The sequence below is a fragment of the Musa acuminata genome, chromosome BXJ3-11 (assembly GCF_036884655.1).
Source record: "Musa acuminata AAA Group cultivar baxijiao chromosome BXJ3-11, Cavendish_Baxijiao_AAA, whole genome shotgun sequence".
Lineage (NCBI taxonomy): Eukaryota > Viridiplantae > Streptophyta > Magnoliopsida > Zingiberales > Musaceae > Musa > Musa acuminata.
This window is the reverse complement of record NC_088359.1, coordinates 17,137,129-17,281,307: the sequence shown is the minus strand read 5'-3', so window position 1 is coordinate 17,281,307 and position 144,179 is coordinate 17,137,129.

Genomic DNA, 144,179 nt, shown 5'->3' with positions numbered 1-144,179 from the left:
ACTACCAGATTTCAGTCGACCCTTCATTATTGAGACTGATGCATCTAGAGTCGGAATTGGAGCTATTCTCATGCAAGATGGTCAACCACTCACATACACTATCAAGGCATTGTCTCCCTCCCATCAAAATATATCAACATATGATAAGGAGATGCTCGCCATTGTGCACGCAGCAACGAGGTGGAGACCCTACTTGATTGGTCGACAATTTCAAATTAAAATTGACCATAAAAGTCTCAAGTACTTTTTGGAGCGAAAGATATCATCCCCTGAGCAGCAAAAATGGGTAACAAAACTTCTTAGATTTGATTATAAAATAACTTACAAAAAGGGGAAAGAGAATGTTCTTGCAGATGCGCTTTCGCAACTACCCGAGCAAGCTGAAGTTTTGGCCATTTCACTTCCGACTAGCGACTTCCCTGAGGATATTAAGATGGAATGGTAGGAAGATTCAGAGACTAGTAAGATTATAAAAAAATTGGAGGAAGCACCAAGCTCCGTAGCTCATTACAATTGGGACTCAAAAGAATTACACTATAAGAGTACTAAATTGAAAAGGAGTATGGCATATCACTCACAATCCGACGGCCAGACAGAAGTTGTAAATAAGTGCTTGGAGATAGCCCAAAGCCACCCACCAAATATGACTACCCAAGGAGGACTTCAGACTCCTCCAAGTGCCATTATTGATCGACGGATTATGACTCGACGACGACGATCCACTACTGAATTGCTAATACAGTGGACAAACCTACTAACAGAAGATGCCACTTTGGAGAACTATGATGACTTGAATATCAAATTCCCAAAATTCATGAATCGTCAGCCTCGAGGACAAGGCTGATTTGAAGAGGGCGGGTTTGTTAGGACTCTAGTTAGGAGAGTCCTAATTGAGAGGGACATTCATGTAAAACTGTTAGGACTTTAGCTAGGAGAGTCATAATTGAGAGGGACATTCTGTTAGGACTCTAGCTAGGAGAGTCCTAATTGAGAGGGACATTCTGTTGGGACTCTAGCTAGTAGAGTCCTAATTGAGAGGGACATTCTGTTAGGACTCTAGTTAGGAGAGTCCTAATTGAGAGGGACATTCATGTAGGAGGTTTTTTCTTAGAGAAGAATTAGGAGTTGTAAGAGAATTATTCGCGGCCATCCAATGATTCTACGACGCTGGTCTCCAGATGTCCGTTTGGAGTTAGATAGCCTACAGTCTATTCCATTATGGGTATCCTTTCAAGGTCTTCCTCTACATCTTTGGAGTCGACGTTTTATTGCAATGTTATGCAGCACTCTGGGACAACCACTCTACATCGACAAAGCAACAGCTGCTCAGACGAGATTAGCATTTGCACGAGCATGTGTACTGGTTTCTTCTGACGAAGATCTTCCAAATGAGGTTTTCTATCGTGATCTTGACGGGAACACTCGGAAGGTACATGTCTCATATTCTTGGAAGCCACAACGATGTCAGCATTGCTTATCTTTTGGTCATGCAAATGGAGCTTGTCAGCAAACTCCAAAACAAATCACAAAGGTCTATCAACCACGTCAAGCGCCTCCGCAACAAAGCGAGTCTTCTCTAATGGCAGTAGCACCGATGGTGGCGAAGACTATTGAGCATTCCGACTCCCAAGGACAGCACCGCGGACAGAAGGACAAATCCAAAATTATATCTCTTCCTATAATGTCGGAGCCTTCCACGACAGAGGTTTCCCTTGGTACTAGTGGACAGGAGAAACATAAGTCAGGAACTTCATCTCTTCCAATATCATTGGATCCGTCCACAATAACTCAACAAACTCAGGCCCAAACAAATCTCACCAGCAAGGATATTCTTGTTGAATCTCGGATTTTGATGATGAAGTCAATTGTCATTTGTTTTCTAATCTATGTGTTGAGATATGTGTGCAGGATTAACTACGATGAAAGATAGACAAGCAGCAGGAGTTACGTCGGAGTCAAGTTCATGATCACGTTGGGAGTTCGAGAGTTCGACGGAAGTTCGGACGGTCGTCGGAGGTTCTACGAGAACAGATCCGAGAAGTCCAGAAGCTTGCCAAGCGAAGCTCATCGGAACTTGCCAAGTGGATCGTCACAAAGTCCAGGAGTTTGCCGGAAGTCCATAGGAGCATCACCGAGGGTTCATCGGATGATCGACGGAAGTTCGCTGGAAACTCGCCGGAAGGAGCGATTGACGCACCGAAGCAAAGCTGCAGAAGTTGTCTTAGATTTAATCGTAGTTAGCACGTTGATTAAGTTGGAAAATGGGAGGTGATCCCATTGGCTTAATCTTGGGGCAATTGGGCCCCTGAAAGACTGAAATTGGGCCGAATGGAATGAACCATTCGGACCCTGATTGCACCAGGAGGTGCAACCGCCCAGGCCAGGAGGTGGCACCGCCTGGGCTAGGCCTCCCAGCGAGACTGGGCGGTGCAACCTCCCCAGCAGAGAGGTGGCACCGCCTGAGCTCAGTCTTCGAGCTAGACTGGGCGGTGCAACCTCCCTGACAGAGAGGTAGCACCGCCTGAGCTCAGTCTTCGAGCAAGACTGGGCAGTGCAACCTCTCTGGCAGAGAGGTGGCACCGCCTGAGCTCGGTCTTCGAGCTCTGCCAGGCGGTGCAACCTCTCCAGTCAAGAGGTGCAACCGCCTGATCCCAGAATTCCGGGATTTGATTGTTTTGAGCTCCAAATTTGAATTGGGTTGGGGCCTATAAATTCCCCACCCATTCAGCACTGAAAAGATACAGACCTACACCGAAATCTTGATCTTTTCTGTGATTCTAAGAGCTCAAAAGTGTTGTAAAGCCTTTAAGTCTCCTCCTTCTGTTCTTCAAGTTTTCAGTTGTAAAGTGAGGAGAGAAAGGTCTGTAAAGGTTGTCTCCTGAGCTTGTCAAAAGGAGAGAAACTGTAAAAGGGCAGTTTGGCCTTCGCCTATTGAAGGAAGGCCCCTAGTTGACGTTGGCGACCTCGTCGGTAGAGGAAGCCAAAAGTGGAGTAGGTCAAGGCTGACCGAACAACTCTAAATCTCTGGTTTGCGTTTATTTTTTAGCACGTTATCATTACTGCAAAACTCCTTCATTACTACTGCTCTCTGCGCTTTCACGAACAAGTTCCAAGTGCTGTTCTTCCGAATCTGCATTCAGACGTAAATTCGTATTTTCGTACATTACAGTTTATGTTTACGTTTGATTCTGCAGAACTGTCTTCCGTGCTTTTACGAACGAGTTTCTTTGCAGTTTACACTTACATTTTGATCCTATTGATAACTGCAAACTGTCCTCTACAATTTTACGAACGAGTTTCAACATTTAGACGTAAAACTGCATTTAGACGTAAATCGGCTTTCCTCGCACAATCATCAGATCTCAGTTCACGTTTACGTCTTGATTTCAACTGCATACTACCTTCTGCGAGTATACAAACGAGTTTCAAATTTCAGACGTAAATCTGCGTTTAAGACGTAAATCTGCGTTTAGACGTAAATCTGTTTTTTGCAGATTACTTTTTGAGCTGTACAACAGCAGCACATTGTCTTTATACTTCTGCTTAAACTGCTCCTAGACGCAAACTGTATTTAGACGCAATCTGCGCTTAGACGCAATCTGCGTTTAGACGCAATCTGCGTTTAGACGCAATCTGCGCTAAGACGCAAACTGCGCTTAGACGCAATCTGAGTTTAGACGCAATCTGCATTTAGACGCAAACTGCGTTTAGACGCTAACTGTGTTTAAACGTAAACTGCACTTAATCATAAGTAATCTTAGAATCGGCTTTTGCATCAAAATAGTCTTTATCGAACGAACGCAGCTTTCGTTTTTTTAATCGCTGAAAAATATCCGCTGCACTAATTCACCCCCCCCTCTTAGTGCTCTCGATCCTAACAATTGGTATCAGAGCCCTGTTAACTCTCAAAAGGATTAAAACCCAAGAGAGATGGCTTACGCCGGAAACCAAGAGGGCCATTCCATTACACGTCCACCCATGTTTAATGGGACGGACTACACCTATTGGAAGACCCGAATGAGAATCTTTCTTATTTCTATGGACATTGATCTTTGGAATCTTGTCGAGAATGGTTTTTCAAAGTCTTCTCTTCCAATGATCGATTGGAATGATTTGGAGAAGAAGGCTTTCGCTCTTAATGCAAAGGCTATGAATGCCTTATTTTGTGCACTTGATAAAAACGAGTTTAACCGTGTTTCAACTTGTGAAACTGCGTTTGATATTTGGCACACGCTCGAAGTGACCCATGAGGGCACAAGTAGAGTAAAAGAGTCAAAAATCAATTTGCTGTTACATTCTTTCGAACTTTTTCGGATGAAACCGAGTGAAACCATTGGCGACATGTTTACCCGTTTCACGGATGTCGTCAACGGTCTAAAAGGACTCGGAAAGAGCTTTTCGGATTTTGAGCTTGTTAATAAGATACTAAGATCCCTTCCTAAGAGTTGGGATCCTAAAGTCACCGCTATTCAAGAGGCAAAAGATCTGCGAAATATCCCTCTTGAAGAACTAATCGGGTCATTAATGACCTACGAAATGACTTGTAAAGCTCATGAAGAGCAAGAAGACATCCTTCCAAAGAACAGGAAGGATATGGCACTCAAAACTTCAGAATGCCACTTGAGAGAAAACTCAAGTGATGAGGACTGTGATGATGACTTGGCACTTCTAACAAGAAAGTTTAAAAAGTTCTTTAAAAGAAACAAGTTTAAGAATAATGCAAAAAATAAACTTGAACCCAAAAAGGACCAAGTAATCTGCTATGAATGCAAAAAGCCGGGACACTACAAGAGTGATTGTCCCCAAGTCAAGAAAAGAACAACAAAGAAGAAGGCGCTCCAAGCAACATGGGATGATTCGAGCGCATCTGAGGAAGAGGAGTCCAACACCGAGCAAGTTGCTCATTACGCCTTAATGGCCATCGAAGATGAGGTAACAAATTCAATAGATGCTGATTTATCTTTCGATGAATTATTAAATACTTTCAATGACTTATTTGACGAATGCAAGAGTATAAGTAGAAAATATAAATTGCTGAAAAAGATGCATGATAGTCTTACTTGTGAGTTTGATAAGTTAAAAGTCGAACATCATGATAGTTTAAATTCATGTATCAAATGTCATGATTTAGAAACTTTGCAAAAAGAAAACCTGCTACTCAAGGACACCTTGAAGAAATTCGAGGTTGGTAGCAAGTCATTAAACATGATCCTTGCAAACAAGGGTCACATTCCAAAAAGGAGCGGAATTGGATTTGTGAGAAGTCCTCACCAAAATCCAACCACGTTCATAAAAGGCTCCATCTTACATGTTCAACACCAAACCAAGTGCAACTTTTGTTGCAAATCTGGACACAAGACACATTGTTGTCCATTCAAGAAAATAAGTCCAAACAAACTAATTTGGGTCCCTAAAGGAACCATGATAAACTCTATGCAACATGATAGAAAATGCAGATCTATTTATGAGGCACCCAAAAGCAAATGGGTACCTAAACATCATCCTTTCTTGTAGAAAACTAAACCATCGCAAGCTAGGAGCAAGAGATGGTACCTTGATAGTGGATGCTCAAGGCATATGACCGGAGATCCATCTCAATTCTCTAAGCTCACTAGCATAGACGAAGGATATGTCACCTTCGGAGACAACAACAAGGGTAAAATCATTGGCAAAGGAACCATAGGTAACAAATCCAACTTCTCTATTGAAGATGTTTTACTAGTTGATGGTTTAAAATATAACCTCTTGAGCATTAGTCAATTATGTGATAAAGGATATATTATAAGATTTGAATCTAATGCTTGCATCATTGAAAAACCACACAAAAATATATCTATGATTGCATTAAAACAAAATAACGTATACACTATTGACATCAATGACTTATGTGATGAAATGTGTTTTGCCGTTATGAATAAGGATGCTTGACTATGGCATAGAAGATTAGGTCATGCTAGCATGAAACTAATCACTCAAGTATCATCTAGAGAACTTGTAAGAGGAATTCCTCATATCAAGTTCATCAAAGATAATGTATGTGATGCTTGCCAATTAGGTAAGCAAATTAAGGGTAGCTTCAAAGCTAAGAATCAAATAAGCACCTCTAGGCCCTTACAATTGATCCATATGGACTTGTTCGGACCAATCTCTACATCGAGTCTAGGAGGTAGCAAATACGCCTTTGTCATTGTTGATGACTATAGCAGATATACATGGACCTACTTCTTAAAACAGAAAAATGAATGCTTTAGATATTTTACCAAGTTTTGTAAACTTGTTCAAAATGAGAAGGGATCTATGATTTCGTCAATTCGAAGTGATCATGGTGGAGAATTTCAAAACCATGATTTCCAAGAATTCTGTGAACTCAACGGATACAACCATAATTTCTCTACTCCAAGAAATTCTCAACGAAATGGGGTAGTAGAAAGAAAAAATCAAAATTTACAAGAAATGGCAAGAACCATGTTGAATGAACATAGCCTACCCAAATATTTTTGGGCTGAAGCTGTAAACACTGCATGCTATATTTTAAATAGAGTCCTAGTAAGACCCTTACTCACCAAAACTCCTTATGAGTTATGGAATAACAAAAAACCCAATGTCTCATATTTTAAAGTCTTTGGGTGTAAGTGTTTTATCTTGAATGAAAAGGATAACTTAGGAAAATTCGATGCTAAATCTGATGAAGGAATCTTTCTTGGTTATTCTTCAGTTTCTAAAGCTTTTCGCATTTTCAATAAAAGAACCTTAATTATTGAAGAATCCATCCATGTTGTTTTCAATGAGATTTCAGAAATTAAGAAAAATGATCTTGATGATGATGTTAATTTTGATTCCTTGAATTTAAACGAAACCCCGTCTCCAACTAGCAACTTGGATGCATCCACTTCCGAAACATCCTTACCCAAGGATTGGAAGGAGACACATCAAATCCTAGGAGACACATCAAAGGGGGTTCAAACACGATCTTCTTTTAAAAACTTTTGTGCCAACGCCACCTTTCTCTCCCAAATTGAACCCAAATGTGTTGATGAAGCCATGAAAGATGATTCATGGATTATCGCAATGCAAGATGAATTAAATCAATTCGAGAGAAATGAGGTGTGGACGCTTGTTCCTAGGCCAAATGACCATTTAGTTATTGGTACTAAATGGGTCTTTAGAAACAAGCAAGATGAAAATGGTATCATGGTTAGAAACAAGGCTAGATTAGTGGCCAAAGGTTTCAACCAAGAAGAAGGTATCGATTACGAAGAAACCTTCGCACCTGTGGCTCGATTGGAAGCCATAAGGATGCTCCTTGCCTATGCTAGTTGTAATAATTTTAAGTTATTTCAAATGGATGTTAAAAGCGCTTTTCTAAATGGTTTTATTTCCGAAGAAGTTTATGTTGAACAACCTCCTGGATTTGAAAATAATAGTCTCCCTAATCATGTGTTTAGATTAACTAAAGCTCTCTATGGTTTAAAACAAGCCCCAAGGGCTTGGTATGAGAGACTTAGTTCTTTTCTCATTGAAAATAATTTCATAAAAGGCAAGGTTGATACTACATTGTTTATCAAGAATTTTGAAAATAATTTTCTCATTGTTCAGATTTATGTTGATGAAATCATCTTTGGCTCTACAAATGAATCTCTTTGTGAATCTTTTGCTAAAACTATGAGTCTTGAATTCGAAATGAGCTTAATGGGAGAATTAACATTCTTCTTAGGTTTACAAATCAAACAACTAAGCAATGGCATCTTTATTAGTCAAACTAAATATGCCATGAATTTATTAAAAAGGTTTAACATGAATAACTCAAAGGCTAGTAAGACTCCTATGAGCACCTCCACTAAGTTAGAAATTGATGAAAGTGGAGAAAGCTTTGATCAAAAAACTTATAGGGGTATGATAGGAAGTTTACTTTACCTCACTGCAACCAGACCAGACATCATGTTCAGTGTAGGACTTTGTGCTAGATTTCAATCAAACCCTAAGATATCTCATCTCAAAGCAGTTAAAAGAATATTTAGATATCTTAATGGTACCACAAATCTAGGATTATGGTACCCAAAATCAGAGAATTTTGAGTTAATTGCTTATGCTGATGCTGACTTTGCTGGCTGTAGATTAGATAGAAAAAGCACATCAGGATCATGTCAATTTTTAGGACATGCCCTTGTTTCCTGGTCATCAAAGAAACAAAACTCGGTTGCACTATCAACAACCGAAGCTGAATATATTGCAGCAAGTGCATGCTGTGCACAAGTTGTATGGATGAAAAATACCTTAGAAGATTATAAAGTTCATCTCAAAAATATTCCAATTAAATGTGATAACACAAGTGCAATATGCTTCACCAAGAATCCTATACAACACTCAAGAACAAAACATATTGATATTAGACATCACTTTATACGAGATCATGTCACCAATCATGACGTAACCATAGAGTTCATTGATACTAAACATCAACTAGCTGACATTTTTACAAAACCTCTAAGTGAAGAACAATTTGATTTCATTAGAAGAGAACTAGGAATGTTGATGTGTCCGAACAGATAAATTTGTTAAAATCATTTTCTTTCGGACTATATTGTATGATCAAATCACTTGATTTCCATGATTATATGTGAAAATCTGCAACAAAATCTTGTCCGAATGCATCTTATTTATGAAACAGATTTTCTCGTACACCTTCATGAAAATTGAGTTTCTGAAATAGATTTGATGAAGTGATTCATGTGTATGTATTCCATCCTACAAAATCTTTACAATGGATTATAACACAAAGGGGAAGAAGTATTTAAAGCAATCTATGTAAAATTCCTCTATAAGCTTGCTATTATTATTTTCTGGTATCATAGTTACTATGCTTTTTGTTGATGACAAAGGGGGAGATATATATGAATTGATAAACACTGCCATGATTAGAAATACTATGAATGATGCTATAAACACTGCTATGATTATGCCATCCTTGCATCACCAAGAGATATATGAACATGTGCTAAAGTTTGCATTATGCCCTGAGTTGATATCTTATCATGTGAAGAAAATGCAAAACTTGCTAGAATATTTCAAATGTGTGCATCATGTAATAAGTTTCACAGCTTTATATGATAATGTTCAAACTATATGATGAATAGTTACAAACACAATCATACAAACTTATTGATGTATGTCAAACCCTGACATCATCCTTGAAGAGATACATCATGATGAGTATCATGATGGGAGTATTGATAAGTTTAACTGATCTAACTTATCAATACGTCACTTGAATTCTTAGGTCTTGAATTCAAGGTTGACTTATCTCAACTATGGCATATAGACAGGGGGAGTTAAGGATAACTCCATTATCAATTGATTGTCATCATCAAAAAGGGGGAGATTGTTGAATCTCGGATTTTGATGATGAAGTCAATTGTCATTTGTTAACTAATCTATGTGTTGAGATAAGTGTGCAGGATTAACTACGATGAAAGATAGACAAGCAGCAGGAGTTGCGCCGGAGTCAAGTTCATGATCACGTTGGGAGTTCGAGAGTTCGACGGAAGTTCGGACGGTCGTCGGAGGTTCTGCGAGAACAGATCCGAGAAGTCCAGAAGCTTGCCAAGCGAAGCTCGTCGGAACTTGCCAAGTGGATCGTCACAAAGTCCAGGAGTTTGCCGGAAGTCCGCAGGAGCATCACCGAGGGTTCATCGGATGATCGACGGAAGTTCGCCGGAAACTCGCCGGAAGGAGCGATTGACGCACCGAAGCAAAGCTGCAGAAGTTGTCTTAGATTTAATCGTAGTTAGCACGTTGATTAAGTTGGAAAATGGGAGGTGATCCCATTGGCTTAATCTTGGGGCAATTGGGCCCCTGAAAGACTGAAATTGGGCCGAATGGAATGAACCATTCGGACCCTGATTGCACCAGGAGGTGCAACCGCCCAGGCCAGGAGGTGGCACCGCCTGGGCTAGGCCTCCCAGCGAGACTGGGCGGTGCAATCTCCCCAGCAAAGAGGTGGCACCGCCTGAGCTCAGTCTTCGAGCTAGATTGGGCGGTGCAACCTCCCTGACAGAGAGGTAGCACCGCCTGAGCTCAGTCTTCGAGCAAGACTGGGCGGTGCAACCTCCCAGGCAGAGAGGTGGCACCGGCTGAGCTCGGTCTTCGAGCTCTGCCAGGCGGTGCAACCTCTCCAGTCAAGAGGTGCAACCGCCTGATCCCAGAATTCCGGGATTTGATTGTTTTGAGCTCCAAATTTGAATTGGGTTGGGGCCTATAAATTCCCCACCCATTCAGCACTGAAAAGATACAGACCTACACCGAAATCTTGATCTTTTCTGTGATTCTAAGAGCTCAAAAGTGTTGTAAAGCCTTTAAGTCTCCTCCTTCTGTTCTTCAAGTTTTCAGTTGTAAAGTGAGGAGAGAAAGGTCTGTAAAGGTTGTCTCCTGAGCCTGTCAAAAGGAGAGAAACTGTAAAAGGGCAATTTGGCCTTCGCCTATTGAAGGAAGGCCCCTAGTTGACGTCGGCGACCTCGTCGGTAGAGGAAGCCAAAAGTGGAGTAGGTCAAGGCTGACCGAACCACTCTAAATCTCTGGTTTGCGTTTATTTTTGAGCACTTTATCATTACTGCAAACCTCCTTCATTACTACTGCTCTCTGCGCTTTCACGAACAAGTTCCAAGTGCTGTTCTTCCGAATCTGCATTCAGACGTAAATTCGTATTTTCGTACATTACAGTTTACGTTTACGTTTGATTCTGCAGAACTGTCTTCCGTGCTTTTACGAACGAGTTTCTTTGCAGTTTACACTTACATTTTGATCCTATTGATAACTGCAAACTGTCCTCTACAATTTTACGAACGAGTTTCAACATTTAGACGTAAAACTGCATTTAGACGTAAATCGGTTTTCCTCGCACAATCATCAGATCTCAGTTCACGTTTACGTCTTGATTTCAACTGCATACTGCCTTCTGCGAGTATACAATCGAGTTTCAAAGGTCAGACATAAATCTGCGTTTAAGACGTAAATTTGCGTTTAGACGTAAATCTGCGTCTAGACGTAAATCTGCGTTTAGACGTAAATCTGTTTTTTGCAGATTACTTTTTGAGCTGTACAACAGCAGCACATTGTCTTTATACTTCTGCTTAAACTGCTCCTAGACGCAAACTGTGTTTAGACGCAATCTGCGCTTAGACGCAATCTGCGTTTAGACGCAATCTGCGCTTAGACGCAATCTGCGCTAAGACGCAAACTGCGCTTAGACGCAATCTGAGTTTAGACGCAATCTGCATTTAGACGCAAACTGCATTTAGACGCTAACTGTGTTTAAACGTAAACTGCACTTAATCATAAGTAATCTTAGAATCGGCTTTTGCATCAAAATAGTCTTTATCGAACGAACGCAGCTTTCATTTTTTTAATCGCTGAAAAATATCCGCTGCACTAATTCACCCCCCCCCCCCTCTTAGTGCTCTCGATCCTAACAATTCTTCCTCAACAAACTCAAGCCACAACAAACATCGCCAACAAGGATATTCTGTCTCAACAAACTCGCCAAGCTACTCCAACAAGTACTATCCAGGAAATTGTGCTGCAACAATCTTATCGTGCTTCAACAAACCCTACCAATCAAGACCAAATGATTCAAGGTATTTAAAGTTTAAAAATCTGCAAGCTGTAGATGAAGTGGATAAATATAGAAATAAAGTCATAAAAGGTAAGGATATTGTGCGGGAGGAAAATACAAAATCGAAGGATAAGAAAAAGGATGGTACAGTCCATCCAAAGTCGTAGGATGAATACCTTACCACCTTTTCATTTCTTTATTACTGATGAAGATAACATGTTGGAATGTTCGCGGACTTAATAAGCCGGAAAAATGTCGGGAGCTCAATAGAATAATCAAGTCTGCCGCATGTGATATTGTTATTCTAGTAGAAACGAAAATTAAACAATCGCGCGTTCAAGCTCAAAAGAATTTAATATGGCCGGACGCAGAACTGTTTACCAATGACTCAAATGAAACTTTTGGTAGAATATGGGTCTTATGGCATCCTAACTCTATTAATGCTTGATTTATTTCTACTACTGATAAATTCATTCAACTTAAGGTAGAGGACAAAACGAATGGCTGTCAATTCAATTTCATTGGTATATATGCTTCAAATAGTATGCAAGAAAGAAATACTCTTTGGTCTGACCTGACTAATATTGCAAATGGCTGTCTCAATGTACCTTGGATTGTTCTTGGAGACTTTAATATTGTTCGGTACACAAATGAAAAAGAGGGGGGTAGACAACTTTCAGAAAGCCAGCTTCAAAGTTTTAATGATTACATTGACACTGCAGCTTTGTTTGATATGAAATCTGTGGGTAATTGGCTCTCCTGGAGTAATCAAGGTGCTGCTAACAGAAAAATAATGGCTCGACTTGATAGGTGTTTGATTAATCATGAATGTTTAACAGTTTACCCAGATTCACTTCTTGAGTATGGTGCTCCTTTGTTTTCTGACCATTCTTTAATGTATATACACGCAGACAAAGCGACACCAAGAGGCAAGAAACCGTTTAGATTCTTTAACATGTGGAGTACTCATCCTCAATTTCTTGATGTTATCAGATCTGCTTGGAATGTTAATGTGCATGGATCTCCCCCTTACATCTTATGTCAAAAGCTCAAAGCCTGTAAAGCAGCACTAAAGGAGTGGAATACAAATACCTTTGGCAATATTTCCACCACAGTTCAATTTTGCATGAAGGAACTAATGTCATTGCAACATGAGCTGCAACTTCAGCCAAATGATGAGAATATTATCTACAAAGAGACAGAAGCCAGAAATAACTTCATGCAAGCCTTAAAACAGGAGGAAAGTTTTGTAAAGCAGAAGTCTCGACAGCATTGGCTTACACTAGGAGATTCCAATACTAAATTTTTCTATGCTTCAATTGCTACTCGAAGGGCTGTTAACCGTATCAGCAAATACAGAGACAAAGATGATAATCTTATTGAGAATTTAGAAGAGGTTAAAGCACACACAGAGCAATTTTTTTATTCCTTACTCAATCAAGCTGGGAAAACTAATAACATTCATGTGGAGCCGACTAGAAAACTTGATTCGGAAGCTATTTCAATCGTCAATGCCCCAATTACTGACGACGAAATTGTATGTGTTGTCTTTAAGGCACCAAAGCACAAAAGCCAAGGTCCAGATGGATTTCCAGCTGAATTTTACCAAACTGCTTGGTCTATTATTGGAAATGATGTGATCAAGGCTTGCCAACATTTTTTCTCTTCAGGTCATATTCTTAGAGAGATGAATTGCACCTTTATTTCTTTAATTCCGAAGAATGCAGGGGCTGATTCACTAGAGAACTATCGACCCATATCATTATGCAACTTTATTTACAAAATCATCTCCAAAGTATTAGCAAATAGAATGCAAAAGGTAATACACAAGATCATTAGCCCAAATCAAGCTGCTTTCATCAAAGGGAGAAGTATACATCATAACATTTTGCTTGCTAATGACTTGGTCAAAGATTTGCATTTAAAAGCAAGAGGGACAAAAATATGTTTTAAAGCTGATTTACGGAAAGCCTTTGATTCAGTTAATAGGAAATTTATCTATAAGATGCTCCTCGATATGAACTTCCCACAGCAATGGGTTAATTGGATTCAATCTTGCTTGGAAACTCCAAAGTTTTCGATACTCTTTAATGGCTCACCTATTGGTTTTTTTGGGAGCACGAATGGCATCCGACAAGGTGATCCACTCTCTCCGTATCTCTTTACTATTGCGATGGAAGGACTTAGCTGTATGTTGGAACATGCAGTCTTAAATGGCAGCATAAAGGTACCCAATGCTGGCTCTATTCATATATCACATATAACATTTGCAGATGATTTACTTATCTTTCTCCAAAATGATCCAACTTCAGTAAAGAACCTGGCTACTATTATGAATGACTTTGGTATGGTTTCTGGACTTCAGTTAAATCATGCGAAAAGTAAAGTATATATAAGCCCTTACGTTGAGAATAAGGTCTTTATTGCACAAACTTTGGGGGTTAGTGAGGGAAGCCTGCCAGTTCCTTATTTGGGTCTCCCGCTCATATCCACAGGCATTCACAAAACCCACTGTCAGCCTATCCTACAAAAAATAAAGAATAGAATTTCTTCTTGGAAAAATAGGCTTCTATCAAAAGCAGGACGACTCGAACTCATCCGTTCTGTATTGCACTCCTACTCTATATATTGGTGTAATGCATTTCTTCTGCCTGCTGGACTTCTCCAAGATATTGAACGGTTATTAATGACCTTCTTCTGGAATGACACAAATGATAAGGCAATGCATATGGTAAATTGGGATAGCATTTGCAAACCGAAAGATGAAGGGGGGCTAAACTTGAGAAATACTAGAGATTGGAATCAAGCATGCCTGGTACAACAATTGTGGGATCTTTTGCAAAACAAATGTTCCTTATGGTCACAATGGGTTTCTGCTAAGTATCTTTCAAAGGAATCAATCTGGGAAATTTCAACAAGAACATACCACTCTTCAGCTTGGAAAGGAATTTTAAAGGCAAGGAATTGGCTAATCAAACACATTTCTTATGCAATCTCTTCTGGAACTAGTACTAATATGTGGTACGATCCTTGGGTGAATGGGAAGAGTATATTTCAATTATATGGCGATAGAATACGAAAAGATCTTGGGGCTCCCAAAGATTGGAAGGTTTCCGAGTTCATTGCTAACGGTACCTGGTGTCTCCCTAATCCTATTTCTCCCGAAATGTTATCACTTTGGCCGACTATCATAGCTATTCCAATCAGGAACAGCTCTTCAGATATACTTATTTGGCCTCATGACAATGGCAAATTTAGTGCCACATCCGTATGGAATCAAATTAGACAAAGAAATAACAAGTGGGTCCCAAGCAGTTGGACATGGGATTGACCGGGATCACAAAGACACTCCTTATGTACATGGCAGGCCCTTCTCAATAAACTACCTACAATAGACAATATGAAAAGAAGAGGTATCTATCATGTTAACCGATGCTCCCTTTGTTTGCAACAAGAAGAAACTGTTGACCACCTTTATTTTGCTTGTAATTATACAAAATGGATATGGAAGGAGATTCTCCAGCGATTTGAACTCAATAGACTGCCGCAACCAAACTTGCACCAAGAACTAGGTGACCTTATGCAATGTTTCTCAAGAAAAGGGCCACTTACACAACTGGCAAAGGTTACTTTCAGATGCGCTATTTGGTGGATGTGGAAGGAGAGATGTAATAGAATCTTTGAATGTCAACACACAAACAATGCTCAGCTCTTGAAAGAGATTATTAGAGACTCAAGATCCTGTATGGAGCATGATCTGAAAATCGAGCACTTCACCCGAAGAGAAAAAGATATTTTTATCAAATTTAATTTTGCTATTAGCTAAAGATCTTGGGAATGATGTCAAATAATGTACCCACAGGTAGTTATAGTCTACAGCATGTGTAGTCATAACTATCGCATTCGCACTCTATGAGTTAATTGGCTTTGTCTATGACTTGTATAGATAAAGCTATTTGTAGAATCTTTACACATAATCAATTTACTTTTACTTACAAAAAAAAAAAGAATATGAGTCTTGAGTAGGAGTCCTATTAGGAGTTGGTTAGAAGTAAGAGTCTTAAGTAAGAGTCCTATTAGGAGTTAGGGTTTAGAAGCCCTATAAATAGCCATGTATTCCTCCTCTTTTCTCAAGCAATAGATGAAACTTTTCTGCAGCCTTTGAGCAGCACTTGGAGGGAGGAACCCCTATAGAGTTCCAAGGAGGCCGATCCCCTAAAGAGATCAACCCCAAGTTTAGAATCTGCAAGGGTTCTAACAGTGGCTAAGGAACTTCACATCTCTATCACTCACAATTGTCTTTGGAATGCCATGTAATCTTACAATTTCTTTGAAGAATAGCCCCGCAACATGTGTTACATCATATGTTTTGTGGCAAGGAATGAAATGTGCCATCTTGCTAAACCTGTCAACAACAACAAAAATAGAATCTCTCCCTCCTTTTGACCTTGGTAAACCCAAGACAAAGTCCATGGATATATCAACCCAAAGCTCACTAGTTATGGGAAGAGGAGTATACAATTCATGAGGCATTACTTTAGATTTAGCTTGTTTGCAAGTAATGCATTTCTCACATAATCTCTCAACATCTCTTTTCACGTGCGACCAAAAGAAATGATCACTTAACACATCTATAGTTTTTCTAATCAACTTACCAAAAAAAAAATATAGTTTTTCTAATCCTGAAATGCCCCATTAAACCTCCACTATGTGCCTCTCTCACAAGTAATTCTCTCATTAAATATTGAGAAATACACAACTTATTTTATTTGAAAAGAAAATCATCATGCTTGATGAACTTATCAAAAACCCCTTTCTCACATGCCCCATAACATTAGCAAAATCATGATCAGAATTATATAAATTTTTAAGATTTTCAAAACCCAATAATTTTGTATCAAGTTGAGAATTTAGAGCATACCTTCTAGAAAGAGCGTCGGCAACCACATTTTCCTTACCTTGTTTATACTTGATGATGTATGGAAAGGATTCAATAAACTCCACCCATTTTGCATGCCTACAGATTAGTTTTCCTTGTCCTTTGAGATATTTCAAGGACTCATGATCGGTTTGTATAATGAATTCCTTATACCAAAGATAGTGCTGCCATGTTTCTAACACTCTTACCAAAGCGTAAAACTCCTTATCATATGTTGGGTAGTTAAGACTTGTTCCACTTAGCTTCTCACTAAAGAATGCAATGGGTCTGCCTTCTTCCATTAAGACTCCTCCAATTCCTATTCCACTCGCATCACACTCAATCTCAAAAGTTTTAGCAAAGTTCGGTAAAGCAAGCAAAGGTGCTAAACTGAGTTTGTCTTTAAGCAAGTTAAAAGCATCATCTTGTTTTTCACCCATCTAAATCCCATATTCTTTTTTATGCATTCAGTTAATGGTGCAGCAATTGTAGAAAAATCCTTAATGAATCTTCTATAAAAGCTAGCAAGACCATGATAACTTCTAACATCACTAACACTAGTAGGTTTTGGCCACTCCCTAATTACTTTCACTTTTTTTTTATCAACATGTATTCCTTTATCATTAACAACATATCCAAGAAAAGTAATTTTATTAGTGCAAAAAGTTAATTTCTTTATATTAGCATATAACTTTTCTTTTCTAAGCACGTCAAAAATAGCTTTTAAATGTGTTACATGCTCATCTAAACTTTTGCTATACACAAGTATATCATCGGATCCGTCGATAATTGGAACTCCAAAATCCACTCATTGCACCAACCAAGACCTTTTGTCTCAACAAACTCAGGCCCAAACAATCCTCGCCAGCAAAGATATTCTTACTTAACAAACTCAGGCCACAACAAACCTCGCCAACAAGGATATTCTGCCTCAACAAACTCATGCCTCAAATGACCTATATAGCTAGGCTGCCCCAACAAGTACTAACCAGGATATTGTGCCTCAACAATCATATCGTGCTTCAACAAACTCTGCTAACCATGACTACTTGACTCAAGGTATTTTAAAGTTTAAACATCTGCAATCTATGGATGAAGTGGATAAATATAGAAATAAAGTCTTAAAAGGTAAAGATATTATGCGGGAGGAAAATACAAAATCGAAGGATAAGAAAAAGGATGGAACTATCCATCCAAAGTCATAGGATGAATACCCTACTATGTTTTCCATTTGTTATATTTATGATGAAAATAACTTATTGGAATGTTCGTGGACTTAATAAGCCTGAAAAATATCGGGAGCTCAACAAAATAATCAAGTCTGCCGAATGTGATATTGTTATTCTAGTGGAAACAAAAATTAAACAATTGTGCGTTCAAGCTCAAAAGAATCTAATATGGCCGGATGCAGAACTATTTACCAATGATTCTCATGAAACTTTTGGTAGAATATGGGTATTATGGCATCCTAACTCTATTGATGCTTAGTTTATTTCTGCTATTGATCAATTCATCCATCTTAAGGTAGAGGACAAAAAGAATGGCTGTCAATTCAATTTCACTGGTATATATGCTTCAAAAAGTATGCAAGAAAGAAGTACACTATGGACTAATCTAACATTGCAGATGGCTGTCTTAATGTACATTGGATTGTTCTTGGTGACTTTAATACTATTCGGTACACAAATGAAAAAGTGGGGTGTAGACAACTTTCAGAAAGTCAGCTTCAAGGTTTTAATGATTACATAGATACTACTACATTGACTGATATGAAATCTGTGGGTAATTGGCTCTCATGGAGTAATCAAGGTGCTGCTAACAGAAAAATAATGGCTCGGCACGATAGATTTCTGATTAATCAAGAATGGTTAATGGTTTACCCTGATTCACTTCTTTAGTATGATGCTCCATTGTTTTCTGATCATTCTTTAATGTACATACACATAGATAAAGCAACACCAAAAGGCAAGAAACCATTTAGATTCTTTAACATGTGGAGTACTCATCCTCATTTCCTTGATGTTATCAGATCATCTTGGAATGTTAATGTGCATGGATCACCCTCTTACATCTTATGTCAAAAACTCAAAGCCTGCAAAGCAGCACTTAAGGAGTGGAATACAAATACCTTTGGCAATATTACCACCCAAGTTCAATTTTGCATAAAGGAACTATTGGCAATGCAACATAAGCTGCAACTTCAACCCCATGATGAGAATCTTATCGACAAAGAGACCGAAGCTAGAAATAACTTCATGCAAGCCTACAAAGCAGCACTTAAAGCAGGAGGAAAGTTTTGCAAAACAGAAGTCTCGACAACATTGGCTTACTTTAGGGGATTCCAATACTAAGTTTTTTTATGCTTCTATTGCTACTCGTAGAGCCGTCAACCGCATCAGGAAATGCAGAGACAAAGATAACAATATTATTGAGAATTTAGATGAGGTTAAAGCATACACTGAGCAATTTTTTTACTCCTTACTCAACCAAGTGGTGCAACCTAATAATATTCATGTGGAGCTAACTAGAAAGCTTGATTCAGGTGTCATTTCTATCCTCAATGCCCCAATTACAGATGACAAAATAGTAAGAGTTGTCTTTAAGTCACCAAAGCACAAAAGCCTTGGTCCAAACGGATTTCCTATTGAATTTTATCAAATTACATGGTCTATTATTGGTAATGATGTGATTAAAGCTTGCCAACACTTTTTCTCTTCAGGTCATATTCTTAAAGAGATGAATTGCACTTTTATTTCTTCAATTCCCAAGAATGCAGGAGCTGATTCACTAGAAAACTATCGACCCATATCTTTATGTAATATTATTTACAAGATCATCTCCAAAGTGTTAGCAGATAGATTACAAAAGGTAATACACAAGATAATTAGTCCAGATCAGGCTGCTTTCATCAAAGGGAGAAGTATATATCATAATATTCTGCTTGCTAATGACTTTATCAAGGATCTGCACTCAAAAGCAAGAGGGACAAAAATCTATTTTAAAGCAAATCTACGAAAAGCCTTTGGCTCAGTTAATAGGAACTTTATCTATAAGATGCTCCTCGGTATGAACTTCCCTCAGCAATAGGTTAATTGGATTCAATGTTGCTTAGAAACTCAAAAGTTTTCAATACTCTTCAATGGCTCACCTATTGGTTTTTTTGGGAGCAAGAATGGCATCCAACAAGGCGATCCACTCTCTCCATATCTCTTTACTATTGCAATAGAAGGACTCAACTGTATGTTGGAATATGCTGTCTCTAAAGGCAGTATTAAGGTACCCCATGCTGACCCTATTCATATATTACATATAATCTTTGTAGATGATCTTCTTATCTTTCTTTAGAATGATTCAACTTTAGTAAGAAACTTGGCTACTATTCTGAATGATTTTGGTATAGTTTCTGGCCTTCAGTTAAATCATGCGAAAAGTATAGTCTACATGAGCCCTTGCATTGAGGACAAAGACGTTATTGCACATACTCTAGACGTTATTGCACTTTTATTTCTTTAATTCCGAAGAATGCAGGGGCTGATTCACTAGAGAACTATCGACCCATATCATTATGCAACTTTATTTACAAGATCATCTCCAAAGTATTGGCAAATAGAATGCAAAAGGTAATACACAAGATCATTAGTCCAAATCAAGCTGCTTTCATCAAAGGGAGAAGCATACATCATAACATTTTGCTTGCTAATGACTTGGTCAAAGATTTGCATTCAAAAGCAAGAGGGACAAAAATATGTTTTAAAGCTGATTTACGGAAAGCCTTTGATTCAGTTAATAGGAAATTTATCTATAAGATGCTCCTCGATATGAACTTCCCACAGCAATGGGTCAATTGGATTCAATCTTGCCTTGAAACTCCAAAGTTTTCGATACTCTTTAATGGCTCACCTATTGGTTTTTTTGGGAGCACGAATGGCATCCGACAAGGTGATCCACTCTCTCCGTATCTCTTTAATATTGCGATGGAAGGACTTAGATGTATGTTGGAACAAGCAGTCTTAAATGGCAGCATTAAGGTACCCAATGCTGGCTCTATTCATATATCACATATAACATTTGCAGATGATTTACTTATCTTTCTCCAAAATGATCCAACTTCAGTAAAGAACCTGGCTACTATTATGAATGACTTTGGTATGGTTTCTGGACTTCAATTAAATCATGTGAAAAGTAAAGTATATATGAGCCCTTACGTTGAGGATAAGGTCTTTATTGCATAAACTTTGGGGGTTAGTGAAGGAAGCCTGCCAGTTCCTTATTTAGGTCTCCCGCTCATATCCACAGACATTCACAAAACCCACTGTCAGCCTATCCTACAAAAAATAAAGAATAAAATTTCTTCTTGGAAAAATAGGCTTCTATCAAAAGCAGGACGACTCGAACTCATCCGTTCTGTATTGCACTCCTACTCTATATATTGGTGTAATGCATTTCTTCTGCCTGCTGGACTTCTCCAAGATATTGAACGGTTATTAATGAACATCTTCTGGAATGGCACAAATGATAAGGCAATGCATATGGTAAATTGAGATAGCATTTGCAAACCGAAAGATGAAGGGGGGCTAAACTTGAGAAATACTAGAGATTGGAATCAAGCATGCCTGGTACAACAATTGTGGGATCTTTTGCAAAACAAATGTTCCTTATGGTCACAATGGGTTTCTGCTAGGTATCTTTCAAAGGAATCAATCTGGGAAATTTCAACAAGAACATACCACTCTGTAGCTTGGAAAGGAATTTTAAAGGCAAGGAATTGGCTAATCAAACACATCTCTTATGCAATCTCTTCTGGAACTAGTACTAATATGTGGTACGATCCTTGGGTGAGTGGGAAGAGTATATTTCAATTATATGGCGACAGAATACGAAAAGATCTTGGGGCTCCCAAAGATTGGAAGGTTTCCGAGTTCATTGTTAACGGTACCTGGTGTCTCCCTAATCCTATTTCTCCCGAAATGTTATCACTTTGGCCGACTATCATAGCTATTCCAATCAGGAACAACTCTTCAGATATACTTATTTGGCCTCATGACAATGGCAAATTTAGTGCCACATCCGCATGGAATCAAATTAGGCAAAAAAATAACAAGTGGGTCCCAAGCAGTTGGACATGGGATCGACCGGGATCACAAAGACACTCCTTATGTACATGACAGGCCCTTCTCAATAAACTACCTACAATAGACAATATGAAAAGAAGAGGTATCTATCAAGTTAACCGATGCTCCCTTTGTTTGCAATAAGAAGAAACTGTTGACCACCTCTATTTTGCTTGTAATTATACAAAATGGATATGGAAGGAGATTCTCCAACGATTTGAACTCAATAGGCTGCCGCAACCAAACTTGCACCAAGAACTAAGCGACCTTATGCAATGTTTCTCAAGAAAAGGGCCTCTAACACAACTGGCAAAGGTCACTTTCAGATGCGCTATTTGGTGGATGTGGAAGGAGAGATGTAATAGAATCTTTGAATGTCAACACACAAACAATGCTCAGCTCTTGAAAGAGATTATTAGAGACTAAAGATCCTGTTTGGAGCAAGATCTCAAAACCGAGCACATCACCCGAAGAGAAAAAGATATTTTTATCAAATTTAATTTTGCTATTAGCAAAAGATCCTAGGAATGATGCCAAATAATGTACCCACAGGTAGTTATAGTCTACAGCATGTGTAGTCATAACTATCGTATTCGCACTCTATGAGTTACTTGGCTTTGTCTATGACTTGTATAGATAAAGCTATTTGTAGAAACTTTACACATAATCAATTTACTTTTACTTACCAAAAAAAAAAGTTAGTGAGGAAAATCTGCCAGTTACATATCTGGGTCTTCCACTCATATCTACTGGCATTCACAAAACCCACTGTCAGCCTATACTGTAAACAATAAAGAACATAATTTCCTCCTAGAAAAATAGGTTTCTTTCAAAATCAGAATGACTTGAACTCATCCATTCGGTGTTGTATTCTTACTCTATATATTGGTCTAATGCATTTCTTCTGCCTATTGGACTTCTCCAAGATATTGAATGGTTATTAATTAACTTCTTCTGGAATGACACAAATGATAAGACAATGCATATGGTAAATTGTTATAGCATCTGCAAACCGAAATATGAAGGGGGCTTGAACATGAGAAATACTAGAAATTGGAATAAATTATGTTTGGTAAAGCAATTGTGAGACCTTTTGCAAAACTAATGTTCCTTATGGTCATAATGGGTTTCTGCTAGGTATCTTTCAAAAGAATCGATTTGGAAAATTTCATCAAGAACATACCACTCTACAGCTTGGAAAGGAATTTTAAAGGCAAGGAATTGGCTAATCAAACACATTTCTTATGCAATCTCAATAAAAAATAATACTAATATATGGTACGATCCTTGGGTGAACATGAAAAGTATATTTCAATTATATGGTGACAGAATACGAAAAGACCTTGGGGCTCCTAAAGATTGGAAGGTTTCCGAGTTCATTGCTAATGATACCTAGTGTCTCCCTACTCCTATTTCTCCTGAAATGTTATCACTTTGGCCGACTATCACAGCTATTCCAATCAGGAACAACTCTTCAGATATACTTATTTGGCTTTATGACAATGACAAATTTAGTACCACATCCACATGGAATCAAATTAGGCAAAGAAATAACAAGTGGCTCCCAAGTAGTTGGACATGGGATCGACCGGGATCACAGAGACATTCCTTATGTACATGGCAGGCCCTTCAGAATAAACTACCTACAATAGACAATATAAATAGAAGAGGTATCCATCATGTTAACCGATGCTCCCTTTGCATGCAACAAGAAGAAACTGTTGACCATCTCTACTTTGCTTGTGACTATACTAAATGGATATAGAAGGAGATTCTCTTGCGATTTGAGCTCAATAGAATGCCGCAACCAAACTTGCATCAAGAATTAGGTGACCTCATGCAATGTTTTTCAAGAAAATGGTCTCTTACACAATTGGCAAAAGTTATATTCATATGCGTTATTTGGTGGATATGGAAGGAAAGATGTAGCAAAATCTTTTAGTATCAACACACAAATAATGCTCAGCTCTTGACAGAGGTTATTAGAGACTCAAGATCATGTATGGAGAACGATCTCAAAATGGAGCACATTACACGAAGAGAAAAAGATATTTTTATCAAATTCAATTTTGCTATTAGCTGAAGATCTTGGGCATGATGTTAAAAGCTATACCCATAGGAAATCTTGGCATATCTAGACTTTATATTTTATTTGTTGGCCATACTTAAGAGTCATAGTCTACAGTATGTGTAGTCATAACTACCGCATGAGTACTCTACATTTTAATTCTCAAATAGCTTTTGTCTATAACTTGTATAGACAAAGCTATTTGTAGAAACTTTACACAAAATCAATTTACTTTTACTTATAAAAAAAAAGTATATCATCAAAATAAACCACTACAAATTTTCTAATGTAAGCACGTAAAATATGATTCATAAATCTCATGAAAGTACTAGGTGCATTAGTTAGGCCAAAAGGCATAACCAACCATTCATATAAACCATGTTTAGTTTTGAAAGCAGTTTTCCATTCATCACCTTCATGCATTTTTATTTGATGATATCTAGATTTTAAATCAATTTTTGAAAACACACAAGAACCATGCAATTCATCCAACATATCATCTAGCCTAGGAATAGGATGTCTATACTTTACCGTGATTTTGTTGATGGCTCGGCAATCAACACACATTCTCAATGATCCATCCTTTTTAGGCACCAACAGAATAGGAACTGCACATGGACTCATGCTTTCTTGCACATACCCCTTTTTCATAAGCTCACTTACTTGTTTTTGGATTTCCTTGGTCTCTTCGGGGTTGCACCTATATGCTAGCTTATTTGGTATGCTTGCACCTGGAATTAAATGAATTTGATGCTCAATTCCTCTAATTGGTGGCAAACCATTAGGAACTTCTTCGGGAAAGAGATCCTCATTTTCCTGCAAAAGATCAACAATAATACTAGGCAAACTCTTGTCAATTTTGTTAGAAGCAATCAGAACATCCTTGTACATAAGTAAAAGTAAGGGCTGCCTCATGGTTAAGGCTTTCTTCACATCACTCATTTTGGCATAAACACTCATTTTTCTTTCACTCAAACTTTCTTTGTTTTCTCTCCCCTTGTATTTCTCAATACTCTCATTTTTATCACTCAACTCACCATTTTCTTTTTTTCTCTCTTTCTTTTTCCCTCCCCAAAGTTTTGGTTAATGAAGACTCAAGCTTCTCATATTGTTGTTTTATGCACATTTGGTCCTCAAAAATTATCTTTGGAGGCAAAGGTCCAAGCTGATATTTCTGTCCATCTATGATCAAAGAATAACGATTCTTGAATCCATCATGTATTACCCTTCGATCGTATTGTCATTGTCTCCCCAATAACATATGACTAGCACACATAGGCACCACATCACACCAAACTTCATCCTTATATCTACCAATTGAAAAGGAAATTAACACTTGTCGATTTACCTTTACTACACCACTATCATTCAACCATTGTAACTTGTACGGTTTTGAATGCTTGATAGTAGATAATTTCAGTTTCTCCATGAGCAAGGTGCTTGCCACATTTGTGCAACTTCCACTATCAACAATCACATTACACAACTTGTTAGCAATCAAACAATGAGTATGAAACAGATTTTCCCGTTGTTCACCATGTTCATCATTTTCATTTTACAAACTAAGTATGCGTTGAACAACTAGATTTTCACCTTTAGCATACTCTACATCACTAGTATCCTCTAGAATGTCTTCATCAACCTCTTTCTCACTTTTAGATTCTACAATTTCATCCCTCATGATCATAACTCTTTTATTAGGACATTCGCATGCCACATGTCAATGCCCAAGGCACTTAAAACACTTAATACCTCTAGTTTGATTAGGTAGATTCTCACCTTTACCCTTGCTGCCTAATTCATTTCTACCTTTAGTCTCATCAATTTTAGGCTTAACAATGGGTTTATCATCCTTTTTACTCCAATTCGGTTTCCAAGAAGAAGAAGAACCCAAATAAGGTTTTGAATCATACCTTGTGCCTTTTCTTTTGAGTTGCCTCTCAATCTTCATGGCTACATTCACCATATCTTCAATCTCCACATAATGTTGCAATTCTACAAGATCAGCAATGTTCTTGTTTAATCCACTCAGGAATCAAGCCATGGTGGCCTCACGATCTTCATCCACATTAGCCCTTATCATGGTTATCTCCATCTCCTTGTGATACTCATCAACACTCATGGAACCTTGTGTCAAGGTTTGCAGCCGTTGATGCAAATCACTATAGTAATAGCTAGGGACAAATCTCCTCCTCATGATTTGTTTCATCTCCAACCAAGTCTCCATGGGCCTTTCACCATTTCTACGCCTGTCTTTATACAATTGATCCCATCAAACAATAGCATAATCAAAAAATTCAACAGCGGCTAATTTTACCTTTTTCTCTTCAGAGTAGTTGTGACATTCAAATATCATCTCCACTTTTCGTTCCCACTCCAAATAGGCATCTGGATTATTCTTCCCTTGAAAAGAAGGATCATATTCATCATTGACAAAGGTTGGTTGTCTCCCACGTCGTGGTTCACCTTGCAATCTGTAAATGCATCATCATGCCTTTCTAGACGATCTCTTACATCTCCCATCACTTTGAACATACGTTCAAATTGTTGCTGCATTGCTTGAATTAAAAGATCATTGGATGAAGAACTCGCTTCTTTATCTTTAGACATGTATACAACCTGAAAAACAAAGTTAGAACAACCTCACCAACACTCCCTCACGTTTTGTTTTTTTTTTTTTTTCACTCTAGATTTGATTCACTCCACTCGTGTTTCACACAATTTTTTTGGCTTTTCTCTATACTGATCTTACCACTCTTGCCTTTTACCTTCTTGTTTTGTTATTTGAGTTCTTAGATTAACTAAGGTACATAAACAAACAATTCAGATTATGGCAATTCAAAATAAAATAGTGAAATTGGACAACTTTAAAAGCAAACAAAAGATAGGCCAATTTAAAGGTGTGTATAATGCACTTTAATCATATGTAAAGACTAGAATTTTTTTTTTTTTTTTAGGAATGAAGAAAGATTTCCAAATCGAAATAGAAATTCAAATTAACAAAGATCAAATTCTGTAACTTTCAAGTATTCTTTGAATCTGCAATTTTTTTTTTTTCTAATTCTGATCTCTTCTTTTTTTTTTTACCTTTGATTTTCCCTCTTTTTTTTTTAGCCTTTGATTTTCTCTCTCTTTTTTTTTTTGAATTTTTGATCTTTTTTTTATATCATAAAGTGCGGAATTACAGATAAGAATAGTAATAATGCAAGAAGCACAACGAAGATGAAAGAAGAACAATAATTATAGATATTGGCAAAAAAAGAAGAAGAAGAGAAAAGTAAACAAAATCTAAAAGATAGCAAATAAATAGATACGCAAACCTCAAACTTGAGCCGAGCTCTGATACCAAATGATGGAAATCTTCAACTTAGCAACCATATACCCCGATAGCTAAAGAGCTATGATACATATGGAATGCAAATTGACCCCCTCCAACGATTTGAAACAAGATGGATCGTTCAAGATTGAAGTTAGGAAAACTATTCTTTTTTTTTTATATAAGGAAAAGTAAATTGATTTTATGTAAAGTTTCGACAAATAGCTTTGTCTATACAAGTTATAGACGAAGCTAGGTAACTTGTAGAGTACTCATGCTGTAGTTATGACTACACATGCTGTAGACTATAACTCTTAACTATGACCAACAAATAAAATTTAAAGTTCAGATATGCCAAGATTTCTGTGGGTGTAGCTTTTAACATCATGCCCAAGATCTTTTTTTTTTTTTTTTGGTAAGTAAAAGTAAATTGATTATGTGTAAAGTTTCTACAAACTTTACACATAATCAATTTACTTTTACTTACCAAAAAAAAAAAAAAAAAAAGATCTTGGGCATGATAAAAATATCTTTTTCTCTTTAGCTAATAGTAAAATTAAATTTGATAAAAATATCTTTTTCTCTTTGTGTAAGGTGCTCCATTTTGAGATCATTCTCCATACATGATCTTGAGCCTCTAATAATCTCTGTCAAGAGCTGAGCATTGTTTGTGTATTGACACTCAAAGATTCTGCAACATCTTTCCTTCCACATCTACCAAATAGCGTATCTGAATATAACCTTTGTCAATTGTGTAAGAGGCCCTTTTCTTGAAAAACATTGCATGAGGTCACCTAATTCTTGATGCAAGTTTGGTTGCGGCATTCTATTGAGTTCGAATCGCTGGAGAATCTCCTTCCATATCCATTTAGTATAATCATAAGCAAAATAGAGATGGTCAACAATTTCTTCTTGTTGCATGCAAAGGGAGCATCGGTTAACATGATGGATACCTCTTATTTTCATATTGTCTATTGTAGGTAGTTTATTCAGGAGGGCCTGCCATGTACATAAGGAATGTCTCTGTGATCCCGGTCGATCCCATGTCCAACTGCTTGGGAGCCACTTGTTATTTGTTTGCCTAATTTGATTCTATGCGGATGTGGCACTAAATTTGCCATTGTCATGAAACCAAATAAGTACATCTGAAGGGTTGTTCCTGATTGGAATAGCTGTGATAGTCGGTTAAAGTGATAACATTTCAGGAGAAATAGGAGTAGGGAGACACCAGATACCATTAGCAATGAACTTGGAAACCTTCCAATCTTTGGGAGCCCCAAGGAAAACTATTCTAATCACATAATCAATGAAAATTTAATTATACAAAATGGATATGGAAGGAGATTCTCCAGCTATTTGAACTCAATAGACTGCCGCAACCAAACTTGCACCAAGAACTAGGCGACCTTATGCAATGTTTCTCAAGAAAAGGGCCATTTACACAACTGGCAAAGGTTACTTTCAGATGCGCTATTTGGTGGATGTGGAAGGAGAGATGTAATAGAATCTTTGAATATCAACACACAAACAATGCTCAGCTCTTGAAAGAGATTATTAGAGACTCAAGATCCTGTATGGAGCATGATCTCAAAATCGAGCACTTCACCCGAAGAGAAAAAGATATTTTTATCAAATTTAATTTTGCTATTAGCTAAAGATCTTGGGAATGATGTCAAATAATGAACCCACAGGTAGTTATAGTCTACAGCATGTGTAGTCATAACTATCGCATTCACACTCTATGAGTTAATTGGCTTTGTCTATGACTTGTATAGATAAAGCTATTTGTAGAATCTTTACACATAATCAATTTACTTTTACTTACTAAAAAAAAAAAATTTAATGAAGTAATTAGAATAGTACTTTGATTCCCTTAAAACGCCACAAACTAAGAAGCTTGATAAGTTGAAAGGAAAAACAAAGATTTTTCTTGGGTTTTGAATGCCACAAACAGAAATGTTTGATAAATCCAAAGTTCATACAATTACTTAAAAACAAAACACTCACCGGTGTTGCAAGTTGAATATACTTCTTCAATGTCCCCTTACAAAGAGAGTCAGCCTTGTTTATATTGTCACGCCCCCCCGAATTTAATTCTTATTCAGGAGGTGTGAACCTAACTCAAAATTGATAATATTATAATTCAACAAACAATACAGGATCCAATCACACATTTGAGGTCACTAAGAAAAACATTCAAGTCATTCACCTCTACAATCCACAATTCACAAAACCCGTGCAGTTTATAATCATAAATCATGTCACTAGATGATTCTTAAAATCCAAAGGCAACTTAACTAAACCATAACCACATCATAAATCCATAGTTGTGAGAATCTATACAATTACAAAACCAACATGTACCACATGTTTGTATCATTCATTACATAATTTTAACTTAACATTCCCAAAATCATAACATGAGAGGTACTTTTCAAATATCTACATGATACATCAATCTAGATTTGTCATTGATATACACAAAAGGAACCTATACAATATCAACATATTAAGTACGAAAGATTTACTCCAAAATCTTCTAGTCTTCCACTACCTAAACCCAATTTAAACATTTTAGTGAGTGATAAGCTATCCTGAAAAATTTATATAGCAACGGGGTGAGCATATAAAGCTCAGCAAGTGACTAACATATCCATAGCAAAGAGGATAGGTTTCAAACAAATAAGGTATCAAAATACAAAGCAGAGATACAAGATGAAATAGTAGCATGTTTTGTTTGAATGCAGAATTACAATGTCATATCGTTCGAAGCACGTTTTGTTCATATAATCGAGGAAAGGTAATTGGAGAATATCATTGGCATAAGTAGCATATCGATGACATATGATAATTTCAAGGCATAACAAAGACGTAAGGAGCATTTTGGATATCATGAATGCAGAATTATGATGTCATTTCGTTCGAAGCACGTTTTGTTCATACAATCGAGGAAAGGTAATAGGAGCATATCATTGGCATAAGAAGCATATCGATGACATATGGTAATATCAAGGCATAACAAAGACGTAAGGAGCATTTTGGATATCAATGGCATATGAAACAGTTCGGAACATATCAATGGTGAATGAAATGCTTCAGAACGTATCAATGGCATATGAAAATATTTCAGAAGCATAAGAAGCATTTCAGAACATATCAAAGAACAAATACGAAATAGAAGCTCAAACGTTGTACTCTAGCATAGTGCATGTGAGGTTTAACTCAGTGGTGGCTCCACACCGTGATGAGATCTCGACTCCATCCACGGGTAGCCCTTTCCTACTCGAGCCCTCTCACCCTGCCCAAGTGCTAGGTCAGCTCTGAATTTCATATCAAACAGATAGAAGGTGAAGTGAGATTCCAAACATAATATGGTCCATCCATTTCTGAATGACCACCAAACATAATCTAGAGCATCGCGGGCTCTAAGCACATACCCTTTACCATTTTTTGCAAAGGTCCAAATAATCCCACAAACACCAGAGTACAAAAGGGTATTGTGAATAATGAATTGGGACATATCGGAAGCACATGCGGAACAACGAAATATACATATGCCTTTCGAGTCAATACGATACAAACATAATCTTTCATAAATGTATTCAAATTTGAAAGAAAACAAAAGCAAGAGCATACAAGGATTTTAAGAAATCATATATAGCTCAATTGACATAAGAAAGTTAGATAAATTCAATGTCCAAAGAAATGAAACTAGAAGAGGCACATATCGAAAGCAAATGCGGAACAATGGGATGCATGTGCCGAATCATTTTTTTTTTTGGTAAGTAAAAGTAAATTGATTATGCGTAAAGTTTCTACAAATAGCTTTGTCTATACAAGTCATAGACAAAGTCAGGTAACTCATTGAGTACACATGCTATAGACTTTAACTCCTAACTGTAGAGAACATGTTAAGATGTGCCAAAACTACCAGTGGTTACAGCATTTAACATCATTGCCAAGATCTTTAGGTAATAGTAAAATTGAATTTGACAAAAATATCTCTTTCTCTTCGTGTAAAGTGCTCCATTTTGAGATTGTGCTCCATGCATGATCTTGAGTCTCTAATAATCTCTGTCAAGAGTTGAGCATTGTTTGTGTGTTGACACTCAAAGATTCTGCTACATCTCTCCTTCTATATCCACCAAATTGCACATTTGAAAGTAACCTTTGCCAATTGTGTAAGAGGTCCTTTTCTTGAGAAACTTTGTATGAGGTCGCCTAATTTTTGATGCAAGTTTGGTTGTGGAAGCCTATTGAGTTCAAATCGCTGGAGAATCTCCTTCCATATCCATTTAGTATATTCACAAGCAAAATAGAGGTGGTCAATAGTTTCTTCTTATTGCAAACAAAGGGAGCATCGGTTAACATGACAGATACCTCTTCTCTTAATATTATATATTGTAGGTAGTTTATTAAGAAGGGCCTGCCATGTACATAGGGAATGTCTCTGTGATCCCGGTTTATCCCATGTCCAGCTGCTTGGGATCCACTTGTTATTTTTTTGCCTGATTTGATTCCAAACGGATGTGGCACTAAAATTTACCATTGTCATGAGGCCAAATAAGTGTATCTGAAGAGTTGTTCCTGATTGGAATAGCTTTGATAGTCGGCCAAAGTGATATCATTTCAGGAGAAATAGGATTAGGAAGACACCAGGTACCTTTAGCAATGAACTCGGAAACCTTCCAATCTCTGGGAGCCCCAAGGTCTTTTCGTATTCTGTCACCATATAATTGAAATATACTCTTCCCATTTATCCAAGGATCGTACCATATATTAGTACTAGTTCCAGAAGAGATTGCATAAGAAATGTGTTTGATTAGCCAATTCCTTGCCTTTAAAATTCCTTTCCAAGCTGTAGAGTGATATGTTCTTGTTGAAATTTTCCAAATTGATTCCTTTGAAAGATACCTAGCAGAAACCCATTGTGACCATAAGGAACATTTATTTTGCAAAAGATCCCACAATTGTTGTACCAAACATGCTTTATTCCAATCTCTAATATTTCTCAAGTTCAGCCCTCCTTCATCTTTCGGTTTACAGATGTTGTCCCAATTTACCATATGCATTGCCTTATCATTTGTACCATTCTAGAAGAAGTTCATTAATAGTCGTTCAATATCTTGGATAGAATATTGAAAGACTATTAATGAACTTCTTCTAGAATGGTACAAATGATAAGGCAATGCATATGGTAAATTGGGACAACATCTTCAGCTTGGAATGGAATTTTAAAGGCAAGGAATTGGCTAATCAAACACATTTCTTATGCAATCTCTTCTGGAACTAGTACTAATATGTGGTACGATCCTTGGGTGAATGGGAAGAGTATATTTCAATTATATGGCGACAGAATACGAAAAGATCTTGGGGCTCCCAAAGATTGGAAGGTTTCCGAGTTCATTGCTAACGGTACCTGGTGTCTCCCTAATCCTATTTCTCCTGAAATGTTATCACTTTGGCCGATTATCATAGCTATTCCAATTAGGAACAACTCTTCAGATATACTTATTTGGCCTCATGACAATGGCAAATTTAGTGCCACATCCGTATGGAATCAAATTAGACAAAGAAATAACAAGTGGATCCCAAGCAGTTGGACATGGGATCGACCGGGATCACAAAGACACTCCTTATGTACATGGCAGGCCCTTCTCAATAAACTACCTACAATAGACAATATGAAAAGAAGAGGTATCTATCATGTTAACCGATGCTCCCTTTGTTTGCAACAAGAAGAAACTGTTGACCACCTTTATTTTGCTTGTAATTATACAAAATGGATATGGAAGGAGATTCTCCAGCGATTTGAACTCAATAGACTGCCGCAACCAAACTTGCACCAAGAACTAGGCGACCTTATGCAATGTTTCTCAAGAAAAGGGCCACTTACACAACTGGCAAATGTTACTTTCAGATGCGTTATTTGGTGGATGTGGAAGGAGAGATGTAATAGAATATTTGAATGTCAACACACAAACAATGCTCAGCTCTTGAAAGAGATTATTAGAGACTCAAGATCCTGTATGGAGCATGATCTCAAAATCGAGCTCTTCACCCGAAGAGAAAAAGATATTTTTATCAAATTTAATTTTGCTATTAGCTAAAGATCTTGGGAATGATGTCAAATAATGTACCCACAGGTAGTTATTGTCTACAGCATGTGTAGTCATAACTATCGCATTCGCACTCTATGAGTTAATTGGCTTTGTCTATGACTTGTATAGATAAAGCTATTTGTAGAATCTTTACACATAATCAATTTACTTTTACTTACCAAAAAAAAAAATATATATCTTGGATAAGTCCAACAGGCAGAAGAAAAGCATTAGACCAATATATAGAGTAAGAGTACAACACCGAACGGATGAGTTCAAGTCGTCCTGCTTTTGATATAAGCCTATTTTTCCAGGAAGAAATTCTATTCTTTATTTTTTGTAGGATAGGCTGATAGTGGGTTTTATGAATGCTAGTGGATATGAGTGGGAGACCCAGATAAGGAACTGGAAGACTTCCCTCATTAACCCCTAGAGTGTGTGTAATAAAGTCCTTGTCCTCAATGCAAGGACCCATATAGATTTTACTTTTCGTATGATTTAACTGAAGGCCAGAAACCATACCAAATTCATTTAGAATAGTACATAGGTTCCTCACTGAAGTTGGATCATTATGGAGAAATATAAGTAAATCATCTGCAAATGTTATGTGTGATATGTGAATAGAACCAGCATTTGGTACCTTAATACCGCCATTCAAGACTGCTTGTTCCAACATACAGCTAAGTCATTCCATTGTAATAGTAAAGAGATATGGAGAAAGTGGATCACCTTGTCGGATGCCATTCGTGCTCCCAAAAAAACAATAGGTGAGCCATTAAAAAGTATCGAAAACTTTGGAGTTTCCAAGCAACTTTGAATCCAATTTACCCATTTCTGTGGGAAGTTCATATCGATGAGCATCTTATAGATAAAACTCCTATTAACTGAATCAAAGGCTTTCCGTAAATCAGCTTTAAAACATATTTTCGTCCCTCTCGCATTTGAGTGCATGTCCTTTATCAAGTCATTAGCAAACAAAATATTATGATGTATACTTCTCCCTTTGATGAAAGCTGCCTGATTTGGACTAATGATCTTGTGTATTACCTTTTGCATTATATCTGCCAACACTAACTTACCAAAAAAAAAATATCTGCCAACACTTTGGAGATGATCTTGTAAATAAAGTTGCATAATGATATGGGTCGATAGTTTTCTAGTGAATCAGCCCCTGCATTCTTGGGAATTAAAGAAATAAAAGTGCAGTTCATCTCTCTAAGAATACGACCTGAAGAGAAAAAATGTTGGCAAGCCTTAATCACATCATTTCCAATAATAGACCATGTAGTTTGGTAAAATTCAGCTGAAAATCCATTTGGACCAAGGCTTTTATCCATCGGTGACTTAAAGACAACTCTTACAATTTCATCATCTGTAACTGGGGCACTGAGGATTGAAATGTCATCCGAATCAAGCTTTCTAGTTGGCTCCACATGAATGTTATTAGGTTGCAACGCTTGATTGAGTAAGGAATAAAAAAATCGCTCAGTGTATGCTTTAACTTCAGATATACTTATTTTTTTTTTTTTTTGGTAAGTAAAAGTAAATTTATTATGTGTAAAGTTTCTACAAATAGCTTTATCTATACAAGTCATAGACAAAGCCAAGTTACTCATAGAGTGCGAATGCGATAGTTATGACTACACATGCTGTAGACTATAACTACCTGTGGGTACATTATTTGGCATCATTCCCAAGATCTTTTGCTAATAGCAAAATTAAATTTGATAAAAATATCTTTTTCTCTTCGGGTGAAGTGCTCGGTTTTGAGATCTTGCTCCAAACAGGATCTTGAGTCTCTAATAATCTCTTTCAAGAGCTGAGCATTGTTTATATGTTGACATTCAAAGATTCTATTACATCTCTCCTTCCACATCCACCAGATAGCGCATCTGAAAGTAACCTTTGCCAGTTGTGTTAGAGGCCCTTTTCTTGAGAAACATTGCATAAGGTCGCCTAGTTCTTGGTGCAAGTTTGGTTGCGACAGTCTATTGAGTTCAAATCGTTGGAGAATCTCCTTCCATATCCATTTTGTATAATCACAAGCAAAATAGAGGTGGTCAACAGTTTCTTCTTGTTGCAAACAAAGGGAGCATCGGTTAACATGATAGATACCTCTTCTTTTCATATTGTCTATTGTAGGTAGTTTATTGAGAATGGCTTGCCATGTACATAAGCAGTGTCTTTGTGATCCCGGTCGATCCCATGTCATTGCAACATGAGCTGCAACTTCAGCCAAATGATGAGAATATTATCTACAAAGAGACAGAAGCCAGAAATAACTTCATGCAAGCCTTAAAACAGGAGGAAAGTTTTGCAAAGCAGAAGTCTCGACAGCATTGGCTTACACTAGGAGATTCCAATACTAAATTTTTCTATGCTTCAATTGCTACTCGAAGGGCTGTTAACCGTATCAGCAAATGCAGAGACAAAGATGATAATCTTATTGAGAATTTAGATGAGGTTAAAGAACACACGGAGCAATTTTTTTATTCCTTACTTAATCAAGCTGGGAAAACTAATAACATTCATGTGGAGCCGACTAGAAAACTTGATTCGAAAGCTATTTCAATCCTCAATGCCCCAATTACAGACGACGAAATTGTATGTGTTGTCTTTAAGTCACCAAAGCACAAAAGCCCAGGTCCAAATGGATTTCCAGCTGAATTTTATCAAACTGCTTGGTCTATTATTGGAAATGATGTGATCAAGGCTTGCCAACATTTTTTCTCTTCAGGTCATATTCTTAGAGAGATGAATTGCACTTTTATTTCTTTAATTCCGAAGAATGCAGGGGCTGATTCACTAGAGAACTATCGACCCATATCATTATGCAACTTTATTTACAAGATCATCTCCAAAGTATTGGCAAATAGAATGCAAAAGGTAATACACAAGATCATTAGTCCAAATCAAGCTGCTTTCATCAAAGGGAGAAGTATACATCATAACATTTTGCTTGCTAATGACTTGGTCAAAGATTTGCATTCAAAAGCAAGAGGGACAAAAATATGTTTTAAAGCTGATTTACGGAAAGCCTTTGATTCAGTTAATAGGAAATTTATCTATAAGATGCTCCTCGATATGAACTTCCCACAGCAATGGGTTAATTGGATTCAATCTTGCCTGGAAACTCCAAAGTTTTCGATACTCTTTAATGGCTCACCTATTGGTTTTTTTGGGAGCACGAATGGCATCCGATAAGGTGATCCACTCTCTCCGTATCTCTTTACTATTGCGATGGAAGGACTTAGCTGTATGTTGGAACATGCAGTCTTAAATGGTAGCATTAAGGTACCTAATGCTGGCTCTATTCATATATCACATATAACATTTGCAGATGATTTACTTATATTTCTCCAAAATGATCCAACTTCAGTAAAGAACCTGGCTACTATTATGAATGACTTTGGTATGGTTTCTGGACTTCAATTAAATCATGCGAAAAATAAAGTATATATGAGCCCTTACGTTGAGGATAAGGTCCTTATTGCACAAACTTTGGGGGTTAGTGAGGGAAGCCTGCCAGTTCCTTATTTGGATCTCCCGCTCATATCCACAAGCATTCACAAAACCCACTGTCAGCCTATCCTGCAAAAAATAAAAAATATAATTTCTTCTTGGAAAAATAGGCTTCTATCAAAAGCAGGACGACTCGAACTCATCCGTTCTGTATTGCACTCCTACTCTATATATTGGTGTAATGCATTTCTTCTGCCTGCTGGACTTCTCCAAGATATTGAACGGTTATTAATGAACTTCTTCTGGAATGGCACAAATGATAAGGCAATGCATATGGTAAATTGGGATAGCATTTGCAAACCGAAAGATGAAGGGGGGCTAAACTTGAGAAATACGAGAGATTGGAATCAAGCATGCCTGGTACAACAATTGTGGGATCTTTTGCAAAACAAATGTTCCTTATGGTCACAATGGGTTTCTGCTAGGTATCTTTCAAAGGAATCAATCTGGGAAATTTCAACAAGAACATACCACTCTGCAGCTTGGAAGATTACCAAAATGGGTTTACTTACCAAAAAAAATTTTTTTAATAAGATTACCATATTTGTCTTTGCATTTTCTGATGCGATTAACGGCCCTTCGAGTAGCAATGGATGCATAGAAAAACTTAGTATTGGAATCTCCTAGAGTTAGCCAATGCTGTCGAGACTTTTGCTTTGCAAAACTTTCCTCCTGCTTTAAGGCTTGCATAAAGTTACTTCTGGCTTCTGTCTCTTTGTAGATAAGATTCTCATCTTGGGGCTAAAGTTGTAGCTCATATTGTATCGCCATTAGTTCCTTTCTGTAAATTTGAACCCGAGTGGTAATATTTCCAAAGGTGTTTGTATTCCACTCCTTTAGTGCCGCTTTGCAAACTTTGAGCTTTTGGCATAAGATGTAAAGTGGCGAACCATGTATATTAATATTCCAAGCCGATCTGATAATATCAAGGAACTGAGGATGAGTACTCCACATATTAAAGAATCTAAATGGTTTCTTGCCTCTAGGTGTTGCTTTCTCTACGTGTATATACATTAAGGATTGATCAGAAAACAATGGTGCATCATACTCAAGAAGTGAATCAGGGTAAACTGTTAACCATTCTTGGTTAATCAAACATCTGTCTAGTCGAGCAATTATTTTTCTGTTACCATCGCCTTGATTACTCCAGGATAGCCAATTGCCCACAGATTTCATATCAATTAATGCGGCAGTGTCTATATAATCATTAAATCTTTGAAGCTGACTTTCAGAATGCTATCTACCCCCCACTTTTTCATTTGTGTATCAAACAGTATTAAGACAGTTATTTGCAATGTTAGTCAGATCGGTCCAAAGTGTATTTCTTTTTTGCATACTATTTGAAGCATATATACCAATAAAATTGAATTGACAGCCATTCTTTTTGTCCTCCACCTTAAGATGAATGAATTGATCGGTAGCAGAAATAAACCAAGCATTAATGGAGTTAGGATGCCATAAGACCCATATTCTACCAAATGTTTTACTAGAGTCATTGGTAAACAGTTCTGCGTCCGGCCATATTAAATTCTTTTGAGCAAAAACGAGCGATTTTTTAATTTTCGTTTCTACGAGAATAGCAATATCACATGCGGCAGACTTGATTATTCTGTTGAGCTCCCGACATTTTTTAGGCTTATTAAGTCCACGAACATTCCAGCAAATTATCTTCATCAGAAAAAGAAAATAAGGTATTCATTCTACGACTTTGAATGGATAGTACCATCCTTTTTCTTATCCTTAGGTTTTGCATTTTCCTCCCGCACAATATCTTTACCTTTTAAGGCCTTATTTCTATATTTATCCACTTCATCCACAGCTATCAAATTTTTAAACTTTATACCTTGAGTCAAGTAGTCTGATTGTTGAGGCGCAATATCCTGGTTAGTATGATTTATTGATGCATGAGATAGTGGAGGCAGAATATCCTTACTAACAAGGTTTGTTGGGGCCTGTGTTTGTTGTGGCAGAATATCCTTGCTGGCGATGTTTGTTGGTGCTTGAGTTTGTTGAGTCACAATGTCTTGGTTGGCATGTTGAGTGGATATTGGAATTCCTGTTGTGGATGGATCCGGTAATATAGTAAGAGATGAAGTTTCCAACTTCTACTTCTCCTGTCCATGAGTACCATGGGCTGTTGTGGAAAGCTCCGACCTAATAGGGAGAGATAAAGTTCCTGATTTGTCTTGTCTATGGCGCTGTCCCTGCGAGTCGAAATGCTCACACGTCTGCGTCACTATCGGTTCTACTACCATTAGGGGAGGTTCGCCTTGTTGCTGAGGCATCTGACGTGGCCTGTAGATCTTATTAATTGGTTTCCGGGTTTGTTGACAGGCTCCATTTGCATGACCAAATGATAAGCAACTCTTGCATCGTTGTGGCTTCCAAGAATATGAGACATGTACCTTACGAGTGTTCCCTTCAAGATCACGATAAAAAACCTCATTAGGGAGATCTTCGTCAGAGGAAACCAGTACACATGCTCGGGCAAATGTTAATCTCGTCTGCGCAGCTGTTGCTTTATCAATATAGAGTGGTTGTCCCAAAGTACTGCATAACATTGCAATAAAACGTCGACTCCAAAGATGTAGAGGGAGACCTTGAAACGATACCCATAAGGGAATAGACTGTAGACTGTCTAACTCCAAATGGACATCAGGGGACCAGCATCGTAGAATCATTGGATGGCCACGAATAGTCCAGAACCCTTCAAGGACCCGTTGTAAATCTTCTTCAGAGTATAGCTTGCAAACAAAGAAACCGTTCTCCAGCATATGAAGGTCAAATGCCGATGTTCCCCATCTAGTTTTTATAAATGACGATAGTGGGAAATAGGATGTTTTGAGACCTACCACATAGCCAACAATCGCCATAGACCATGTCTCAATTAACTCTGCGGAATCATCTATCTCATACATAGCAATCTTCTTTTCAGCCTGAACTTCTAGAGCAAAGAATTCCAAACTGAGGTCTGGGCTTGAAGAGGCTAGTCCATGGCCGAGGTTCATTGGAAATAAGAGCAAGAGGTCGCGATCTAGAGCGCGACCTACTTTGATGCTGCTTCGTCAAAGGAACATCTCGTCGAAAAGAAGGTATTGGATGAGAAACTTGAGAAGGGAGCCTCGCCGTCGAATCTACCCTCTCACCATCGTCACCAGACCCAGGGACCATCGCTGCCATGTCCCGAACTTTTTTTTTTTTTTTTTTTTTTTTTTTTAAAGAAGGAACTCTCCTTTATGCAACTGCCACCCCCCGTAAGGAACTCTGTTTCACTGAGCAGAGTAGGAGAGAAAGGTTCGATTTCAGCCTTCCTGTTGCTACCAACCGCAGAGAGGAAAGAAGAACAGAAATTTCCCTCTGTTCCGTTCCTTTTTGCGAAGAACATAAATTCTCGCTCTCTATTCCCATTCTTTTTTTCAGTTTCAAGATCCGATCTGCCCCAATATTCTCCCGGGCCCCTTTTCTACGATGAGTAGAGGAAGAAAGTTTTTGATCTTGAAAGAGCAGAGCGTCCCCGATCTCTCTGGTCGCAGCCTCGCCTCCGCTGGAAGGAATCAGCCACCGCGCCCCTTTTCCCCGATGAGAAGCAGGGGAAAGGGGGCGGTGCAGAGACCCTCTCTTCTCCCTTCTCGGATCTCGCTGGAAGAAGGAGAGCAGATCTCCACTGTTCAGGCTCCTTTTTCCCGATTAGAAGAGTAAGAAGGAGACCCCTCCTCTGTTCGTGCAAGAGAAACAGAGCAGATCTCCCACCTTCTTCGATCTCGCTGAAAGAAGGAGAACAGAACAGGTTCTGTTTCCCCCTCTTTCTTCTGTTCCCTTCTGCGAAGAAGAATCAAGGCACCGCTTTCTTTCCTTGACAGCTGGTCAATCGCTCCTTGAGAGCAAAAACCTCAGCCCCTTTCCTCGTCTTCGCCCTCCTCTGTTTCACAATGGAAGAAGAACGCCGGCCGCAGAGAGGATAGGGTTCCGTTCCCTTCTCCTTCTCCGATCTCGCTTCTTCCTTCCCCTCGTAGAAGTTTTCTTGATGTTTCTTCTTTCCTCCCTGTTATGTTCGTTCTGAATGCAGATCTCTTCCCTTCTTGCAGAAGAAGGAAGAGACAACCTCTCTTCTTGTTCGCGTAAGAGGAAGGAGGAGAGCAGAGAGTGCGACCTCCCTCCTGCGGTCGATCTCGCAGGTCTCCAACAGTCGCCCCTTTACACGAAGCTCGCCGCCGCCGTCGTCCAGCGGTGAAGAGCGCCAACTGCGGGAAGAAGCAGCCACCGATCGGCAACAGCTTTCAGATCTGCTGGCCGTGAGCCTTCACCCTCCTCTGTTTCTCGAGAGGACTCCTTTCAAATATTTTGATCTTTCTTTTCAAAAGCTCAAAAGCCGCATGTGCCGAATCATTACGATGCAAACATGATCTTTAGATGATAGCTGCAGATATACAAATAAATAAAGGACAAAAGTATACAAGAATTTAAGGTAATAATGTAAAGCTTAACTGAAGTAAGAGTTATTGCCGAAATCGATTTCCAAAGAGAAGAAACAAGGAAAGCCGAAATCGACCACAGCTCGATTTTGGCAGAATTTGATAGGAACATTGTATGAACTATTTAGATAACCAATTATGCTCCAATTTATACAAAATAGGTGTCATTAGAAAGCTTTGTCAATCTAGTTTTAGGCAAATCAAGTTTAACAAGAATTAAAATTTACAACAGGGAGTTACAGATAATTTCATAGCTAAAGGTCTGAAAATATTAGCTCTGTTTTACTGAATCCATAGGGTCGATTAAAGCAGATGTTTCAGTTAGCATTTATACTCCAAAAATTTCAAATGAGATATATACAGAAAGAATTTTGAGTCTAGCTTCGAATAAATCATACTTTGTAGGAATCTGAGTTCACAGCAGAAAGTTATAAGTAGTTAAGTAACAAGAGGTCAGAAATTTCAGTCCCTGTTTTGTAGAATCTGTAGGGTTAATTTAAATAGAAGCCTTAGTAGGTATTTGAACTCCAAATCATTCGATCTTAGTATCAAAATAAATATTTTTTTGTCTACTTTCAAATGGAATAGGTTTTGTCTAAATCAGAGTTTATTACAAAATGTTATGATCGAAACATTGCATAGAGGTCAGATTACCGAAAAATTACAGATTCTTAGCTTTATATCAAAACGAAAGAAGGTCTGGTTCTCAGTTGAAATCTTTCAAATTTTGGAGAATAAAAATAAAAACAGAGATTAAGGTTACTGTGGGATGGGGTTAGAACACTTGCCTTAAAATTATTTGAATCCCAAATGTGGAAAAATTGATGAAAAACCTCAAGCTCTTCTTCTTCTTCTTCTTCTTCTTCTTTTCTCAAACTCACATTGACTGCAACTCTTCAGGTTTGTTTTCTTTAACCTTTCATCTAATTATTTGGGTTTTGGCTAATACAAAAGTTGCAAGGTGTCATGCATGCATAAAAGGGGCTAGGTGTCATCTTTAGAGCAAAGATAAGTGGCACCAACCTTAGATTAGCTAGTGACACATGTCCACTATATTTTTTTTTTCTTTTTTTCTTTTAACTTAAATCTGAATCTTTCATAAATTATATCAAACTTCTAATATTTATTCTTAGGTCCCTAGCCATAAACTTTTAATATATTATAATTGAATATAAAATAATTATTAAATAATCCTTATTTTTTACAAACAAACCTTTTACTAAATTTTTAAAAATGGGGGATGTTACATAGTACAAAGGCCAAGTACAAAGGGAATGAATATATTAAATGACATTCATATTCCTAATGCATGGATGTAGATTACTCATAAATCTACATTGAATTGTTTTGAATAATTATTCATGAATAAGCCCACAATTCCTAATATGGTCCAATATGGCTGAATGACCTATATTCTTCAAAGATGGCTAAAAATTCATCCTTCTCTCAAGGTTGGACTTTCTCTTCATGATGTTGACTTATTTGAATCAGGTTAATTATTTTAGGCTCTTCTTGTATCCATAGAACCTTGACCAAGTTTTGACTAGCTTGCTCCTTCCAAATGCCTTCTAATAAACAAGTTAAGGCTTCTTTCATTCTTTTAGTTTTTGCTCTTGTCATTGGTCCTCGATGAATAGTTTAAGAGTCTTTGGCAAAATTATAATCAACTTGCTCATTTATATCAAATCATCCAACAATCCATAAGCGGAACAATTAGTGAACTCATTCTTTTTTTTTGGTAAGTAAAAGTAAATTGATTATGTGTAAAGATTCTACAAATAGCTTTATCTATACAAGTCATAGACAAAGCCAATTAACTCATAGAGTGCGAATGCGATAGTTATGACTACACATGCTGTAGACTATAACTACCTGTGGGTACATTATTTGACATCATTCCCAAGATCTTTAGCTAATAGCAAAATTAAATTTGATAAAAATATCTTTTTCTCTTCGGGTGAAGTGCTCGATTTTGAGATCATACTCCATACAGGATCTTGAGTCTCTAATAATCTCTTTCAAGAGCTGAGCACCTATATTGTATCCTTAGTATTACCACATGAGCAGCTATGAGACCAGCTGCATCCATCATATGGATGAATATGCAGTACACCAGTCTATCCAGTTATCTCAATATCCCTCTCGAGTAACCTATGACCAGGATTATTTAGGGTTTATGTTTAAAAATGAATCAGTCTCATTATCGTGATCTCATCACGATCCGATTCTCATTGCATAAATCCAATGACATCACAATATATACGTGTGCATATGCAACAATCAATATAAAGTGATAAAATTTCAAAATATAAAAATAAAAAAGACTTCGTGTCAAGTCACATATGCCATCACTCATGTGATTGGCTTGCATGACACCTATGACTAGCAATCTCACACTTGACCTAAAGCCAATCACCTATGTGTTTGATCCCCATCAAACCCTAGTGACACTCTAAGATAATCTGAGAAAATGACTTTGTTAGTGGATCTGCAATGTTATCTTTGGATGAAACTCTTTCCAATGCTACATCTCCTCGGGTCACGATCTCTCTAATAAGCTAGAACCTCCTCATAACACTTCTGATGTGACATGGGATCCCTTATTTGAGCAATCGCCCTATTGTCGCAATATAAGGGAATCAGCTCCTCGTTGCTAAGTACAACTCCTAGTTCTGTGATGAACTTCTTCATCTAACCTTCCTCCTTTCCTGCGTTTGCTATAGCAATGTACTCTACCTCTATGGTTGAGTCAGTAGTAGTATCTTGCTTGGAACTCTTCCAATATATTGCTCCTCCATTCAAGGTGTACACATGCCCTGAATTTGACTTGCTATCATCGACATCGAATTGGAAACTTGAGTCTGTGTAGGCTTCAACTCTGAGGCTACTACCTCTATATACTAGTAAAAGATCCTTAGTCCTTCTTAAGTACTTAAGGATACAATTTACTACTTTCCAGTGCTCTAAGCCTAGATCTGCTTAATACTTACTCGTGACACTCAAAGCATATGCTATATCAGGCTTGGTACATAGCATTGCATACATGATAGACTCTATCGTTGAGGTATAGGGTATCATATCTATGTTGGCCCTTTCTTCAAGAGTCTTCAGGGTCATACTCCTAGAAAACGATATCCCATGTCTCATCGGTATGAGACCTCTCTTGGAATTTTTCATGCCAAACCTTTTGATAATGGTGTTTTTGTATGTGGAATGGGACAAGCCAAGTATCCTCTAGGATCTATCTCTATAGATTCAAATCCCCAAGATATAAAATGCTTCTCCTATGTCCTGCATGGAGAAGTGTCTAGATAACCAAGTCTTTACTATGAATAACATTCCTACATCATTCCCAATTATCAGAATGTCATCCACATATAACATCAACAAGGTGATACCGCTTCCACTTACCTTGTACACACAAGGCTCATCATTCTTAATGAAGTCATAAGATTTGATTACCTCATTAAATCTTATGTTTCAACTTTGGGAAGCTTGTTTTTGTCCATAAATGGACCTAAGAAACATACACACCTTCTCTAGGCAGTCCTTAGACACAAATCTCTCAAGCTATATCATATAGATCTCCTCCTCAAGGTTGCCATTGAGGAATATGGTTTTCACATCAATCTGCCATATCTTTTTTTTTTGGTAAGTAAAAGTAAATTGATTATGTGTAAAGTTTCTACAAATAGCTTTATCTATACAAGTCATAGACAAAGCCAAGTAACTCATAGAGTGTGAATGCGAAAGTTATGACTACACATGCTGTAGACTATAACTACCTGTGGGTACATTATTTGGTATCATTCCCAAGATCTTTAGCTAATAGCAAAATTAAATTTGATAAAAATATCTTTTTCTCTTCGGGTGAAGTGCTCGGTTTTGAGATCATGCTCCATACAGGATCTTGAGTCTCTAATAATCTCTTTCAAGAGCTGAGCATTGTTTTTGTGTTGACATTCAAAGATTCTATTACATCTCTCCTTCCACATCCACCAAATAGCGCATCTGAAAGTAACCTTTGCCAGTTGTGTAAGAGGCCCTTTTCTTGAGAAACATTGCATAAGGTCGCCTAGTTCTTGGTGCAAGTTTGGCTGCGGCAGTCTATTGAGTTCAAATCGCTGGAGAATCTCCTTCCATATCCATTTTGTATAATCACAAGCAAAATAGAGGTGGTCAACAGTTTCTTCTTGTTGCAAACAAAGGGAGCATCGGTTAACATGATAGATACCTATTCTTTTCATGTTGTCTATTGTAGGTAGTTTATTGAGAAGGGTCTGCCATGTACATAAGAAGTGTCTTTGTGATCCCGATCGATCCCATGTCCAACTGCTTGGGACCCACTTGTTATTTCTTTGCCTAATTTGATTCCATGCGGATGTGGCACTAAATTTGCCATTGTCATGAGGCCAAATAAGTATATCTAAAGAGTTGTTCCTGATTGGAATAGCTATGATAGTCGGCCAAAGTGATAACATTTCGGGAGAAATAGGATTAGGGAGACACCAGGTGCCGTTAGCAATGAACTTGGAAACCTTCCAATCTTTGGGAGCCCCAAGATCTTTTCGTATTCTGTCGCCATATAATTGAAATATACTCTTCCCATTCACCCAAGGATCGTACCACATATTAGTACTAGTTCCAAAAGAGATTGCATAAGAAATATGTTTGATTAGCCATTCCTTGCCTTTAAAATTCCTTTCCAAGCTGCAGAGTGGTATGTTCTTGTTGAAATTTCCCAGATTGATTCCTTTGAAAGATACCTAGCAGAAACCCATTGTGACCATAAGGAACATTTGTTTTGCAAAAGATCCCACAATTGTTGTACCAGGCATGCTTGATTCCAATCTCTAGTATTTCTCAAGTTTAGCCCCCCTTCATCTTTCGGTTTGCAAATGCTATCCCAATTTACCATATGCATTGCCTTATCATTTGTGCTATTCGAGAAGAAGTTCATTAATAACCGTTCAATATCTTGGAGAAGTCCAGCAGGCAGAAGAAATGCATTACACCAATATATAGAGTAGGAGTGCAATACAGAACGGATGAGTTCGAGTCGTCCTGCTTTTGATAGAAGCCTATTTTTCCAAGAAGAAATTCTATTCTTTATTTTTTGCAGGATAGGCTGACAGTGGGTTTTGTGAATGCCTGTGGATATGAGCGGGAGACCCAAATAAGGAACTGGTAGGCTTCCCTCACTAACCCCCAAAGTTTGTGCAATAAAGACCTTATCCTCAACGTAAGGGCTCATATATACTTTACTTTTTGCATGATTTAACTGAAGTCCAGAAACCATACCAAAGTCATTCATAATAGTAGCCAGGTTCTTTACTGAAGTTGGATCATTTTGGAGAAAGATAAGTAAATCATCTGCAAATGTTATATGTGATATATGAATAGAGCCAGCATTGGGTACCTTAATGCTGCCATTTAAGACTGCATGTTCCAACATACAGCTAAGTCCTTCCATTGCAATAGTAAAGAGATACGGAGAGAGTGGATCACCTTGTCGGATGCCATTCGTGCTCCCAAAAAAACCAATAGGTGAGCCATTAAAGAGTATCGAAAACTTTGGAGTTTCCAAGCAAGATTGAATCCAATTAACCCATTGCTGTGGGAAGTTCATATCGAGGAGCATCTTATAGATAAATTTCCTATTAACTGAATCAAAGGCTTTCCGTAAATCAGCTTTAAAACATATTTTTGTCCCTTTTGCTTTTGAATGCAAATCATTGACTAAGTCATTAGCAAGCAAAATGTTATGATGTATACTTCTCCCTTTGATGAAAGCAGCTTGATTTGGGCTAATGATCTTATGTATTACCTTTTGCATTCTATTTGCCAATAATTTGGAGATGATCTTGTAAATAAAGTTGCATAATGATATAGGTCGATAGTTCTCTAGTGAATCAGCCCCTGCATTCTTCGGAATTAAAGAAATAAAAGTGCAATTCATCTCTCTAAGAATATGACCTGAAGAGAAAAAATGTTGGCAAGCCTTGTTCACATCATTTCCAATAATAGACCAAGCAGTTTGGTAAAATTCAGTTGGAAATCCATCTGGACCTGGGCTTTTGTGCTTTGGTGACTTAAAGACAACACATACAATTTCGTCGTCTGTAATTGGGGCATTGAGGGTTGAAATAGCTTCCGAATCAAGTTTTTTAGTCGGCTCTACATGAATGTTATTAGTTTTCCGAGCTTGATTGAGTAAGGAATAAAAAAATTGCTCTGTGTGTGCTTTAACCTCATCTAAATTCTCAATAAGATTATTATCTTTGTCTCTGCATTTGCTGATACGGTTAACAGCCCTTCGAGTAGCAATTGAAGCATAGAAAAATTTAGAATTGGAATCTCCTAGTATAAGCCAATACTGTCGAGACTTCTGCTTTGCAAAACTTTCCTCCTGTTTTAAGGCTTGCATAAAGTTATTTCTGGCTTCTGTCTCTTTGTAGATAATATTCTCATCATTTGGCTGAAGTTGCAGCTCATGTTGCAATGACATTAGTTCCTTCCTGCAAAATTGAACTGTGGTGGTAATATTGCCAAAGGTATTTGTATTCCACTCCTTTAGTGCTGCTTTACAGGCTTTGAGCTTTTGACATAAGATGTAAGGGGGGGATCCATGCACATTAACATTCCAAGCAGATCTGATAACATCAAGAAATTGAGGATGAGTACTCCACATGTTAAAGAATCTAAATGGTTTCTTGCCTCTTGGTGTCGCTTTGTCTGCGTATATATACATTAAAGAATGATCAGAAAACAAAGGAGCACCATACTCAAGAAGTGAATCTGGGTAAACTGTTAACCATTCATGATTAATCAAACACCTATCAAGTCGAGCCATTATTTTTCTGTTAGCAGCACCTTGATTACTCCAGGAGAGCCAATTACCCACAGATTTCATATCAAACAAAGCTGCAGTGTCAATATAATCATTAAAACTTTGAAGCTGGCTTTCTGAAAGTTGTCTACCCCCCTCTTTTTCATTTGTGTACCGAACAGTATTAAAGTCTCCAAGAACAATCCAAGGTACATTGAGACAGCCATTTGCAATATTAGTCAGTTCAGACCAAAGAGTATTTCTTTCTTGCATACTATTTGAAGCATATATACCAGTGAAATTGAATTGACAGCCATTCTTTTTGTCCTCTACCTTAAATTGAATGAATTGATCAGTAGCAGAAATAAACCAAGCATTAATAGAGTTAGGATGCCATAAGACCCATATTCTACCAAAAGTTTCATTTGAGTCATTGGTAAACAGTTCTGCGTCCGGCCATATTAAATTCTTTTGAGTTTGAACGCGCGATTGTTTAATTTTCGTTTCTACTAGAATAACAATATCACATGCGGCAGACTTGATTATTCTGTTGAGCTCTCGACATTTCTCTGGCTTATTAAGTCCGCGAACATTCCAACATGTTATCTTCATCAGTAATAAAGAAATGAAAAGGTGGTAAGGTATTCATCCTACGACTTTGGATGGACTGTACCATCCTTTTTCTTATCCTTCGGTTTTGTATTTTCCTCCTGCACAATACCCTTACCTTTTATGGCTTTATTCCTATATTTATCCACTTCATCTACAGCTTGCAGATTTTTAAACTTTAAAATACCTTGAATCATGTGGTCTTGATTGACAGGGTTTGTTGAAGCACGATAAGATTGTTGCAGCACAATATCCTGGATAGTACTTGTTGGAGTAGCCTGGCTAGAGAGGTTTGTTGGGGCATGAGTTTGTTGAGATAGAATATCCTTGTTGGCGATGTTTGTTGTGGCCTGAGTTTGTTGAGGAAGAATATCCTTGCTGGCGAGATTTGTTTGGGCCTGAGTTTGTTGAGTTATTGTGGACGGATCCAATGATATTGGAAGAGATTAAGTTCCTGACTTATGTTTCTCCTGTCCACTAGTACCAAGGGAAACCTCTATTGTGGAAGGCTCCGACATTATAGGAAGAGATATAGTTTTGGATTTGTCCTTCTGTCCGCGGTGCTGTCCTTGCGAGTCGGAATGCTCAATAGTCTTCGCCACCATCGGTGCTACTGCCATTAGAGAAGACTCACTTTGTTGCTGAGGCACTTGACGTGGTCGATAGACCTTTGTAATTTGTTTTGGAGTTTGCTAACAAGCTCCATTTGCATGACCAAAAGATAAGCAATGTTGACATCATTGTGGCTTCCAGGAATATGAGACATGTACCTTCCAAGTGTTCCCGTCAAGATCACGATAGAAAACCTCATTTGGAAGATCTTCGTCGGAAGAAACCAGTACACATGCTCGTGCAAATGCTAATCTCGTCTGAGCAGTTGTTGCTTTGTCGATGTAGAGTGGCTGTCCCAAAGTGCTGCATAACTTTGCAATAAAACGTCGACTCCAAAGATGTAGAGGAAGACCTTGAAAGGATACCCATAATGGAATAGACTGTAGGCTATCTAACTCCAAACGGACATCAGGAGACCAGCGTCGTAGAATCATTGGATGGCCGCCAATAGTCCAGAATCCTTCGAGGACCCGTTGTAAATCTTCTTCAGAGTATAGCTTGCAAACAAAGAATCCGTTCTCCAGCATATGAAGATCAAATAACGATATTCCCCATCGAGTTTTGATAAATGAGGATAGTGGGAAATAAGATGTTTTGAGACCTACCACATAGCCAACAATTGCCATAGACCATGTCTCAATAAGCTCTGCTGAATCAGCAGTCTCGTATACAGCAATCTTCTTATCAGCCTGAACTTCTGGAGTAAAGAATTCTAAACTTAGATCCGAACTTCCAACCGGAGCCTTGAAGAGGCTAGTCCAAGGCCTAGGGTCACTGGAAATGAGGGCAGGCTACCGCGATTTAGAGCGCGACCTACTTCGATGCTGTTTCGTCGAAGGAGTTTCTCTCTGGAGAGGATATGGAGGAGGAGCCAATTGAGGGTTAACGGTAGGGAGTCTTACCATCGTATCAACCCTCCAGCCACCGTCGCCAGCCCTAGGGGCCGTCGCTGCCATGTTTGATCCCTCTTTTGGTCGCCGCTATAGAATTGTCCCCATTGGGAAAAGCCACCGTCGCGGTATATCAGATCGCTGCTACAGTACCGTCGCCTGTTAGGACTCTAGCTTGGAGAGTCCTAATTGAGAGGGATATTCATGTAAAAATGTTAGGACTCTAGCTAGGAGAGTCCTAATTGAGAGGGACATTCTGTTAAGACTCTAGCTAGGAGAGTCCTAATTGTGAGGGGCATTCATGTAGGAGGTTTTTTCTTAGAGAAGAATTAGGAGTTGTAAGGGAATAGGAGTCTTGAGTAGGAGTCCTATTAGGAGTTGGTTAGAAGTAAGAGTCTTAAGTAGGAGTCCTATTAGGAGTTAGGGTTTAGAAGCCCTATAAATAGCCATGTATTCCTTCTCTTTTGATAAGCAATAGATGAAACTTTTTTACAGCCTTTGAGCAGCACTTGGAGGGAGGAACCCCTATAGAGTTCCAAGGAGGCCGATCCCCTAAAGATATCAACCCCAAGTTTAGAATCTGCAAGGGTTCTAACACCTGGTATCAGAGCAGCGTTCTTGGTGTCTCGCTGCCCTTCCACAGCCATCCATCAACCCTCTACAACCATCCAAAGCAATTCCCACAATTGTTTAAAAGATCGTCACCGAATTCCACCATCATCTCCACCACCGCGGATCATCCTTTGATCTCCCCGTGAATTGCAACAGGTTCTGGTTTCCTACCTTACTGCTGCTGCAATTTAGTTATCCTTATTCGAAAATCCAAAAAAAAAAAAAAAAAAAATCGTTCCTATATTGCTGCATAAACTTTTCGTCACAAAGTTTTCATCTCTACGACGAAAGATACATTGCAGAATTCCAACCGCATAGCACCATCTGTTTGATCTTGCTACTGTGCTTTTTCTATCCAAATTTCTACGAAATTTTTATGACATCTTTGACACTTCCTAACAGTGGACTTCCCTTTGGTTTCATCAAAAAATTCTCAATATAAACTACTAATCTTTTATGTCCAATCTGCTGTACTTGAATTGCAGAATTCAAGCCGCATAGCACCTTCTGTTTGATCTTGCTACTGTGCTTTTTCTATCCAAATTTCTACGAAATTTTTATGACATCTTTGACACTTCCTAACAGTAGATTTCCCTTTGGTTTCATCGAAAAATTCTCAATATAAACTACTGATCTTTTATGTCCAATCTGCTGCACTTGAAAATCTATGCTGCAGAAAATTTCAGCTGCATATCGTTGCCTTAACCCATCTATTTGCAATCATTTTTGAATGAAATTTCTTATACACTTCATAGATCATCTTGGATTCCATCTAAGATTGATCTATTAAGAAATTCATCTCTAAAAACGATTTTATGTTGTTGCAAATTTTCATCGTAACCCGCTGAAATTTTTCGACGACAATTCTGCAATTGCAACTTGCACCAATTTCCTTGCTGTTATACTGCCGAGATTTTCTTGATTAAATTAGATATCCTTACTGTCATATAAACTGTGATTTTGCTATCAATTCCCTCCTCAATTCTCTCAAGTTTTTGGTGGAAATTACGTCGAGAAACCGTTGTTTCTTCGACGACAATTCTACTCTTACAAGACAGCACATACTTGCTGCAACTTCCACGGATTTCTGTCAAACCTTTGCTACCATCTACCACAGATCCAAAACTTTCATCCACAGCCCTAAAACTCTACCAAACCACACCCTCAAACTGCACCCAAAACAAGCCACAAAACAAGCCTAAATCGTAGCCTACATCCACCGATCCACCAACCCTTTCGACCATCACTTCTCTCAACCTATACATGCCTTTAACCTGACAACAAAAGAGAGATCTTAATATCATAGATTTGGAGGTATATACTATGGCATCTAAGGAGGCAATCGATGCTAAATTCGAAGCCTTGGAGGCGCGAATGGAGGATAAGATTCGGACGCTCTTTACCGAACTCAGATTGGGCCGACTACTAAGTCCGAAAAAATCATATCATGGAGAGAGCTTTGCCCAATCGCACCAGGCCCGAAGAGATGAGTTCCACGGGAGGGGAGGCTCTATGATCGATCCCAACTATCCATGCATAAGGGTGGACTTCCCTAGATGGGAAGAAGGAGACCCGATTGGTTGGATCTTGCACGCGGAGCGATATTTTCGGTACCACAAAACCGCGGATGTATCTATGGTGAAAATTGCAGCTATACATCTTGAAGGGGATGCTATTCAGTGGTTTGACTGGTTTGAACATACTTATGGAGTCCTTTCATGGCGACAATTCAAAGAAGAACTGCTGATTCGCTTCAGACCAACCAATTACGAGAATATTGATGAACAACTAGCAAAGATCCGACAAACCTCCACCATTCAGGAGTACCAAACCAGGTTTGAAAGGTTATCTAATCAAAATCATGATTGGTCTCAAAAACAGCTATTTAGGACCTTCATTGAGGGCTTGAAGCCGAAGATCCGAGGAGAAGTTAAAGCGCGACAACCGTACACGCTTATGGCAGCCATCTCTTTCGCATGACATCAAGAGGAGCAATTGAACCATGAAGCTCGGAGGACTAGGGTCGCTCCTCAACTAGTAATATTGAAGCCCTCAGCCCCCCCTACTGTCGACCAAGTCCCTGCACCAAAGAGGTTAACAGGAGAAGAACTTCGGGAGCGATATGCGAAGGGGTTTTGTTGGCATTGTGACGAGCCGTGGAGCCGTGAGCATCACTGTAGTAAAGGAGGACTTCTTATGATTGAATCGATAGAAGAAGAGGTCATTGAACATCCAAAAGAGAGCCTTGAACATGAAGAAGAAGATGCGGAAGAAGAGCCACAACCGACTGACGTTATAGTACACGCACTAGCCAGTTACTCAAACCCGCAAACGATGAAAGTTGGAGGCCTTCTCAAACAACAACCGATCACTGTTCTCATCGACACGGGCAGTACTACTAACTTCCTATATAGTAAGCTTGTTGTTCGGATAGCATTACCTATCGAGAATCGCTGCAGGTTTGATGTTAAGGTCATCAACGGACGGATTTTGAATTGTGATCGTAGGCGCCCGCAGGAGAAACTATTGCTGAAGGACCAAGAGATAATTGCAGATTTCTTCCTTCTCCCTCTTAACAATCATGAGGCCATGCTCAGAATTAAATGGTTGACGACATTAGGTGATATTTTCTGGAATTTTATGAAACTAATTATGAAATTTTACAGTAAGGAGAAACAGGTGACATTGCACGGGAAACGTGGGGGCGACATAACAACGATTTGCACACAACAAATGGAGAATGTTTTGCATAAAGCATGCAGCGGCTTTTTGGTACAACTTGAGCAGCAAACTACGGGAGAGCCAACAGAAATTGAAGATCCAAATCTACTTCCTTTGCTTGCTGAATTTTTAAATATATTTGACGAACCGTGCAACCTACCTCTTACCTGTCGGCATGATCATTGTATAATGATTCTTCCAGGCAAATCTTCAGCAAATGCTCAGCCATATCAGTATCCACATCTCCAGAAGGATGAAATAGAAAGGATTATAAAAGAGATGCTCGAAACAGGAGTTATTCGGCCAAGTTGCAACCTCTACTCTTCGCCAGTGCTACTTGTACGCAAGAAGGACGGAACAAGGCGAATATGTGTTGATTACCGAGCTCTCGATGGCATAATCATCAAGGACAAATACTTTATTCCTATAGTAGATGAATTGCTAGATGAAAGGGAGCACAAATCTTTACAAAGATGGACCTTTGATCCGGGTATCATCAAATACGAGTATGCGAAGAAGACATACCGAAAACCACCTTTTGAACATACAATAACCACTATGAATTTTTGCTTTCTTCAAAAGAAGGTGGAATATCTTGGGCATATCATATCAGAGGAAGGTGTGGCAGTAGACCCCTTCAAAATTGGAGCAATGCAAAACTGGCCGACCTCGAGAAACATAAAATTGCTACATGGCTTTCTGGGTTTAACAGGCTACTACCGCAAGTTCGTGAAAAACTATGGAAAGATCAGTGCACCACTTACTTCCTTACTAGAAAAAGATGTCTTCCAATGGTTGGACAGAGCCTCCGCTGCCTTCGACAAACTTAAGGCAGCCATGACGACGACGCCGGTGCTAACACTACCAGATTTCAACCGACCATTCATTATTGAGGCCGACACATCTGGAGTCAGAATTGGAGCCATTCTCATGCAAGATAGTCGACCACTCGCATACACTAGCAAGGCATTATCTCCCTCCGATCAAAATATGTCAACATATGATAAGGAGATGCTTGCCATTGTGCGCGCAGCAACGAGGTGGAGATTGTACTTGATCAGGCAATACTTTCAAATCAAGACCGACCATAAAAGCCTAAAATATCTCTTAGAGCAGAAGATATCTTCCCCCGAGCAGCAAAAATGGGTAACAAAACTTCTTGGATTTGATTTTGAAATAACTTACAAAAAGGGGAAAGAGAATGTTCTTGCAGATGCGCTTTCGCAGCTACCCGAGCAAGTTGAAGTTTCGACAGTTTCACTTCCGACCAGCGACTTCCTTGAGGATATTAAGATGGAATGGTAGGAAGATTCAGATACTAGTAAGATTATAAAAAAATTGGAGGAAGCACCAAGCCCCATGGCTCATTACAATTGTGACTCAAAAGAATTACACTATAATGGACGCATTGTGCTTGTGACAAATTCTACTTGCATCTTCAATAGCAGATTTTGGACAAAGTTATTTTATATGCAGGGTACTAAATTGAAAAGGAGTACGACATATCACCCACAAACCAACAGCCAATCAAAAGTTTTAAACAGGTGCTTGGAGACAGCCCAAAGCCACCCACCAAATATGACTACCCAAAGAGAACTCCAGACCCAGCCAAGTGCCATTATTGATCGACGGATCGTGACTCGACGACGATGACCCACTAATGAAGTGCTAATACAGTGGGCGAACCTACCAAAAGAATATGCTACTTGGGAGAACTATGACGACTTGAAGATCAAATTCCCAGAATTCATGAATCATCAGCCTCGAGGACAAGGCTGATTTAAAGAGGGCGGGTCTGTTAGGACTCTAGCTTGGAGAGTCCTAATTGAGAGGGACATTCATGTAAAAATGTTAGGACTCTAGCTAGGAGAGTCCTAATTGAGAGGGACATTCTGTTAGGACTCTAGCTAGGAGAGTCTTAATTGTGAGGGGCATTCATGTAGGAGGTTTTTTCTTAGAGAAGAATTAGGAGTTGTAAGGGAATAGGAGTCTTGAGTAGGAGTCCTATTAGGAGTTGGTTAGAAGTAAGAGTCTTAAGTAGGAGTCCTATTAGGAGTTAGGGTTTAGAAGCCCTATAAATAGCCATGTATTCCTTCTCTTTTGATAAGCAATAGATGAAACTTTTTTACAGCCTTTGAGCAGCACTTGGAGGGAGGAACCCCTATAGAGTTCCAAGGAGGCCGATCCCCTAAAGAGATCAACCCCAAGTTTAGAATCTGCAAGGGTTCTAACATCGCCCTAGGGAGATCTGGTCGTTGCTATAGTATTGTCGCCCTTGGGGAGAAGCCGACACTGCAGGAGATCCGATCACCACTACAGAAATGGAGATCAGATCGTTGCTATAGTATCGTCGCCCGTGGGAGAAAGCCAACGCTGCAGGAGTCAGATCGCCCTAGGGAGATCTCGTCGCCGCTACAGTGTTGTCGCCGCTACAGTACGTCGCTGCTATAGTGTCGCCGCCGCCGCTACAGTACCATCGCCCTTGGGAAACAGTCGACGCTGCAGGAAATCAGATCGCCGCTACAGTGTCGTTGCCCATTCCCGTGGGAGAAAGCCGACGCTGCAGGAGTCAGATCGCCCTAGGGAGATCTAGCCGCCGCTATAGTGGTCGCCCTAGATATGGTCACCGCTGCAGTGTCGTCGCCGCTACAGTGGTCGCCCTAGATCTGGTCGCCGCTACAGTATCGTCACCGCTGCAAGACCAATCTGCCATATCTGATAATCATAAGGTAGAGACCTATGAAGCAAGGCTAGTAGCTAAGGGGTGTCATCAAAGGCAAGGTGTTGACTATGACAAAACTTTCTCACCTCTAGCCATACTAAAATCCATCTGAATTCTATTAGCTATTGCAGTACATATCTTATAATCATAATGTACTGCAATAGCTAATAGAATTCGGATGGATTTTAGTATGGCTAGAGGTGAGAAAGTTTTGTCATAGTCAACACCTTGCCTTTGATGACACCCCTTAGCTACTAGCCTTGCTTCATAGGTCTCTACCTTTCCATCTACTCCGATCTTCTTCTTGAAGATTTACTTGCAACCGATGGGTACAATACCCTTGGGTGCATGAACTAGGTTTCAAACCTTGTTGGAGTACTTGAAATCCATCTCAGAATTCATGTCTTCTTGCCACTTCCCAAAGTCTGTACTCATAATAGCCTCCTCATAGGTTTGAGGATCAATATTCTCAACATCCTTTTCTCTAATATATCCCGCATATCTCTCAGGAGGATGGGATACTCTATCGGAACTATATAAGGTTAGAACTTGTGTGTTAGGTACCTGAAAAAACTCGGGCTATGGAGAAGTGCTTGAGCTAGGTTCTCCAACCTGGCTCAACTTTATCATTCTCCCAATATCTCTGCCAAGAATGTATTCCTTCTAACGGAACACCGCTCTCTGGGCTATAAAGATCTTGTGGTCCTTGAGATGATAGAAATAAAAGCCACAAATTTTCTTAGGGTATCTCATGACTTGCACCGCTCCGTCCTCGATTCCAACTTATCGAGGTGGTGTCTTTTAACATAGGTACGACAGCCCTAAGATCAGGCTTCTTCCCTTTCCATACCTTATATGGTGTAGGCACTATCAACTTAGTTGGAACTCTGTTCAGATGGTAAGGTACGGTTTCTAGGGCGTATCCGTAGAATGAGATAGGTAGATCAGCGAAACTCATCATGAACTGCACCATGTCTAACAATGTACAAGTCCTCCTTTCATATACACCATTGAGCTAAGGTGTATAAGGAGGTGTCCATTGGGATAGAATCCTATGCTCCTTGAGGAACTAAGTGAACTTTGTACTCAAGTACTCACCTCCTCGATCTGATCAAAGAGTCTAGATAATCTTTCCAATCTGGTTCTCCACTTCATTCTTGTACTCTCTGAATTTCTCAAAGGCCTCAGACTTGTACTTCATCAAGTACATATGTCAATACCTTAAGAAATCATCAATAAAAGTAATAAAGTAGGAGTAACCGTGTTAGAACCCTTGCAGATTCTAAACTTTGGGTTGATCTCTTTAGGGGATCGGCCTCCTTGGAACTCTATAGGGGTTCCTCCCTCCAAGTTGCTGCTCAAAGGCTGCAGAAAAGATTCATCTATTGCTTAAGAAAAGAGAAGGAATACATAGCTATTTATAGGGCTTCTAAACCCTAACTCCTAATAGGACTCCTACTTAAGACTCTTACTTCTAACCAACTCCTAATAGGACTCCTACTCAAGACTCCTATTCCCTTACAACTCCTAATTCTTCTCTAAGAAAAAACCTCCTACATGAATGCCCCTCACAATTAGGACTCTCCTAGCTAGAGTCCTAACAGAATGTTCCTCTCAATTAGGACTCTCCTAGCTAGAGTCCTAACATTTTTACATGATTGTCCCTCTCAATTAGGACTCTCCAAGCTAGAGTCCTAACAGACCCGCCCTCTTCAAATCAGCCTTGTCCTCGAGGCTGATGATTCATGAATTCTGGGAATTTGATCTTCAAGTCGTCATAGTTCTCCCAAGTGGCATCTTCTTTTGGTAGGTTCGCCCACTGTATTAGCACTTCATTAGTGGGTCGTCGTCGTCGAGTCACGATCCGTCGATCAATAATGGCACTTGGCTGGGTCTGGAGTTCTCTTTGGGTAGTCACATTTGGTGGGTGGCTTTGGGCTGTCTCCAAGCACCTGTTTAAAACTTTCGGTTGGCTGTTGGTTTGTGGGTGATATGTCGTACTCTTTTTCAATTTAGTACCCTTATAGTGTAATTCTTTTGAGTCCCAATTGTAATGAGCCATGGGGCTTGGTGCTTCCTCCAATTTTTTTATAATCTTACTAGTATCTGAATCTTCCTGCCATTCCATCTTAATATCCTCAAGGAAGTCGCTGGTCGGAAGTGAAATGGTCGAAACTTCAACTTTCTCAGGTAGCTGCGAAAGCGCATCTGCAAGAACATTCTCTTTCCCCTTTTTATAAGTTATTTCAAAATCAAATCCAAGAAGTTTTGTTACCCATTTTTGCTGCTCGGGGGAAGATATCTTCTGCTCCAAGAGATATTTTAGGCTTTTATGGTCGGTCTTGATTTGAAAGTATCGCCTGATCAAGTACAATCTCCACCTCGTTGCTGCGCGCACAATGGCGAGCATCTTCTTGTCATATGTTGACATATTTTGATCGGAGGGAGATAATGCCTTGCTAGTGTATGTGAGTGGTCGACCATCTTGCATGAGAATGGCTCCAATTCTGACTCCAGATGTGTCGGCCTCAATAATGAAGGGTCGGTTGAAATCTGGTAGTGTTAGCACCGGCATCGTCGTCATGGCTGCCTTAAGTTTGTCGAAGGCAGCGGAGGCTCTGTCCAACCATTGGAAGACATCTTTTTCTAGTAAGGAAGTAAGTGGTGCACTGATCTTTCCATAGTTTTTCACGAACTTGCGGTAGTAGCCTGTTAAACCCAGAAAGCCATGTAGCAATTTTATGTTTCTCGAGGTCGGCCAGTTTTGCATTGCTCCAATTTTGAAGGGGTCCACTGCCACACCTTCCTCTGATATGATATGCCCAAGATATTCCACCTTTTGTTGAAGAAAGCAAAAATTCGTGGTTGTTGTGTGTTCAAAAGGTGGTTTTCCATATGTCTTCTTCGCATGCTCGTATTTGATGATACCCGGATCAAAGGTCCAGCTTTGTAAAGATTTGTGCTCCCTTTCATCTAGCAATTCATCTACTATTGGAATAAAGTATTTGTCCTTGATGATTATGCCATCGAGAGCTCGGTAATCAACACATATTCGCCTTGTTCCGTCCTTCTTGCGTACAAGTAGCACCGGCGAAGAGTAGAGGTTGCAACTTGGCCGAATAACTCCTGTTTCGAGCATCTCTTTTATAATCCTTTCTATTTCATCCTTCTGGAGATGTGGATACTGATATGGCTGAGCATTTGCTGAAGATTTGTCTGGAAGAATCATTATACAATGATCATGCCGATAGGTAAGAGGTAGGTTGCGCGGTTCGTCAAATATATTTGAAAATTCAGCAAGCAAAGGAAGTAGATTTGGATCTTCAAATTCTGTTGGCTCTCCCTTAGTTTGCTGCTCAAGTTGTACCAAAAAGCCGCTGCATGCTTTATGCAAAACATTCTCCATTTGTTGTGTGCAAATCGTTGTTATGTCGCCCCCACGTTTCCCGTGCAATGTCACCTGTTTCTCCTTACTGTAAAATTTCATAATTAGTTTCATCAAATTCCAAGAAATATCACCTAATGTTGTCAACCATTTAATTCTGAGCATGGCCGCATGATTGTTAAGAGGGAGAAGGAAGAAATCTGCAATTATCTCTTGGTCCTGCAGCAATAGTTTCTCCTGCAAGCGCCTATGATCACAATTCAAAATCCGTCCGTCGGTGACCTTAACATCAAACCTGCAGCGATTCTCGATAGGTAATGATATCCGAACAGCAAGCTTACTATTTAGGAAGTTAGTAGTACTGCCCATGTCGATGAGAACAGTGATTGGTTGTTGTTTGAGAAGGCCTCTAATTTTCATCGTTTGCGGGTTTGAGTAGCTAGCTAGTGTATGTACCGTAACTTCGGTCGGTTGTGGCTCTTCTTCTGCATCTTCTTCTTCATGTTCAAGGCTCTCTTTTGGATGTTCAATGACCTCTTCTTCTATCGGTTCAATCATAAGAAGTCCCCCTTTACTACAGCGATGCTCACGGCTCCACGGCTCGTCACAATGCCAACATAACCCCTTCGCATATCGCTCCCGAAGCTCTTCTCTTGTTAACCTCTTTAGTGTAGGGACTTGGTCGATAGTAGGGGGGGCTAAGGGCTTTGATATTACTGGTTGAGGAGAGACCCTAGTCCTCCGAGGTTCATGGTTCAATTGCTCCTCTTGATGTCGTGCGAAAGAGATGGCTGCCATAAGCGTATACGGTTGTCGCGCTTTAACTTCTCCTCGGATCTCCAGCTTCTGTCACGCCCCTCAAAATATCCATAATTTTTAAAACAATTTCAACACAGACCAATCCATCCAGGATCCAAACTAACGTTTGAGGACACTGAAAAACATTCAATCAAATTCACATCCATAAAACCTGTGCATTTTAAAATTAAATATCACATCACTCGATAATTCACATTTATGGCAACCCAAGCCAACTAGACAAACATGAACAACATTTATAAATCTACAAGCTAAATAAATTATACAATCAGAACTCCAACTATTCACCACAAGTTCATATCGTCATAAATTAGACTTAACATTCCGAAATTCCAAATAAGAGAGATCTTCTAACACTTTTACACAGTATATCCATTTCGATTCATCGACGACATTTCATTACATACAAAACATACTTATACAACAATATCATAATAACCATCCAGACTTGCCCATAATTCTGAATAGCTATCCACTGCCTCAGCCCAAATCAACATCTCGAAGAGTGATAAGCTGACCTGAAAGATTTATATAACAACGGAGTGAGCCAAAAACGGCTCAGCAAGTGACAAAGCATATTCAGAACAAAAGGAACGGTTTCAAATGAGTAAGGTATCATAATGCAAGGCAGAATACAAGAATTCTCAAGGATACCATCTCAATAGATACCAAATCATACGTATCATGTCATTCAAACATATTTGATCCATAACGAATGGAGCATAGATTAATTGGAACATATCAATGGCAGATAGGACATTTCAGAACATATCAGTTCATAGCAAATGGAGCACAGAGTAATGGGAGCATATCAATGGCAGATAGGACATTTCAGAACATATCAGTTCATAGCAAATGGAGCACAGAGTGATTGGAGCATATCAATGGCAGATAGGACATTTCAGAACATATCAGTTCATAGCAAATGGAGCATAGAGAAATTGGAGCATATCAATGGCGTATGAAATGTTCCGGAGCATATCAACGACATATGGAACATTTCGAAACATATCAATAGTGGATGAAACATTTCAGAGCATATCAAAAACAAATATCGTACAGAAGCTCAAACGTCGTCTTTGACGTTGCAAACATATCAATCTTATCCAAAGCATGTACAGAAACACATAACCAAAGCTCTGGATATCATATCAAACATATAGAAGGTGTAGTGGGATCTCAGTCAGAATGTGATTCATCCAGAATATCCCACATAGCGGGACCCCACAAAGCGGGCAAATAAGCGCATACCAGAATATCCCACATAGCGGGACCCCACAAAGCGGGCAAATCAGCGCATACCCTTTACCATTTCTGGCAAAGGTCCAGACAATCCCACACACCAGAGTACAAGAAGGCAGTTTCAACAATAAGTAGCATATAACGGAAGCACACGCGGAACAACCAAACGTACATGTGCCTTTTCAAAAGCAATGTGATGCAAGGAACAAATCTCTCACAAAAGTATTCATTTTAGGAAAGAAAAAGGAAGCAAGAGTGTATAGGGAATCCAATTATAGCTAGCTCAATTCAAATAAGAAGGTTAAACGAATTCAAGTATCAAAGGAATGGAACAGAGTACGCGAAATCGACCAAAGCTCGATTTCTGGCAGAATACAGAAGGCACATTGAACAAATGATTCAAACTATCAATCGTGCTCCAATTTACTCAAAAATAATCATTGTATTATACTTTCAGATAAGATAGGCTTCATATGAATTGAGCTATCCAACAGAGAGAGTTACAAATGATTTGGTAAGCAAGAGTCGTAGAACAAAATCTCTGTTGGCAGAATTCATAATGTCAGATTCAACAGATAACTGGCCAGGTGTTTGGATTCCAAATCTTTCAATCCATATATCAAAGAAAGGTCTACGAGTCTAGTTTCCAATGAAATCAGTTTTGAACAAATCAGAGTTTCCAACAAAGACTTATAGGCAGCTCGGTATCAAAAGGTCAGAATCTCAAAAGTTGCACAGATTCGAATCGTTACGTCTAAACAGGAGATATATAAAATGCAAGGCTAGAACAATTCAAAGTTCATCATATTCAAAGCAAATGTAGAGATAAAAATGACAGTGAGAAAGGATCAGGATACTTGCAATAGGAAAGATTAGAAAGCTTGCAATAGAAAAGGTTAGAACACTTGCAATAAGACATATCAGAGCAATTATAGGAGAAACGAACAGGGAACTTGCAATAGAAAGGATCGAAACAAGCGGGAAACTTGCCTTTCAAAGATTTCGATCCGAAGATCCAAAGAAGGTGCCAGCCCAAATCCTTCTACTTTTCCTCCGTGTCCTCTCTCTGTTTCGTTTTGTGCTCTCATTTTCTTCCTTTCTTCGCAACTACACCACGTGTCGAACATCGAGGCACAGTCACCTGCTCTCTTTTACTCTCATTCATTCTTTTTCTTTCCTAAACGCAGCTACCACAGCCGCCGCCGCTGCCGCTGCCACAATCGCAACCCCTTCCACCGCACTACCTTCCTTCCTCCCTTCTCTCGTAGACATAACTGCTGCATACGCAGTCGCTGCCGCTGCGGCCGCAATCCCGTCCGCAGCCCCTTTTTCCCCACTTTCCTTTCTTTTCTTTCCCAGCTGCAACTGCCGCAGTCACAGTCGCAACCATGGCCGCAGCCACCACAGCCGCAGCCTTTTCTTTCTCCCCTGCTCTATTTCCTCTCCTTCTCTTCCAGCTGCAGCTGCCACTGCCACAGCTGCCTCTCCTTCTACTCTTCCTCTCTTCTTCCCTTTTTACTTTCTCTTCTTCTTCCTTTCCTTCTCTTCTTTCCCAGCTGCACTGCTGCAGTCGCAGCCTCAGCCATGGCCACAGCCTCTTCTTCCTCCCCTGCTCATCTTCCTCTCCTTCTTCTCTTCCAACTGCAGCTGCCATCGCCGCAGCCGCAGCCCCTTCTTTCCCTTCTCTTCTTCCTCTCCTTCCCTTCTCTTCCTTCCTCTTACTCTTTCCCTGCCATAGCTGCAGCTGCCACAGCCGCAGCCGCAGCCGCAGCTACTTCTTTCCCTTCTCCTCTTCCTTCTCCTTCCTTTCTTCTTCTTCTCTTCTTCTCCTTCCTCCCCTTCTTCTTCCCGGCGTCACACCCACCCTCTCCTCTGTTTCCTCTGCAGGGAACAGAGGTATCACAACCTCTTCTCCTGCTTCCCCTTCTCCTTCTCTTCCTCTTCTTCTTCTTCTGCTCTTCTCCTACTCGACACCCCACACGTCTCCTCTGTTTCCACCTGCAGGAAACAGAGGTGCTGCAGCCCTAGCTGCTGCCACCTCTCGCTCCACTCCGTCTTCCCTCTCTTTTCCCTCTTCTTCTCCTTCTCTTCTTCTCCTCTTCCCTTTTCCTCCCCAAGGCCACACACCTCCTCGCTGCAGCCTTGCCGCAGCTATCCTCCTCTCTTCTTCTTCTTCTTCTTCTTCTCTTCCCTTTTCCTCCCCAACGCCACACACCTCCTCGCTGCTGCCTTGCCGCAGCTATCCTCCTCTCTTCTTCTTCTTCTTCTTCTTCTTCTTCTTCTTCTTCCCTTTTTCATCCTCAACGCCCCGCACATCCTCTCCTCTGTTTCCACCTGCGGGAAACAGAGATGCTGCAGCCCTAGCTGCTGCAGCTGCCTCTCTTTCTCCTCTCCATCTTCCCTCTCTTCTACTTCTTCTTTTCTTCTCTTCTCCCTCTTCTTCCTCTCTTCTTTTCCCTCTTCTTCTCTTCTCCCTCTACTTCTCTTCTTCTTCTCCCCACGCCCCACTGCTTTTCTCTGTTTCTCGAAGAAACAGAGAGAGCGTGGGAGGCGGTGGGATAAAACCGAAGTTTTCGGTTTTTTTTTATTTTCTTCTTTTTACAACTTAACAATTTAGTCCTTGAAATTTCCATATTTACATATAGGTCCTCCGATTTATAAATAAATCTTTATTAATAATTTATAAAAGTGAGGGATATTACACTCTCCCCTCCTTAAAAGAAAATTTAGTCCTCTAAATTAATCATAGCTCAATCGATGAAAAGATGAGGATTATGATATCTTTATTTCCTCCTCCTGCTCTTAAATAGTTTCATCAATACAATACAATTACATAGTTATCCACGAGTGACCGAAATATTCCCCTCCTTGATCCTCAATAGACGGTAACCCGACCTTCAATCAATTTCTAAAAATACTTGCGCACCCTACAGTTAATCAAGCAAGTCGTTACTTCAGGAAATACTCATTTTTTATGGTCACCTGATTCAATTGTCTATAATCATTACAAAGCCTCAATGTTCTATACATCTTTTTAACTAACACCGGAGCACCCCATGATGAAATATTAAGCCAAATAAAATCCTAATTTAATAATCCTTGTAGTTGCTTTTCCAATTCCACTTACTCAAATGATATCTTTCTGTAGAGAGGCTTAGATATTGGGATTGTCCCAAGGACCAGATCAAAAGCAAGATCACATTTGGAGATAATCCAAACAAGTCATCCTGGGATACATTAGGCAAGGAGATAAATAATGTCCAATACTCTCAAAATAAAAGATCGACTGATCAAATATGCAAAAAGTGATCATTGGTTATATACCAATCCATATTGGTATGATAAGAAGATAGCCAATCCATACCAAGTATAATATCATAACTCCAAATCTCTAGGAGAACTAAATCAGCAAAAGTTCAAGTTCTCCAACAAAAATCAGACAAGAGAACCAGATTTAAGTTCGTTATCAAAGAATCTCCAATGATTGTACTTACATATAGCACATAATGTAGTGGTCTAGGTTGAATACCCAAGTGATAGGCAAAATATTCCGAATCAAATCATAGATGGGACCCATGGTCAAACAAATATTTGCATTCTTTCATAAACATGCATAATACCTTTGATCACTAATTCATAAGTTTCAGAATCATATTCAGTGATAGCATACACTCTAACATGGGCTGATGATTTATGAGGCAGTGACTCTTTCTTATTGTTCAAAGGGCAGTCTTTTATTTTATGATCCAACTTTCTACAAGCAAAATAGACTCCAATCACCCGAAACACAAATTTATTTCATAATTTAACTTATAATTCACACGTGATTGAGTCTTTTGTGGTGACTTTCTTTTTCAAATCCAAAGGTCTTGACCCTCTTGTTATTACTTTCTAATTCATTTCCAATCATATTTTTATTGCTAAACTTATCCTTATCATTCTTGCCACATATCTCCAAAAATTCTTTTCATTGTTGCCAATAATAATCAGCCTCTACTTCCAATATAAGGTAGCAAAAGAAATCTTTTGATCATTAGAACAATTTTGTATATCAAACATCTTCTCCATTTGCATCATCCATTTTTCTACCACCAATGAAATTAGGTTCATCATGCTTCTGCTACGCCACTCTGATTGAATATCCCCGATCAATCCTTTCATTCCCCTTAATTAATCAGAAACAAATGAAATAGGAGGACCAAATGTCCTCATCATCCTAGATTCCTAAAATGCACCAAAGAAAAATTTCCACCAATCACTAAAGTTCATTAGACCTCAATATATTTTGCATGTCAACATATCAAAAATTTCAGTAATCCTCAAACAATGCTCTGATACCACCTCTGTCACGCCCCTCAAAATATCCATAATTTTTAAAACAATTTCAACACAGACCAATCCATCCAGGATCCAAACTAACGTTTGAGGACACTGAAAAACATTCAATCAAATTCACATCCATAAAACCTGTGCATTTTAAAATCATATATCACATCACTCGATAATTCACATTTATGGCAACCCAAGCCAACTTGACAAACATGAACAACATTTATAAATCCACAAGCTAAATAAATTATACAATCAGAACTCCAACTATTCACCACAAGTTCATATCGTCATAAATTAGACTTAACATTCCGAAATTCCAAATAAGAGAGATCTTCTAACACTTTTACACAGTATATCCATTTCGATTCATCGACGACATTTCATTACATACAAAACATACTTATACAACAATATCATAATAACCATCCAGACTTGCCCATAATTCTGAATAGCTATCCACTGCCTCAGCCCAAATCAACATCTCGAAGAGTGACAAGCTGACCTGAAAGATTTATATAACAACGGAGTGAGCCAAAAACGGCTCAGCAAGTGACAAAGCATATTCAGAACAAAAGGAACGGTTTCAAACGAGTAAGGTATCATAATGCAAGGCAGAATACAAGAATTCTCAAGGATACCATCTCAATAGATACCAAATCATACGTATCATGTCATTCAAACATATTTGATCCATAACGAATGGAGCATAGAGTAATTGGAACATATCAATAGCAGATAGGACATTTCAGAACATATCAGCTCATAGCAAATGGAGCATAGAGTAATGGGAGCATATCAATGGCAGATAGGACATTTCAGAACATATCAGTTCATAGCAAATGGAGCACAAAATGATTGGAGCATATCAATGGCAGATAGGACATTTCAGAACATATCAGTTCATAGCAAATGGAGCATAGAGAAATTGGAGCATATCAATGGCGTATGAAATGTTCCGGAGCATATCAACGACATATGAAACATTTCGAAACATATCAATAGTGGATGAAACATTTCAGAGCATATCAAAAACAAATATCGTACAGAAGCTCAAACGTCGTCTTTGACGTTGCAAACATATCAATCTTATCCAAAGCATGTACAGAAACACATAACCAAAGCTCTGGATATCATATCAAACATATAGAAGGTGTAGTGGGATCTCAGTCAGAATGTGATTCATCCAGAATATCCCACATAGCGGGACCCCACAAAGCGGGCAAATAAGCGCATACCAGAATATCCCACATAGCGGGACCCCACAAAGCGGGCAAATAAGCGCATACCAGAATATCCCACATAGCGCGACCCCACAAAGCGGGCAAATCAGCGCATACCCTTTACCATTTCTGGCAAAGGTCCAGACAATCCCACACACCAGAGTACAAGAAGGCAGTTTCAACAATAAGTAGCATATAACGGAAGCACACGCGGAACAACCAAACGTACATGTGCCTTTTCAAAAGCAATGTGATGCAAGGAACAAATCTATCACAAAAGTATTCATTTTAGGAAAGAAAAAGGAAGCAAGAGTGTACAGGGAATCCAATTATAGCTAGCTCAATTCAAATAAGAAGGTTAAACGAATTCAAGTATCAAAGGAATGGAACAGAGTACACGAAATCGACCAAAGCTCGATTTCTGGCAGAATACAGAAGGCACATTGAACAAATGATTCAAACTATCAATCGTGCTCCAATTTACTCAGAAATAATCATTGGATTATACTTTCAGATAAGACAGGCTTCATATGAATTGAGCTGTCCAACAGAGAGAGTTACAAATGATTTGGTAAGCAAGAGTCGTAGAACAAAATCTCTGTTGGCAGAATTCATAATGTCAGATTCAACAGATAACTGGCCAGGTGTTTGGATTCCAAATCTTTCAATCCATATATCAAAGAAAGGTCTACGAGTCTAGTTTCCAATGAAATCAGTTTTGAACAAATCAGAGTTTCCAACAAAGACTTATAGGCAGCTCGGTATCAAAAGGTCAGAATCTCAGAAGTTGCACAGATTCGAATCGTTACGTCTAAACAGGAGATATATAAAATGCAAGGCTAGAACAATTCAAAGTTCATCATATTCAAAGCAAATGTAGAGATAAAAATGGCAGTGAGGAACGATCAGGATACTTGCAATAGGAAAGATTAGAAAGCTTGCAATAGAAAAGGTTAGAACACTTGCAATAAGACATATCAGAGCAATTATAGGAGAAATGAATAGGGAACTTGCAATAGAAAGGATCGAAACAAGCGGGAAACTTGCCTTTCAAAGATTTCGATCCGAAGATCCATAGAAGGTGCCAGCCCAAATCCTTCTACTTTTCCTCCGTGTCCTCTCTCTGTTTCGTTTTGTGCTCTCGTTTTCTTCCTTTCTTCGCAACTACACCACGTGTCGAACATCGAGGCACAGTCACCTGCTCTCTTTTACTCTCATTCATTCTTTTTCTATCCTAAACGCAGCTGCCACAGCCGCCGCCGCTACCGCTGCCACAATCGCAACCCCTTCCACCGCACTACCTTCCTTCCTCCCTTCTCTCGCAAACATAACTGCTGCATACGCAGTCGCTGCCGCTGTGGCCGCAATCCCGTCCGCAGCCCCTTTTTCCCCACTTTCCTTTCTTTTCTTTCCCAACTGCAACTGCCGCGGTCACAGTCGCAACCATGGCCGCAGCCACCACAGCCGCAGCCTTTTCTTTCTCCCCTGCTCTATTTCCTCTCCTTCTCTTCCAGTTGCAGCTGCCACTGCCACAGCTGCCTCTCCTTCTACTCTTCAATATTCAAAGCAAATGTAGAGATAAAAATGGCAGTGAGGAACGATCAGGATACTTGCAATAGGAAAGATTAGAAAGCTTGCAATAGAAAAGGTTAGAACACTTGCAATAAGACATATCAGAGCAATTATAGGAGAAATGAATAGGGAACTTGCAATAGAAAGGATCGAAACAAGCGGGAAACTTGCCTTTCAAAGATTTCGATCCGAAGATCCATAGAAGGTGCCAGCCCAAATCCTTCTACTTTTCCTCCGTGTCCTCTCTCTGTTTCGTTTTGTGCTCTCGTTTTCTTCCTTTCTTCGCAACTACACCACGTGTCGAACATCGAGGCACAGTCACCTGCTCTCTTTTACTCTCATTCATTCTTTTTCTATCCTAAACGCAGCTGCCACAGCCGCCGCCGCTGCCGCTGCCACAATCGCAACCCCTTCCACCGCACTACCTTCCTTCCTCCCTTCTCTCGCAAACATAACTGCTGCATACGCAGTCGCTGCCGCTGTGGCCGCAATCCCGTCCGCAGCCCCTTTTTCCCCACTTTCCTTTCTTTTCTTTCCCAACTGCAACTGCCGCGGTCACAGTCGCAACCATGGCCGCAGCCACCACAGCCGCAGCCTTTTCTTTCTCCCCTGCTCTATTTCCTCTCCTTCTCTTCCAGTTGCAGCTGCCACTGCCACAGCTGCCTCTCCTTCTACTCTTCCTCTCTTCTTCCCTTTTTACTTTCTCTTCTTCTTCCTTTCCTTCTCTTCTTTCCCAGCTGCACTGCTGCAGTCGCAGCCTCAGCCACGGCCACAGCCTCTTCTTCCTCCCCTGCTCATCTTCCTCTCCTTCTTCTCTTCCAACTACAGCTGCCATCGCCGCAGCCCCTTCTTTCCCTTCTCTTCTTCCTCTCCTTCCCTTCTCTTCCTTCCTCTTACTCTTTCCCTGCCATAGCTGCAGCTGCCACAGCCGCAGCCGCAGCCGCAGCTACTTCTTTCCCTTCTCCTCTTCCTTCTCCTTCCTTTCTTCTTCTTCTCTTCTTCTCCTTCCTCCCCTTCTTCTTCCCGGCGTCACACACACCCTCTCCTCTGTTTCCTCTGCAGGGAACAGAGGTATCACAACCTCTTCTCCTGCTTCCCCTTCTCCTTCTCTTCCTCTTCTTCTTCTTCTGCTCTTCTCCTACTCGACACCCCACACGTCTCCTCTGTTTCCACCTGCAGGAAACAGAGGTGCTGCAGCCCTAGCTGCTGCCACCTCTCACTCCACTCCGTCTTCCCTCTCTTTTCCCTCTTCTTCTCCTTCTCTTCTTCTCCTCTTCCCTTTTCCTCCCCAAGGCCACACACCTCCTCGCTGCAGCCTTGCCGCAGCTATCCTCCTCTCTTCTTCTTCTTCTTCTTCTTCTGTTCCCTTTTCCTCCCCAACGCCACACACCTCCTCGCTGCAGCCTTGCCGCAGCTATCCTCCTCTCTTCTTCTTCTTCTTCTTCTTCTTCTTCTTCTTCTTCCCTTTTTCATCCTCAACGCCCCGCACATCCTCTCCTCTGTTTCCACCTGCGGGAAACAGAGATGCTGCAGCCCTAGCTGCTGCAGCTGCCTCTCTTTCTCCTCTCCATCTTCCCTCTCTTCTACTTCTTCTTTTCTTCTCTTCTCCCTCTTCTTCCTCTCTTCTTTTCCCTCTTCTTCTCTTCTCCCTCTACTTCTCTTCTTCTTCTCCCCACGCCCCACCGCTTTTCTCTGTTTCTCGAAGAAACAGAGAGAGCGTGGGAGGCGGTGGGATAAAACTGAAGTTTTCGGTTTTTTTTTTATTTTTTTCTTTTTACAACTTAACAATTTAGTCCTTGAAATTTCCATATTTACATATAGGTCCTCTGATTTATAAATATATCTTTATTAATAATTTATAAAAGTGAGGGATATTACACTCTCCCCTCCTTAAAAGAAAATTTAGTCCTCTAAATTGATCATAGCTCAATCGATGAAAAGATGAGGATTATGATATCTTTATTTCCTCCTCCTGCTCTTAAATAGTTTCATCAATACAATACAATTACATAGTTATCCACGAGTGACCGAAATATTCCCCTCCGTGATCCTCAATAGACGGTAACCCGACCTTCAATCAATTTCTAAAAATACTTGGAAGTTGCAGCAAGTATGTGCGGTCTTGTAAGAGCAGAATTGTCGTCGAAGAAACAGCGGTTTCTCGATGTAATTTCCACCAAAAACTTGAGAGAATTGAGGAGGGAATTGATAGAAAAATCACAGTTTATATGACAGCAAGGATGACTAATTTAATCAAGAAATTTTCGGTAGTATAACAGCAAGCAAATTGGTGCAAATTGTGATAGTAGAATTCTCGTCAAAAAATTTCAGCAGTTTACGATGAAAATTTATAGCAACACAAAAATCAGTTTTAGAGATGAATTTCTTAATAGATCAATCTTAGATGGAAGCCAAGATGATCTATGAAGTGTATAAGAAATTTCATTCAAAAAAGATTGCAAATAGATTGGTTAAGGCAACGATATGCAGCTGAAATTTTCTGCAGCATAGATTTTCAAGTGCAGCAGATTGGACATAAAAGATCAGTAGTTTATATTGAGAATTTTTCGATGAAACCAAAGGGAAATCTACTATTAGGAAGTGTCAAAGATGTCATAAAAATTTCGTAGAAATTTGGATAGAAAAAGCACAGTAGCAAGATCAAACAAATGGTGCTATGCGGCTTGAATTCTGCAATTCAAGTGCAGCAGATTGGACATAAAAGATCAGTAGTTTATATTGAGAATTTTTTTGATGAAACCAAAGGGAAATCCACTGTTAAGAAGTGTCAAAGATGTCATAAAAATTTCGTAGAAATTTGGATAGAAAAAGCACAGTAGCAAGATCAAACAGATGGTGCTATGCGGCTGGAATTCTGCAATGTATCTTTCGTCGTAGAGATGAAAACTTTGTGACGAAAAGTTTATGCAGCAATATAGGAACGATTTTTTTTTTTTTTTTGGATTTTCAAATAAGGATAACTAAATTGCAGCAGCAGTAAGGTAGGAAACCAGAACCTGTTGCAATTCACGGGGAGATCAAAGGATGATCCGTGGTGGTGGAGATGATGACGGAATTCGGTGACGATCTTTTAAGCAATTGTGGGAATTGCTTTGGATGGTTGTAGAGGGTTGATGGATGGCTGTGGAAGGGCAGCGAGATGCCAAGAACGCTGCTCTGATACCAGGTGTTAGAACCCTTGCAGATTCTAAACTTTGGGTTGATCTCTTTAGGGGATCGGCCTCCTTGTAACTCTATAGGGGTTCCTCCCTCCAAGTTGCTGCTCAAAGGCTGCAGAAAAGATTCATCTATTGCTTAAGAAAAGAGAAGGAATACATGGCTATTTATAGGGCTTCTAAACCCTAACTCCTAATAGGACTCCTACTTAAGACTCTTACTTCTAACCAACTCCTAATAGGACTCCTACTCAAGACTCCTATTCCCTTACAACTCCTAATTCTTCTCTAAGAAAAAACCTCCTACATGAATGCCCCTCACAATTAGGACTCTCCTAGCTAGAGTCCTAACAGAATGTTCCTCTCAATTAGGACTCTCCTAGCTAGAGTCCTAACATTTTTACATGATTGTCCCTCTCAATTAGGACTCTCCAAGCTAGAGTCCTAACAAACTGTCTATGGCATGAGTTGACATGGGTCCACATACATCACTATGTATGAGTTCCAACAACCTAGTGGCTCTCTCTCTAGTTCCACTAAAAGGAAAGTTAGTCAGTTTTCCACGAAGGCAAGGCTCGCAAATTGCATATGACTTATAGTCAAATGGAACTAGATATCCATCCTTTAGCAACTTTTGGATCCTTCCCTCATAGATGTGACATGGCCTATAATGCCACAAGTATGCACTATTCACCTTATCACGTTTCCTCTTGGACCTACTTACATGCAAGATAGCATTTGAAGCTTCTCCAGCTTCTATTTCGCCCTCTTTATAAGATACTTTTTGTAGTTCCTCTTCCATAACACATCTTTGCCGTGGTGGAAGCACTAATCGTTGTCCTTTGTCGGGTCTTTCTTGGCAACCTTTGCTTTACCCAGTCTTCCCTTACCCTTGCCCTTCTTAAGGAATTTTTCTGCTTTCCTTTTCTTTCTAGTCTCACATAGCTTCTCTTTCTTTATAGTGCTCTTTTCCTCCCTCAATATATTGAGGAGCTCATAGAGAGTCACCTTAAGTTTGTTGATATTGAAATTTATTATGAACCGTGAAAAGGAATTTAATATGGATTGAAGTACAAGATCCACACATGGGTTATCTATCCTCTAGAACTATTCCTAGACTTGTGAGTTTCTCTATCCACTCAATCATCTTTAGGACATGATTCTGAACCAGTGTCCTCTTAGTCATCTTAGCGCAGAAAAAACTCTTGGATATCTCAGATCGATAAGTCCTTCCTTGTTCCTCAAACAGTTGACAGATATGTAGGAGAATGGATCTAGCATCCATCTTTTCATGTTGTCTCTGTAACTTAGGACTCATGGAGCCTAAAATATAACATTGAGAAAGAGTGGAGTCATCTATGTACTTCACGTAGTGGGTGATCTCATCCTTGCTTGCCCCTTCCTCGAGCGTAAGCATCACCTGTATCAAGGACATACGTGATTTTCTCCATCGTAAAAATAATTCTCAAGTTGCGGAGCCAAACTGTATAATTCGGACCAGTGAGGCGGTTGACATCAAGTATGCCATGTAAGGGATTTGAATGCGATATTTTCTAAAAATAAAGATGTAGCAGAAATAAATAACATGCAGATTTTATAAAAAAATAAATAATCAAGATATGGACTTTTATATTAATCTGCTACCACTATTTTATGAGCGAGTCACACGATACCCTCAACACTTGAAACGGAAGACTCCAACAGACTTCTAGCGGGAATTGGAATCCAATCAGCATCTTAGTGTAACCTTGAGGGACCTGATCAATCACACTAAGCCTAAAAAATAGACAACTCTTACTGATCACAACTTCTTGTGATTCATGTCCTGTTCGGCCTCCGAACCACCATGGTCTCGAGGGACTCAACCAACCATGATGTCCGGTTAAGTCAACACCATCGTTACAATATGAGTATGATTCGATGATATACCCTTGAGGGACTTGACCAAGCATACCATGTCCTAAAGTCATTGATGATATCTCTATGTCGTAGGCAAGATAGCGAATCGCAATATAGGTGAGCCTCGAGGGACTCGACCAACTCACCCTACATCGAGAATCGATCCCTACCTAAAACGATGGAAGGTCACATGGGTCAATGTAATTGCCTCACTTTTATCGAATTAATATTATCAAGAGAGGGGATTTTGATTTGGTCTCCAAATATGACATGTCACACACATACATATTTAATATATATCGACATTGTATACAAATATATATACATATCTAGTAGGTGTATAAGCAATCACATATCACATGAGCAATCATACCAGATGATCATGGACCACAACCTAATGTGTGTTAGGAACGAGTCGGCACTAAGAGGGGGGGGGGGGGGGGGGGGGTGAATTAGTGCAATGGATAAAAACGTCAGTTTTCTAAAATCTTTTCGTTCGTCAAAAATCGATCTTGGAAAGTGTTTAACTTTAAAGCATTTATAAGAATGTAATGAGCAAATAAAGTAAGTAAATTAGTTTGCAATATGAGAATTAAAAGTAGAACAAGAATACAAACTAATTTATAGTGGTTCGGTCATCGTGACCTACATCCACTAAATCGATTCCTCTTTCATTGAGGCCACCGGCATCCACTAATAATCTTCTTTCAACGGACAAAAATCAACTATCATTTTACACCCCTCTTCTCCTTTCACAGGTTTAGGAGACAACCTTTACAAGTACACACTCCTCCCTAAACAGAATTCTAAACATAGAATGAGAGGAGAGGATTTTTCAAGTGATTACTGGGTGGTACCTTCACTATGTGTTAATGAACCACCGCTTGATAGTCTCTCAGAGACTATGTTTGGGCGGTACCACCACCCAAACTAGCGATACCACTGCCTCACACTGATACTGGATGGTACCACAACCTAGTCTGACAGTACCACCACCTAACACAGTCTTGGAGACTATGCCACGATGGTGCCACTTGTTGGCTCACTATTTAGGCTTTTCACTTGGCCTAACATAGTTCATACATGGGTCCAACTGGCCCCTAATTAGGTTGGCCTAATTCCAATCCCAATTATATGCCAACTATGAAATTTAAGACATTTACTAAGCTAAACAAGTCCATAAGTCTATGTTTCTTCCGACTAGCTTCCGACGATCTTCCGGTGAACTTACGACGATCTCTCGGCAATGTTCCAATGGACTCCTGGCAAGCTCTTGGACTTCACAATGATCTTCTTAGTGAGTTTCGATGAGCTTTTTTGGTAAGCTCCTAGACTGCTCGGTCAATTTCGATAGAACTTTCGATGAACGTTTGGACTTCCGACGAACTCTCGAACTCCCAACGAAATAGCGTCCTTGACTCTGAGACTTTATTTTGCTTTATGCCTTGCTATCGTAGTTAATCCTGCATAGTTAAAACCTACTTCAATCTAGAAAATTATTATTAAGCTAATCAAATGTTTTCCTGGCATGTCATTGGTTCATCGACGCTTCGTTTGATTCTTCGACGCATCATCCTCTCTTGTGGCCTATTTCCCAATTGGCTAGTTGACCACCGCAACTCCGATTTCCTTAGTGCAATATATGCTCTTCTTGGCCCAATGCCCGAACTCATGGCCCGAAGCCTTTTGCCGATACGTTGACCGATATTCCGGCTCGACGTCCAATCTTCTAAAATGTTTTAATCCGGCCCAACATTATTCTTCCTACTTTAATTGTCTCCCCCTGATCAAAGCATCCTACATTACTCAAAACATAGATCAAATCATAAACATTATCAATTGGTTTCATCATCAAAATTTGAGATTTAACAATCTCTCCCTTTTTGATGATGATAACCAATTGATGACGGAGTTAACTTTTAACTCTCCCTATCAATATGCCATATTGATGGAACTCTTGGATTTAAAAATCCAAGCAACATGTCATGATAAAATCATGCATAACATTATACTTCTCCCCCTTTGTCATCAACAAAATGGAGAAGTTCAACTATCAAGTGTTTAGATATAATTTCAAATCATTGCATTATAAATATAATCTAAAGTTTTATCATCCTCTATATATTGGTGTAATGCATTTCTTCTGCCTGCTGGACTTCTCCAAGATATTGAACGGTTATTAATGAACTTCTTCTGGAATGGCACAAATGATAAGGTAATGCATATGGTAAATTGGGATAGCATTTGCAAACCGAAAGATGAAGGGGGGCTAAACTTGAGAAATACTAGAGATTGGAATCAAGCATGCCTGGTACAACAATTGTGGGATCTTTTGCAAAACAAATGTTCCTTTTGGTCACAATGGGTTTCTGCTAGGTATCTTTCAAAGGAATCAATCTGGGAAATTTCAACAAGAACATACCACTCTGCAGCTTGGAAAGGAATTTTAAAGGCAAGGAATTGGCTAATCAAACACATCTCTTATGCAATCTCTTCTGGAACTAGTACTAATATGTGGTACGATCCTTGGGTGAGTGGGAAGAGTATATTTCAATTATATGGCGACAGAATACGAAAAGATCTTGGGGCTCCCAAAGATTGGAAGGTTTCCGAGTTCATTGCTAACGGTACCTAGTGTCTCCCTAATCCTATTTCTCCCGAAATGTTATCACTTTGGCCGACTATCATAGCTATTCCAATCAGGAACAACTCTTCAGATATACTTATTTGGCCTCATGACAATGGCAAATTTAGTGCCATATCCGCATGGAATCAAATTAGGCAAAAAAATAACAAGTGGATCCCAAGCAGTTGGACATGGGATCGACTGGGATCACAAAGACACTCCTTATGTACATGGCAGACCCTTCTCAATAAACTACCTACAATAGACAATATGAAAAGAAGAGGTATCTATCAAGTTAACCGATGCTCCCTTGTTTGCAACAAGAAGAAACTGTTGACCACCTCTATTTTGCTTGTGATTATACAAAATGGATATGGAAGGAGATTCTCCAGCGATTTGAACTCAATAGGCTGCCGCAACCAAACTTGCACCATGAACTAGGCGACCTTATACAATGTTTCTCAAGAAAAGGGCCTCTAACACAACTGGCAAAGGTCACTTTCAGATGCGCTATTTGGTGGATGTGGAAGGAGAGATGTAATAGAATCTTTGAATGTCAACACACAAACAATGCTCAGCTCTTGAAAGAGATTATTAGAGACTCAAGATCCTGTTTGGAGCAAGATCTCAAAACTGAGCACATCACCCGAAGAGAAAAATATATTTTTATCAAATTTAATTTTGCTATTAGCAAAAGATCCGGGGAATGATGCCAAATAATGTACCCACAGGTAGTTATAGTCTACAGCATGTGTAGTCATAACTATCGCATTCGCACTCTATGAGTTACTTGGCTTTGTCTATGACTTGTATAGATAAAGCTATTTGTAGAAACTTTACACATAATCAATTTACTTTTACTTACAAAAAAAAAAAAAGTTTTATCATCATGCAAGCAAGTAATTTTCTTTCTTCTCTTTTAAGAAGTGTAATTTTTGCTTCCTTGGCAAAGTGCAAGCTAGCAAAAATTTTGAGTTTTGCAAGTTTGTAAATTTGCTAGATGTGTAAGTTAGCATGTTTTTGTTGAATCTCGGATTTTGATGATAAAATCAATTGATGGGTTATTTGATCTAATCCATATTATTGAGTTAAGTGTGTAGGATTAACTACGATAACCAGAAAACACAAAGCAAGAATACCGGAGTCAAGATCGATGGATGTTTAAGAGTCCGAAGAATCGTCGGAGATGCTGCCCGAACCAACCGAGAAGAAATCGGGAACCTATCGGAAGTTCGCCGAAGAGATCGTCGGAGGTTCACGGAGATCACCGAGAAGGCTCGGCTACTCGTTAAAGTCATCACAAGATCGGGAGCTTGATGGGAGTCCGTCGGAAGAAGTTCGTCGGAAAGCTCGCCGAAACAAGACTCGACGTTCACGGTTGAAAGCTTGCTTAGGATGTGTTTTTGTTATGTAGTTCACTTGTAATTAGGATTAGGATTAAGAGATAATCCTATATCCTGGTTAGGGGCCAACTGGGCCCAAAGTCAGAGTTGGTTTAGGCTAAAAATTAAGCTAAACCAGCGAACTAGAGAGCCAAGATTGAAGCCCAACTAGTGGCTGAAAACACTGTAGGCGGTGGCACCGCCTAGCTGGGCGGTGGCACCGCCCAGCACCCGAGAGCTGGGCGGTGACACCTCCTTGGCTGGGCGGTTGCACCGTCCAGCACCCGAGCGCTGGGCGGTGGCACCGCCTGGTTGGGCGGTGGCACCTCCAGCACCGGAAACCCTAAGAAAATTCAAATTTTGGAGCCCAAAATTTGAATCCTCTTGAGGCCTATAAATACCCCTCAAATCTCAGCTGAGGTAACAAATTTTGAGAAGCATTTTTGATTGAGAGAAAAGTCTTAGAAAGTCTTAGCAAGTCTTGTTTTCAATTTGCTAGAGAGTTCTCTTCCTCCTTTCTTATTGAAAATTTGTAAGAGGTTGAGCTGCTTGTAAAAGGTTGTAAGAGGGGTGTTTACCCTTCCATTTCAAGAGACTTGCTAGTGGAAGGTGGGAGCCTCATCGAAGAGGGGCCTCGCAAGTGGAGTAGGTAATTTGACCGAACCACTCTAAAAATCGGCGTAATCTCTGGTTTGCTCTTTATTATTGTCATTTACATTACTGCAAATCTTCTTACTGCTTTAGTTCCTCATTACTCTTGCTGCGCAACTTTAAGAATACGCCTTCAAGTTAAATTTCTCAAGTTTCGTTCTTAACGTACGAAAGATCTTGTTAAAATCGAAGTTTTAATCCGCTGCACTAATTCACCCCCCCCCTCTTAGTGCCGCTCCGATCCTAACAAGTGGTATCAGAGCAAGGTTATCTCTCATATTTGGTTTAATACCCAAGAGAGATGGCTTACTCCGGCATGCAAGAGGGTCATTCTATTGCACGATAACCTTTGTTTAATGGGTCGGATTGCACATATTGGAAGACTCGGATGAGAATCTTCCTCATTTCAATGGACTTTGAGCTTTGGTCTATTGTCGAGAATGGATTTCAAAAATCTTCTCTTCCGATGAGCGAATGGGATGAATCAGAGAAGAAGGTTTTTGCTTTAAATGCAAAGGCTATGAATGCCTTGTTTTGTGCACTAGACAAAAACGAATTTAATCGTGTTTCAATGTGTGATTCGGCTCTTGATATTTGGAGAACTCTTGAGGTCACTCATGAAGGCACTAGCCGAGTGAAAGAGTCCAAAATCAACATCCTTATGCATTCTTACGAACTTTTCCGAATGAAACCAAGTGAGTCCATCGGAGACATGTACACCCGGTTTACGGATGTCATCAATGGACTCAAAGCTCTTGGTAAAGATTTTACTAACTTTGAACTAGTAACTAAAATCTTAAGATCCCTCCCTAAAAGTTGGGATCCAAAAGTTACGGCCATTCAAGAGGCCAAAGACCTTAAAGCATTCCCTCTTGAAGAACTCATTGGGTCTCTAATGACCTACGAAATGACATGTCAAGCTCATGACGAGCTCGAGAACCCCCTTCCAAAGAACAGGAAGGATATGGCACTCAAATCACAAGAAGACCACTTGAAAGGAACATCAAGTGATGAGGACAGTGACAATGACATTGCACTTTTGACTCAAAAATTTAAAAAATATTTAAGAAAGAACAGATTTAAAAATAATACAAAAAATAAATTTGAACAAAAGAAGGACCAAGTGATATGCTATGAATGCAAAAAACCGGGACACTATAAGAACGATTGTCCTCAAGCCAAAAAAAGAACATCAAAGAAGAAGGCATTCAAGGCAACGTGGGATGATTCAAGCGCATCCGAAGAAGAGGAGTCCAATACCGAGCAAGTTGCTCATTACGCGCTAATGGCGTTAGGAGAAGAGGTATGTGATTTATTTAATGAAGATTTATCTTTTGAAAAACTATCTATCGCTTTTCATGAATTATTTGATGAATGTAGAACTGTTAGCAAGAAGTTAAGTATCTTAAAGAAAGAGCATGCTTTGCTACAAGATAAGTTTGATAGTCTTCAAACTCCTCCATGCTCTAAGTGTGAGCACTTAGAAGCAATAAAAAATGAAAATTTGCTTCTTAAGGAAACCTTAAACAAGTTTAAGGTTTGTAGCAAAGGATTAGATATGATCCTTGCACACAAGGGTCACATCGCAAATAGAAATGGAATTGGATTTGTAAAAGGATTACATCAAAATCCTACCACTTTCATAAAAGGACCTACATTACATGTTTCCTCTTATATGAAATGCAACTTTTGTTGCAAATCCGGACATATTGCCTACAAATGCCCATTTAGGAAAATTAGTTCACAAAAATTAATATGGGTTCCTAAAGGAACTATAAAGAATTCAATCATAAATAACAAAGTTAGTGGGTCAATTTTTGAGGCACCCAAAATCAAATGGGTACCTAAAAATCATCCTCTTTTGTAGACAAACCCACAAGCTAGGAGCAAGAGATGGTATCTCGATAGTGGATGCTCAAGACATATGACTGGAGATCCATCTCATTTCTCTATGCTCACTAGCAAAGAAGAAGGGTACGTTACCTTCGGAGACAACAACAAGGGCAAAATCATTGGCAAGGGAACTATTTGTAACAAATTTAATTTTTCCATTGATGATGTCTTACTAGTTGATGGATTGAAACATAATCTCTTGAGTATTAATCAACTATGCGATAAAGGTTACATCGTTAGATTTGAATCAAATATGTGCATTATTGAAAAACCAAATCATAACATGACTATGATTGCTTTAAAACAAAATAATGTCTATACCATCAATCTTGATGAACTAAGTAATGAAATGTGCTTCTCCGTCGTAAATGATGATGCTTGGCTTTGGCATAGGAGATTAGGCCATGCAAGCATGAAAACAATATCTAAGATCTCATCTCAAGAATTAGTACGAGGAATTCCAAATATAAAGTTTATTAAGGACAAAGAATGCGATGAATGTCAACTAGGCAAACAAATAAAAACAAGCTTCAAACCAAAAAATCAAATTAGCACTACTAGACCATTACAATTGATCCATTTGGACCTATTTGGACCAATTGATACAACAAGTCTAGGTGGAAGCAAATATGCTTTTGTGATTGTGGATGACTACTCTAGATACACTTGGACCTATTTCTTAGCTCACAAAAGTGATTGCTTCAAGTGTTTCTCTAAATTTTGTAAACTCACTCAAAACGAAAAAGGCTTCATGATTTCATCAATTCGGAGTGATCACGGTGGTGAATTCCAAAACCGTGACTTTCAAAATTTTTGTGAAATTAATGGGTACAATCACAACTTCTCAACTCCAAGAAATCCTCAACAAAATGGAGTAGTTGAAAAGAAAAATAGAAACCTACAAGAAATGGCAAGAACTATGTTGAATGAACATAGTTTACCTAAGTACTTTTGGGCCGAAGCCGTAAATACGGCTTGCTACATCATGAATAGAGTCCTAATAAGACCATCCTTATCCAAAACTCCCTATGAATTATGGAATAACAAAAAACCAAACATCTCCTATTTTAAAGTTTTTGGTTGTAAATGCTTTATTTTAAATGAAAGGGATGCTTTAGGAAAATTTGATGCTAAATCCGATGAAGGCATCTTTCTTGGTTACTCTTCCATTTCTAAAGCTTTTCGGGTTTTTAATAAAAGAACTTTAGTAATTGAAGAGTCTATTCATGTAGTTTTTAATGAAATTTCTGATTTAAAGAAAAATGATTTTGATGATGATCTTGGTTTTGATAATTTGAATTTAAATAAACCCTCTCCTCAAAATAGCCATTTGAATGCATCTTCTTCCGAAATTTCTTTACCAAAAGAATGGAAGTATGTAGATGCTCATCCAAAAGAGCAAATTATAGGAGATACATCAAAAGGGGTTCAAACTCGTTCTTCTTTCAAAAATTTCTGTGCTAACGCCGCTTTCCTTTCTCAAATTGAACCTAAATGCATTGACGAAGCCTTAAAAGATGATTTTTGGATCATTGCAATGCAAGAAGAATTGAACCAATTTGAGAGGAATGAGGTATGGAAGCTTGTTCCTAGACCAAGTGACCACTTAGTCATAGGTACTAAGTGGGTCTTTAGAAACAAGCAAGACGAAAATGGTATCGTGGTTAGAAACAAGGCTAGATTAGTGGCCAAAGGTTTCAACCAAGAAGAAGGTATCGATTACGAAGAAACCTTCGCTCCCGTGGCTCGATTAGAAGCCATAAGGATGCTCCTTGCCTATGCTAGTAGTAATAATTTTAAACTATTTCAAATGGATGTTAAAAGTGCTTTCTTGAATGGTTTTATTTCCGAAGAAGTATTTGTCGAACAACCTCCCGGATTTGAAAATTCTCTTCTTCCTAATCATGTATTCAAATTGACTAAAGCTCTCTATGGCTTAAAACAAGCTCCTAGAGCTTGGTATGAAAGGCTTAGTTCCTTTCTTATTTTAAATAATTTTACCAAAGGCAAGGTTGATACTACATTGTTTATTAAACATTTTGAAAATAATTTTCTTATTGTGCAAATTTATGTTGACGATATTGTGTTTGGCTCTTCGGATGAATCACTATGTGAATCATTTGCCAAATGTATGAGTCTTGAATTTGAAATGAGTTTAATGGGTGAATTAACTTTCTTTTTGGGATTACAAATCAAACAACTTAGTGATGGTATATTTCTTAACCAATCCAAATATACATTAGAATTGTTAAAACGATTTAACATGGATAATTCAAAAGCAATAAACACCCCTATGAGTACTGCGACTAAGTTAGATATGGATGAAAATGGTGAAAGTTTCGATCAAAAAATATATAGGGGAATGATAGGTAGTCTACTATACCTCACTGCGACTAGACCGGATATTATGTTTAGTGTAGGACTTTGCGCTAGGTTTCAATCTAATCCTAAATTATCTCATCTTAAGAGTGTTAAAAGAATATTTAGGTATCTTAAAGGAACTCCAAATTTAGGATTGTGGTATCCAAAATCTGAAAAATTTGATCTAATAGCTTATGCAGATGCCGATTTTGGCGGATGCAGGATAGATAGAAAAAGTACATCCGGAACATGCCAATTTTTAGGACATGCACTTGTTTCTTGGACTTCCAAGAAACAAAATTCAGTTGCACTATCTACGGCGGAAGCCGAATACATTGCTGCAAGTGCATGTTGTGCACAAGTCATTTGGATGAAAAATACATTAGAAGACTATGGAATTCACTTTAAAAACATTCCCATAAAATGTGATAATACTAGTGCCATATGTCTTACTAAAAATCCAATTCAGCACTCTAGAACTAAGCACATCGATGTTAGGCATCATTTCATACGCGATCATGTCCTTAACAATGATGTTGTTCTATAATTCATTGACACAAAGCATCAATTAGCAGATATATTCACAAAAGCCTTGAATGAAGACCAATTTGAATTCATTAGAAGGGAATTAGGTATGTTAAATTGTCCCTAAACAATAAACTTGTTTGATTGGATTTTCCGTAAAGTTTTTCATCTTCTTTCCATCTCTCATTCTCCTTCAAATTCCATATGACATGTTGTGAAATCTCGAAATCGACTTCGATGACTTGATTATGAATTTCAAGTTAGCGATTTGATTTAAATAAGTTTTATCTAAATCATAATCTTGATCTTGCAAAATTGGAATCACAAATAATATCTTTTGGCATTCATGAATTTATACTTACAAATATGAAAGTATTGGCATTCATGACTTGAATTTGATTGAAACATTGTATGCTTAAATTCATCATTCTCCTATGTTTCAAAAATTCTTTAAATACCTTATGTGATGATTAAAAAGTAATGTTGAGATTTTCATGAATTTGACGATTTGAATGAGTTTGTATTCGAATTATGATCTTGACTTCGTGAAATTACTACTTGAATTTTTTTATCCCAATCTCTCTCTTATACATCTACAATTTCTATTATTCATAGAAAGAAGAGATTAGATAATATGAATGCATGCTGAATTTTCCTCTAAAATGAACTCTGCGTAAATATTTTTGCATACTTAATTTTCAATGATAAAATCGTTGTATGACAAAATATGTGCTTCAAGTCTCATTTTCCTTTTTGTTGATGACAAAAGGGGAGAAAAGTGATGACTTATATCATTCTTAATAGCATGACAAAATATGAATTGCAAAATCCTTGAGAAAAGTGATCGATCGATGATTATCTTATATGCCTTGCAAAATCCTTGAAAATATCGTAAGATTGATTGATCATATTGAATGCATGTCTAAAATGTATAATCATGCAATTCAAGTTGAAAATCTTTATCTCTTGTCATAGTAAAATTTGTCTCTTATCTTTCGACTTGAAAAAGATTTTCATCAAAGTTTCGCATTTACATTATGCTTAATGAGAATAACGATAAGTTCTACGGTTAGAGCTTATCGGTTTATACTTGAATTCAATGATGAAATTCAAGTGTTTTATCTTCTCATAATATGGCATATAGATAGGGGGAGTTATGTTTAACTCCGTCATCAATTGATTGTCATCATCAAAAAGGGGGAGATTGTTGAATCTCGGATTTTGATGATAAAATCAATTGATGGGTTATTTGATCTAATCCATATTATTGAGTTAAGTGTGCAGGATTAACTACGATAACCAGAAAACACAAAGCAAGAATACCGGAGTCAAGATCGATGGATGTTTAAGAGTCCGAAGAATCGTCGGAGATGCTGCCCGAACCAACCGAGAAGAAATCGGGAACCTATCGGAAGTTCGCCGAAGAGATCGTCGGAGGTTCACGGAGATCACCGAGAAGGCTCGGCTACTCGTTAAAGTCATCACAAGATCGGGAGCTTGATGGGAGTCCGTCGGAAGAAGTTCGTCGGAAAGCTCGCCGAAACAAGACTCGACGTTCGCGGTTGAAAGCTTGCTTAGGATGTGTTTTTGTTATGTAGTTCACTTGTAATTAGGATTAGGATTAAGAGATAATCCTATATCCTAGTTAGGGGCCAACTGGGCCCAAAGTCAGAGTTGGTTTAGGCTAAAAATTAAGCTAAACCAGCGAACTAGAGAGCCAAGATTGAAGCCCAACTAGTGGCTGAAAACACTGTATTCGGGCTGAAAGCACTGTAGGCGGTGGCACCGCCTAGCTGGGCGGTGGCACCGCCCAGCACCCGAGAGCTGGGCGGTGACACCTCCTTGGCTGGGCGGTTGCACCGTCCAGCACCCGAGCACTGGGCGGTGGCACCGCCTGGTTGGGCGGTGGCACCTCGAGCACCGGAAACCCTAAGAAAATTCAAATTTTGGAGCCCAAAATTTGAATCCTCTTGAGGCCTATAAATACCTCTCAAATCTCAGCTGAGGTAACAACTTTTGAGAAGCATTTTTGATTGAGAGAAAAGTCTTAGAAAGTCTTAGCAAGTCTTGTTTTCAATTTGCTAGAGAGTTCTCTTCCTCCTTTCTTATTGAAAATTTGTAAGAGGTTGAGCTGCTTGTAAAAGGTTGTAAGAGGGGTGTTTACCCTTCCATTTCAAGAGACTTGCTAGTGGAAGGTGGGAGCCTCATCGAAGAGGGGCCTCGCAAGTGGAGTAGGTAATTTGACCGAACCACTCTAAAAATCGGCGTAATCTCTGGTTTGCTCTTTATTATTGTCATTTACATTACTGCAAATTTTCTTACTGCTTTAGTTCCTCATTACTCTTGCTGCGCAACTTTAAGAATACGCCTTCAAGTTAAATTTCTCAAGTTTCGTTCTTAACGTACGAAAGATCTTGTTAAAATCGAAGTTTTAATCCGCTGCACTAATTCACCCCCCCCCTCTTAGTGCCGCTCCGATCCTAACAGTTTTGCTTCTTGAGATAGGCAAGATAGCACTTCTTAGTGATGTTCACGATAGCTAGTGAATTTTACAATATTTTAGAACATGCAAAATAATAAATTTATATCATTTTAGAGTATGCAAGCTAGCACTTTTACACATACGAATGTTAGCAAAATTTTACATCTTTTGAGATGTGCAAGATAGACTATTTTTGTATCTTCTTGAAATGTATAACTTAGCAAATATTGCTTCTCTTGGGAATTGCAAGATATCACTTCTTGCTTCTCTTTAGAGATGAGCAAGCTAGCAAGTTTACCACTTTTCACGATGTGCATGCCAGCAATTCTTTCTCCTCCTTTGTTACTGGCAAAAAGAATGAAGAAGAAGGGAAGTGCACGTTGTGCATAAGTTATATGGATGAAAAACACTTTAGAAGATTATGAAATTTGTTGAATCTTGGATTTTGATGATGAAACCAATTGATAAGTGTTTATGAATTGATCTGCATTTTGAGTGACGCAGGATACTTCGATCAGGATGAGACACTTAAAGCAGGAAGAATCATGTTGGGCTAGAGGAACATATTAGAAGATTGAACGTCTAGCCGGAGGATCAGATGACGTATCGATAAAAGGCTTCAAGCCATGGATTTCGGCATCGGTCTCAGAAGAGCATAAATTGTACCAAGGATATCGGAGTTACAGAGGTCAACTGGCCGATTGGGCAATAGGCCACAAGAGAGGACGATGCATCAAAGAATCGGATGAAGAGTCAATGTACCAATGACATGCCGGACAACATGATGTTGAATCTCCGATTTTGATGATGAAGTCAATTATTATTTGTTATCTAATCCATATGTTGAGATAAGTGTGTAGGATTAACTATGATGGAAGTAAGACAAGCAGTAGGAGTTGCGTCGAAGTTAAGACCATTATCACGTTGGGGGTTCGAGAATTCGACGGAAGTACGGTGTTAGGACTCTAGCTAGGAGAGTCCTAATTGAGAGGGACATTCATGTAAAACCTACCTAAGCCGACCCCTATTAAAGAGGTGAAGTGGCCGGCTAGGGTTAGGAGGTTATTTCTTAGAGAAGAATAAGGAATTGTAAAGGAATATGAGTCTTGAGTAGGAGTCCTATTAGGAGTTGGTTATAAGTAGGAGTCTTGAGTAGGAGTCCTATTAGGAGTTGGTTAGAAGTAGCAGTCTTAAGTAAGAGTCCTATTAGGAGTTAGGGTTTAGAAGCCCTATAAATAGTCATGTATTCCACCTCTTTTCATAAGCAATAGATGAATCTTTTCGGCAACCTTTGAGCAGCAACTTGGAGGGAGGAACCCCTATAGAGTTCCAAGGAGGCCGATCCCCTAAAGAGATCAACCCGAAGTTTAGAATATGCAAGGGTTCTGACACCTGGTATCAGAGCAGCGTTCTTGGCATATCGCTGTCCTTCCACAACCATCTATCAACCCTCCACAACCATCCAAAGCAATTCCCACAATTGCTTAAAAGATCGTCATCAAATTCTGTCATCATCTCCACCACCACGGATCATCCTTTGATCTCCCCGTGAATTGCAACAGGTTCTGGTTTTCTACCTTTCTGCTACTGCAATTTAGTTATCCTTATTTGAAAATCCCAAAAAAACTATTCCTATATTTCCGCATAAACTTTTCATCATAAAGTTTTCATCTCTACGACGAAAGATACATTGCAGAATTCCAACCGTATAGCACCGTCTGTTTAATCTTGCTACTGTGTTTTTTCTATCCAAATCTCTATGAAATTTTTATGATATCTTTGACACTTCCTAACAGCAGATTTTCCTTAGTTTTATCAAAAAATTCTCAAAATAAACCATTGATATTTTACATGCTCTTCTTGAAAATCTGCAGTGTAAAATTTCCGTCGCATAGCACTGTTTTTTTATCTTGATACTACGTTGTTTCTATCAAAATCTCTACGAAATTTTTATAATAGCTTTGACACTTCCTAACAGTGGATTTTCCTTTGGTTTCATAAAAAAATTCTCAATATAAACCACTGATCTTTTACGTCCAATCTGCTATACCTAAAAATCTGGGCTGCAGAAAATTTCTGCCGCATATTGTTGCCTTAACCCATCTATTTGCAATATTTTTTGAATGAAATTTCTTATACACTTTATAGATCATCTTGGCTTCCATCTAAGATTGATCTATTAAGAAATTCATCTCTAAAAACAATTTTATGTTGCTGCAAATTTTCGTCGTAACCGGCTGAAATTTTTCGACGAGAATTCTGCAATCGCAACTTGCACCAATTTCCTTGCTGTTATACTGCCAAAATTTTCTTGATTAAATTAGATATCCTTGCTGTTATATAAACTGTGATTTTGCAATCAATTCTCTCCTCAATTATCTCATGTTTTTGGTGGAAATTACGTCGAGAAATTTTTGTTTCTTCGACGACAATTCTACTCTTACAAGATAGCACATACTTGCTGCAACTTCCACTGATTTCTATCAAACCTTTGCTACCATCTACCATAGATCCAAAATATTCATCTACAGCCCTAAAACTCTACCAAACCACACCCTCAAACTGCACCCAAAATAGCCACAAAACAATCCTAAATCGTAGCCAACATCCACCAATCCACCAAACCTTTCGACCATCACCTCTCTCAACCAATACATGCCTTTAACCCAACAACAAAAGAGAGATCTTAACATCACAGATTTGGTGGCATATACTATGGCATGTGAGGAGATAATCAACACTAAATTTGAAGCCTTCGAGGTGCGAATGGAGGATAAGATTCGAATGCTCTTTACCGAACTCAGATTGGGCCGACCACTAAGCCCGAAGAAATCACATCAAGGAGAGAGTTTTGCCCAATCACACCAAGCCCGAAGATATGACTTCCAAGAGAGGGGAAGCTCTATGACCAACCCCAACTATCCATGCATGAGAGTGGACTTCCCTAGATGGGAAGAAGGAGACCCAATTGGTTGGATCTCGCGCGTGGAGCGATATTTTCGATACCATAAAACCACGAATGCATCTATGGTGAAAATTGCAGCTATACATCTTGAAGGGGATCCTATACAGTGGTTTGACTAGTTTAAACATACTTATGGAGTCCTTTCATGACGACAATTCAAAGGACTGTTGATCCGCTTCAGACCAACCGATTACGAGAATATTGACGGACAACTAGCAAAGATCCGACAAACCTCTACCATTCAAGTGTACCAAACTAGGTTTGAAAGGTTATCTAATCAAACTCATGATTGGTCTCAAAAATAGCTATTGAGGACCTTCATTGAGGGCTTGAAGCCGGAGATCCGAGGAGAAGTTAAAGCGCGATAACCGTATACGCTTATGGCAGCCATCTCTTTCGCACGACATCAAGAGGAGCAATTGAACCATGAAGCTCGGAGGACTAGGGTCGCTCCTCAACTAGTAATATTGAAGCCCTTAGCCCCCCTACTGTCGACCAAGTCCCTACACCAAAGAGGTTAACAAGAGAAGAGCTTCGGGAGCGATATGCGAAGGGTTTATGTTGGCATTGTGATGAGCCGTGGAGCCGTGAGTGTCGCTGTAGTAAAGGGGGACTTCTTATGATTGAACCAATAGAAGAAGAAGTCATTGAACATTCAAAAGAGAGCCTTGAACATGAAGAAGAAGATGCAGAAGAAGAGCCACAACCGATCGAAGTTACGGTATATACACTAGCTGGCTACTCAAACCCGCAAACGATTAAAGTTGGAGGCCTTCTCAAACAACAACCGATCACTGTTCTCACCGACACGGGCAGCACTAATAACTTCCTAAACAGTAAGGTTGCTGTCTATATGAACTTACCTATTGAGAATTACAACAGGTTTGTCGTTAAGGTCGCCAATAGACGGATTTTGAAGTGTGATCATAGGTGCCCGCAGGTGAAACTGTTGCTGCAGGACCAAGAGATAATTGCAGATTTCTTCCTCCTCCCTCTTGATGATCATGAAGCCATACTCAAAATTAAATGTTTGATGACATTAGATGATATTTCTTGGAATTTTATGCAACTAATTATAAAATTTTACAGTAAGGAGAAACAGGTGATACTGCATGGTTAACGTGAGGGCGACGTAATGACGATTTGCACACAACAAATGGAGAAGGTTTTGCATAAAGCATGCAGCGGCTTTTTGGTACAACTTAAGCAGCAAACTAAGGGAGAGCCAACAAAATTTGAAGATCCAAATCTACTTCCTTTGCTTGCTGAATTTTCAGATATATTTGACGAACCGCGCAACCTACCTCTTACCCGTCGGCATGATCATTGTATAACGATTCTTCCAGGCAAATCTCCAGCAAATGCTCAGCCATATCAGTATCCACATCTCCAGAAGGATGAAATAGAAAGGATTGTAAAAGAGATACTCAAAATAGGAGTTATTCGGCCATGTTGCAGCCCCTACTCTTCACCGGTGCTCCCCATACGAAAGAAGGATGGAATATGACGATTATGTGTTGATTACCGAGCTCTCAATGGCATAACCATTAAGGATAAATACCCTATTCCAGTAGTAGATGAATTGCTAAGGGAGCACAAATCTTCACAAAGCTTTACATTCGATCCAGGTATCATCAAATACGAGTATGCGAAGAAGACATACCGAAAACCACCTTTTGAACACACAACAACCACTATAAATTTTTGCTTTCTTCAAAAGAAGGTGGAATATCTTGGGCATATCATATAAGAGGAAGGTGTGGTAGTAGACTCCTTCAAAATTGGAGCAATGCAAAACTGGCTGACTGTTAGGACTCTAGCTTGGAGAGTCCTAATTGAGAAGGACATTCATGTAAAAATGTTAGGACTCTAGCTTGGAGAGTCCTAATTGAGAGGGACATTTTGTTAGGACTCTAGCTAGGAGAGTCCTAATTGTGAGGGGCATTCATGTAGGAGGTTTTTTCTTAGAGAAGAATTAGGAGTTGTAAGGGAATATGAGTCTTGAGTAGGAGTCCTATTAGGAGTTGGTTAGAAGTAAGAGTCTTAAGTAGGAGTCCTATTAGGAGTTAGGGTTTAGAAGCCCTATAAATAGCCATGTATTCCTTCTCTTTTCTTAAGCAATAGATGAATCTTTTCTGCAGCCTTTGAGCAGCAACTTGGAGGGAGGAACCCCTATAGAGTTCCAAGGAGGCCGATCCCCTAAAGAGATCAACCCCAAGTTTAGAATCTGCAAGGGTTCTATCACCTGGTATCAGAGCAGCGTTCTTGGTGTCTCACTGCCCTTCCACAGCCATCCATCAACCCTCTACAACCATCCAAAGCAATTCCCACAATTGCTTAAAAGATCGTCACCGAATTCCGTCATCATCTCCACCACCACGGATCATCCTTTGATCTCCCCGTGAATTGCAACAGGTTCTGGTTTCCTACCTTACTGCTGCTGCAATTTAGTTATCCTTATTCGAAAATCCAAAAAAAAAAAAAAAATCGTTCCTATATTGCTGCATAAACTTATCGTCACAAAGTTTTCATCTCTACGACGAAAGATACATTGCAGAATTCCAGCCGCATAGTACCATCTGTTTGATCTTGCTACTATGCTTTTTCTATCCAAATTTCTACGAAATTTTTATGACATCTTTGACACTTCTTAACAGTGGATTTCCCTTTGGTTTCATCAAAAAATTCTTAATATAAACTACTGATCTTTTATGTCCAATCTGCTGCACTTGAATTGCAGAATTCAAGCCGCATAGCACCATCTGTTTGATCTTGCTACTGTGCTTTTTCTATCCAAATTTCTACGAAATTTTTATGACATCTTTGACACTTCCTAACAGTAGATTTTCCTTTGGTTTCATCGAAAAATTCTCAATATAAACTACTGATCTTTTATGTCCAATCTGCTGCACTTGAAAATCTATGCTGCAGAAAATTTCAGCTGCATATCGTTGCCTTAACCCATCTATTTGCAATCTTTTTTGAATGAAATTTCTTATACACTTCATAGATCATCTTGGCTTCCATCTAAGATTTTTTTTTTTTTTTGGTAAGTAAAAGTAAATTGATTATGTGTAAAGTTTCTACAAATAGCTTTATCTATACAAGTCATAGACAAAGCCAAGTAACTCATAGAGTGCGAATGCGATAGTTATGTCTACACATGCTGTAGACTATAACTACCTGTGGGTATATTATTTGGCATCATTCCCAATATCTTTAGCTAATAGCAAAATTAAATTTGATAAAAATATCTTTTTCTCTTCGGGTGAAGTGCTCGGTTTTGAGATCATGCTCCATACAGGATCTTGAGTCTCTAATAATCTCTTTCAAGAGCTGAACATTGTTTGTGTGTTGACATTCGAAGATTCTATTACATCTCTCCTTCCACATCCACCAAATAGCGCATCTGAAAGTAACCTTTGCCAGTTGTGTAAGTGACCCTTTTCTTGAGAAACATTGCATAAGGTCGCCTAGTTCTTGGTTGAAGTTTGGTTGCAGCGGTCTATTGAGTTCAAATCGCTGGAGAATCTCCTTCCATATCCATTTTGTATAAGCACAAGCAAAATAGAGGTGGTCAACAGTTTCTTCTTATTGCAAACAAAGGGAGCATCGGTTAACATCATAGATACCTCTTCTTTTCATATTGTCTATTGTAGGTAGTTTATTGAGAAGGGCCTGCCATGTACATAAGGAGTGTCTTTGTGATCCCGGTCGATCCCATGTCCAACTGCTTGGGACCCACTTGTTATTTCTTTGCCTAATTTGATTCCATGCGGATGTGGCACTAAATTTGCCATTGTCATGAGGCCAAATAAGTATATCTGAAGAGTTGTTCCTGATTGGAATAGCTATGATAGTCGGCCAATCAACAAACCCTGCCAATCAAGACCACATGATTCAAGGTATTTTAAAGTTTAAAAATCTGCAAGCTGTAGATGAAGTGGATAAATATAGAAATAAAGCCATAAAAGGTAAGGATATTGTGCGGGAGGAAAATACAAAACAGAAGGATAAGAAAAAGGATGGTACAATCCATCCAAAGTCATAGGATGAATACCTTACCACCTTTTCATTTCTTTATTACTGATGAAGATAACATGTTGGAATGTTTGCGGACTTAATAAGCCGGAGAAATGTCGGGAGCTCAATAGAATAATCAAGTCTGCCGCATGTGATATTGTTATTCTAGTAGAAACGAAAATTAAATAATCGCGCGTTCAAGCTCAAAAGAATTTAATATGGCCAGACGCAGAACTGTTTACCAATGACTCAAATGAAACTTTTGGTAGAATATGGGTCTTATGGCATTCTAACTCTATTAATGCTTGGTTTATTTCTGCTACTGATCAATTCATTCAACTTAAGCAATAGATGAATCTTTTCTGCAGCCTTTGAGCAGCAACTTGGAGGGAGGAACCCCTATAGAGTTCCAAGGAGGCCGATCCCCTAAAAAGATCAACCCAAAGTTTAGAATCTGCAAGGGTTCTAACACCTGGTATCAGAGCAGCGTTCTTGGCGTCTCGCTGCCCTTCCACAGCCATCCATCAACCCTCTACAACCATCCAAAGCAATTCCCACAATTGCTTAAAAGATCGTCACTGAATTCCGTCATCATCTCCACCACCACGGATCATCCTTTGATCTCCCCGTGAATTGCAACAGGTTCTGGTTTCCTACCGTACTGCTGCTGCAATTTAGTTATCCTTATTTGAAAATCCAAAAAAAAAAAAAAAAACCGTTCCTATATTGCTGCATAAACTTTTCGTCACAAAGTTTTCATCTCTACGACGAAAGATACATTGCAGAATTCCAACCGCATAGCACCATCTGTTTGATCTTGCTACTGTGCTTTTTCTATCCAAATTTCTACGAAATTTTTATGACATCTTTGACACTTCTTAACAGTGGATTTACCTTTGGTTTCATCAAAAAAATTCTCAATATAAACTACTGATCTTTTATGTCCAATCTGCTGCACTTGAATTGCAGAATTCAAGCCGCATAGCACCATCTGTTTGATCTTGCTATTGTGCTTTTTCTATCCAAATTTCTACGAAATTTTTATGACATCTTTGACACTTCCTAATAGTAGATTTCCCTTTGGTTTCATCGAAAAATTCTCAATATAAACTATTGATCTTTTATGTCCAATCTGCTGCACTTGAAAATCAATGCTGCAGAAAATTTCAGCTGCATATCGTTGCCTTAACCAATCTATTTGCAACCTTTTTTGAATGAAATTTCTTATACACTTCATAGATCATCTTGGCTTCCATCTAAGATTGATCTATTAAGAAATTCATCTCTAAAACTGATTATTGTGTTGCTATAAATTTTCATCGTAAACTGCTGAAATTTTTTGACGAGAATTCTGCTATCACAATTTGCACCAATTTCCTTGCTGTTATACTGCCGAAATTTTCTTGATTAAATTAGTCATCCTTGCTGTCATATAAACTGTGATTTTTCTATCAATTCCCTCCTCAATTCTCTCAAGTTTTTGGTGGAAATTACGTCGAGAAACCGCTGTTTCTTCGACGACAATTCTGCTCTTACAAGACCGCACATACTTGCTGCAACTTCCACTGATTTCTCTCAAACCTTTGCTGCCATCTACCACAGATCCAAAACTTTCATCCACAGCCCTAAAACTCCACCAAACCACACCCTCAAACTGCACCCAAAACAGCCACAAAACAAGCCTAAATCGTAGTCTACATCCATCGATCCACCAACCCTTTCGACCATCACTTCTCTCAACCTATACATGCCTTTAACCTGACAACAAAAGAGAGAACTTAACATCATAGATTTGGAGGCATATACTATGACATCTAAGGAGGCAATCGATGCTAAATTCGAAGCTTTGGAGGCGCAAATGGAGGATAAGATTCGGATGCTCTTTACCGAATTCAGATTTGGCCGACCACTAAGCCCGAAGAAATCACATCAAGGAGAGAGCTTTGCCCAATTACACCAACCCCAAAGATATGACTTCCAAGAAAGGGGAAGCTCTATGACCAACCCCAACTATCCATGCATGAGAGTGGACTTCCCTAGATGGGAAGAAGGAGACCCGATTGGTTGGATCTCGCGCGCGGAGCGATATTTTCGGTACCACAAAATCGCAGATGTATCTATGGAGAAAATTGCAGCTATACATCTTGAAGGGGATGCTATACAGTGGTTTGACTGGTTTGAACATACTTATGGAGTCCTTTCATGGCGACAATTCAAAGAAGGACTGCTGATTCGCTTCAGACCAACCGATTACGAGAATATTGACGAACAACGAGCAAAGATCCAACAAACCTCCACCATTCAGGAGTACCAAACCAAGTTTGAAAGGTTATCTAATCAAACTCATGATTGGTCTCAAAAACAGCTATTGTGGACCTTCATTGAGGGCTTGAAGCCGGAGATCCGAGGAGAAGTTAAAGCGCGACAACCGTACACGCTTATGGCAGCCATCTCTTTCGCACGACATCAAGAGGAGCAATTGAACCATGAAGCTCGGAGGACTAGGGTCTCTCCTCAACCAGTAATATCGAAGCCCTTAGCCCCCCCTACTATCGACCAAGTCCCTACACTAAAGAGGTTAACAAGAGAAGAGCTTCGGGAGCGATATGCGAAGGGGTTATGTTGGCATTGTGACGAGTCGTGGAGCCGTGAGCATCGCTGTAGTAAAGGGGGACTTCTTATGATTGAATCGATAGAAGTAGAGGTCATTGAATATCCAAAAGAGAGCCTTGAACATTAAGAAGAAGATGCAGAAGAAGAGCCACAACCGACCGAAGTTACGGTACATACACTAGCTAGCTACTCAAACCCGCAAACGATGAAAATTGGAGGCCTTCTCAAACAACAACCAATCACTGTTCTCATCGACATGGGCAGTACTACTAACTTCCTAAATAGTAAGCTTGCTGTTTGGATATCATTACCTATCGGGAATCGCTGCAGGTTTGATGTTAAGGTCACCAACGGACGGATTTTGAATTGTGATCATAGGCGCTTGCAGGAGAAACTATTGCTGCAGGACCAAGAGATAATTGCAGATTTCTTCCTTCTCCCTCTTAACAATCATGCGGCCATGCTCAGAATTAAATGGTTGACGACATTAGGTGATATTTCTTGGAATTTTATGAAACTAATTATGAAATTTTACAGTAAGGAGAAACATGTGACATTACACGGGAAACGTGTGGGCGACATAACAACGATTTGCACACAACAAATGGAGAATGTTTTGCATAAAGCATGCAGCGGCTTTTTGGTACAACTTGAGCAGCAAACTAAGGGAGAGCCAACAGAATTTGAAGATCCAAATCTACTTCCTTTGCTTGCTGAATTTTCAAATATATTTGACGAACCGCGCAACCTACCTCTTACCTATCGGCTTGATCATTGTATAATGGTTCTTCCAGGCAAATCTTCAGCAAATGCTCAGCCATATCAGTATCCACATCTCCAGAAGGATGAAATAGAAAGGATTATAAAAGAGATGCTCGAAACAGGAGTTATTCGGCCAAGTTGCAACCTCTACTCTTCGCCGGTGCTACTTGTACGCAAGAAGGACGGAACAAGGCGAATATGTGTTGATTACCGAGCTCTCGATGGCATAATCATCAAGGACAAATACTTTATTCCAATAGTAGATGAATTGCTAGATGAAAGGGAGCACAAATCTTTACAAAGCTGGACCTTTGATCCGGGTATCATCAAATACGAGCATGCGAAGAAGACATATGGAAAACCACCTTTTGAACACACAACAACCACGAATTTTTGCTTTCTTCAACAAAAGGTGGAATATCTTGGGCATATCATATCAGAGGAAGGTGTGGCAGTGGACCCCTTCAAAATTGGAGCAATGCAAAACTGGCCGACCTCGAGAAACATAAAATTGCTACATGGCTTTCTGGGTTTAACAGGCTACTACCGCAAGTTCATGAAAAACTATGGAAAGATCAGTGCACCACTTACTTCCTTACTAGAAAAAGATGTCTTCCAATGGTTGGACAGAGCCTCCGCTGCCTTCGACAAACTTAAGGCAGCCATGACGACGATGCCGGTGCCAACACTACCAGATTTCAACCGACCCTTCATTATTGAGGCCGACACATCTGGAGTCAGAATTGGAGCCATTCTCATGCAAGATGGTCGACCACTCACATACACTAGCAAGGCATTATCTCCCTCCGATCAAAATATGTCAACATATGACAAGAAGATGCTCGCCATTGTGCGCGTAGCAACGAGGTGGAGATTGTACTTGATCAGGCGATACTTTCAAATCAAGACCGACCATAAAAGCCTAAAATATCTCTTGGAGCAGAAGATATCTTCCCCCGAGCAGCAAAAATAGGTAACAAAACTTCTTGGATTTGATTTTGAAATAACTTACAAAAAGGGGAAAGAGAATGTTCTTGCAGATGCGCTTTCGTAGCTACCTGAGAAAGTTGAAGTTTCGACCGTTTCACTTCCGACCAGCGACTTCCTTGAGGATATTAAGATGGAATGGCAGGAAGATTCAGATACTAGTAAGATTATAAAAAAATTGGAGGAAGCACCAAGCCCCATGGCTCATTACAATTGGGACTCAAAAGAATTACACTATAAGGGTACTAAATTGAAAAAGAGTACGACATATCACCCACAAACCAACAGTCAACCGGAAGTTTTAAACAGGTGCTTGGAGACAGCCCAAAGCCACCCACCAAATGTGACTACCCAAAGAGAACTCCAGACCCAGCCAAGTGCCATTATTGATCGACGGATCGTGACTCGACGACGACGACCCACTAATGAAGTGCTAATACAGTGGGCGAACCTACCAAAAGAAGATGCCACTTGGGAGAACTATGACGACTTGAAGATCAAATTCCCAGAATTCATGAATCATCAGCCTCGAGGACAAGGCTGATTTGAAGAGGGCGGGTCTGTTAGGACTCTAGCTTGGAGAGTCCTAATTGAGAGGGACAATCATGTAAAAATATTAGGACTCTAGCTAGGAGAGTCCTAATTGAGAGGAACATTCTGTTAGGACTCTAGCTAGGAGAGTCCTAATTGTGAGGGGCATTCATGTAGGAGGTTTTTTCTTAGAGAAGAATTAGGAGTTGTAAGGGAATAAGAGTCTTGAGTAGGAGTCCTATTAGGAGTTGGTTAGAAGTAAGAGTCTTAAGTAGTAGTCCTATTAGGAGTTAGGGTTTAGAAGCCCTAAAAATGCCATGTATTCCTTCTCTTTTCTTAAGCAATAGATGAATCTTTTCTGCAGCCTTTGAGCAGCAACTTGGAGGGAGGAACCCCTATAGAGTTCTAAGGAGGCCGATCCCCTAAAGAGATCAACCCAAAGTTTAGAATCTGCAAGGGTTCTAACACGGTTACTCCTACTTTATTACTTTTATTGATGATTTCTTAAGGTATTGACATGTGTACTTGATGAAGTACAAGTCTGAGGCCTTTGAGAAATTCAGAGAGTACAAGAATGAAGTGGAGAACCAGATTGGAAAGATTATCTAGACTCTTTGATCAGATCGAGGAGGTGAGTACTTGAGTACAAAGCTCACTTAGTTCCTCAAGGAGCATAGGATTCTATCCCAATGGACACCTCCTTATACACCTTAGCTCAATGGTGTATATGAAAGGAGGACTTGTACATTGTTAGACATGGTGCAGTTCATGATGAGTTTCGCTGATCTACCTATCTCATTCTACGGATACGCCCTAGAAACCGTAGCTTACCATCTGAACAGAGTTCCAACTAAGTTGGTAGTGCCTACACCATATAAGGTATGGAAAGGGAAGAAGCCTGATCTTAGGGCTGTCGTACCTATGTTAAAAGACACCACCTCGATAAGTTGGAATCGAGGACGGAGCGGTGCAAGTCATGAGATACCCTAAGAAAATTTGTGGCTTTTATTTCTATCATCTCAAGGACCACAAGATCTTTATAGCCCAGAGAGCGGTGTTCCGTTAGAAGGAATACATTCTTGGCAGAGATATTGGGAGAATGATAAAGTTGAGCCAGGTTGGAGAACCTAGCTCAAGCACTTCTCCATAGCCCGAGTTTTTTTAGGTACCTAACACACAAGTTCCAACCTTATATAGTTCCGATAGAGTATCCCATCCTCCTGAGAGATATGCGGGATATATTAGAGAAAAGGATGTTGAGAATATTGATCCTCAAACCTATGAGGAGGCTATTATGAGTACGGACTTTGGGAAGTGGCAAGAAGACATGAATTCTGAGATGGATTTCAAGTACTCCAACAAGGTTTGAAACCTAGTTTATGCACCCAAGGGTATTGTACCCATCGGTTGCAAGTAAATCTTCAAGAAGAAGATCGGAGTAGATGGAAAGGTAGAGACCTATGAAGCAAGGCTAGTAGCTAAGGGGTGTCATCAAAGGCAAGGTGTTGACTATGACAAAACTTTCTCACCTCTAGCCATACTAAAATCCATCCGAATTCTATTAGCTATTGCAGTACATTATGATTATAAGATATGTACTGCAATAGCTAATAGAATTCAGATGGATTTTAGTATGGCTAGAGGTGAGAAAGTTTTGTCATAGTCAACACCTTGCCTTTGATGACACCCCTTAGCTACTAGCCTTGCTTCATAGGTCTCTACCTTATGATTATAAGATATGGCAGATTGGTCCTGCAGCGGTGACGACACTGTAGCGGCGACCAGATCTAGGGCGACCACTGTAGCGGTGACGACATTGCAGCGGTGACCAGATCTAGGGCGACCACTGTAGCGGCGACTAGATCTCCCTAGGGCGATCTGACTCCTGCAGCGTCGGCTTTCTCCCACGGGAACGGGCGATGACACTGTAGCGGCGATCTGATTTCCTGCAGCGTCGACTGTTTCCCAAGGGCGATGGTAATGTAGCGGCGGCGGCGACACTATAGCAGCGACGTACTGTAGCGGCGACAACACTGTAGCGGCGACGAGATCTCCCTAGGGCGATCTGACTCCTGCAGCGTTGGCTTTCTCCCACGGGCGACGATACTATAGCAACGATCTGATCTCCATTTCTATAGTGGTGATCGGATCTCCTGCAGTGTCGGCTTCTCCCCAAGGGCGACAATACTATAGCGGCGACCAGATCTCCCTAGGGCGATGTTAGAACCCTTGCAGATTCTAAACTTGGGGTTGATCTCTTTAGGGGATCGGCCTCCTTGGAACTCTATAGGGGTTCCTCCCTCCAAGTGCTGCTCAAAGGCTGTAAAAAAGTTTCATCTATTGCTTATCAAAAGAGAAGGAATACATGGCTATTTATAGGGCTTCTAAACCCTAACTCCTAATAGGACTCCTACTTAAGACTCTTACTTCTAACCAACTCCTAATAGGACTCCTACTCAAGACTCCTATTCCCTTACAACTCCTAATTCTTCTCTAAGAAAAAACCTCCTACATGAATGCCCCTCACAATTAGGACTCTCCTAGCTAGAGTCCTAACAGAATGTCCCTCTCAATTAGGACTCTCCTAGCTAGAGTCCTAACATTTTTACATGAATGTCCCTCTCAATTAGGACTCTCCAAGCTAGAGTCCTAACAGACCCGCCCTCTTCAAATCAGCCTTGTCCTCGAGGCTGATGATTCATGAATTCTGGGAATTTGATCTTCAAGTCGTCATAGTTCTCCCAAGTAGCATATTCTTTTGGTAGGTTCGCCCACTGTATTAGCACTTCATTAGTGGGTCGTCGTCGTCGAGTCACGATCCGTCGATCAATAATGGCACTTGGCTGGGTCTGGAGTTCAATTTGGGTAGTCATATTTGGTGGGTGGCTTTGGGCTGTCTCCAAGCACCTGTTTAAAACTTTTGATTGGCTGTTGGTTTGTGGGTGATATGTCGTACTCCTTTTCAATTTAGTACCCTGCATATAAAATAACTTTGTCCAAAATCTGCTATTGAAGATGCAAGTAGAATTTGTCACAAGCACAATGCGTCCCTTATAGTGTAATTCTTTTGAGTCACAATTGTAATGAGCCATGGGGCTTGGTGCTTCCTCCAATTTTTTTATAATCTTACTAGTATCTGAATCTTCCTACCATTCCATCTTAATATCCTCAAGGAAGTCGCTGGTCGGAAGTGAAACTGTCGAAACTTCAACTTGCTCGGGTAGTTGCGAAAGCGCATCTGCAAGAACATTCTCTTTCCCCTTTTTGTAAGTTATTTCAAAATCAAATCCAAGAAGTTTTGTTACCCATTTTTGCTGCTCGGGGGAAGATATCTTCTGCTCCAAGAGATATTTTAGGCTTTTATGGTCGGTCTTGATTTGAAAGTATTGCCTGATCAAGTACAATCTCCACCTCGTTGCTGCGCGCACAATGGCAAGCATCTCCTTATCATATGTTGACATATTTTGATCGGAGGGAGATAATGCCTTGCTAGTGTATGCGAGTGGTCGACCATCTTGCATGAGAATGGCTCCAATTCTGACTCCAGATGTGTCGGCCTCAATAATGAATGGTCGGTTGAAATCTGGTAGTGTTAGCACCGGCGTCGTCGTCATGGCTGCCTTAAGTTTGTCGAAGGCAGCGGAGGCTCTGTCCAACCATTGGAAGACATCTTTTTCTAGTAAGGAAGTAAGTGGTGCACTGATCTTTCCATAGTTTTTCACGAACTTGCGGTAGTAGCCTATTAAACCCAGAAAGCCATGTAGCAATTTTATGTTTCTCGAGGTCGGCCAGTTTTGCATTGCTCCAATTTTGAAGGGGTCTACTACCACACATTCCTCTGATATGATATGCCCAAGATATTCCACCTTCTTTTGAAGAAAGCAAAAATTCATAGTGGTTATTGTATGTTCAAAAGGTGGTTTTTGGTATGTCTTCTTCGCATACTCGTATTTGATGATATCCGGATCAAAGGTCCATCTTTGTAAAGATTTGTGCTCCCTTTCATCTAGCAATTCATCTACTATTGGAATAAAGTATTTGTCCTTTATGATTATGCCATTGAGAGCTCGGTAATCAACACATATTCGCCTTGTTCCGTCCTTCTTGCGTACAAGTAGCACTGGCGAAGAGTAGAGGTTGCAACTTGGCCGAATAACTCCTATTTCGAGCATCTCTTTTATAATCCTTTCTATTTCATCCTTCTGGAGATGTGGATACTGATATGGCTGAGCATTTACTGAAGATTTGCCTGGAAGAATCATTATACAATGATCATGCCGACAGGTAAGAGGTAGGTTGCGCGGTTCGTCAAATATATTTGAAAATTCAGCAAGCAAAGGAAGTAGATTTGGATCTTCAATTTTTGTTGGCTCTCCCTTAGTTTGCTGCTCAAGTTGTACCAAAAAGCCGCTGCATGCTTTATGCAAAACATTCTCCATTTGTTGTGTGCAAATCGTTGTTATGTCGCCCCCACGTTTCCCGTGCAATGTCACATGTTTCTCCTTACTGTAAAATTTCATAATTAGTTTCATAAAATTTCAGAAAATATCACCTAATGTCGTCAACCATTTAATTCTGAGCATGGCCTCATGATTGTTAAGAGGGAGAAGGAAGAAATCTGCAATTATCTCTTGGTCCTTCAGCAATAGTTTCTCCTGCGGGCGCCTACGATCACAATTCAAAATCCGTCCGTTGATGACCTTAACATCAAACCTACAGCGATTCTCGATAGGTAATGCTATCCGAACAACAAGCTTACTATATAGGAAGTTAGTAGTACTGCCCGTGTCGATGAGAACAGTGATCGGTTGTTGTTTGAGAAGGCCTCCAACTTTCATCGTTTGCAGGTTTGAGTAACTGGCTAGTGCGTGTATTGTAACGTCAGTCGGTTGTGGCTCTTCTTCCGCATCTTCTTCTTCATGTTCAAGGCTCTCTTTTGGATGTTCAATGACCTCTTCTTCTATCGATTCAATCATAAGAAGTCCTCCTTTACTACAGTGATGCTCACGGCTCCACGGCTCGTCACAATGCAAACATAACCCCTTCGCATATCGCTCCCGAAGTTCTTCTCCTGTTAACCTCTTTGGTGCAGGGACTTGGTCGACAGTAGGGGGGGCTGAGGGCTTCAATATTACTGGTTGAGGAGCGACCCTACTCCTCCGAGCTTCATGGTTCAATTGCTCCTCTTGATGTCGTGCGAAAGAGATGGCTGCCATAAGCGTGTACGGTTGTCGCGCTTTAACTTCTCCTCGGATCTCCGGCTTCAAGCCCTCAATGAAGGTCCTCAATAGCTGTTTTTGAGACCAATCATGATTTTGATTAGATAACCTTTCAAACCTGGTTTGGTACTCCTGAATGGTGGAGGTTTGTCGGATCTTTGCTAGTTGTTCATCAATATTCTCGTAATCGGTTGGTCTGAAGCGAATCAGCAATTCTTCTTTGAATTGTCGCCATGAAAGGACTCCATAAGTATGTTCAAACCAGTCAAACCACTGAATAGCATCCCCTTCAAGATGTATAGCTGTAATTTTCACCATAGATACATCCGCGGTTTTGTGGTACCGAAAATATCGCTCCGCGTGCAAGATCCAACCAATCGGGTCTCCTTCTTCCCATCTAGGGAAGTCCACCCTTATGCGTGGATAGTTGGGATCGATCATAGAGCCTCCCCTCCCTTGGAACTCATCTCTTCGGGCCTGGTGCGATTGGGCAAAGCTCTCTCCATGATATGATTTTTTCGGACTTAGTAGTCGGCCCAATCTGAGTTCGGTAAAGAGCGTCCGAATCTTATCCTCCATTCGCGCCTGCAAGGCTTCGAATTTAGCATCGATTGCCTCCTTAGATGCCATAGTATATACCTCCAAATCTATGATATTAAGATCTCTCTTTTGTTGTCAGGTTAAAGGCATGTATAGGTTGAGAGAAGTGATGGTCGAAAGGGTTGGAGGATCGGTGGATGTAGGCTACGATTTAGGCTTGTTTTGGGTGCAGTTTGAGGGTGTGGTTTGGTAGAGTTTTAGGGCTGTGGATGAAAGTTTTGGATCTGTGGTAGATGGTAGCAAAGGTTTGACAGAAATCCGTGGAAGTTGCAGCAAGTATGTGCTGTCTTGTAAGAGTAGAATTGTCGTCGAAGAAACAACGGTTTCTCGACGTAATTTCCACCAAAAACTTGAGAGAATTGAGGAGGGAATTGATAGCAAAAACACAGTTTATATGACAGCATGGATATCTAATTTAATCAAGAAAATCTCGGCAGTATAACAGCAAGGAAATTGGTGCAAGTTGCAATTGCAGAATTGTCGTCGAAAAATTTCAGCGGGTTACGATATGAGCTGCATGGATCCCCCCCTTACATCTTATGTCAAAAGCTCAAAGCCTGTAAAGCAGCACTAAAGGAGTGGAATACAAATACCTTTGGCAATATTACCACCACAGTTCAATTTTGCAGGAAGGAACTAATGTCATTGCAATATGAGCTGCAACTTCAGCCAAATGATGAGAATATTATCTACAAAGAGACAGAAGCCAGAAATAACTTCATGCAAGCCTTAAAACAGGAGGAAAGTTTTGTAAAGCAGAAGTCTCGACAGCATTGGCTTACACTAGGAGATTCCAATACTAAATTTTTCTATGCTTCAATTGCTATTCGAAGGGCTGTTAACCGTATCAGCAAATGCAGAGACAAAGATGATAATCTTATTGAGAATTTAGATGAGGTTAAAGCACACACAGAGCAATTTTTTTATTCCTTACTCAATCAAGCTGGGAAAACTAATAACATTCATGTGGAGCCAACTAGAAAACTTGATTCAGAAGCTATTTCAATCCTCAATGCCCCAATTACTGACGACGAAATTGTATGTGTTGTCTTTAAGTCACCAAAGCACAAAAGCCCAGGTCCAGATGGATTTCCAACTGAATTTTACCAAACTGCTTGGTCTATTATTGGAAATGATGTGATCAAGGCTTGCCAACATTTTTTCTCTTCAGGTCATATTCTTAGAGAGATGAATTGCACCTTTATTTCTTTAATTCCGAAGAATGCAGGGGCTGATTCACTAGAGAACTATCGACCCATATCATTATGCAACTTTATTTACAAGATCATCTCCAAAGTATTAGCAAATAGAATGCAAAAGGTAATACACAAGATCATTAGCCCAAATCAAGCTGCTTTCATCAAAGGGAGAAGTATACATCACAACATTTTACTTGCTAATGACTTGGTCAAAGATTTGCATTCAAAAGCAAGAGGGACAAAAATATGTTTTAAAGCTGATTTACGGAAAGCCTTTGATTCAGTTAATAGGAAATTTATCTATAAGATGCTCCTCAATATGAATTTCCCACAGCAATGGGTTAATTGGATTCAATCTTGCTTGGAAACTCCAAAGTTTTCGATACTCTTTAATGGCTCACCTATTGGTTTTTTTAGGAGCACGAATGGCATCCGACAAGGTGATCCACTCTCTTCGTATCTCTTTACTATTGCGATGGAAGGACTTAGCTGTATGTTGGAACATGCAGTCTTAAATGGCAGCATTAAGGTACCCAATGCTGGCTCTATTCATATATCACATATAACATTTGTAGATGATTTACTTATCTTTCTCCAAAATGATCCAACTTCAGTAAATAACCTGGCTACTATTATGAATGACTTTGGTATGGTTTCTGGACTTCAGTTAAATCATGCGAAAAGTAAAATATATATGAGCCCTTATGTTGAGGATAAGGTCTTTATTGCATAAACTTTGGGGGTTAGTGAGGGAAGCCTGTCAGTTCCTTATTTGGGTCTCCCGCTCATATCCACATGGATTAACAAAACCCACTGTCAGCCTATCCTACAAAAAATAAAGAATAGAATTTCTTCTTGGAAAAATAGGCTTCTATCAAAAGCAGGACGACTCGAACTCATCCGTTCTGTATTGCACTCCTACTCTATATATTGGTGTAATGCATTTCTTCTGCCTGTTGGACTTCTCCAAGATATTGAACGGTTATTAATGAACTTCTTCTGGAATGGCACAAATGATAAGGCAATGCATATGATAAATTGGGATAACATTTGCAAACCGAAAGATGAAGGGGGGCTAAACTTGAGAAATACTAGAGATTGGAATCAAGCATGCCTGGTACAACAATTGTGGGATCTTTTGTAAAACAAATGTTCCTTATGGTCACAATGGGTTTCTGCTAGGTATCTTTCAAAGGAATCAATCTGGGAAATTTCAACAAGAACATACCACTCTACAGCTTGGAAAGGAATTTTAAAGGCAAGGAATTGGCTAATCAAACACATTTCTTATGCAATCTCTTCTGGAACTAGTACTAATATGTGGTACGATCCCTGGGTGAATGGAAAGAGTATATTTCAATTATATGGCGACAGAATACGAAAAGATCTTGGGGCTCCCAAAGATTGGAAGGTTTCCGAGTTCATTGCTAACGGTACCTGGTGTCTCCCTAATCCTATTTCTCCCGAAATGTTATCACTTCCATCTAAGATTGATCTATTAAGAAATTCATCTCTAAAAATGATTTTATGTTGCTGCAAATTTTCATCGTACCCCGCTGAAATTTTTCGACGATAATTCTGCAATTGCAACTTGCACCAATTTCCTTGCTGTTATACTGCCGAAATTTTCTTGATTAAATTAGATATCCTTGCTGTCATATAAACTATGATTTTGCTATCAATTCCCTCCTCAATTCTCTCAAGTTTTTGGTGGAAATTACGTCGAGAAACCGTTGTTTCTTCGACGACAATTCTACTCTTACAAGACAGCACATACTTGCTGCAACTTCCACGGATTTCTGTCAAACCTTTGCTACCATCTACCACAGATCCAAAACTTTCAACCACAGCCCTAAAACTCTACTAAACCACACCCTCAAACTGCACCCAAAACTGCCACAAAACAAGCCTAAATCGTAGCCTACATCCACCAATCCACCAACCCTTTTGACCATCACTTCTCTCAACCTATACATGCCTTTAACCTAACAACAAAAGAGAGATCTTAACATCATAGATTTGGAGGCATATATTATGGCATCTAAGGAGGTAATCAATGCTAAATTTGAAGCCTTGGAGGCGCGAATGGAGGATAAGATTCGGATGCTCTTTACCGAACTCATATTGGGCCGACCACTAAGCCCGAAGAAATCACATCAAGGAGAGAGCTTTGCCCAATCACACCAACCCCAAAGATATGACTTCCAAGAGAGGAGAAGCTCTATGACCAACCCCAACTATCCATGCATGAGAGTGGACTTCCCTAGATGGGAAGAAGGAGACCCGATTGGTTGGATCTCACGCGCATAGCGATATTTTCGGTACCACAAAATCGCGGATGTATCTATGGTGAAAATTGTAGCTATACATCTTGAAGGGGATGCTATACAGTGGTTTGACTAGTTTGAACATACTTATGGAGTCCTTTCATGGCGACAATTCAAAGAAGGACTGCTGATTCGCTTCAAACCAACCGATTACGAGAATATTGATGAACAACTAGCAAAGATCCATCAAATCTCCACCATTCAGGAGTACCAAACCAGGTTTGAAAGATTATCTAATCAAACTCATGATTGGTCTCAAAAACAGCTATTGTGGACCTTCATTGAGGGCTTGAAGCTGGAGATCCGAGGAGAAGTTAAAGCGCGACAACCGTATACGCTTATGGCAGCCATCTCTTTCGCACGACATCAAGAGGAACAATTGAACCATGAAGCTCGGAGGACTAGGGTCTCTCCTCAACTAGTAATATTGAAGCCCTAAGCCCCCCCTACTGTCGACCAAGTCCCTACACTAAAGAGGTTAACAAGAGAAGAGCTTCGGGAGCGATATGCGAAGGGGTTATGTTGGCATTGTGACAAACCGTGGAGCCGTGAGCATCGCTGTAGTAAAGGGGGACTTCTTAAGATTGAACCGATAGAAGAAGAGGTCATTGAACATCCAAAAGAGAGCTTTGAACATGAAGAAGAAGATGCAGAAGAAGAGCCACAACTGACCGAAGTTACGGTACATACACTAGCTAGCTACTCAAACCCGCAAACGATGAAAATTGGAGGCCTTCTTAAACAACAACCAATCACTGTTCTCATCGACACGGGCAGTACTACTAACTTTCTAAATAGTAAGCTTGCTATTCGGATATCATTACCTATCGAGAATCGCTGCAGGTTTGATGTTAAGGTCACCGACGGACGGATTTTGAATTGTGATCATAGGCGCTTGCAGGAGAAACTATTGCTGCAGGACCAAGAGATAATTGCAGATCTCTTCCTTCTCCCTCTTAACAATCATGAGGCCATGCTCAGAATTAAATGGTTGACGACATTAGGTGATATTTTGTGGAATTTTATGAAACTAATTATGAAATTTTACAGTAAGGAGAAACAGGTGACATTGCACGGGAAACGTGGGGGCGACATAACAACGATTTGCACACAACAAATGGAGAATGTTTTGCATAAAGCATGCAACGGCTTTTTGGTACAACTTGAGCAGCAAACTAAGGGAGAGCCAACAGAATTTGAAGATCCAAATCTACTTCCTTTGCTTGCTGAATTTTCAAATATATTTGATGAACCGCACAACCTACCTCTTACCTATCGGCATGATCATTGTATAATGATTCTTCCAGGAAAATCTTCAGCAAATGCTCAGCCATATCAGTATCCATATCTCCAGAAGGATGAAATAGAAAGGATTATAAAAGAAATGCTCGAAACAAGAGTTATTCGGCCAAGTTGCAACCTTTACTCTTCGCCGGTGCTACTTGTACGCAATAAGGACGGAACAAGGCGAATATGTGTTGATTACCGAGCTCTCAATGGCATAATCATCAAGGACAAATACTTTATTCCAATAGTAGATGAATTGCTAGATGAAAGGGAGCAAAAATCTTTACAAAGCTGGACTTTTGATCCGGGTATCATCAAATATGAGCATGCGAAGAAGACATACGGAAAACCACCTTTTGAACACACAACAACCACGAATTTTTGCTTTCTTCAACAAAAGGTGGAATATCTTGGGCATATCATATCAGAGGAAGGTGTGACAGTGGACCCCTTCAAAATTGGAGCAATGCAAAACTGGCCGACCTCTAGAAACATAAAATTGCTACATGGCTTTCTGGGTTTAACAGGCTACTACCGCAAGTTATTGAAAAACTATGGAAAGATCAGTGCACCACTTACTTCCTTACTAGAAAAAGAGGTCTTCCAATGGTTGGACAGAGCCTCCGCTGCCTTCGACAAACTTAAGGCAGCCATGACGACGACGCCGGTGCTAACACTACCAGATTTCAACCGACCCTTCATTATTGAGGCCGACACATCTGGAGTCAGAATTGGAGCCATTCTCGTGCAAGATGGTCAACCACTCGCATACACTAGCAAGGCATTATCTCCCTCCGATCAAAATATGTCAACATATGATAAGGAGATGCTCGCCATTGTGCGCGCAGCAACGAGGTGGAGATTGTACTTGATCAGGCGATACTTTCAAATCAAGACCGACCATAAAAGCCTAAAATATCTCTTGGAGCAGAAGATATCTTCCCCCGAGCAGCAAAAATGGGTAACAAAACTTCTTGGATTTGATTTTGAAATAACTTACAAAAAGGGGAAAGAGAATGTTCTTGCAGATGCGCTTTCGCAGCTACCCGAGCAAATTGAAGTTTCGACCGTTTCACTTCCGACCAGCGACTTCCTTGAGGATATTAAGATGGAATGGCAGGAAGATTCAGATACTAGTAAGATTATAAAAAAATTGGAGGAAGCACCAAGCCCCATGGCTCATTACAATTGGGACTCAAAAGAATTACACTATAAGGGACGCATTGTGCTTGTGACAAATTCTACTTGCATCTTCAATAGCAGATTTTGGACAAAGTTATTCTATATGCAGGGTACTAAATTGAAAAAGAGTACGACATATCACCCACAAACCAATAGCCAACCGGAAGTTTTAAACATGTGCTTGGAGACACCCCAAAGCCACCCACCAAATATGACTACCCAAAGAGAACTCCAGACCCAGCCAAGTGCCATTATTGATCGACGGATCATGACTCGACGACGACGACCCACTAATGAAGTGCTAATACAGTGGGCGAACATACCAAAATAAGATGCCACTTGGGAGAACTATGACGACTTGAAGATCAAATTCCCAGAATTCATGAATCATCAGCCTCGAGGACAAGGCTGATTTGAAGAGGGCGGGTCTGTTAGGACTCTAGCTTGGAGAGTCCTAATTGAGAGGGACATTCATATAAAAATGTTAGGACTCTAGCTAGGAGAGTCCTAATTGAGAGGGACATTTTGTTAGGACTCTAGCTAGGAGAGTCCTAATTGTGAGGGGCATTCATGTAGGAGGTTTTTTCTTAGAGAAGAATTAGGAGTTGTAAGGGAATAGGAGTCTTGAGTAGGAGTCCTATTAGGAGTTGGTTAGAAGTAAGAGTCTTAAGTAGGAGTCCTATTAGGAGTTAGGATTTAGAAGCCCTATAAATAGCCATGTATTCCTTCTCTTTTCTTAAGCAATAGATGAATCTTTTCTGCAGCCTTTGAGCAGCAACTTGGAGGGAGGAACCCCTATAGAGTTCTAAGGAGGCCGATCCCCTAAAGAGATCAACCCCAAGTTTAGAATCTGCAAGGGTTCTATCACTGACCCCGAGGAACATAAATTGCTACATGGTTTTTGGGTTTAACAGGCTACTATTGCAAGTTCGTGAAAAACTATGGAGAGATCAGTGCACCACTTACTTCCTTTCTGAAAAAAGATGTCTTCCAATGGTCGGACAGAGCCTCCGCTACCTTCGACAAACTTAAGGCAGCCATGATGACGACGCTGGTGCTAACACTACCATATTTCAACCGACCCTTCATTATTGAGGCCGACGCATCTGGAGTCAGAATTGGAGCCATTCTCATGCAAGATGGTCGATCACTCACATACACTAGCAAGATATTATCTCCCTCCAATCAAAATAAGTCAACATATGATAAGGAGATGCTCGCCATTGTGTGCGGAGCAACAAGGTGGAGACCCTACTTGATTAGCCGATGATTTCAAATTAAAACCGACCATAAAAGCCTCAAGTACTTTTTTGAGCGAAAAATATCATCCCGTGAGCAGCAAAAAAGGGTAATAAAACTTCTTGGATTTGATTATGAAATAACTTACAAAAAGCGGAAAGAGAATATTCTTGCAGATGCGATTTCGCAGCTACCCGAGCAAGTTGAAGTTTCGGCCATTTCACTTTCGACCAGCGACTTTCTTAAGGATATTAAGATGGAATGACAGGAAGATTCAGAGACTTGTAAGATTATAAAAAAATTGGAGGAAGCACCAAGCCCCATGGCTCATTACAATTGGGACTCAAAAGAATTACACTATAAGGGATGCATTGTGCTTATGATAAATTCTACTTGCATCTTTACGAGCAGATTTTGGACAAAGTTATTCCATGTGCAGGGTACTAAATTGAAAAGGAGTATGGCATATCACCCACAAATCGACAGCCAGACGGAAGTTGTAATTAGGTGCTTGGAGATAGCCCAAAGCCACCCACCAAATATGACTACCCAAAGAGAACTTCAGACTCAGCCAAGTACCATTATTGATCGACGGATCGTGACTCGACGACGATGATCCACTACTGAATTGCTAATACAGTGGGCAAACCAACTAACAGAAGATGCCACTTGGGAGAACTATGATGACTTGAAGATCAAATTCCCAAAATTCATGAATCATCAACCTCGAGGACAAGGCTGATTTGAAGAGGGTGGGTTTGTTAGGACTCTATCTAGGAGAGTCCTAATTGAGAGGGACAATCATGTAAAACCTACCTAAGCCGACCCCTATTAAAGAGGTGAAGTGGCCAGCTAGGGTTAGGAGGTTATTTCTTAGAGAAGAATAAGGAGTTGTAAAGGAATAGGAGTCTTGAGTAGGAGTCATATTAGGAGTTGGTTATAAGTAAGAGTCTTGAGTAGGAGTCCTATTAGGAGTTGGTTAGAAGTAGGAGTCTTAAGTAAGAGTCCTATTAGGAGTTAGGGTTTAGAAGCCCTATAAATAGTCATGTATTCCACCTCTTTTCATAAGCAATAGATGAATCTTTTCTGCAGCCTTTGAGCAGCAACTTGGAGGGAGGAACCCCTATTGAGTTCCAAAGAGGCCGATCCCCTAAATAGATCAACCCCAAGTTTAGAATGTGCAAGGGTTCTAACATATGGACGGTCATCGGAGGTTCAACAAGAACAAATCCGAGAAGTCCAGGAGCTTGCCAAAGAAGCTCATCGGAACTCGCCAATTGGATCGTCGCAAGTCCAGGAGTTTGCCGGAAGTCCGCCGGAGCATCGTTGAGGGCTCATTGGATGTTCGCCAAAAGTTCGTCGGAAGCTCGCTAGAAGAAGCGATTGACGCACCGGAGTAAGTTGTAGTAAATGTCTTAAGAAATATCGTAGTTAGCATGTAGATTAAGTTAGGAATGAGAGGTGATCCCATTAACTTAATCTGGGGGAAATTGGGCCCTTGACAAACCCAAATTGGGCCGAATGGATTAGCCCATTCGGACCTAGAATTCCTGCCAAGCGGTGGAACCGCCAGGGCCGGCGGTGGCACTGCCCAAGAGCTCAGTCTCTGAGCGAGACTAGGCGGTGGTACCGCCCCAGTCAAGCGGTGGCACCGCTAGAGCTCAGTCTCCGACCTCTATCAGGCGATCATACCGCCTAGTATGGCGGTAGTACCGCTAGGACTCCGGAAATTCGGGAGATGATATTTTTGAGCTCCAAATTCAAACCAGTTTGGGGCCTATATATACCCCACCCTTTCCTGCATTAAAGGGCACCGAAAGTGTTATAAAGGCTAGAAGTTTTCCTCCCTCTTTTCTTCCAAGTTTTGATCTTTCAAGAGAGGAGAGAAAATTCTATAAGGGTTGTCTCCTAAGCCCGTCAAAAGGAATGAAACTGTAAAAAGGTGGTTGGCCTTCGCCTATTGAAGGAAGGCCTTTAGTAGACGTCGGTGACCTCATCGGAGGAGGAAGCCAAAAGCGGATGTAGGTCAAGATTGACCGAACCACTCTAAATCTCGGTTTGCATTTACTTTATGTTCTCTATCGTAACTGCAAATTACCTCCATAGCTTTACTTTAACTGCACTTCGCATAATCTAAGTTAAAGCAATTTCCGAATCGGCTTTAATACCAAAATCGCTTTTATCATACGAACGTCGTATTTCGGTTTGCAATTACATTATGTTCTCTATCTTAACTACAAACTACCTCTATATCTTTACTTTAACTACATCTCACATGATCACAAGTTAAAGTGATTTTCGAATCGGCTTTCTTACCGAAATCGTTTTTATCGTACGAACATCGTTTTAAATCGTCGAAAGTTTTCCGCTGCACTAATTCACGCCCCCCCCCCTCTTAGTGCTCTTGATCCTAACAATTGGTATCATAGCGGGGTTAACTCTCAAATAGATTAAAACCCAAGAGAGATGGCATACGCTAGAAACCAAGAACGCCACTCTATTACACGTCCACCCATGTTCAATGGGATGGACTACACCTATTGGAAGACCCGAATGAGGATTTTCCTTATTTCAATGGATTTTGAACTTTGGAATCTTGTCGAAAATGAAATTTCGAAGTCTTCTCTTCCAATGATCGATTGGAATGAATTGGAGAAGAAGACTTTTGCTCTTAATGCAAAGGCTATGAATGCCTTATTTTGTGCGCTTGATAAAAATAAGTTCAATCGTGTTTCAGTTTGTGAAACCGCGTTTGATATTTGGCATACACTCGAAGTGACTCACAAAGGCACAAGTAGAGTTAAAGAGTAAAAAATCAATCTTTTGATACATTCTTTTGAACTTTTCCGAATGAAACCAAGCGAGACTATTGGCGACATGTACACCCATTTCATGGATGTCGTCAATGGTCTAAAAGGACTCGACAAAAGTTTTTCGGATTTTGAGCTCATAAATAAGATTCTAAGATCCCTTTCTAAGAGTCGGGACCCTAAAGTCACTGCTATTCAAGAGGCTAAAGATTTAAACAACTTCCCTTTTGAAGAACTAATCGGGCCATTAATGACCTATGAAATGTCTTGCAAGGCTCATGAAGAGCAAGAAGACATCAATCCAAAGAACAGGAAGGATATGACACTTAGAACTTTAAATGACCACTTGAGAGAAAACTCAAGTGATGAGGACTGTGACGATGACTTGGCAATTCTAACAAGGAAATTCAAAAAATTCATTAAGAGAAACAAGTTTAAAAATGACACAAAAAATAAATTTGAACCCAAAAAGGACCAAGTTATTTGCTACGAGTGCAAAAAGCTGGGACACTACAAAAGTGATTTTCCTTAAGCCAAGAAGAGAACATCAAAAAAGAAGGTGCTCAAAGCAACGTGGGATGACTCACGTGCGTCCGAAGAAGAGGAGTCCAACACCGAGCAAGTTGCTCATTATGCCCTAATGGCCATAGGAGAGGAGGTAACAAATTTAATTGATGTAGATTTATCATTTGATGAATTATTAAATGTCTTCCATGACTTATTTGATAAATGAAAAATAATTAGTAGAAAATATAAATTGTTAAAAAAGGAGCATGATAGTCTTCTAAGTAATTTCGATAAAATAAAAACTGAATATCATGATAGTTTAGCCCCATGTATAAAATGTCATGATATAGAAACTCTCCAAAAAGAGAACTTGCTACTTAAGGACACCTTGAAGAAATTCGAGGTTGGTAGCAAGTCTTTGAACATGATCCTTGCAAATAAGGGTCATGTTCCCAAAAGAAGTGGACTCGGATTTGTGAGAAGTCCTCACCAAAATCCAACCACCATCATAAAAGGCCCTATCTTACATGTTCAGCACCAAAGCAAAGGTAACTTTTGTTGCAAACATGGACATAAAACGTATCATTGTCCATTCAAGAAAATTAGCCCGAACAAACTAATTTGACAAAGAAATAACAAGTGGGTCCCAAGCAGTTGGACATGGGATCGACCGGGATCACAAAGACACTCCTTATGTACATGGCAGGCCCTTCTCAATAAACTACCTACAATAGACAATATGAAAAGAAGAGGTATCTATCATGTTAACCGATGCTCCCTTTGTTTGCAACAAGAAGAAACTGTTGACCACCTTTATTTTGCTTGTAATTATACAAAATGGATATGGAAGGAGATTCTCCAGCGATTTGAACTCAATAGACTGCCACAACCAAACTTGCACCAAGAACTAGGCGACCTTATGCAATGTTTCTCAAGAAAAGGGCCACTTACACAACTGGCAAAGGTTACTTTCAGATGTGCTATTTGGTGGATGTGGAAGGAGAGATGTAATAGAATCTTTGAATGTCAACACACAAACAATGCTCAATTCTTGAAAGAGATTATTAGAGACTCAAGATCCTGTATGGAGCATGATCTCAAAACCGAGCACTTCACCCGAAAAGAAAAAGATATTTTTATCAAATTTAATTTTTCTATTAGCTAAAGATCTTGGGAATGATGTCAAATAATGTACCCACAGGTAGTTATAGTCTACAGCATGTGTAGTCATAACTATCGCATTCGCACTCTATGAGTTAATTGGCTTTGTCTATGACTTGTATAGATAAAGCTATTTGTAGAATCTTTACACATAATCAATTTACTTTTACTTACCAAAAAAAAAAACTAATTTGAGTTCCTAAAAGAACAAAGATAAACTCTATGTAACTTAATAAACAATGTAGACAAGTTTTTGAGGCAACCAAAAGTAAATTGGTACCTATAAATTATCCTTTCTTGTAGAGACATACACCATCAGAAGCTAGGAGCAAGAGAGGGTACCTTGATAGTGAATGCTCAAGGCATATTGACTGGAGATCCATCTCAATTCGAATCTAATGCTTGCATCATTGAAAATCCATACAAAAATACATCTATGATTGTATTAAAACATAATAACATATATACCATTGACATCAATGATCTTTGCAATGAAATGTGTTTCTCGGTTTTGAATGAGGATGTTTGGCTTTGGCATAGGAGATTAGGTCATGCTAGCATGAAATTAATCACTCAAATATCTTTTTTTGGTAAGTAAAAGTAAATTGATTATGTGTAAAGTTTCTACAAATAGCTTTATCTATACAAGTCATAGACAAAGCCAAGTAACTCATAGAGTGCGAATGCGATAGTTATGACTACACATGCTGTAGACTATAACTACCTGTGGGTACATTATTTGGCATCATTCCCAAGATCTTTAGCTAATAGCAAAATTAAATTTGATAAAAATATCTTTTTCTCTTCGGGTGAAGTGCTCTGTTTTGAGATCATGCTCCATACAGGATAATAATCTCTTTCAAGAGCTGAGCATTATTTGTGTGTTGACATTCAAAGATTCTATTACATCTCTCCTTCCACATCCACCAAATAGCGCATCTGAAAGTAACCTTTGCCAGTTGTGTAAGTGGCCCTTTTCTTAAGAAACATTGCATAAGGTCGCCAAGTTCTTGGTGCAAGTTTGGTTGCGGCAGTCTATTGAGTTCAAATCGCTGGAGAATCACTCAAATATCATCCAAAGAACTTGTACGAGGAATTCCTTATTTCATGTTCATCAAAGATAATGTGTGTGATGCTTGTCAATTAGAAAAACAAATTAAGGATAGTTTCAAATCTAATAATCAAATAAGCACCTCTAGGCCCTCACAATTGATCCATATGGACTTGTTCGAACCAATCTCTAATCAAGCTTAGGAGGTAGCAAATACACCTTCGTCATTATAGATGACTCTAATAGATACACATGGACTTATTTCTCAAAACACAAAAATGAATGCTTTAGATATTTCACCAAGTTTTGTAAACTTGTTCAAAATGAAAAGGGTTTTATGAATTCATCAATTCGAAGTGATCACGGTGGTGAATTTCAAAACCGTGATTTCCAAAAATTTTGTGAATATAATGGATATAACCACAACTTCTCTACCCCAAGAAATCCTCAACAAAATGGAGTAGTAGAAAGAAAGAATAGAAATTTACAAGAAATGGCAAGAACCATGTTGAATGAACATAGCCTACCCAAATATTTTTGGGCCGAAGCCGTAAACACTGCATGCTATATTTTGAATAGAGTTCTAGTAAGACCCTTACTCACCAAAACTCCCTATGAGTTGTGGAATAACAAAAAACCCAATGTTTCATATTTTAAAGTTTTTGGATGTAAGTGTTTTATCTTGAATGAAAAAGATGCCTTAGGAAAATTTGATGCTAAATCCGATGAAGAAATTTTTCTTGGTTATTCTTCGGTTTCTAAAGCTTTTCGTATCTTCAATAAAAGAACTTTAATTATAGAAGAATCCATTCATGTTGTTTTCAATGAGATTTCCAAAATCAAGAAAAATGATTTTGATTATGATGTTAATTTTGATTCTTTCAATTTAAATGAAATCCCTTCTCCAACTAGCAACTTGGATGCATCCACTTTCAAAACATCCTTACCCAAGGATTGGAAGTATGTAGATGCTAATTCTAAGGAGCTACTCCTAGGAGACACATCTAAGGGGGTTTAAACACGTTCTTCTCTTAAAAATTATTGTGCCAACGCCGTTTTTCTCTCCCAAATTGAACCTAAATGTATTGACGAAGCCATGAAAGATGATTCATGGATTATCGCAATGCAAGATGAGTTAAATCAATTTGAGAGAAATGAGGTGTGGAAGCTTGTTCCTAGGCTAAATAACCATTTAGTTATTGGTACTAAATGGGTATTTAGAAACAAACAAGATGAATATGGTATCGTGGTTAGAAACAAGGCTAGATTAGTAGCCAAAGGTTTCAACCAAGAAGAAGGTATCGATTACGGAGAAATCTTCGCTCCTGTGGCTAGATTAGAAGCCATAAGGATGCTCCTTGCCTATGCTAGTAATAATAATTTTAAGTTGTTTCAAATGGATGTTAAAAGCACTTTTCTTAATGGCTTTATTTCTGAAGAAGTTTATATTGAACAATCTCCCGGATTTGAAAATAATAGGCTCCCTAATGATGTATTTAAATTAACTAAAGCTCTCTATGGTTTAAAACAAGCCCCAAGGGCTTGGTATGAGAGACTTAGTACTTTTCTTATTGAAAATAATTTCACAAAAGGCAAGGTCAATACTACATTGTTTATTAAGAATTTTAAAAATAATTTTCTCATTGTTCATATTTATGTTGATGATATTATCTTCGATTCTACGAATGAATCTCTTTGTGAATCTTTTGCTAAAACCATGAGTCTCGAATTTGAAATGAGTTTGATGGGAGAATTAACCTTTTTCTTAATCTTACAAATTAAGCAACTAAGTAATGACATCTTTATTGATCAAACTAAATATGCTTTAGATCTGCTAAAAAGATTTAATATGGATAGCTCAAAAGCTATTAACACTCATATTAGCACCTCTACTAAGTTAGAAGTTGAGAAAAGTGGAGAAAACTTCGATCAAAAAACTTATAGGAGTATGATAGGAAGTTTACTTTACCTCACTGCAACTAGACCATATATCATGTTCAGTGTAGGACTTTGTGCTAGGTTTCAATCGAACCCTAAGATATCTAATCTCAAAACAGTTAAAAGAATACTTCGATATCTTAAAGGTACCATAAATCTAGGATTATGGTATCCAAAATCCAAGAATTTTGAGTTAATTGGTTATGCTAATGCGAATTTTGCTGGGTGTAGACTAGATAGAAAAAATACATCTGGAACATGTCAATTTTGGGGACATTCCCTTGTTTCCTGGTCATCTAAGAAACAAAACTTGGTTGCACTATCAACAACCAAAGTTGAGTATATTGCAGCTAGTGCATGCTGTGCACAAGTTGTGTGGATTAAAAACACCTTAGAAGATTATAAAGTCCATCTTAAAAACATTCTCATTAAATGTGATAACACAAGTGCAATATGTTTAACAAAGAATCTCATTCAACACTCAAGAACAAACACATATTGATATTAGACATCACTTTATACGAGATCATGTTACTAATCATGATGTAATCATAGAGTTCATTGATACAAGCATCAACAAGCTGATAGTTTTACAAAACCTCTAAGTGAAGAACAATTTGATTTCATTAGAAGAGAATTAGGAATGCATGAACTTGTTAAGATTATTTTTTAAACTTTTTTGATTTAATGATCAAATCACTTAATTACCGTGATGATTTTACACAATTACATGCCTTAATTACATGTTGGAAATTATGTGTTTTGGATACAAAAATTTCGATGATAATAAGCATGTTTTATCTTCATGTTTGAATTTGAAAATCTATAGCAAAACCTTGTCCGAATGCATGAAAGTATTAAATTTCATTTTCGGATCTTCTTGATCCTAACAATTGGATTTTCTCAATACATTATTCTCTTTCGGACTTAATAAACATATGTCATATCGAGTTTGATTCACATTATTGGTTTTTGACATATGAAATCAACTAGTAAATGCATCTCTCATAGACTTATTATGTGAAAAATATCTTTCGAGAAATGGATTTGATGATTCCTTCTTATATCTTTTAAGAAATAGTTTTACGTGCAAGGATTTGATTCACACACATATCTTGATCTTTGTAAAAATGCAGCGTGCTTTAATATCTTATCAATTTTAACTTCATTCGAGTAAGCGCACAAATGACTTTCCTCTTTCATGCAAAAAGATAATAACAAATAAAGAGGAAGAAGTAATGAAAGTTACTTCCATGTCATGTTTTCCTTGAGATGTTTGTATAATTGGTTTCCTATCACTCATTGTTGAAAAATGACATAAACCTAGTTAAAATTTGCCTATATCATTCTCCTTTTTATTGATGATAAAGGGGGAGAAATATATGAATTGATACTATGAGTGCCATATTTGAATAAGAAATATATGAATTGATGCTATGAGTGCCACATTTGAATTTAATGCTTTATGAATTGATGATATGAGTGCCATACTTAAATTTGAATTATGTTGAGATATCAAAAGCTTGCATCGAAATATATGATAAATTGGTGATAGAAATGCTATTATTGTCATATTTGCACTATGCCATATTTGCACTATGTTAAGATATCTAGAGCTTACATCGCAATTCTACAAATTGATATCTTGTCATGTGATGAAATGCTATGATTGCTAAACACTTGAAATATTTGCATTATGTTAAGATATCAAGAACTTACATTGCAATTTTACATGTTGATATCTTGTCATATGATGAATTGCTATAATTGCTATCTTTCACATTTGAAATGTAAAACCTGAAAATGGATGTCAAGCCTTGACATCATTTTCAGAGAAATACATCATGATAGGAATCATGATGGGAGGGAGTATTGATAAGGTTAAATGATCTTAACTTATCAATATATCTCTTAAATTCAAAGGCTTGAATTCAAGAATGACTTATATCAAGTAGGACATATAGATAGGGGGATTTAAGGTTAACTCCGTTATCAATTTATTGTCATCATCAAAAAGGGGGAGATAGTTGAATCTCGAATTTTGATGATGAAGTCAATTGTAATTTGTTATCTAATCCATATGTTGAGATAAGTGTGTAGGATTAACTACGGTGGAAGTAAGACAAGCAGTAGGAGTTACGTCGGAGTCAAGACCGTGATCACGTTGGGGGTTCGAGAGTTCAACGGAAGTCCGGACGGTCGTCGGAAGTTCTACGGGAACAAATCCGAGAAGTCCAGGAGCTTGCCAAAGAAGCTCGTCGGAACTCACCAAGTGGATCGTCGCAAGTCCAGGAGTTTGCCGGAAGTCCGTCGGAGCATCGTCGAGGGTTCGTTGGATGTTCGTCGGAAGTTCGCCGGAAGCTCGCCGGAAGAAGCGATTGAGGCACCGGAGTAAGTTTTTTTTTTTTTTATAAGTGAGTAAGTTGCAGTAATTATCTTAAGAAATATCGTAGTTAGCATGTAGATTAAGCTAGGAATGGGAGGTGATCCCATTGACTTAATTTGGGGGCAATTGGGCCCTTGATAGACCCAAATTGAGTCGAATGGATCAGCCCATTCGGCCCAGAATTCCTGCCATGCGGTGGCACCGCTAGTGTAACAACCCCCAATTTTAAAAATTTAGTAAAAGGTTTGTTTGTAAAAATAAGGATTATTTAATAATTATTTTATATTCAATGATATTATATTAAAAGTTTATGGCTAGGGACCTAAGAGTAAATATTAGAAGTTTGATATAATTTATGAAAGATTCAGATTTAAGTTAAAAAAAAAAAAATAGAGGACATGTGTCACTAACTAACCTAAGGTTGGTGCCACTTATCTTTGCTCTAAAGATGACACCTAGCCCCTTTCATGCATGCATGACACCTTGCAACTTTTGCATTAGCCAAAACCCAAATAATTAGATGAAAGGTTACAGAAAACAAACCTGAAGAGTTGCAGCCAACGTGAGTTTGAGAAAAGAAGAAGAAGAGCTTGAGGTTTTTCATCAATTTTCCCACATTTGGGATTCAAATAATTTTAAGGCAAGTGTTCTAACCCCATCCCAAAGTAACCTTAATCTTTGTTTCCATTTTTATTCTGCAAAATTTGAAAGATTTCAACTGAGAACCAAACCTTCTTTCGATTTGATATAAAGCTAAGAATCTGTAATTTTTCGATAATCTAACCTCTATGCAATATTTCGGTCATAAAATTTTGTAATAAACTCTGATTTAGACAAGACCTACTAAGACTTCTGTTTAAATTAACCCTACAGATTCTACAAAACAGGGACTGAAATTTCTGACCTCTTGTTTCTTACATACTTATAACTTTCTGCTGTGAACTCAGATTCATAGAAAGTATGATTTATTCGAAGCTAGACTCAAAATGCTTTCTGCGTATTCCTGATTTGAAATTTTTGGAGTACAATTGGTAACTGAAACATCTGCTTTCATCGACCTTATGGATTCAGTAAAATAGAGCTAATATTTTCAGACCTTTCACTATGAATATATCTGTAACTCTCTGTAGTAAATTCCAATTATTGTAAAACTTGATTTGACTAAAACTAGATTGACAAAGCTTTCTAATGACACCTATTTTGTATAAATTGGAGCATAATTGGTTATCCAAATAGTTTATATAATTTTCCTATCAACTTCTGCCAGAATCGAGCTTTGGTCGATTTCGGCTTTCCTTATTTCTTCTCTTTGGAAATCGATTTCGGCAAACACTCTTACTTCAGTTAAGCTTTACATTATTACCTTAAATTTCTATATACTTTTGTCCTCTACTTATTTGTACATCTTTTTTTTTTTTGGTAATAAAAGTAAATTGATTATGTGTAAAGTTTCTACAAATAGCTTTATCTATACAAGTCATAGACAAAGCCAAGTAACTCATAGAGTGCGAATGCGATAGTTATGACTACACATGCTGTAGACTATAACTACCTGTGGGTATATTATTTGGCATCATTCCCAAGATCTTTAGCTAATAGCAAAATTAAATTTGATAAAAATATCTTTTTCTCTTCGGGTGAAGTGCTCGGTTTTGAGATCATGCTCCATACAGGATCTTGAGTCTCTAATAATCTCTTTCAAGAGCTGAGCATTGTTTGTGTGTTGACATTCAAAGATTCTATTACATCTCTCCTTCCACATCCACCAAATAGCGCATCTGAAAGTAACCTTTGCTAGTTGTGTAAGTGGCCCTTTTCTTGAGAAACATTGCATAAGGTCGCCTAGTTCTTGGTGCAAGTTTGGTTGCGGCAATCTATTGAGTTCAAATCGCTGGAGAATCTCCTTCCATATCCATTTTGTACATCTGCAGCTATCATCTAAAGTTCATGTTTGCATCGTAATGATTCGGCACATGCATCCCATTGTTCCGCATTTGCTTTCGATATGTGCCTCTTCCAGTTTCATTTCTTTGGACATTGAATTTATATAAGTTTCTTATTTTAATTGAGCTATATATAATTTCTTGAAATCTTTGTATGCTCTTGCTTTTGTTTCCTTTCACATCTGAATACATTTGTGAAAAATTATGTTTGTATCGTATTGACTCGAAAGGCATATGTACATTTCGTTGTTCCTCATGTGCTTCCAATATATGCTAATTTCATTATTCATACTATCCCTTTGTACTCTGGTATTTGTGGGATAAATGTGAACCTTTGCAAAAAATGGTAAAGGGAGTTATCCTTAGAGCCCGCGATGCTCTGTCGGCCCCCTATGACTTCACTCAAACGTGGGTGGATGGAGCTCCCAAACGTGGGAGACTTATGTTTGGAGGTCATTCAGAAATGGATGTACCATATTATGTTATGATCCCACTTCACCTTCTATCTATTTGATATGAAATTCAGAGCCGACCTAGCACTTGGGCAGGGTGAGAGGGCTCGAGTAGGAAAGGGCTACCAGTGGATGGAGTTGAGAACTCATCACGGCGTGGAGCCACCACTGAGTTAAACCTCACATACACTATGCTAGAGTACGATGTTTGAGCTTTTATTTCGTATTTGTTCTTTGATATGTTCTGAAATGCTTCTTATGCTTCCGAAATATTTCTATATGCCATTGATACGTTCTGAAGCATTTCATTCACCATTGATATGTTCCGAACTGTTTCATATGCCATTGATATCCAAAATGCTCCTTATGTCTTTGTTATGCCTTGAAATTACTATATGTCATCGATATGCTCCTTATGCCAATGATATGCTCCAATTACCTATCCTCGATTGTATGAACAAAACGTGCTTCAAACGATATGGCATTGTAATTTTGCATTCAAACAAAACATGCTACTATTTCATCTTGTATCTCTGCTTTGTATTTTGATACCTTATTTGTTTGAAACCTGTCTACTTTGCTATAGATATGTTAGTCACTTGCTGAGCTTTATATGCTCACCCCGTTGATATATAAATTTTTCAGGATAGCTTATCGCTCGCAAAAATATGTAGTTTGGGTTGAGGCAGTGGGAAGCAAGAAGATTTTGGGCCAAATCTTTCGTACTTGATATGTTGATGTTATATAAGTTCCTTTTGTGTGTATCAATGACAAATTGTTAGGACTCTAGCTTGGAGAGTCCTAATTGAGAGGGACATTCATGTAAAACTGTTAGGACTCTAACTAGGAGAGTCCTAATTGAGAGGGACATTCTGTTAGGACTATAGCTAGGAGAGTCCTAATTGAGAGGGGCATTCAAGTAGGAGGTGTTTTCTTAGAGAAGAATTAGGAGTTGTAAGGGAATAGGAGTCTTAACTATGAGTCCTACTAGGAGTTGGTTAGAAGTAAGAGTCTTAAGTAGGAGTCCTATTAGGAGTTAGGGTTTAGAAGCCCTATAAATAGCCATGTATTTCTTCTCTTTTCATAAGCAATAGATGAATCTTTTCTGCAGCCTTTGAGCAGCAACTTGGAGGGAGGAACCCCTATAGAGTTCCAAGGAGGCCGATCCCCTAAAGAGATCAACCCCAAGTTTAGAATCTGCAAGGGTTCTAACACCTGGTATCAGAGCAGTGTTCTTGGCATCTCGCTGCCCTTCCACTGCCATCCATCAACCCTCCACAACCGTCCAAAGCAATTCCCACAATTGCTTAAAAGAACGTCGCCAAATTCCACCGTCATCTCCTCCACCACAGATCATCCTTTGATCTCCCTGTGAATTGCAACAGGTTTTGGTTTCCTACCTTACTGCTGCTGCAATTTAGTTATCCTTATTCGAAAATCCAAAAAAAAACTAAATTTTTCCTATATTGCTGCATAAACCTTTCGTCAAAAAGTTTTCATCTCTACGACGAAAGATACATTGCAGAATTCTAGCCGCATAGCACCATCTGTTTGATCTTGCTACTGTGATTTTTCTATCCAAATTTCTATGAAATTTTTATGACATCTTTGACACTTCCTAACAGCAGATTTCCCTTTGGTTTTTTCGAAAAATTCTCAATATAAACCATTGATCTTTTACGTCTAATCTGCTATACTTAAAAATCTGCACTGTAAAATTTCAGCCGCATAGCACTGTTTTTTGATCTTGATACTACGTTGTTTCTATCCAAATCTCTACGAAATTTTTATGATAGCTTTGACACTTCCTAATAGTGGATTTTCCTTTGGTTTCATCAAAAAATTCCAATATAAATTACTGATCTTTTACGTCCAATCTGCTATACCTAAAAATCTGTGCTGCAGAAAATTTTAGCCGCATATTATTGCCTTAACCCATCTATTTGTAATCTTTTTTGAATGAAATTTCTTATACACTTCATAGATCATCTTGGCTTCCATCTAAGATTGATATATTAAGAAATTAATCTCTAAAACTGATTTTATGTTGCTGCAAATTTTCGTCATAACCCGCTGAAATTTTTGGATGAGAATTCTGCAATCGCAACTTGCACCAATTTCCTTGCTGTTATACTGCCGAAATTTTCTTGATTAAATTAGATATCCTTGCTGTCATATAAACTGTGATTTTGCTATCAATTCCCTCCTCAATTCTCTCAAGTTTTTGGTGGAAATTACGTCGAGAAACCATTGTTTCTTCGACGATAATTCTACTCTTACAAGACAGCACATACTTGCTGCAACTTCCACTGATTTCTATCAAACATTTGCTACCATCTACCACAGATCCAAAACTTTCATCCACAACCCTAAAACTCTGCCAAACCATACCCTCAAACTGTACCCAAAACAGCCACAAAACAAGCCTAAACCGCAGCCTACATCCACCAATCCACCAATCCTTTCAACCATCACTTCTCTCAACCTATACATGCCTTTAACCCAACAACAAAAGAGAGATCTTAACATCATAGATTTGGGGGCATATACTATGGCATCTAAGGAGGTAATCAATGCTAAATTCGAAGCCTTGGAGGCACGAATGAAGAATAAGATTCGGATGCTCTTTACTGAACTCAGATTGGGCCAACCACTAAGCCCGAAGAAATCATATCAAGGAGAGAGCTTTGGCCAATCACACCAAGCCCAAATATATGACTTCCAAGAGAGGGGAAGCTCTATGACCAACCCCAACTATCCATGCATGAGAGTGGATTTCCCTAGATGGGAAGAAGGAGACCCGATTGGTTGGATCTCGTGCGCGGAGCGATATTTTCGGTACCATAAAATCGCGGATGGATCTATGGTGAAAATTGCAGCTATACATCTTGAAGGGGATGCTATATAGTGGTTTGATTGGTTTGAACATACTTATGGAGTCCTTTCATGGCGACAATTCAAAGAAGGACTGCTGATTCGCTTCAGACCAACCGATTACGAGAATTTTGACGAACAACTAGCAAAGATCCGACAAACCTCCACTATTCAGGAGTACCAAACCAGGTTTGAAAGGTTATCTAATCAAACTTGTGATTGGTCTCAAAAAGCAGCTATTGAGGACCTTCATTGAGGGCTTGAAGCCGGAGATCCGAGGAGAAGTTAAAGCGCGGCAATCGTACACGCTTATGGCAGCCATCTCTTTCGCACGACATCAAGAGGAGAAATTGAACCATGAAGCTCGAAGGACTAGGGTCACTCCTCAACCAGCAATATTGAAGCCCTTAGCCCCCCCTACTGTTGACCGAGTCCCTGCACCAAAAAGGTTGACAAGAGAAGAGCTTCAAGAGCGATCTGCGAAGGGGTTATGTTGGCATTGCGACGAGCCGTGGAGCCATGAGCATCGCTGTAGTAAAGGGAGACTTTTTATCATTGAACCAGTAGAAGAAAAGGTCATTGAATATCCAGAAGAGAGCATTGAACATAAAGAAGAAAATGCAGAAGAAGAGCCAGAACCGACCGAATTTACGGTACATGCACTAGCCAGCTACTGTAATATCCCTCACTTTTGAAACTTATTAATAAAGATTTATTTATAAATCGGAGGACCTATATGTAAATATGGAAATTTCAAGGACTAAACTGTTAAGTTGTAAAAAGAAGAAAATAAAGAAAACCAAAAACTTCGGTTTTATCCCACCGCCTCCCACGCTCTCTCTGCTTCTTCGAGAAACAGAGAGAAGCGGTGGGGCGTGGGGAGAAGAAGAAGAGAAGTAGAGGGAGAAGAGAAGAAGAGGGAAAAGAAGAGAGGAAGAAGAGGGAGAAGAGAAGAAAAGTAGAAGTAGAAGAGAGGGAAGATGGAGAGGAGAAAGAGAGGCAGCTGCAGCAGCTTGGGCTGCAGCACCTCTGTTTCCCACAGGTTGAAACAGAGGAGAGGATGTGTGGGGCGTTGAGGATGAAAAGGGAAGAAGAAGAAGAAGAGAGGAGGATAGCTGCGGCAAGGCTGCAGTGAGGAGGTGTGTGGCCTTGGGGAGGAAAAGGGAAGAGGAGAAGAAGAGAAGGAGAAGAAGAGGGAAATGAGAGGGAAGACGGAGAGGAGCGAGAGGTGGCAGCAGCTAGGGCTGCAGCACCTCTGTTTCCTGCAGGTGGAAACAGAGGAGACGTGTGGGGTGTCGGGTAGGAGAAGAGCAGAAGAAGAAGAAGAGGAAGAGAAGAAGAAGGGGAAGCAGGAGAAGAGGTTGTGATACCTCTGTTTCCTGCAGAGGAAACAGAGGAGAGGGTGTGTGTGACGCCGGGGACGAGGAAGGAAGAAGAATAGGAGAAGAAGAGAAGGGAAAGGAGGAGCTGCGGCTGCGGCAGAGGCAGCTGTAGCTGGAAGAGAAGGAGAGGAAGAAAAGAAGGTGAGGAAGAAGAGAAGAAGAAGAAAGGAAGGAGAAGGAAGAGGAGAAGGGAAAGAAGCAGCTGCGGCTGCGGCTGTGGCAGATGCAGCTGTGGCAGGGAAAGAGGAAGAGGAAGGAAGAAGGGAAGGAGAAGAAGAGAAGGGGAAGAAGGGGCTGCGGCTGCGGCGAAGGCAGCTGTAGTTGGAAGAGAAGGGAAGGAGAGGAAGAAGAGAAGGGGAAGAAGGGGCTGCGGCTGCGGCGATGGCAGCTGCAGCTGGAAGAGAAGAAGGAGAGGAAGTAGAGCAGGAGAGGAAGAAGAGGCTGTGGTTGTGGTGGCTGCGGCCATGGCTGCGACTGCGACTGCTACTGCGGCAGTTGCAGCTGGGAAAGAAAAGAAAGGAAAGGGGGGAAAAAGGGGCTGTGGACGGGATTGCGGTCGCAGTGGCAGCGACTGCGTATGCAGCAGTTATGTCTGCGAGAGAAGGGAGGAAGGAAGTTAGTGCGGTGGAAGGGGCTGCGATTGTGGCAGCGGCAGCGGCTGTGACAGCTGCGTTTGGGAAAGAAAAAGAAGGAATGAGAGTAAGAGAGAGCAGGTGACTGTGCCTCGATGTTCGACACGAGGTGTAGTTACGAAGAAAGGAAGAAAACGAGAGCACAAAACGAAACAGAGAGGACACGGAGGAAAAGTAGAAGGATTTGGGTTGGCACCTTCTTTGGATCTTCGGATCGAAATCTTTGAAAGGCAAGTGTTCTAACCTTTTCTATTGCAAGCTTTCTAATCTTTTCTCTTGCAAGTATCCTGATCGTTCCTCGCTGCCATTTTTATCTCTACATTTGATTTGAATATGAGGAACTTTGAATTGTTCTAGCCTTGCATTTGATATATCTCATGTTTAGACGTAACGATTCGAATCTGTGCAACTTCTGAGATTCTGACCTTTTGATACCGAGCTGCCTATAAGTCTTTGTTGGAAACTCTGATTTGTTCAAAACTGATTTCATTGGAAACTAGACTCGTAGACCTTTCCTTGATATATGGATTGAAAGATTTGGAATCCAAACACCTGTCCAGTTATCTGTTGAATATGGCATTATGAATTCTGCCAACAGAGATTTTGTTCTACGACACTTGCTTACCAAATTATTTGTAACTCTCTTTGTTGGACAGTTCAATTCATATGAAGCCTGTCTTATCTGAAAGTATTATCCAATGATTATTTCTGAGTAAATTGGAGCACGATTGATAGATTGAATCATTTGTTCAATGTGCCTTCTGTATTCTGCCAGAAATCGAGCTTTGGTCGATTTCTCATATTCTGGTTTCATTCCTTTGGAAATTGATATCCTTTAGCTTTCTCATTCAATTGAGCTTTATATTACTGCTTTGAATTCTTGTATGCTCTTGTCCTTAAAATTATTGCATTCTTGAAAACTGTTGTGTAACGTTTATGCTATATCGTATTGACTCATATAGGCACATGTATATCCTATTGTTCCGCATTTGCTTTCGATATGTGCCTATTCCAGTTTCATTCATTTGGACATTGAATTCATCAAATCTTCTTATTGAATTGAGTTATATGTGATTGCTTGGATTCCATATGTGCCCTTGCTTTCAATTCCTTTCAAATCTGAATATACTTGTGAAAGATTATTGCTTACTTCGGATTGACTCGTAAAGGCACATGTACGCTTCGTTATTCCGCATGTGCTTCCGATATATGCTACTTATTGTTGAAACTGCCCTTTTGTACTCTGGTGTGTGGGATTGTCTGGACCTTTGCCAGAAATGGTAAAGGGTATGCGCTGATTTGCCCGCTTTGTGGGGTCCCGCTTTGTGGGATATTCTGGTATGTGCTTATTTGCCCGCTTTGTGGGGTCTCGCTTTGTGGGATATTGCTTAGAGCCTGCGATGCTCTACCGGCCCCCTTTGACTTCACCTAGACGTGGGTGGATGGAGCTCCTAGACGTGGGAGACTTTTGTCAGGTGGTCATTCAGAAATGGATGAATCACATTCTGACTGAGATCCCACTACACCTTTTGTATGTTTGATATGATATCCAGAGCTTTGGTTATGTGTTTCTGTACATGCTTTGGATAAGATTGATATGTTTGCAACGTCAAAGATGATGTTTGAGCTTCTGTACGATATTTGTTTTTGTTATGCTCTGAAATGCTTCATTCACTGATAATATGCTTCGAAATGTTCCATATGTCGTTGATATGCTCCGGAACATTTCATCTGCCATTGATATGCTCCAATTACCCTGTGCTCCATTTGCTATGAACTGATATGTTCTGAAATGTCCTATCTGCCATTGATAAGCTCCGATATGTTTCCTTTTTTACTGATATACTCCAATTACCCTGTGCTCCATTTGCTATGAACTGATATGTTCTGAAATGTCCTATCTGCCGTTGATAAGCTCCGATATGTTTCCTTTGTTACTGATATACTCCAATTACCCTGTGCTCCATTTGCTATAAACTGATATGTTCTAAAATGTCCTATCTGCCATTGATATGTTCCAATTACTCTATGCTCCATTCGTTATGGATCAAATATGTTTTGAATGACATGATACGTATGATTTGGTATCTATTGAGATGGTATCCCTGAGAATTCTTGTATTCTGCCTTGCATTATGATACCTTACTCGTTTGAAACCGTTCCTTTTGTTCTGAATATGCTTTGTCACTTGCTGAGCCGTTTTTGGCTCACTCCGTTGTTATATAAATCTTTCAGGTCAGCTTGTCACTCTTCGAGATGTTGATTTGAGCTGAGGCAGTGGATAGCTATTCAGAATTATGGGCAAGTCTGGGTGGTTATTATGATATTGTTGTATAAGTATGTTTTGTATGTAATGAAATGTTGTCGATGAATCGAAATGGATATACTGTGTAAAAGTGTTAGAAGATCTCTCTTATTTGGAATTTCGGATTGTTAAGTCTAATTTATGACGATATGAACTTGTGGTGAATAGTTGGAGTTCTAATTGTATAATTCATTTAGCTTGTGGATTTATAAATGTTGTTCATGTTTGTCAAGTTGGCTTGGATTGTCATAAATGTGAATTATCGAGTGATGTGATATATGATTTTAAAATGCACAGGTTTTATGGATGTGAATTTGAATAGAATGTTTTTCAGTGTCCTCAAACGTTAGTTTGGATCCTGGATTGATCCGTGATGAAAATTTTAAAAAATCATGGATATTTTGAGGGGCGTGACAGCTACTCAAACCCGCAAACGATTAAAGTTGGAGGCCTTCTCAAACAACAACCGATCACTGTTTTCATCGACACGGGCAGCACTAATAATATCCTAAACAGTAAGGTTGCTATCCGAATGACATTACCTATCGAGAATCACTGCAGGTTTGATGTTAAGGTCACCGACAGACAGATTTTGAAGTGTGATCGTGGGCGCCCGCAGGAGAAACTATTGCTGCAGGACCAAGAGATAATTGCAGATTTCTTCCTTCTTCCTCTTGATGATCATGAGGACATGCTCAGAATTAAATGGTTGACAACATTAGGTGATTTTTCTTGGAATTTTATGAAACTAATTATGAAATTTTACGGTAAGGAGAAACAGGTGATACTGCACGGGAAACGTGGGGGCGACGTAACGATGATTTGCACACAACAAATGAAGAAGGTTTTGCATAAAGCATGCAGTGGCTTTTTGGTACAACTTGAGCAGCAAACTAAGGGAGAGAATTACACAATTGGCAAAGGTTACTTTTAGATGTGCTATTTGGTGGATGTGGAAGGAGAGATGTAGCAGAATCTTTGAATGTCAACACACAAACAATGCTCAACTCTTGACAGAGATTATTAGAGACTCAAGATCATGCATGGAGCATAATCTCAAAATGGAGCACTTTACACGAAGAGAAAGAGATATTTTTATCAAATTCAATTTTACTATTAGCTAAAGATCTTGGCAACGATGTTAAATGCTGTAACCAATGGTAGTCTTGGCACATCTTAACATGCTCGTTACAGTTAGGAGTTAAAGTCTACAACATGTGTAGTCATAACTACCACATGTGTACTCAATGAGTTACCTGACTTTGTCTATGACTTGTATAGACAAAGCTATTTGTAGAAATGTTACACATAATCAATTTACTTTTACTTACAAAAAAAAAAACTAAGGGAGAGTCAACAGAATTTGAAGATCCAAATCTACTTCCTTTGCTTGCTGAATTTTTAGATATATTTGATGTACCGCGCAACCTACCTCTTACCCGCCGGCATGATTATTATATAACGATTCTTCCAGGCAAACCTCCAGCAAATGCTCAGCCATATCAGTATCCACATCTCCAGAAGGATGAAATAGAATGGATTGTAAAAGAGATGCTCGAAACAGGAGTTATTCAGCCATGTTGCAGCCCCTACTCTTCACCGGTGCTCCCCATACGAAAGAAGGACGAAACATGGCGATTATGTGTTGACTACCGAGCTCTCAATGGCATAACCATCAAGGATAAATACCCTATTTTAGTAGTAGATGAATTGCTTGATGAAAGGGAGCACAAATCTTCACAAAGTTGGACCTTCGATCCGGGTATCATCAAATACAAGTATGCGAAGAAGACATACCGAAAACCACCTTTTGAACACACAACAACCACTATGAATTTTTGCTTTCTTCAAAAGAAGGCGGAATATCTTGGGCATATCATATAAGAGGAAGGTGTGGTAGAAGACCCCTTCAAAATTGAAGCAATGCAAAACTGGCCTACCCCGAGGAACGTAAAATTGCTACATGGCATTTTGGGTTTAATAGGCTACTACTGCAAGTTCGTGAAAAACTATGGCGACATCAGTGCACCACTTATTTCCTTACTGAAAAAAGATGTCTTCCGATGGTCGGATAGAGCCTCCATTGCCTTCGACAAACTTAAGGCAGCCATGACGACGACGCCGGTGCTAACACTACCATATTTTAACCGACCCTTCATTATTGAGGCCGACGCATCTGGAGTTAGAATTGGAGCCATTCTCATGCAAGATGGCCGACCACTCGCATACACTAGCAAGGCATTATCTTCCTCCCATCAAAATAAGTCAACATATGATAAGGAGATGCTCGCCATTGTGCGTGCAGCAACGAGGTGGAGACCCTACTTGATTGGTTGACGATTTCAAAATAAAACCGACCATAAAAGCCTCAAGTACTTTTTGGAGCGAAAGATACCATCCCCTGAGCAGCAAAAATGGGTAACAAAACTTCTTGGATTTGATTTAGAAATAACTTACAAAAAGGGGAAAGAGAATGTTCTGTTGAATCTTGGATTTTGATGATATAATCAATTGGTGGATTAATTGATCTAATCCATATTATTGAGTTAAGTGTGCAGGATTAACTACGATAACCAGAAAACATAAAGCAAGGATACCGGAGTCGAGCTCGATGGACGTTTAAGAGACCGAAGAATCATCGGAGATGCTGCCGGAACCATCCGAGAAGAAATCGGGAACGTGTCGGAAGTTCGCCGAAGAAATCGTCGGAGGCTCGCGGAGATCACCGGAAAGGCTCGGCTACTCGTTAAAGTCATCACAAAGATTGGGAGCTTGCAGGGAGTCCGTCGGAAGAAGTTCGTCGGAAAGCTCGCCGGTACAAGACTCGACGTTCGCGGCTAAAAAACTTGCTTAGGATGTTTTTTTTGTGTTATGTAGTTCATCTGTAATTAGGATTAGGATTAAGAGATAATCCTATATCCTGGTTAGGGGCCAACTGGGCCCAAAGTCAGATTTGGTTTGGGCTAAAAATAAGCCAAATAAATGAATTGAAGAGCCAGGCGGTGGCACCGCCTGGCTGGGCGGTGAAACTGCCCAGCACCCGAGTGCTGGGCGGTGACACCTCCTTGGCTGGGCGGTTGAACCGTCCAGCACCCGAGCGTTGGGCGGTGGAACCTCCAGCACCGGGAACCCTAAGAGAATTCAAATTTTGGAGCCCAAAATTTGAATTCTCTTGAGGCCTATAAATACCCCTCAAATCTCAGCTGAGGCAACAACTTTTGAGAAGCATTTTGATTGAGAGAAAAGTCTTAGAAAGTCTTAGCAAGTCTTGTTTTTTTTTTGGTAAGTAAAAGTAAATTGATTATGTGTAAAGATTCTACAAATAGCTTTATCTATACAAGTCATAGACAAAGCCAATTAACTCATAGAGTGCGAATGCGATAGTTATGACTACACATGCTATTGACTATAACTACCTGTGGGTACATTATTTGACATCATTCCCAAGATCTTTAGCTAATAGCAAAATTAAATTTGATAAAAATATCTTTTTCTCTTCGGGTGAAGTGCTCGATTTTGAGATCATGCTCCATACAGGATCTTGAGTCTCTAATAATCTCTTTCAAAAGCTGAGCATTGTTTGTGTGTTGACATTCAAAGATTCTATTACATCTCTCCTTCCACATCCACCAAATAGCGCATCTGAAAGTAACCTTTGCCAGTTGTGTAAGTGGCCCTTTTCTTGAGAAACATTGCATAAGGTCGCCTAGTTCTTGGTGCAAGTTTGGTTGCGGCAGTCTATTGAGTTCAAATCGCTGGAGAATCTCCTTCCATATCCATTTTGTATAATTACAAGCAAAATAAAGGTGGTCAACAGTTTCTTCTTGTTGCAAACAAAGGGAGCATCGGTTAACATGATAGATACCTCTTCTTTTCATATTGTCTATTGTAAGTAGTTTATTGAGAAGGGCCTGCCATGTACATAAGGAGTGTCTTTGTGATCCCGGTCGATCCCATGTCCAACTGCTTGGGACCCACTTGTTATTTCTTTGTCTAATTTGATTCCATACGGATGTGACACTAAATTTGCCATTGTCATGAGGCCAAATAAGTATATCTGAAGAGTTGTTCCTGATTGGAATAGCTATGATAGTCGGCCAAAGTGATAACATTTCGGGAGAAATAGGATTAGGGAGACACCAGGTACCGTTAGCAATGAACTCGGAAACCTTCCAATCTTTGGGAGCCCCAAGATCTTTTCGTATTCTATCGCCATATAATTGAAATATACTCTTCCCATTCACCCAAGGATCGTACCACATATTAGTACTAGTTCCAGAAGAGATTGCATAAGAAATGTGTTTGATTAGCCAATTCCTTGCCTTTAAAATTCCTTTCCAAGCTGAAGAGTGGTATATTCTTGTTGAAATTTCTCAGATTGATTCCTTTGAAAGATACCTAGCAGAAACCCATTGTGACCATAAGGAACATTTGTTTTGCAAAAGATCCCACAATTGTTGTACCAGGCATGCTTGATTCCAATCTCTAGTATTTCTCAAATTTAGCCCCCCTTCATCTTTCGGTTTGCAAATGCTATCCCAATTTACCATATGCATTGCCTTATCATTTGTGCCATTCCAGAAGAAGTTCATTAATAACCGTTCAATATCTTGGAGAAGTCCAGCAGGCAGAAGAAATGCATTACACCAATATATAGAGTAAGAGTGCAATACAGAACGGATGAGTTCGAGTCGTCTTGCTTTTGATAGAAGCCTATTTTTCCAAGAAGAAATTCTATTCTTTATTTTTTGTAGGATAGGCTGACAGTGGGTTTTGTGAATGCCTGTGGATATGAGCGGGAGACCCAAATAAGGAACTGGCAGGCTTCCCTCACTAACCCCCAAAGTTTGTGCAATAAAGACCTTATTCTCAACGTGAGGGCTCATATATACTTTACTTTTCGCATGATTTAACTGAAGTCCAGAAACCATACCAAAGTCATTCATAATAGTAGCCAGGTTCTTTACTGAAGTTGGATCATTTTGGAGAAAGATAAGTAAATCATCTGCAAATGTTATATGTGATATATGAATAGAGCCAGCATTGGGTACCTTTATGCTGCCATTTAAGACTGCATGTTCCAACATACAGCTAAGTCCTTCCATCGTAATAGTAAAGAGATACGGAGAGAGTGGATCACCTTGTCGGATGCCATTCGTGCTCCCAAAAAAACCAATAGGTGAGCCATTAAAGAGTATCGAAAACCTTGGAGTTTCCAAGCAAGATTGAATCCAATTAACCCATTGCTGTGGGAAGTTCATATCGAGGAGCATCTTATAGATAAATTTCCTATTAACTGAATCAAAGGCTTTCCGTAAATCAGCTTTAAAACATATTTTTGTCCCTCTTGCTTTTGAATGTAAATCTTTGACCAAGTCATTAGCAAGCAAAATGTTATGATGTATACTTCTCCCTTTGATGAAAGCAGCTTGATTTGGGCTAATGATCTTGTGTATTACCTTTTGCATTCTATTTGCTAATACTTTCGAGATGATCTTGTAAATAAAGTTGCATAACGATATGGGTCGATAGTTCTCTAGTGAATCAGCCCCTGCATTCTTCGGAATTAAAGAAATAAAGGTGCAATTCATCTCTCTAAGAATATGACCTGAAGAGAAAAAATGTTGGCAAGCCTTGATCACATCATTTCCAATAATAGACCAAGCAGTTGGTAAAATTCAGTTGGAAATCCATCTGGACCTGGGCTTTTGTGCTTTGGTGACTTAAAGACAACACATACAATTTCGTCGTCAGTAATTGGGGCATTGAGGATTGAAATAGCTTCCGAATCAAGTTTTCTAGTCGGCTCCACATGAATGTTATTAGTTTTCCCAGCTTGATTGAGTAAGGAATAAAAAAATTGCTCTGTGTGTGCTTTAACCTCTTCTAAATTCTCAATAAGATTATCATCGTTGTCTGTGCATTTGCTGATACGGTTAATAGCCCTTCGAGTAGCAATTGAAGCATAGAAAAATTTAGTATTGGAATCTCCTAGTGTAAGCCAATGCTGTCGAGACTTCTGCTTTACAAAACTTTCCTCCTATTTTAAGGCTTGCATGAAGTTATTTCTGGCTTCTGATGCTAGTGCCATATGTCTTACTAAAAATCCAATTCAGCACTCTAGAACTAAGCACATCGACGTTAGGCATCATTTCATACGCGATCATGTCCTTAACAATGATGTTGTTCTAGAATTCATTCACACAAAGCATCAATTAGCAGATATATTTACAAAAGCTTTGAATGAAGACCAATTTGAATTCATTAGAAGGGAATTAGGTATGTTAAATTGTCCCTAAGAATAAACTTGGTTGAATGGATTTTCCATAAAGTTTTTCATTCCTTCTCCGTTCCTCGGTGACTTGTTAAATTATCTTATCCTATCTTGAGTCAAACACCGCTTCCATCTGATCAAGATTAATGATTTTATGATATTTTGAATCTCGAAATTGATTTTGTTGGCTTGATTATGAGTTTCAAGTTGACGAATTGAATTTGAATGGATTTGTATTCGAATTATGATCTTGACTTATTGGAGTTACTACTTAAAATTTTTTTTCTTATCCCAATCTCTTCTTTGTACATCTACAATTTTTGTTATTTATAAAAAGAAGAGATTTGATAATATGGATGAATGCTGAATTTTCCTTTAAGACGAACTCTGCGTAAATATTTTAGCATTCTTAATTTTGAATGATAAAATCTTTGTATGATCAATGATAATATAGATGAGTGATGTATGATCAATGATAAAATCTTTGTATGATCAATGATAATATAGATGAGTGATGTATGATCCATGATAAAATCTTTGTATGATCAATGATAATATAGATGAGTGATGTATGATTCATGATAAAATCTTTGTATGATAAATTATGTGCTTCAAGTCTCATTCCCTTTTTGTTGATGACAAAGGGGGAGAAAAGTGATGACTTGTATCATTTTAATAGCATGACTTATATGAATTGCAAAAGCTTGTGTGATATGAATGTCTTATATGGCTTGCAAAATCCTTGAGAATATCACAAGATTGATTGATCATATTGAAAGCATGCCTTACATCGATATCATGAAATTCAGGTTGAAAATCTTTATCTCCTATCGTAGTAAAAATTGTCCCATATCATTTGACTTATGATTTTCATTGAAGTTTCGCATTTACTATTGCTTAATGAGAATAACGATAAGCTCTACGGTTAGAACTTATCGGTTTATGCTTGAATTCAATGGATGAAATTCAAGTGTTTTCATCTTCTCATAATATGGCATATAGATAGGGGGAGTTATGTTTAACTTCGTCATCAATTGATTGTCATCATCAAAAAGGGGGAGATTGTTGAATCTCAGATTTTGATGATGAAATCAATTGATGGGTTAATTGATCTAATCCATATTATTGAGTTAAGTGTGCAGGATTAACTACGATAACCAGAAAACACAAAGCAAGAATACCGGAGTCAAGATCGATGGACGTTTAAGAGTCCGAAGAATCGTTGGAGATGCTGCCGGAACCAACCGAGAAGAAATCGGGAACCTATCGGAATTTTTGGAAGTTCGCCGAAGAGATCGTCGGAGGTTCACGGAGATCACCGAGAAGGCTCGGCTACTCGTTAATGTCATCACAAGATCAGGAGCTTGATGGGAGTCCGTCGGAAGAAGCTCGTAGGAAAGCTCGCCGAAACAAGACTCGACGTTCGCGGTTGAAAGCTTGCTTAGGATGTGTTTTTGTTATGTAGTTTACTTGTAATTATGATTAGGATTAAGAGATAATCCTATATCCTGGTTAGGGGCCAACTGGGCCCAAAGTCAGATATGGTTTGGGCTTAAATTAAGCCAAACCAGTGAAATCGGAGAGCCAAGCGGTGGCACCGCCCAGCACCCGAGAGCTGGGCGGTGACACCTCCTTGGCTGGGCGGTTGCACCGTCCAGCACCCGAGCGCTCGGCGGTGGCACCGCCTGGCTGGGCGGTGGCACCTCCAACATCAGGAACCCTAAGAAAATTCAAATTTTGGAGCCCAAAATTTGAATCCTCTTGAGGCCTATAAATACCCCTCAAATCTCAGCTGAGGTTACAACTTTTGAGAAGCATTTTGATTGAGAAAAAAGTCTTAGAAAGTCTTAGCAAGTCTTGTTTTCAATTTGCTAGAGAGTTCTCCTCCTTCTTTCTTATTGAAAATTTGTAAGAGGTTGAGCTGCTTGTAAAAGGTTGTAAGAGGGGTGTTTACCCTTCCATTTCAAGAGATTTGCTAGTGGAAGGTGGGAGCCTCATCGAAGAGGGGCATCACAAGTGGAGTAGGTCATTTGACCAAACCACTCTAAAAATCGGCGTAATATCTGGTTTACATTTTATTATTGTCATTTACATTACTGCAAATCTTCTTACTGCTATAGTTCCTTATTACTCTTGCTGCGCAACTTCAAGAATACGCCTTCAAGTTAAATTTCTCAAGTTTCGTTCTTAACGTACGAAAGATTTTGATTAAAATCGAAGTTTTAATCCGCTGCAATAATTCACCCCCCCCCCTCTTAGTGCCGCTCCTGCAGCGTCGACTTCTCTCGAAGGGCGACGATACTATAGCGGCGACCAGATCTCCCTTGGGCGACGGTACTGTAGCGGCGATCTGATATACTGCGACGGTGGTTTTTCCCTATGGAGATGATTCTATAGCCGCGACCAGAAGAGGGATCAAACATGGCAGCGACGGCCCCTAGGGCTGGCGACGGTGGCGGGAGAGTTGATACGATGGTAAGACTCCCTACCGTTATCCCTCAATTGGCTCCTCCTCCATATCCTCTCCAGAGAGAAACTCCTTCGACGAAACAGCATCGAAGTAGATCGCGCTCTAGATCGCGGCAGCCTGCCCTCATTTCTAGTGACCCTAGGCCTTGGACTAGCCTCTTCAAGGCTCCGGTTGGAAGTTCGGATCTAAGCTTGGAATTCTTTACTCCAGAAGTTCAGGCTGATAAGAAGATTGCTGTATACGAGACTGCTGATTCAGCAGAGCTTATTGAGACATGGTCTATGGCGATTGTTGGCTATGTGGTAGGTCTCAAAACATCTTATTTCCCACTATCCTCATTTATCAAAACTCGATGGGGAATATCGTCATTTGATCTTCATATGCTGGAGAACGGATTCTTTGTTTGCAAGCTATACTCTGAAGAAGATTTACAACGAGTCCTCGAAGGATTCTGGACTATTCGCGGCCATCCAATGATTCTACGACGCTGGTCTCCTGATGTCCGTTTGGAGTTAGATAGCCTACAGTCTATTCCATTATGGGTATCCTTTCAAGGTCTTCCTCTACATCTTTGGAGTCGACGTTTTATTGCAAAGTTATGCAGCACTCTGGGACAGCCACTCTACATCGACAAAGCAACAGCTGCTCAGACGAGATTAGCATTTGCACGAGCATGTGTACTGGTTTCTTCTGACGAAGATCTTCCAAATGAGGTTTTCTATCGTGATCTTGACGGGAACACTCGGAAGGTACATGTCTCATATTCTTGGAAGCCACAACGATGTCAGCATTGCTTATCTTTTGGTCATGCAAATGGAGCTTGTCAGCAAACTCCAAAACAAATCACGAAGGTCTATCGACCACGTCAAGCGCCTCCGCAACAAAGCGAGTCTGCTCTAATGGCAGTAGCACCGATGGTGGCGAAGACTATTGAGCTTTCCGATTCGCAAGGACATCACCGCGGACAGAAGGACAAATCCAAAATTATATCTCTTCCTACAATGTCGGAGCCTTCCACAACAGAGGTTTCCCTTGGTACTAGTGGACAGGAGAAACATAAGTCAGGAACTTCATCTCTTCCAATATCATTGGATCCGTCCACAATAACTCAACAAACTCAAGCCCAAACAAATCTTGCCAGCAAGGATATTCTTCCTCAACAAACTCAGGCCACAACAAACATCGCCAACAAGGATATTCTGTCTCAACAAACTCATGCCCCAACAAACCTCTCTAGCCATGCTACTCCAACAAGTACTATCCAGGAAATTGTGCTGCAACAATCTTATCGTGCTTCAACAAACCCTGCCAATCAAGACCACATGATTCAAGGTATTTTAAAGTTTAAAAATCTGCAAGCTGTAGATGAAGTGGATAAATATATAAATAAAGTCATAAAAGGTAAGGATATTGTGCGGGAGGAAAATACAAAACCGAAGGATAAGAAAAAGGATGGTACAGTCCATCCAAAGTCGTAGGATGAATACCTTACCACCTTTTCATTTCTTTATTACTGATGAAGATAACATGTTGGAATGTTCGCGGACTTAATAAGCCGGAAAAATGTCGGGAGCTCAATAGAATAATCAAGTCTGCCGCATGTGATATTGTTATTCTAGTAGAAACGAAAATTAAACAATTGCGCGTTCAAGCTCAAAAGAATTTAATATGGCCGGACGCAGAACTGTTTACCAATGACTCAAATGAAACTTTTGGTAGAATATGGGTCTTATGGCATCCTAACTCTATTAATGCTTGGTTTATTTCTGCTACTGATCAATTCATTCAACTTAAGGTAGAGGACAAAAAGAATGGCTGTCAATTCAATTTCATTGGTATATATGCTTCAAATAGTATGCAAGAAAGAAATACTCTTTGGTCTGACCTGACTAATATTGCAAATGGCTGTCTCAATGTACCTTGGATTGTTCTTGGAGACTTTAATACTGTTCGGTATACAAATGAAAAAGAGGGGGGTAGACAACTTTCAGAAAGCCAGCTTCAAAGTTTTAATGATTACATTGACACTGCAGCTTTGTTTGATATGAAATCTGTGGATAATTGGCTCTCCTGGAGTAATCAAGGTGCTGCTAACAGAAAAATAATGGCTCGACTTGATAGGTGTTTGATTAATCATGAATGGTTAACAGTTTACCCAGATTCACTTCTTGAGTATGGTGCTCCTTTGTTTTCTTACCATTCTTTAATGTATATACACGCAGACAAAGCGACACCAAGAGGCAAGAAACCGTTTAGATTCTTTAACATGTGGAGTACTCATCCTCAATTTCTTGATGTTATCATATCTGCTTGGAATGTTAATGTGCATGGATCTCCCCCTTACATCTTATGTCAAAAGCTCAAAGCCTGTAAAGCAGCACTAAAGGAGTGGAATACAAATACCTTTGGCAATATTACCACCACAGTTCAATTTTGCAGGAAGGAACTAATGTCATTGCAACATGAGCTGCAACTTCAGCCAAATGATGAGAATATTATCTACAAAGAGACAGAAGCCAGAAATAACTTAATGCAAGCCTTAAAACAGGAGGAAAGTTTTGTAAAGCAGAAGTCTTGACAGCATTGGCTTACACTAGGAGATTCCAATACTAAATTTTTCTATGCTTCAATTGCTACTCGAAGGGCTGTTAACCGTATCAGCAAATGCAGAGACAAAGATGATAATCTTATTGAGAATTTAGAAGAGGTTAAAGCACACACAGAGCAATTTTTTTATTCCTTACTCAATCAAGCTGGGAAAACTAATAACATTCATGTGGAGCCGACTAGAAAACTTGATTCGGAAGCTATTTCAATCCTCAATGCCCCAATTACTGACGACGAAATTGTTTGTGTTGTCTTTAAGTCACCAAAGCACAAAAGCCCAGGTCCAGATGGATTTCCAGCTGAATTTTACCAAACTGCTTGGTCTATTATTGGAAATGATGTGATCAAGGCTTGCCAACATTTTTTCTCTTCAGGTCATATTCTTAGAGAGATGAATTGCACCTTTATTTCTTTAATTTCGAAGAATGCAGGGGCTGATTCACTAGAGAACTATCGACCCATATCATTATGCAACTTTATTTACAAGATCATCTCCAAAGTATTAGCAAATAGAATGCAAAAGGTAATACACAAGATCATTAGCCCAAATCAAGCTGCTTTCATCAAAGGGAGAAGTATACATCATAACATTTTGCTTGCTAATGACTTGGTCAAAGATTTGCATTCAAAAGCAAGAGGGACAAAAATATGTTTTAAAGCTGATTTACGGAAAGCCTTTGATTCAGTTAATAGGAAATTTATCTATAAGATGCTCCTCGATATGAACTTCCCACAACAATGGGTTAATTGGATTCAATCTTGCTTGGAAACTCCAAAGTTTTCGATACTCTTTAATGGCTCACCTATTGGTTTTTTTGGGAGCACGAATGGCATCCGACAAGGTGATCCACTCTCTCCGTATCTCTTTACTATTGCGATGGAAGGACTTAGCTGTATGTTGGATCATGCAATCTTAAATGGCAGCATAAAGGTACCCAATGTTAGCAAGTCTTGTTTTCAATTTGCTAGAGAGTTCTCCTCCTTCTTTCTTATTGAAAATTTGTAAGAGGTTGAGCTGCTTGTAAAAGGTAGTAAGAGGGGTGTTTACCCTTCCATTTCAAGAGACTTGCTAGTGGAAGGTGGGAGCCTCATCGAAGAGGGGCCTCGCAAGTGGAGTAGGTCATTTGACCGAACCACTCTAAAAATCGGCGTAATCTCTGGTTTGCTCTTTATTATTGTCATTTACATTACTGCAAATCTTCTTACTGCTTTAGTTCCTTATTACTCTTGCTGCACAACTTCAAGAATACGCCTTCAAGTTAAATTTCTCAAGTTTCGTTCTTAACGTACGAAAGATTTTGATTAAAATCGAAGTTTTAATCCGCTGCAATAATTCACCCCCCCCCTCTTAGTGCCGCTCCGATCCTAACAAGTGGTATCAGAGCAAGGTTATCTCTCATATTTGGTTTAATACCCAAGAGAGATGGCTTACTCCGGCATGCAAGAGGGCCATTCTATTGCACGACCACCTTTGTTTAATGGGTCAAATTACACATATTGGAAGACTCGCATGAGAATCTTCCTCATTTCTATGGACTTTGAGCTTTGGTCTATTGTCGAGAATGAATTTCAAAAATCTTCTCTTCCGATGAGCGAATGGGATGAATCGGAGAAGAAGGTTTTTGCTTTTTTTTTTTTTTTGGTAAGTAAAAGTAAATTTATTATGTGTAAAGTTTCTACAAATAGCTTTATCTATACAAGTCATAGACAAAGCCAAGTTACTCATAGAGTGCGAATGCGATAGTTATGACTACATATGCTGTAGACTATAACTACCTGTGGGTACATTATTTGGCATCATTCCCAAGATCTTTTGCTAATAGCAAAATAAAATTTGATAAAAATATCTTTTTCTCTTCGGGTGAAGTGCTCGGTTTTGAGATCTTGCTCCAAACAGGATCTTGAGTCTCTAATAATCTCTTTCAAGAGCTGAGCATTGTTTGTGTGTTGACATTCAAAGATTCTATTACATCTCTCCTTCTACATCCACCAAATAGCGCATCTGAAAGTAACCTTTGCCAGTTGTGTTAAAGGCCCTTTTCTTGAGAAACATTGCATAAGGTCGCCTAGTTCTTGGTGCAAGTTTGGTTGCGGCAGTCTATTGAGTTCAAATCATTGGAGAATCTCCTTCCATATCCATTTTGTATAATCACAAGCAAAATAGAGGTGGTCAACAGTTTCTTCTTGTTGCAAACAAAGGGAGCATCGGTTAACATGATAGATACCTCTTCTTTTCATATTGTCTATTGTAGGTCGTTTATTGAGAAGGGCTTGCCATGTACATAAGCAGTGTCTTTGTGATCCCGGTCGATCCCATGTCCAACTGCTTGGGACCCACTTGTTATTTCTTTGCCTAATTTGATTCCATGCGGATGTGGCACTAAATTTGCCATTGTCATGAGGCCAAATAAGTATATTTGAAGAGTTGTTCCTGATTGGAATAGCTATGATAGTCGGCCAAAGTGATAATATTTCGGGAGAAATAGGATTAGGGAGACACCAGGTACCGTTAGCAATGAACTCGGAAACCTTCCAATCTTTGGGAGCCCCAAGATCTTTTCGTATTATGTCGCTATATAATTGAAATATACTCTTCCCACTCACCCAAGGATCGTACCACATATTAGTACTAGTTCCAGAAGAGATTGCATAAGAGATGTGTTTGATTAGCCAATTCCTTGCCTTTAAAATTCCTTTCCAAGCTGCAGAGTGGTATGTTCTTGTTGAAATTTCCCAGATTGATTCCTTTGAAAGATACCTAGCAGAAACCCATTGTG